Source organism: Physeter macrocephalus, chromosome 7 (assembly GCF_002837175.3).
Source record: "Physeter macrocephalus isolate SW-GA chromosome 7, ASM283717v5, whole genome shotgun sequence".
Taxonomy (NCBI): domain Eukaryota; kingdom Metazoa; phylum Chordata; class Mammalia; order Artiodactyla; family Physeteridae; genus Physeter; species Physeter macrocephalus.
Window position 1 is genome coordinate 27572962 of NC_041220.1, and position 136527 is coordinate 27709488.

General features: G+C 40.9%; 1 protein-coding gene across 2 annotated transcripts; it reads left to right on the forward strand.

The window, feature by feature from the left end:
• Positions 1 to 42198: 42198 nt before the first annotated feature.
• Positions 42199 to 119024, forward strand: SMAD1 (SMAD family member 1). 2 transcript variants are annotated; one of them, XM_024126582.1, is made up of 7 exons: positions 42199 to 42526; positions 72806 to 73383; positions 101401 to 101658; positions 104226 to 104342; positions 107506 to 107727; positions 113686 to 113942; positions 117656 to 119024. In XM_024126582.1, exons 2-7 carry the CDS (start codon positions 72984 to 72986, stop codon positions 117797 to 117799), a joined length of 1398 nt encoding a protein of 465 aa, XP_023982350.1. In that variant the 5' UTR covers positions 42199 to 42526; positions 72806 to 72983; the 3' UTR covers positions 117800 to 119024. The 2 variants fall into 2 exon arrangements, with proteins under 2 accessions (XP_023982350.1, XP_007127468.1); XM_007127406.3 differs by lacking the exon at positions 42199 to 42526 and adding an exon at positions 54706 to 54802.
• Positions 119025 to 136527: the final 17503 nt, after the last annotated feature.

Genomic DNA, 136527 nt, shown 5'->3' on the forward strand with positions numbered 1-136527 from the left:
GGATTCATTCGTATCTTTTGGAAATTAATACACATGAATATGTATATCATATATAGTCTCTGGGGGGGAGGGTTGGAGGTGTATTCATGTTGTTGCATGTATCAATAGTTTATTACTTTTTGTTGCAGTGTAGTGCTCCAGTGCATGACTGTACCATAACTTGTTCATCCATTTCCCTTTTCATGGACTCTGTGGTCTTTTCAGCTTTTGGCTATTACAAATAAAGCTGCTATGAACAATTATGTACCAGTGGGCAGAATGCTCTCTCTAAGAGTGTCCTCTCATTTCAGAATGGACACATGCTTTCATGTCTCTTGGATAAATACCTGAGAGTAGAAGAGCTAAATCATGTGATAGGTGTCTGCTTAATTTTTAAACTGCTTTGCAAAGTGGTTGTACAATTTTACATTCCCATCAGCAGTCTCTGAGAGTTTCAGTTATTCCGTATCCCCACCAATAGTTTATATGGTCAAACCTCTTAGTTTCAGCTATTCGAAAAGATGTAGGACTAATAAAGATGACCATGATTTCATGTACTTATTTGCCTTATGTGTTAAGTGCATCTGTTTCAAATCTGTGCAAATCTTTTGTTCAGTTTTTAATCTGATTGTGTGTTTTCTTACTGTTGCGTCTTGACAGTGCTTTATATATTCTGGTCCTTCATTAGATGTTAGACCCCACAAAGATGCCCATGTCTCAATCCCCAGCACCTGTGAACTTATTACCTCCTATGGCAAAAAGGACTTTGCTGATGTGATTAAGGTTAAGGACCTTGAGACAGGGAGCTTACCCTGGATTATCTGGGGGACCACCAGGTACTGTTTCCTCTAATCTTTTCAGGTGGTTCTTTCCCCAGCTTTGGTTGGTTTCTTCACATGCATTCATGCAGTCTCTGGAGTTTTCTCTCTGCCCCATTTCTCTCTTCTCTGTTTCTCTGTCTTATGAACTCTAACCATCTTGATGTACCTGGACCCTCAACTCCATCTCCTCAGCTCAGAGAGTGCCAGGCTCCCCAGACATGGGCTTGCACTTCCTGCCCTGCAACCTGGAATTTCTCTTAAATCAGTAAACCAAGGCAATTGCAAGGCCCACCTTTTTGTTTTCTGTGCCTCAATGACCATCTCCAGTGTTTTGAAAAATCACTGTTTCATATATTTTGTCTGGCTTTTTGGTTGTTTCAAGCAGGAGGGAAATTTGATCCCTTTTTCTTCATTTTGGCCAACAGTAGAAATCCAGTTTCTAGTGTTTCAAGGGTACAGTGTCACAGCAGAACTGCAGCCTACTTCAAAGTGTGTATATTTACCTTATTAGTCCAGAATAACAAAGAGGTACCTAAGATAAGTATGTAAACCCCAGCAATTATGTCTTATTCACTGTTTCATACTTAAGCATCTATCACAGTTTCTGGCCCATAGTACATAGCAACTGCTTAATAAATATTTTAAAAATTAACCATGATCAAAGTAAAGTGAATAGGTACTGTAGGAACACTGTATTCAGATGTTGCCTCGCTGACTTCTGAATTCTCTGTTTTTGTATATGCTTGACTGTTAGTCTTTCTTACAGAGCCAGGCTTTCTCCATGTATCAGGGAAGATATTTCCAAGCAGCTATATTTGCACATCCTTCCAGTTATGTGACTCTAGAGATAGGACCCCTTCTCCTTCAGTTCCAAATGGAAAAGTCCTAGGGAAGAACCATAAGCAGCCCAGATTGGATCATATGCCCACCCATTTGCCAAGGGAGAGCAGAATACTGTGTTATTTTTTTAACAAAGCACTTTTCGTATTAAAATATATGTCATTTACAAAAATTGTAGAAATGTTAGACAAGTAGAAAAAAGAGAATATAAGTATCTCATCATCTGTAGAGAGACAGTATTAAACTTTTAAAACATTCCTTTTGGGAATTCCCTGGCAGTCCAGTGGTTGGACTCCACGCTCTCACTGCTGAGGGCCCAGGTTCAATCCCTGGTGGGGGAACTAAGATCCCACAAATCGCAGGTCGTGGCCTAAATCAATCAATCAAACATTTCCTTCCTTTTTACAGATAATTTTTTTGGAAAGTGGGGGAGGGTCAGCATGTTATTTAATGTGTCATTTCAGTTTCTGCTTCTGAATGCTTGGTTTCATTCTTTCTGAGGAAGGTTAGATGGAATTGGAGACCAGTTAGACCCTATAATTTACCTGTAAACACCATAAGTCTATGCTTTAGTTAAACACTAGAAAATAAGGAAAGAGGAGAGGAACAAGTCAACCTCTGCCTGTATTGAGAAATGCTGTCTCTTTAAGAAACTCACAAACTATTTTGTTCCCATTGCTAGTCTTGACTCACCTGTGTTAAGAAACACCTGTATACCTTCAGGGTAGTCTCTTTTGAACACTTGTATACTTTAAGATTTGCCTTTAGGGACTCCAAAGTTCTGGGTCAAAAGTTACATTGAAAAGGAGAGTCTCAGCAAATCACCTCTAGCAATTCTCAAATGGCACACACCTCATGATACAGGTTTTAAAACAAACTCCCCATTTCATTTGGATGAACCATCCACCAATGTTTATTGAATATCTACTTTGGGCATAAGACTCTACAGGCTGCTTTGGGGACCATAAAGAAAATGGATATGTGATTCTCACTCTTAAAAAGGAAACCAGCCATGTAGCTGGGGAGTCAGGTAAAATGGATTTATCGGCTTTACTGTGAGTGTACTCTTGGAGACAGGTGCTAGGATTTTAAGGCCACACATCCCAGTCTGACAAGCATTCAGATCAACAGACTTGTATTTTATTGCCAATCACCAGGTTATTCACTGCACTTTTCACAGAGGGCTAAGATATGACTGGCACAATGTCTCTCCCCCCAGGGCTGTTCCTAGAACATAAAGTACCTCTTAACAGAGGAGATGGAAATCTCATCCAAATCCCTCTAGGTGGGGCTTTACAAAAATATGTCCCCTTTTGACTGACCAATTAGAAAAAGGTGCCCCTCTGGTTGGACTAAATAGAAAAATGTGCCCCTTCTCCTAGAGCCCTGGGCTGAGCAGAGGGGAGGTTGGAATTTGGACACTGCCTGTTCTCCAGTGGTACAATCTACCTGAGGAACCTGCAGTTCCTTATTCTTTGCCCCTTACATTTTAAAATAATAAGCAGTCCTAATTCTTTGAGCCAGGCAAATAAGGGACTCTCTTGGAGCTGTAGAACTCTGTTACCTTAAGTTCTTACTGTGACTTCTTGTTAACCCCTTGGATTTCCTTCAGATTCCCCAGCCTTGGTGCTGTGCTTATTATTTCAAGAGAGATGGGTACCTCTTCTTTTTCCACATGTTGTTGGATATGATGGCAGAAGATCTAAAGGGCTTGTCATAAGCATTCCTAGGCAGCTGGAGTAGTTTTTGCCAATACATGCATTTCAGTGCTATGACTTATGGGCAAAGACAAGAGGCTTAGAGTATCTTTGAGCAAATACACAATCCTCCAGTGACCCCTCTGGCAATACATCAGAGGTTCTGCAATATAGCTCCAGGCAACAAACTGAGGCCAGCCAGAATTGATGGGGGAGTCTCTGCTGTGCTCAGCTTTTAAAAATACCTGCACTACAGTGCAGCACAACTGGCTTCTGCTTGAGTGCATGTGATGACCCCAAACTGGGCCTGATTTTTATTCAGGCTGGGCAGTCCTCAGGAGTGCTTTGGGGAGATCACTATTGTCTGCAAAACTTTCTTTTGAGTCAGGGTTGTTTCAAGGGTGTAACAAGGGTGTTCCCATAACTGATTCCAAATAAATGAAAGCTTAGTTCTAAGAACATTCAGCCTCTTGACAAGCCTTGTTATAAATTACCTGGGATTTGTCAAGACTACTAATTTTACTAAACTTGTATCTTGAAAATAAATATTGTTTTGTAATGTTATCATCTTTAGTCAGGAAATAATGGGGTTCCTGGCCTCCTTCAGGTCTGGTATCCAACAGCTCTTTGGAAAGCATGAGATTTTCCCCTCTTTCATCTATACTTGTTTACTCTACTCAACCTTCACTAAATAAATAATAATCTCACCAAATGAGAAAGATCATTTAGGCTCCTAGAAAGAGGATTATGTTGTCTGTTGCTGCAGTATTTGTACTGGTGGGAAGTTGGAGGTAACCTCAGGATCTACTGTTGAGTAGTGAATGAGCACCAAAGAATACTGTGCAGAGGTTAGAAGCAATGACTTACGTGTACACGTAGCAACATGAGTGGGCCTAAACCACATACTACTTCTTGGAAAAATGAAAAGCAGCGGCATGTATCATCAAAAAGTCTACAAATAATAAATGCTGGAGAAAAAGGAACCCTCCTACACTGCTAGTTGGCATGTAAATTGGTGCAGCCACTATGGAGAACAGTATGGAGATTCCTTAAAAAACTAAAAATAGAACTATCATATGATCCTGAAATCCCACTCCTGGGCATATATTGGGAGAAAAACATAATTCAAAAAGATACATGTACCCCAATGTTCATTACAGCAGTATTTACAATAGCCAAGACATGGATGCAACCTAAATGTCCATCAACAGATGAATGGATAAAGAAGATGTGGTATATACACGCATTGGAATATTACTCAGCCATAAAAAAGAATGAAATAATGCCATCTGCAGCAACATGGATGGACCTAGAGATTGTCATACTAAGTGAAGTAAGCCAGAGAGAGAAAGACAAATACCATATGATATCGCTTATATGTGGAATCTAAAAAAAAAAAAAAAAAAAGATACAAATGAACTTATATCAAAAACAGAAATAGACCCACAGACATAGAAAACAAACCAATGGTTACCAAAGGGGAAAGGGGTTTGGGTTTAATACATACACATTGCTATATATAAAATAGATAACCTACTGTAGAGCACAGGGAACTATACTCAATATTTTGTAATAACTTATAAGGGAAAAGAATCTAAAAAAGAATATATATATATTATATAATATATATATAACTGAATCACTTTGTTGTACACCTGAAACTAACACAACATTGTAAGTCAACTATATGTCAATAAAAATATAAAAATTTAAAAAAAGAAAAAAGCAGAGGCATATATAGCACAATAACACTTACATAAATTAAAAATACGTGCATACAAGACAACAATACCTATAATTCAAAAATACACGCAATAAAAAAGGTAATACCCCACAGACATTAAGAGGGATGCCTATGAGGACAGGAGAGGAAAGGAGTAGGGAATGAGAAAGAGAGGATAAATAGCATAAGAGTAGGACTTGGCATTGACCAAAGACTAGCTCAACCTTCTGTTCTTAATGATCAAGAACCATGACATAATGTGATTTCTACTTTTCTCCCCTGGAGAGTTTCAGAAGAATAAGTTGGGATTCCATGAATCTGTATTTAACAAGCATTATCTTTATGTCTTCTGATCAGAAAAGTTTGTGAAACATTGTTCTAATGTCTAGAGCAATCATTGGAGCACAGGATGAGAGCCCCTTATGAAAGGTGAAAATGCTGTAAGGGACAGGGACCCAAGGTAGAGAAGGGAGATATTTTAGTGCACTAGAACATTTGGGGAAGGTGTCAATCAGGTGCTGGGAGGTCTAATGTTCTTTGTAGGATGCATAGTATGGAGAATTAGAAAGGGGATATGTTGGCATTCTAGAAAAGAGTATTGAGCCAAGTTTCAGAAGTGGGCGGTACAGAATGAGGCATTTAACATGAAGGGTGCATTTTGGATTGGCATGAAGAAGACAGGTGAACAAAATGCCCGAGGAAAGATTATGAAGGACTTTGGAAGCCAGGGGGGGAGGTTTAGACTGAGCCCAGAAGAACAACGGAACTTAGAGGTCATGTAGAAGAAAGAAATCCAAGAAAGGAGTTTGAGGAAGCGTAGCCAGAGATAGCAGGAAAATGCAGAGGAAGGAATTTCAAGAAGGAATTTCAATAGTGGGTCAACTATTTGGAATGCTGCTGAAATGTTAAGTAGAAGGAGGACTAGAAGGTCTCCGTCAGGCCCAAGAGCATGAAGGTCATTGGAGACGCAGTAAGAGCAGTTGTGCTGAAGCGGTAAAGACAGGGAGGAGTGGGTGGAGATGAGTGAGGCTTTGCTCTTGGCAGAGCCCTGGGGAAGTCGCCCAGTGCAGAACCCGCTATTCGGCGTGTCCTTCTCTGAAGCACCACTGCCCTCAAAGGAAGTAGGACAGGTCTCCAGAGTTCATCCTCACGAGAGAAGTGAATTGAGGCGGAGTGACAGGGAACCGGGGCTGGAGAGAGGCTGACTTGCACGGAGGGCACATGGTAGGAGCAGCCCCGTTGCCTAATGGATCCTGAACCTCGGGGCCAGCAAAGCAGTAGGCGGTAGGGAGGCTGGGCCTCTCTGGGGGAAACGTTCTCCAGTGTAGGCCCTGTGGCAGAGACTGCTAGCTATCCTGTTAAAATCCATTCCATCTTTTCTTGCCGGACATACAACTAAACTACCTTTCAGCCTCTTTCAGCCGGTTGCGGTCAATGTGAATGGGAGTTCTGGGGCAACTCTTGCCTCATTTGCTTAGGAGAAAACTCCTAGCCCTGGATGTCCACCTTTACACCCTTCACACCGCCTGAAATGGCGATGACGAGATTGACTTTGGAAGCCAGATGTTGAAGATGACAGCTCCACTGTGAGCCTGGGCCTCTGGATAATTGCACAGAGCAAAGGTGCCCAGGAGGTCTCATGGTCACCTTGACATTGTTACGTAGGAGAGAAATAAACTTCTTTGTTCTTAAAGTCACATTGTTGAGTCTCTTATTACAGCAGCTTAGCTTGTTATGCTAATAGAAAATTGGCACCCAGCACATGGGAGTGTGGTACCACCAAGACAAAGAAGTAAAATTCTGTTGCATAATCTTAACAGGCAGGTTGCAGGTGGTCAGAACATAGATATCGCATTATTCTGTATATACAATATATGTAATTTAAACGTTTAAATATTTTAAGCAGGAGATTTGTTTCTTATCAAGGCCTAATCAAAACTGAAGTTCTCTTCTGTTAGTGATGTACTTACTAATATATTTATACAAGTTGAAATGGACCTTGCAGTGTTTTACTTTTTAATTTGGTACTCATATGTCATGACCTTGAAAATACACTATTCAGGTCATTTGCTGCAGAAATCATAATTGCCTGCTAGCCCCAACTGCTGTTCCACTGGATCTACCACTGCATTCACCAGCCAGTGAGTGAGCATGGCAGGGGTGCTCAGGGTATCCAGGCACCCCATTCTGGGAAAGTCAAGACTCCTGCAATGGGTGACAGTGGCTTGAGGATGCCCCATCAGCCTGGACAAAACTTCTCTGGAACTACACTGCAGTCCAAGGCTCTTCTTCCCTTCTCTTCCCTCTTTTCAATTCTCTTCCCTTCCCTTCCCTCCATCTCCTTCCTACCCTCTCTCCTTCCACAGATATCAGACCTGCATCACGGTCTGAAGGCTCTCCCTGCCTTCTCCTGCTCCCTCCCCAATAAATCTCATGTACATCTAATCTCATCTTAGCATTTGCTTCCCAGTGGACCTGAACTAAGGCAAGTGATCATGGGAGTGGTCCAAAAAAGACCACTTTTTGGTGGAGATGGAGATTTGGGGCTGGTTTACTCACTGCGCAGCAGGCAAAGAGGATATCATCCCAAATGACAGGTGGGGCACCCTGGCCCAGGGTGGAGGCTCAATCGTTAAAGATGTTAGTGATGATGACCTGGGGAAGTGTTCCAATGTAGGGAGACAAATGTGCAGGGCAATGATTCAGACAGGCATGGAATCTGACAGATCATAGCATACAAGCAAGAGGCCCTCTTCACAGGGAAGGAGGTGAGAGTGGGCCCGTGGTCCACTTGTCTGTGCATACCATCATACAAAAGCAGCCAGCCTTATGGAACACTGCAATAACCGTTTCAAGTTATTCAATGCCAGCTCTAAGACAATACTCTGGAAGGGTTAGGTACCATTCTCCAGGATATAACATATGTATTTAATGAAAGAGCTGTGCTCTGTCCCCACTAGGAGGAAGACATGGTCCTAGAAACCAAGGGGTGGAAGCATAACGACCTTACCATTATTCCCAGTGACCCACTTGGGAATTTTCCTTTCTCATCCCCACAATTCTGGGCTCTACAAGGTTGGAAGATCCTAAAAGAGACCACTCTTGGAATCCCACTCTTGCAGGGGACACAGGAAGGTCCTACTGAACTACAAACTTTGACCACCCTGAGCGCCCTCTGTACTCCTTTGACTAGGGACTGGCCGGTGATAGGTCAGTTGGCAGGTAATTGACCCCAATGAGGAGGAGAGGAAGGCTGCTCTCCTACACGCTTACTCTTTGGTAACTGCGATCAGATATGTGCAGCAAACCTAGTCTGGGAAAGGTATGATTGCCAAGAGTTCAGACACCTCTGGAATGAAGGTTTGGATGATCACTATCAGGTAAGCCACAAATATCTGCTGAGGTGATAGTGGAGAGTGAGGGGCATTTGCTCTACTGTCCAGTAGAGCAGGTTGAGGATGAGCCCCGTTACAGCCCTGAGCCCCCCACAGTGATGGGGGCTGTAGTTCATCTCACTAGCCAATCACGTCTATGTTTGCCCCAGAAAGGGGGCAAAGAAAGGCTCATGGAAACCCTGGAGGAAATTCTTTCTGAACCTGCACGGAGAAGTAGATCTGTGTAGCACAAGGGGTGACTGGGGCAGTCTGAGAATTTTGCTGCAGGGAGCATCAATGATGGACACCCCAGCTCCTGCCCCTCTAGACTCAGCACTACGTTTGTTCTGAGGCAACACTTACTGCAGACCATTCACAGCCAATGACTAAGCACAGCAAGCCCTAATATGGACTAATTCTGGTGAGATATGGGACTCTTTCAATGGGTCTCCCGGCTTAAGGGCTCCCCATCAGCCTGGCTGAACCTCCTTGGAACTGCACTGGAGTCTGAGAATCTTTCTATCTTCCTTCCTTCCCTCTCTTCTCCCAGAACTACATCACAATCTAAGGCTCTCCCCTCCTTCTCCTGCTCCCCAACCCCCAAATAAATCTTTTCGCATCTACCTGGCATCTGTTTCTCAGGGGACCTTAACTACACACAATGGAATAAAACTGATCAGAGTTCCTGTCTTTGTAAGCGATGCCACAAACTATACAACTGTGTGAAGCTGTACATTTTATGCATCCCATCTTCCTGACACATCTGGTCTTGTTGCAGATCTAGAAGTTACAGATGAAAATTGCCACTACCCTGGTAAAATGGCCTGAAGATGTAAGTATTCCAATGATGAAACAGTTTCTCATATTCATGATAGTCAATGTACATATTGTAAAATTAATTTGATTATATATTGTAAAAGTAAAGCGCAATTATAGCCCAACATTTTTTTTTTTTTTTTTTTTGTGGTACACGGGCCTCTCACTGTTGTGGTCTCTCCCGTTGCGGAGCACAGGCTCCAGACGCGCAGGCTCAGAGGCCATGGCTCACGGGCCCAGCCGCTACGCGGTATGTGGGATCTTCCCGGACCGGGGCACGAACCCGTGTTCCCTGCATCGGCAGGCGGATTCTCAACCACTGCGCCACCAGGGAAGCCCCCAACAAATTATGGTAGCAATTTTAGAATACATTAAAAATTCTCTTATGTATGCCTTAATTTCTGATTATTTACACTTTCCAGAAATATTGATCATGCCAAAATACAAATATGATGGGAAGTACCCTAGAGAAAACCCAAAATAATTATTTTATTATTCTCTTATAAATATCATAGCAAGACTAAAATCTTTGGTAATCAAAATCACATGGAGAAAGAAAAGTAACACAATAGACAAGAAGATATAAGTAATGAAAATGACAACAAAAAAGATAAAGATGGGGCTTCCCTGGTGGCACAGTGGTTGAGAGTTCGCCTGCCAATGCAGGGGACACGGGTTCGTGCCCCGGTCCGGGAAGATCCCACGTGCCGCGGAGCGGCTGGGCCCGTGAGCCATGGCCGCTGAGCCTGCGCGTCTGGAGCCTGTGCTCCGCAACGGGAGAGGCCACAGCAGTGAGAGGCCCGCGTACCGCAAAAAAAAAAAAAAAAAAAAGAAAGAAAAAACAATTTCTTAGTTAACAGGGAACACGCAAAGATCAGCAACAGCTTTATTTTGTTGAGAACCATGATCTTTCAATTTGGTGACATAGCGATTAGTTAATCAAGAGTGAATGAAATTATTAGAGACACTTCCCCCCCCAAAAAAAAATCAAGGTCAAGATCCCAATAATATTTGTAGACAGTCATATAGGACATACAATGAACAAAAGGAATGCTTCTCAAACAGGTATTTGAAGATATTTTAGAAGTGATAAAACTGTTGTGAGATCCTGGCTTACTCCAAGACTAAAAATTAAATGTTTTGTTCACAAACGTTTTTCGACAATATGGATATACTTACATCTGACACATTTTTCTGACTGAATGTTATATTGAGAAGCCCCTCAAAAGTCATTTGGGTTCCACAGAGCAGAAGAAAGGAAGTTCACCTGGATTGCACAGAAATCAAATAAAGATGTACTGAACAGCTGAACAGACCAGGAAGAATAGCCAGTTTTATTTTAAAATAAAAAGAGTAGTTGTGGTTATTTAATTTTAAGTGGAAGAAGTTTGCCTTTCAGACATCACGAAGTAACATGGTATGCTTTGAACAATGGAAATTTCATGGACTACATTAAACAAATTGCTAAACTCGATCCTTTTTCCCCCTGGTCACATGGAAACGTCAAAAATTAAAAACTCAAGTGATCTATTTATCCAAAATAATTTATGGAAAATTAGTAAAAACAGTGTGGAAACATGTACAAAATGAAACAGCAAATTCAATAAATTAACCAGACAACAGATACTATTCCATTCTTGTAGATGCCACAACAGATGTGACAAATACCAGTCAGATGGTAATTGTGTGACACAATTACGATGGGAAACCCTAAAAACTATTTTTAATCTTTTTTGCCAACTGAAAATCATCTTTCTGTTATTTTATTCAACAAGGTAGAATTCTGGACGATTATAACCTGCCGTTGAACAACAGCCATTGTCAGTCTTAGGACAACACTTCTATTAAGCACGACTTAAAACATTAATATGTTTGCATATATGTCATGTAAGGCTCATTCCTTTCACATCATTTGTGTTTTGCAAAGTTATGTCTTTCCCATTTGCCCCAAAGATGGACTGTTTTAAATATGTAGGCTGTTATGGAACTGTGTCCCCCCCCACAAATTCCTATGTTGAGCCCCTAACCCTCAGAATGAAGCTGTATTTGGAAATAGGGTCTTAAAAGAGGTGATTAAGTTAAAATGAGACTGTTAGGGTGGGCCCTAATCCAACTGACTAACGTCTGTATAAGAAGAAGCAATTAGGACACACACACACACACACACACACACACACACACAGAGGGAGGATCACATGAGGACACAAGGAGAAGACAAGCAAGGAGAGAGGTCTCATCAGAAACCATCTCTGCCAACACCTTGATCTTGGACTCCAATACTGTGAGAAAATAAATTCTGTTGTTTCAGCTACCTAGTCTGTGGTATTTTGTTATGGCACCCCTAACGAACTAATGTATAGGCTAACCTGGATTTTTCTTTAAAGAAACTAAATGTAATCATACGGTCTATCTCCTATAGGGTTGTTCAAGTCTTGCATTTTAAGGATAACCTATATTTTCAAAGATTTGGAAGAGAAACCTATATCCAAGTCCATTTTCCTTTTTGAAAAACGTTTATTCAAAAAATTGATACAGCCAATTATGCCATTTTAATTGCAATTTGTATAGACACGGGGAACATTAAAAACTCTTGATTTTGACATATACGAAGGGTATTTTCTTTAGTCATCTATAAATTTATATATTTAACAACAGAAGTAAAACTCATTTAAAATGACTAGAATCTTAAAGTGATAAAGATGATTGATGAAATCAATAGGAATTATTTTGACATAAAGCAAATTGTAACCAAAAATTTTTCAGGTCATACCAAAACCCATAATGCATTAAGAATTACAGAGCCATTTGTATGTCTCCTTTGGGAAAATGTCTATTCAGCTTCTCTGCCCATTTTTAAACAAGGTTGTTGGCAGGGGGTGGGGGGGGGCATTGAATTGGATGAGTTCTTTAAATATTTTGCATATTAACCTCTTATCAGACTTTTTCCAAAGAAGACATACAGGTGGCCAACAGGCACATGAAAAGATGTTCAACATCACTAATTATTAGGGAAATGCAAATCAAATCCACAATGAGATATCACCTCATGCCGGTTACAATGGCTATTATCAAAAAGGCAAGGCATAACAAGTGTTGGCAAGGATGTGGAGAAAAGGGCATCTTCATACACCATTGGTGGGAATGTAACTTGGTGCAGCCACTATGAAAGACGGTATGGAGATTTCTCAAAAAATTAAGAATAGAACTACCATATGATCCAGCTATCCCACTTCTGGGTATTTATCCAAAGAATATGAAAACACTAATTCAAAAAGAGATATGTACCTCTATGTTCATTGCAGCATTATTTACAATAGCCAAGATATGGAAACAACCAACGTGCCCATTAACAGATGAATGGATAAAGAAGATATGATATATATAATATATACTATATAAGATATGATATATATTATATATGCACACACAATGGAATATTACTCAGCCATAAAAAAGAATGCAATCTTGCCATTTGCAACAACATATGTAGCTCTTGAGGGTGTTAGGCTAAGTGAAATAAGTCAGACAGAGAAAGACAAATGCCATATGATTTCACTTATACATGGAATATAAAAAAACGAACAAAATAGATGAACAAACCAAACAAAAAACAGGCACACAGATACAGAGAACAGAGTAGTGGTTACCAGAGGGTAAGGGGTAGGGTGTGGGGAAGGCCCAAATGGGTAAAGGGGATCAACTGTATGGTGACAGGTGGAAACTAAATTTTTGGTGGTGAGTACACTGTAGTTTATACAGAAGTAGAAATATAATGTTGTACACATGAAACTTACATAATGTTATAAAACTGTTACCTCAATAAAAGATAAATTTTTAAAAATAAAAGTTTTTTTTAAAGAAAGTAAAATAGATTCATTTCAAACAGAAATAATGAATAGGTTATTTGATTGTTCGGTAACACAATTAATGAAGATAATGATACATAAAAATACATGGGAAAAATATAAATTCCTGCTGATTTAACAAAATTCTGATATCATCCAAGATACTAATATAAAATTCATATTGCTCTGCCTAAACAAGTACATCACTTTTCAGTGACAAACTACCTACTGAGTGTTGTCAATTCAAAGAGTATTTAAAATTTGCCCTGCACTAGAAATCTTGAAATGCTCTGATGTCTTATGGCCCATACATGGAAGAAACTGGACTGAGGTTTTCCCAAATTAGTCAACAATAAAAATAGATGAGACAGTGTTGATAATGAAAAGATGAATAAAATCCACATACACTTAGAAATTAAAAACAGACTATTAAATCATAGTTCAAATATCAAAATTAAATTTTAAAACACTTAGAAATGAATAAAACAAACACAACTTGCGGAGTGAGGTAAAAGTGACTCTTCAAATGAGGGAGTGTTGTAGAAAAGAAGAGTGATTGAAAATGAATGTGTTACATGTCCAACTAACAAGTTAGAAAAAACAGGATAAGCCTGCAGGAAGGAGATAATAATGATAAGAGCAGAAATGAACAAATTAGAAAACAATTACAAAAGAGAAAATCAATAAAACCAAAGTTGGTTCTTTAAAAATATTTATTAAAAGGTCAACCTCTTGTACAATTGAGCAAGGAAGAGAAAGAGAAGGCGTGCCCAAGTGATCAATACTAACATTGAAAAGATTGTATCTTTGTTGTATGCATGGTTATAATATTAAAAGTACTACGAACGAGCTTATATTAATATAAACTTGAAAATAAAGACAAAATGCAGAAATCCTTAAAAAAATATATCTCAAAAACTGACTCAAAATAAGTATGTACCTATTATATATGCAATAGGCAAGTTTTACCAAACTTTATGAAATAAATAATTCTAGTCTCATACAAACTTAGACAGAAATGTAAAATGGGGGAAAACTTAGGAATGCATTCTATCTGGCATTTTAACTTTGATACTAAAACTAGAAAAGAATGGTATAAGAAAATTACAGGTCAATCTAACTTGGGAACATGATGCAAAATTTTTAAATAAAACATTAGCAAACTGAATCTAGCATGTACAGAAAAACAAAATATAGCATGACCAAGTTGTATGTTTATCCCAAGAATGCAAGAGTGCTTTAATATTATAAAATCTATGTATGTCAGTTACCACATAAAATATATTAAAGGAAAAAAACCTTGTGTGATCATTTCAACAGATGTAGAATAAAAATTGTATAACAGTATCACTCATTTTTATGGAAATCCCTATCAGATTAGAAACAGAAGAGAATTTTCTCAAACTAATAAAGGATACCTACCAAAATTTTGTATAAACTATCAGTTTAAGTGGGAAACATTGAAAATATTCCCTTTAAAATCAGGAACAACACAAAAAGTTCCACTGCTATTCAACATTGTGCTAGAAAACCAAGCCAGTACAATAAATCAAGAGAAAAAAATGGGATACAAGGAATGGAAAGAAAGGAAGAAAAACAGTCATTTTTCACAGATGCTGTACAGACATAAAAAACCCAAAAGAATCTATAGATAAATTATTGGAATTATGAGTTTGATGAGGTAGCTGGCCAAAAGATCAATACAAGAAAATCAATTGCATTTATATATACCAGCCCACAAAGAGCAAATGGACTCTAAATACCCATTTACCATGGCAACAACAAGAACCAAAAATACTTAAGAACAAATCTCACTCCAAAAAATGTTTACAATCCTTATGGATAAACTATAAAATGTTATTGAACGACATTAAAGAACTAAAAAAATAAGATCCCGTATTCATGAACAGGAAGATTCAAGTATTCTAAATATGTAAATATGCCCCCAAGTTGATCTATAGTTTCCATTTTTAGCACAATTAAAATCCCTATATTGCTTTTGGTGGAACTTGATCTGATTCTAAAATGCATACAGAAGAACAACATGCTAGGAATCATCAGTACTTCTGATGAAGAGGCATGAGGTGGATGTACTTGCCCACCAGATATTAAGACATCATCAGACTTTAATAATTAACACAGTAACGTCTTGGTGCAAGAATAGACCAATTGACCAGTGGAACAAAATAGAGAGTTCAAAAACAGGACATCTGCTACATGGCAGAGGTTCTAAAGCAGTTCTGTGGGGAGAAGATGTGACTGTCAGTAAACACGTTATCTGGTTATCTGTAAGTAAGGCTGGTCATCTATAAATAAAGTTAGATACCTACTGTCTTTGTCCGCTAGGGCTGCTACAAAAAAATACCACAGACTGGGTGGCTTAAACAACAGAAATATGTTTTCTCACAATTTGGAGTCCAAGATCAAAGGGTCAGCCAGTTTGGTTTCTGATGAGACACTCCCCCCCCCTCTTGGCTTGGAGGTGACACCTTGTCCCTGTGTCCTCACATGGCCTTTCTTCTGTGTGTGCATGCTCTCCTGGTGTCCCTTCCTCATCTTATAAGGACACCAGTCGTATTGGATTAGGGCTCCACCCTTATGACCTCATTTAACCTTAATTACCTCCTGAAAGGCCCCATCTCCAACACAGTCACATGGTGTGGCGGGGGAGGCATTAGAGCTTCAACATATGAATTTGGAGGGGACACAATTCAGTCCATAACACCTTCTATGTACCATTAGAAAGAAAAATCTGTTCCAGATTGATTGGGGACTTAAATGTGAAAAACAAAACTTATTAAGAGTGAACATAAAAAAAAAAAAAGTGAACATAGGTGTGAAGTAACAGTTTTCAGACATTGGACATCAGGCGGCACAGGTCCACCATCCCTGAGAAAATGGAAATTAACAAAGTAAGCCCTGGAACTGTCCCAATTTAGTGCCTAAAGAAAGTTTCCAGGTCACAGTGCAGGAAGGAGGAACCCAAACAGAGCTCCTAGAGTTAAGGAGACAGTGTTGAGGATTGAGGGAGGCCAAGGCAGCTGGGATTTATGGGTAGAGTGCCAGAAAGATGGCTGCAAAGAGAGCTCTGGAGATGCACAGAGGTTTCGCCTTGAACATTCAGCTGATTATTGACCAGCTCATGCATGTGCTGAGAACCAGGGAAAGAATACCAGAAAGGAGCAGTTGGAATAATTCCCGAGATCACACAGGGCAAATGCAGCCCAAATGGAAAAACCTCATACTACACAGGACAACAGAGTACTCAGAAAGGTACTGCTTCAGTAATGGGGCTAAATTAACCATAGACTAAAGGCTGCTTTGGTCCCACCTAGACAAGCTTAAACGCAAGCTTTGAAAAGACAAAACTATTTCCAAGTAGCTTAACTGCATCCCAGAATAAAGCTCAAGACTACTTAAAGGAATATAAAGATATATCCGGCTTGCACAATATGAAATTCACAATGTCTGGCATCTAATAGCAAATTTCCAGGCATGCAAAGAAGAAAAATATGCCAAAGAAGAAGGAAAATATGATCTATAGTGAGAAGAAAAACCAATTAATAAAAACAGATCCAATGAAATGAAATACAGAATTAGTGGATAAGGATGTTAAAACAGCTATCATAATATACTCCAAATATTCTAGAAAGTAGAGGAAATCATGAGATGTTAAGAAAAGACATGAAAGAGATTTTTTGGAAAGACCCAAATAAAACTGCTACAGATGAAAAATACAAAATCTGAGATGAAAAATACACTGGATGGGATTTTAAAAGAATAGACATATTTTAAGAAAAGATTAGTAAATTTGAAGACATGGCAATAAAAACTATCCAAAATGCAACACAGAGAGAAAAAAGGCAAAAAACAAAAACAAACAAACATACAAAAAAAAAAAAAAAAAACCCACAGAACATCACAGGTGTGTGACAATATGTAATCAGAGTCCTGCAGGAGAGGAGAGAGGAAGGAAAGGGGACCATCAACAGGAATTGAAGAAATAATGGCTGAAATTATCCCAGATTTCATGAACTATATCAAAAAATTATTCCAAATTTAATCCAAATACCTTCAATTTAAGGAACTCATTGTGTCCATGAATGAATGAATGGTTAAAGAAAATGTGATGTATTAATATCGTGGAATATTATTCAGCCATGAAGAAGAAGGAAATCCTGCCATTTGTGACAACATGGACAAAACTTGAGGATATTATGCTAAGTGAAATAAGACAGAGAAAGACAAATACTGCACGGTATCACTTGTATGTGGAATCTAAAAGAAACCAAAATACAGAAAATAGATTGGTGGAGGTGTGTAGTGGGCAGAATGGGTGAAGGTGGTCAAAAGGTACAAAGCGTTGTTTGTTTTAGAAGCACAAAAAAGATATTTCAAAATTTAAGTCCTGGGAATATAATGTATAGCACAGTGACTATAGTTAATAATACTGTATTGTATATTTGAAAGTTGCTAAGAGTAAATCTTAAAAGTTCTCATCATAAGAAAAAAAATTTGTAATTATGTGTGGTGATGGTTGGTAACTAGACTTATTGTGATGATCATTTTGCAATATATACAAATATTGAATCATGTACACCTGCAACTAGTATAATGTTATCTGTCAATTATATCTTAATATTGAAAAAAGGAAAAATTCAGCAAAGGTTCCAGTGGGTTCTTTCTTGAAACCCTTCAAGACAATCATTAGAACCTGCAAACACAGAGAACCTGATTTTTTTATGCATTCATAAAAAGACAGCAGTTCGTAGTTAACTGAGGGCAGGGATATACAGAAGATTGGAAATGGCGGTGTTTCCTACTTCTTCAGGATAGACTGCAGGTGACTTAATTCCAGATCATTGATGATTTTAGACTTGGAACAACTCCCAGACATCATTTTATCTGTGTCCTCTGGTTACACATACAAGAACTGAGAACCAAGGCGTTAACCAAGTTAAATGACTTGTCCAAGGTGATGTAAAATGTTAGTTACAGAATTGCCGCTAGCATTTAAGTTCCTTGATTCCCAGTCTTGAGTACTTTGCAGTAAGCCAGAGAAAAAAATCTTTTTCTTTTTTGTTTTTTTCACTAAATCCCGGTACCCTGGCAAACCATAGGGTACGCCCAATAAACAAACAAATATTTTTGACTGAAATCCTTTCAGAGACGAGCCATGAAAATGTGAATATGTTTGGGGGTAAAGAATAGTTTAACTGGAGTGTGAGCTTGATTGAGGAGACATGTGGGAGAAGACAGAGCGTGGTTCTCAATGCATGTTCTGGGGACCTGGGGCACTTTCATAGGGTCTGTGAGGTCAAAACTATTCCGCATTCATACTGACATGTTATTTCCCTTCTCACTCTCCTTCTCTCTAAGTATACAGTAGAATTTTCCAGGGCCTACATGACCTGTGATATCACCACAGATTGAATGCAGAAGCAGATAGGAGAATACAGCTGCCTTCTATTAAGTCAGACATTCGAGAGAGTTACAAAAATGTGAAACAATGCCACTTTTCTCACTATTTTTTAAAAAAAGTTATTTTTTTCATAAAATGTGTTATGTTAACATTATGTTAACATGTTTGTTACTATTATTTTTACATATATAAGTAAATATTTAAAAATTTTTTCAGTCTTAACTTCCAAAAACAATAAATAATGACAGATGTAGCCTGTGTAAATGAAAGCTCTTTGGGGTTTTCAAGAATTTTTAAGAGTGAAAAGGGATCCTAAAATAAAAAAGCTTGAGAATCAGTTATAAAGGATTTCTAAAACTACGTTGAAGAATTTGTCTTTCATTCACAGGCAGTGGCTTTCACTGAAGGGTTTTGAACAGGGAAGTACAAGGTTAGAGTCAGGCTTTGGGGAAGACTTATCTGACTTATCTGTGGGTAGATGGACAATAAAGGGGGGGGTGAAGATAAAACAATCAGGAGGCCATAAAGATGCAGTTGAGAAGCAGTGAGATGGTGGGATTAGGTAGAAGAAACAGGCAAAGGGATATAGCAGTAGGATTCATGAGCGAGACAACTGATGGGTCGCCAGGGGCACTGGAGAGGAAAATGACCAATGTGTCCCCTAGTTGACCAAGAGAGTGGTGGTACCATTAACAGAAGTAAGGAAGTGGGGAAGAGGCTGTGGTTTTAGGTGGTATGAGTTTAAGCTCTGACACTTTAGCCCTGGGGCAAAATTGTGAATCTGACAAGCAGATAGCTGGAAATGTGGAACTGGTATTTGAGAGAGGTCAGTTCACGTTGGACATGTGGAGTTGAGTGGTGTTTGAGATTATGAAGACATTCCCCAGGGAGACGCTGGGAGAGACAGAGATCGGGAGCAAAAGACCCAGAGGGACAAAAATAAGGTGAGGGAAGTTTGGATCCTAAAGGCATTGGAAGAACTTGGATTTTGCAATGTCTCAGAAGCCTGGAAGGGAGTGCTTCCAAAAGAGAGTAAATGGCACCCAGAAGGCTATAGGGTTGGGGGCCTAAGGGAATTTCTCTGATTTAAGAGATGTCTCCGGAAATTTGAAATGTAATTTTATTGGAGTGGTGGATGTGAGTCAGATCACAAGAGGATGCGTGTGGGCTGAGAAAGTCTAAAAAGAAGTTTAGCAGCAAGAGAACAGAGTGAGAGAAGATGGTAGCCCACTCAGAGAATGGAGAAACTCTCTGAGGATGAAGATATTCAGAGAAAGAGCAGAGATCCCAGATAAGCTCACTCTTCGGAGTCGGAAAGCAGTCTAAAAAAAGAGGAAAAGTATTGATTCGTGTCTAGAAAATGAGTGGCTAGGATGTGAAAAAAAAAAAGAATGCGTGACAGTGTCAAAGGCAGCAGAAATCTAGGGATTCTCTTCCTGCCAACAACAAAAACAAAACACAAAAAGCATCTAGGTAGAGAAAAACTTCTGGAGCTTTTACAGTAGTAAACTTTCAAGAGCAGTTTCCTCTGAAAAGTAGGACTTAGGGAGATTTTATTTTTGCATATTCTTCTGTACAGTTGGAAAGCTTTCAATTTTTAAATTATGAGTTTGTATTTCTTTTATAATAAAAAATATTCATACTTTTTAACAATCGGTGTCAAGGCCACAATTTTAAACACTCTGTCCCTGAGGAATAGGAAGGAAAAGAAGGTAGCTCTCACTTATTTCTCTAAATTTATACTTTAGAATTTCAAATATGCATAAACTTCTTTTATAATTAAAAATTTTTAGGACTTTCAAAATATTGTCACAAAGAGGAAAAATAAATAGTTGGTGTTGCATTCTATGATGTTCAGTGTTTAGTACCAGACACAAGGATATAAAGTCCCTGCACTTGGAGTGTAAAGAGATGGGACATAATGCAAAATAGCTAAGTTCTAGTCCAGTGTAGAGAATAAAAATGTCATGGCTCAAGTTATAAGGCCATTGGCACTGATAAGAAAAAAAGTCATTCGACACTTTCAAGAGCAGTTTCAGTGGACTACTGGGGACAGCGTGTTTCAGAAGTTAGGGAGAGACTGAATGACAGTAAAAAGAAGGCATCAAGTGTAAACCACACATCTGAAATCACTGCTGGGACAAAAAGCACTTTAAAGTGACGTGGTCAGGAATGTGTGCTTTAGAGCCATAATGCTTGGGTATGAATCCTGGCTCCATCTCTTCGCGTTGTATAGTCTTGGACAAAGCACTTAACCTTAAACAGGGACGATTGTAGTATCTGCTGCATCAAGTTTCATGAGAATTAACGATGATGCTGCATGGAAAACATTTAGCCAGGTGCCTGGTGTATGGTCATCATTCCATAAATATTAGTTATTTTTATTTGTCAAGTTGCATTTATATCTATTATATTATAAAATATAAATGTAGTAAACCTGGGCCTCTAAGAATTCAATTAATATTTACAGTCTACTCCTAATTGTTTATGCTAATGGTAAAATAATATAACATGAAAATAAAACTTCATGACCAATAAATGCTTTTGAGGACGCAATACCTGCAGATATGCCACAAAATGAATGAGATGTAATCCTTGCCTTAAATGCTAATTGGCAAACAAAATAGAAAAAGATATGTAACCATATAGGTCCAATGCCGTGTTCCAAATACGTGATTTGGACCAAGGTGGTTCTGGAGTTTGAAGGTTAGAGAAATCATTCAGGACAGAAGGAATTAGGAAAGATATTGCAGAGATAAGATTTGAATGGATTTGAAGATTAGGTAGGACTTAAGTAAGTCAGGAGAGGAAAGGGCATCCTGGAGAGGGAAACTGCGATGAGCAGGGTCTAGAACAAAAAATGTGCCTCATCTAAATGAATGTGGTGTCCTGGATCGTATACTGGGACAGCCAGAGGACATTAGCAGGAAAACTGGTATTTAGTTGAGAGTAACATATTGATGTTGTTTTCTTAATTTGGAAAAATGGACCATGATAAGGTAAGGTGTTAACATTAAGGGAAACTAGGTGAGGAGTATAGTCGTTCATCAGTATCCCAGGGAGATTGGTTCCAGAACACCTGTGGAGACCAAAATCTGCATATGCTCAAGTTCCTTTTATGAAATGATGTAATATTTGCACATAACATGTGCACATCCTCCCGTATACTTTAAATCGTTTCTAGGTTACTTGTCATACCTCATCTAATGGAAGTACTATGTACATAGTTGCCAGCTTGTGACAAATTCAAGTTTTGCTTTCGGGAAGTTTTTGGAATTTAAAAAAAAAATATTTCCATCCACGGGTGATTGAATCCACGGTTGCAGAACCCCCAGATTCAATGGGCGAACCATATTATAGGAACTCTCTCTACCATCTCTGCAGCTTTTCTGTAAATCTAAAATTATTCCAAATGCAAGTTTATCTTTCCAAATGAGTTCATGACACCATGAGTAAACAAATATAACCGAAGCACAGAATTCTGTTAGGAAAATAGCGGCGAATTAAGATGAATGCGTGGGAAAGGGGCCAAATCGTAGAAGACGTTGCATGCCCGGCTAGAGATTTTGGACTTGGATTCTGCGGTCCATGTAATGTCACTGAATGTAGGAGGATGGTGAGGTGCTTGAAGGAGAAAGGAGCAGAGCAGAGCCTTGAAATGGGTGCTCTGTCCCCAGAGAGGCTTGAATGTCATCATTCGTTTGTGCTTGTTCAACACCAGGCTCCCTGAAAAGCAATTCAAATAACACAGTGACATTCTCCCTGTCATATTTTCCTCAGTTATTAAAATGCTAATGCTGGGTTAAAGGGAACCAGAGAGCACAGAACCTTTCAGAGTCCATGGAGCAAACTCTGAATGAAATGGAACCAGAACTCACAGAACCTTCTGGAGTCCATGGAACAAACCCTGAATTAAATGGAACCAGAACACATAGAACCTTCTGGAGTCCACTGAGCAAACTCTGAATGAAATGGAACCAGAACTCACCGGGAGGCTCCAGGCTCAAAGAACCTTCGGGAGTCCACCATGCATCTTTCCCCCGTCAGGCTTGGCACTCAGGTTTGTCACCGCCGTTGTGCTGGGCTGTGCTCGCCCGTCCTCGCAGCCTGGCTGCTCTGACCCCTCCTGCAGCCCTGGGGCTGCTGACTCTGCACTGCTTTGTCCTGTTGCCTCTCACTGCAGTGGGGGCAGGAGCCGAATCCTCCTCCTCCCCGTGGACCGCGCGCTGGCATCACCCGCATCTTGTTAAAGTGCCGAATCCTAGCCTTCGGCAGTGGCTGGTTAGAGAATCTGCATTTGACAAGGTTTCTCAATCTGTAGCTACATAACCAATCACTCTAGACTGTAGGTGCTAAAAAGAGTAAACAGGTATGATCTCACGCCCTTTCTTGTTTTTTTCATTTATTTTTTTATTGAAGTATAGTTGATTTACAGTGTTGTACCTATCTCTGCTGTATGGCAAACGACTCGGCTATACACATACAGAAATTCTTTTTTTTACTATTCTTTTCCATTATGGTTTATCCCAGGATATTGAATATAGCTGCCTGTGCTCTACAGTAGGACCTTGTCATTTACCTGTCCTGTATGTACGAGTTTACATCTGCTAACCCCACACCCCCAGTCCTTCCTTCCCGCACCGCCCACCCCTCCACGCTGTTTCTGAGGGTCAGGGAGCAGCTTCACTGGAAGGCTCCGGCTCAGTCTTTCCTAAGGCTGCAGTTAAGACTCGGCCAAGGCCTGCCTGGGGCCGGAGGGCCCACTCACTGCCTGGCCAGTTAATGCTGATGTGGCCAGAGGTGACAGCTCCTCGTCATGGGGCCTCTCCCCGCCACGGGACAACTCAAGTGTCCTGACAACATGGCAGCTGGGGTCCCACAGCAAGTGGTCCAGGAGAGAAGCAGGAGGGAGTCCTCAGTGCCTCCAAAGTCACCTGTGTTGTTACACAGGCTGGCCTCACTCAGACTGGGAGGGACAGCTGAGGCCCTGACTGCCAACGGGCAGGCTCCCTGGGACCGACGTGAGGCTGCCCGCCATGCCCGTTACAGTTGGGGAAGCTCTAGCTTCTCCCCGAGCTCACAGCCCTGATGCATGGGGCCTGGGAAGGTTTTTGAGATTCATTGGTGTTGGTGGCACGGGGCCTCCTTCAGGGCAGTGGGCTGCTCGCTCCGGCCAGTCCCGGAAAGGCCTCGCTGGTCCCCTGCTGCAGACGCCCGTCGGATGAACGCACCGCAGCTCACTGACCCGCTGACCCTTGGGGCTATTTGAGCACCATGGTACCTCATGAGCGCCACTGCCTTCCCAAGGAGTCGAAGCGACTCCCCTCCCACCAGCATCTCCATTCCTCCACATGCCATCAGCACTTGGTTTTGTCCAATTTCTATTTTTTACCCCTTTGGTGGGTGTGAAATGGATCTCATAGTTTTCATGTGAATTTCCAAGGTTACTAATAAAGGCTTATCAGCCATTTAGATCTCGGTTGCCTGAAATGCCCATTTCTCTGCTACATTGTTTCTTTCTTGACCATTGGTGTCCTTTGTATATTTTGGATATTAATCCTTTGCAGTTACATGTGTTAGAAAAAAATTCTAATGCTTGGTAAAACTACCAGATGCTGGGGGAGATGCAAATGGCTGATTAACTCTCCCCCCGATGAGCGTTCAAGCCCTGAATGATGATTACTTGGCCTCACTCAATCGTCATAGTCTTGGAGCAGACTTTTCTTTATGAAAAATTAGTATTGGAATGGGGTGCCACTTCTACTCCATAGCCAAGAGCAGTCCCTTGGAGGTTATTGCTTCACTGTAGAGATGGATTCAAAATACCCTCAAAGTTATGAAAATGTAAGCAAACAGGCAATCCTTGCCAGTGAAAGTTTGGGTGTAGGTGTAGGTGTGGTTATGTAAAATAGGTGTGTATGTGTTGCTTAGCAACATTTGCCTTTCTCCTTTAGGTGCAAGGGGGAGATCCCTTGTTGGGATGTGCCGAGGTGATCCCATGCAGGGGGAGCGAACCAGGCACAGCAGGGAAGACTTATTCCAGCACCTCAGGAGGCTGGCACTGGGCTCTTCTCCAGCGTGGCCCACCTGGCACTGTTCTAAGCATTAGGGGGAAATGGCTGAGCGTGTGAGTGTGATCTAAAAGAGAGGTGTCCTCAGAGCTCAGAGCGACGCTGCTGGGGTGATGGGAAGAAAAGAGCTGAATCAATAGGAGTATCTTAGCAACCATGAACAAATTTCCGACCACCAGAATGTGCAGGACCACCTGTAATCTCACGTGGCGGAGTCCCAAGCCACGGTATTAGTGAACTGGTCACGCTTCCTGGTTTCCTCTCTCTTCCTGGCTTCTTGCAGTAGCACCGATCTTCTTTGAACTAAGTCCCTAGTATTCCCGCCCAAGGAGGGTGGCTGGGGGAGGCCTTGGGGAATAAGAGGACCTCCCGTCACTGAGGGCAGGTGGGTGCTTGAACAATACACTGAATAAATAAAAGTGAGGTGACTGTGTTTGTACTCCAAGCTAGTAGCTGTGGATCATTCCAGATACACCATTGACATGGATTTTTACCAAGTGAGTCATTTCCCTTACGGTCTTTCTCTAAATTTCTTAAATGTATTCCCGCAACACCTGCAGTTAAGCCCAATGTTTCTGGGAATATAAGAAGCAAAGCACACAGCCTATCTCTGAGAAAAATGGACCCAGAGGGTAATAGTGAGCGCTTTGAGAAAGGAAATCTTCATGTGCTAGTCTGGTTCTTTATGCTTCTTCTTCCTTACGTCCCAGCATGCTGCCTGTTTGAAGCCATCTCACAAGGACATTTGCAGGATCTGCTAGGTTGGCCATTCCACAGAAGCAAGAGTTCTGCTTTGCTTATTGACCTATAAGAGGGACAGGTAGAAGCTCAGTAAATATTTATTGAACAAACAAATGAATCTAGTGAGCTAAGGGGCATGAAAGAAGTATCTAAACACTACTATGTACGATTGGAGATGGATGAGGGTTAATTTCTGTCCATTGAAAACACTACTAGGGAGGGAGAAGTTTCCTCAGGGAGAATTGGTGAAAGGAAGGAACACATTAATACAAACACACTGGGGAGAAAGCTTGTGTGATGGGGGGCTTCAGTCTGTGTCCCTCAGAGCTAAATTGAGCCAGAGAACATTTGTTTACTGAGGAGTATCCCTACCAAGAGGAAATAGAGAGCTTCAAAGAAGGGGAAGTAAATCTCAATACCCTGGGCCTGATGCCAGATATTCCAGCACATTAAAGATGACAGACAAAGGAGACAACACCGTAAGACCTATTCCAGACTGTGTATTTTCCTCCCTTTGTGGGTTAGCCGGCGTTGAGTAATGTGTGTCCAGGAAGTAATAGAGAATGTGGGGAAAGATGTTTTCTGCTGTTCTCTCTGTCATTCTAGGAGCCACACTGTGAGGATTGAGGTCTAAGTCATGTTGTGATGTCTAGACTATGTGAGAAGAAATGGGACGAGATGGTAAGATGTAACTCATCCAAGGATGCTAGTGGCTGAACGTGTCCACGTGTACTAATGGTTTGATTCCCCCCAGAGTGACTGAAAAGGTCAGGGTAGCCTCTACTTACTGGGAAAGAAGAATATTTTATCTTTGACTTTTTAAAAAATGTGTTACTTTGTTAGGAAACTCTATTGTTGCAGGTTTCCTGGGACCTTGTACCATGCTTTTTTCGTTATGCTAATGTAGAAAATGATCTAGTAAATCATCTGTGTCTTGCTACTTGTAGCATGGGAAGAGTTTTGAAAAATGTAGAATTTTGAAAAAGCGCAAGGTTTGTGTGGCCTGAAAAGCTTATACCTAATTCAGACAAAAGGGCTTTCTGCAAAAGTTAGAATTTCAAAGCATGACAGTTTGAAAGACTGAAACGGCTACAGGTTCCAGAAATCTTGAGTGGAAAAACAAACACATTTAGAAAACTTACTCATGCAGGGCTGGGTTCTCATTACTGTAAAAGTAGAGGTTAGACAGTGGGCAACAAAGTTTTACAATTTATATGCATTTCCTTGTTAGCGAAAGGACCATTTAAATGTGTGAAAAGCAATTTTGCCAAAAGAATATACTGGTAATGAGATCGTTTTACACAATTAGCATTATTGACATTTAGGAAACTTAAGTTGAATTGAGTCAACTAAATGATAACGTGTATTTGTCATATTTTTCAGTTTTGATTCTGTGTATTGCTTTATTAATAAATGTTTCACCATAAATAGTATATTGATCATTTAACAACAGAGACATAGAGACCAGCTATTGAGTTTTCTATCTGAATTTAAAGTAACACTTGGGAAATTACTTCATTTACAAATGTGTATTGAGTACCGGTCGTGTGGCAGATCCTGTAGTAGGTCTTTCTAACATGTTGCTGAATAACACCCAGGAACTGCCTTGTCAGCAGCTCATAATCTAGCGAGGAGATGCTCACACAAAGATAATTCACAAAACAGGTGACACTGAGCTCTTATCAAGTGCCAGCCAGCAATATACATAATCTCACAATCTTACCATGGAGGGCCTATTAATCCATTTTATAGATGAAGCAAAGAGCATGAGTTTCTGACCCAAATTCACCTGGCTAATCTGGCTCCAGAGCCCTTGAAGCTTTCCTCTGCTTCTGTGTAGTATATACAGTGATGGGCATGCAAATGACGGACACACACACAGTATTATAAAAACACAGAAGTAGGGCTTTTGACTCGGGTGGCGGTAACAATGAGCGAAAGCTTCCTAGAGGAAGCCAGGCCAGAAGGAAGCCCTAAACGATGAATGAGCATTAGATTGATGGTTGAGACGAGGTAGGCAGGAACCAGATCATGGAGAGCCCTGTGTACCTTCCCATGGAGTCTGGGCTTTTCACTGTATTCGGGGAGATTCTACTGAAAGGTTTTAAGCTGGGAAACAACATGGCCAGACTTATGTTTTAGATACATCTTTTCTGATGGCTTTTCACAGCAGCGCATCTCAAACTTCAGCACATGCATGAGCATCACCCGGGGGACTTTTTTTTTTTTTTTTTTTTTTTTTTTTTGCTGTAAGCGGGCCTCTCACTGCTGCGGCCTCTCCCGTTGCGGAGCACAGGGTCCGGACGCGCAGGCTCAGCGGCCATGGCTCACGGGCCCAGCCGCTCCGCGGCACGTGGGATCCTCCCGGACCGGGGCACGAACCCGCGTCCGCTGCATCGGCAGGCGGACTCTCAACCACTGCGCCACCAGGGGAGCCCACCCTGAGGACTTTTAAAACAGATGGCTGGGGACTTCCCTGGCAGTCCAGTGGTTAGGACTTCGCCTTCCAATGCAGGGGGTGTGCACGTGCCTCACGGACAAAAAAACCAAAACATAAAACAGAAGAAATATTGTAACCAATTAAATAAGTACCTTAAAAATGGTCCACATCAAAAAAATCTTAAGAAATAAAATAAAATAAAACAGATGGCTAGGCCACATTCCCTGAGTTTCTCATCAGGTAGGCTTGGTGTGAGGCCTGAGACTTTGCATTCCTAGCAAGTTCCGGGTGATGCTGCCGTGGCTCCTGGCACCACACGTTGAGGCCGCCACTACTGTTACAGAAGATGTATTTGAAAGGGGCAAGGCTGGAGACCACCCGGAAGACTAATGTCAGCAATTTGGAAAGCGCCTTCAAAGAAACATCTAAAGCAAAATCTAGAACTAAAGTATAAGTTCTATGAGAGCAGGAATTTTGTCTGTCTTATTTAATTCTGTATTTCCACCACCTAGATTAGGTGTAGCACATAGTAAGTGCTCAATAAACATTCACCGAATGAATAAGTGAATAATAGATTCAAGAAATACTCAGGAGATAAAATCGACATTACCTGATGATGTAGACATGAGATAGAAAAAAGACTGAGTTCCAGGTTTCTAGCTTGGATAACTATGAGTGATACCATGAATAGTGGTAGATACTACAGAATGAAGGGCAGCTTTGGGGTAGAGATGGTGATTTGTTTTGGATATATTGTGTTTGAAGAATGTGTGAGAGCCCCAGGAGAATAAAATCATTCGACAGTTGGATATGAGAATCTAAAGCCCAGAGCATGAGAGTTCTGGGCCAGAGATACCAGTTTTGATTCTAAACTGGAATCCAAGTGGATAGGTAGTAGTTAGAGCCAGGATAGGGCCAGGAGTCTGCTGAATAAAGTTGCTCAAGGGGAGCAGGTAGAGTGAGAAGAGCAGTGAGCTAAGAGTGAAGCACCATGTTTTATGGAACAGGTAAAGAAGAAGGAGGACAAAGGTAATGGTCAAAGAGGTAGGAGAGAGCTGGGGAAGTGCACTGTCATGGGAATCAGGATTTTTTTGTTTTGTTTTTTGCAGTACGCGGGCCTCTCACTGTTGTGGCCCCTCCCGTTGCGGAGCACAGGCTCCGGACACGCAGGCTCAGCGGCCATGGCTCACGGGCCCAGCCGCTCCGCGGCATGTGGGATCCTCCCGGACCGGGGCACGAACCAGTGTCCCCTGCATCGGCAGGCGGACTCTCAACCGCTGCGCCACCAGGGAAGCCCTCAGGGGGTTTTATTGTTTGTTTGTTTTACTTTTTATTATATAAAATTTCAAACATGAAAAAAAGAGTGGAAAGAATAACATAGTGATTTCCCATAGAGCCATCAACAACGGTCAGCTCATGGCCAATCTTTTTTTACTTACATCTCCACCCACTCCCTCCTGCCAACTAAATCGTATTGTTTTCTAAACGAATAATAGACATCTTATTGGTCATTAGCAAATATTTCAGTATACATCTCTAAAAGATAAGACCTCTTTTGAAAAATAGCACAATAATATCATTATCTCACTGAAGGAAATCAACAATTCCATAATATCATCAAATTTTCAGTCAATATCCAAAATTTCCCAATTGTCTTATAATTTTTTTTTTTGGTTTTACATTTTTTCTTTTTGATTGACACAGGGCCAAATAAGGTCCAAACAATGCAACTAGTTGACATGTCTCTTAGCTCCCTTTTAACCTACAAGTTTTCACCCTACCCCCTTACTCCTTTTCTTGGCTACTTATTTATTGAAAAAAACTGGGTCCTGTAGAATTTTCCACATTCTGGATTTTGCAGATTCTACTTTATTTCCTGTGTATTTGTAATTTAGATCTAGAGGTGAGACTTGACTGATTTAAGTTCCATTTTTTGTCAAGAATAGCTTCACAGGAGATATTGTGCACTTCTGGTTATCTCTCTTTTTGTGATATAGCAATCATTGATGGTCATGATCTACATACATAATTTTATTAGAAATTACAATATTCTGATTCTATCATTCTTTTTCCTTTATTCCTCTTTTCATTTATTAATTGAAATACTTTTATAGGGAGAAACTTTCCCATATCAACTATCTGGTTACCCATGGTAAAGTTATACAAGAAAGGCAGGATAATTGCTACATCCTTTATTTGTATTAACCATTTTTTAATATAATAAGTTGGTTTCCTAGCATTTAACAAGGAATATTTCAAAGTATTATCATAAAGTCATTTATTTAAATTTTTTGTTTCAGTGTATTGCAATTATTATAAATGTACAAATTGTCCCATTTTTAGCCCATAGGAACTTTAAAATTTTGGTTCCTGAGTTTTCTGAGATAACTCCAGTAGCATTTGCTCACTCTTGCTTTCTGGTATGACAAGATGTTCCATAGTCATTTCATGCATTTGTCGTTCCAGATCTGGATTTCCTTATTTCTCCAAAAAGTTCTATTTTCTTTTAATGGGGAATGGTATTTAGAGACCACAATCTGGATGATGAAGGTGCTTATTGCTACTGCATTGGTAATTGTTTCTAGGATTTTTTTCCTCAAAAGAGCCAGGAATATGTATTTTTAGACAAAATTCATCATGAGTTCATACTGATATTCCCAATTCCAAATTAAGATTAAGCATTTTTAGTTAAATTAGTATTTGTATTGCTTTTTTCTATCATATATTTTATATATTTCAGAATCACATATTTTATAATTTCAGAATAAAAATGCCCAATATTATTATTAATAACAAGACTCCTGAAAATAGTTTAAGATTTTGTTTAGTTCTTTTTGTCCTTAAATTTTATCCCAGTAGGGATTTATAGTTAAATTACTGTTTTGTTTTGTTTTTGTCATTTGAAATAATTCACCTCTGTGTGTTTATGTCACAGTTTTGATTTATACTTAGGTTCATTTGTCTCATTTTGATTTTAATTTTCATTGATTCTTTTTAAAAAATTACTTTTGCTTTATAACTAGGTAAAACATTTCCATGGTTCCAAAACCAAATTCACAAATAGGGTATTTTCAGAGAAATCTAATTTATATCCCTGTTTTTACCACCTTATTCTTTCTCTCCCTTATATGTAACTTAAAGAAAAAAAAAACAACCAAACTTTTGGTTTATCCTTGCAGTAGTGCTTTGTTATGAGCAAATATCTATAAATATATATTCATAGCTCTCCACTTTCTTGAAATAGATATAACATACTGTACATAATTTTCTCCACCTTACTATTTATTTACTTATTTATTTTTAAATTTTATTATTTTTTTGGCCACACCGTGTGGCATGCAGAATCTTACTTTCCCGACCAGGGATCAAGCCCATGCCCTCTGCAGTGGAAGCGCAGAATCCTAACCACTGGACCACCAGGGAATTCCCTCCACCTTACTTTTTCACTTAACCAGATATCCTGGAGATTACCCCATGTAGCATATAAAAAATAGTCCTGATTCCTTATTTCAGCTCCAAAGTATTCCATTACGTTAATTCAACTAGTCCTTGAGGAACAGATATTTGGGTTGTTTCCGATCTTTTACAAAGCCAAAGTTTTTGAGAATGAAGGAATGACTAGTTGTGTCCAACGAATCTGAGCCATCCAATAGAAGATATTAAAGTATTCACTGGATTTGGCAATACGAAGATCAATGAAATCTTAACCAGGGCTAAGATGTATACACACAACCTACCCAGCAGCATGCAGAACCTAGCTTAGCAAGGATAGTCATGTCACCAATGTCATGGTACAAACTGAAATCAGATTATAGTGGGTCACTGGGTGAATGTGAGAAAAAGGAGACAACAGGAAGTATAAACTACTCTTTGAGGAAGTTGGACAAGAAGGGACACAGAAGTGTAACTAGATAAGTATTTGGAAACAAGAGGGATTTTATTTAGGGGGCTCTATTTTATATGTTTATGAATGTTTGTGCAAATATGTTTGTAGAATAGAAGATATCACAGCATGTTTATTGTTTGGGGAAGGAGCCATAAAGAGAAAGAGTTAAAATGAGAGGAAAAGAAGGTGTTGATTGCAGAGAGATGTTGTAATTCTTCATTTTTGAAGAGAAGACTCTTAAGGTTGTTGGAAGTATGGTTAGAAAGTATAACATGTAACAAGCATCTTTTTAAAAATACATTTCCTGAAATTTATAGGAACTCAAGTCACCATGAAAAGGCAACTTTCACTGGCCTCATCCTTGTCCCCTTGAAGCTTATAGTATAAGAGGCATTTATCCTTATTACAGCATTCTATCCTTTTTGGTCCATCACTACCACTACTGCCTAGTCCAAGCCACCATCTTCTCTTGGGACCACTGTAGTAGCCTCTAAACTGGCCTACCTGCTTTCACTCGTGACCTTTCTGTGGTTCCCACTTTTCTACAGAGAAGCTAAGAAAATATAACTCAGATCCTGTCTCTCCCCTGCTTTAAACCATTCAATGACTCCTTATGGCAGTTAGAAAAGACTCCAAAGTCCTTATGAGGGTTTGCAAATGGTGATCTGTAACTTCTTCAGCCTCCTTCTCATTGTTCATAACTTGGCTCAAAGGCACCTTCTCTGGCTGCCCTACCTAAAACAGAGCACTGCCTGCTCCTTAAAGCCACTGTCTATCACAGCACCCTGTTTGATTGTCCTCATAGCTTAAATGATCACATCTTCACTTATCTTGTGTTCCTTAGTTCATTGTCTCCCTAATTAAAATATGTGCCAACTGAAAGGAAAACTTCTTGTTCACTGTAGTAAACCCAGTGCCTTAAACAATGCCCAGCACACAGTAGCCACTCAATATACATTTGGTAACTATATTAATATTGTTCTTTGACTTTTGCAAGAACCTGCTATAGTAATCTTCACATCCTTTTACCTCTTGTTTTCCCTCCTTTTATTTTACACAAAGCATTTCAATTTAACAGTTATGACTTTGGGGAATAAATACAACTGCAGAAACTTTGAAACGGACAAAATTGGAGTTTGAACTCCTTAACAACAAAATGCAAATTTCAGGAGCTTTATATAGGCAAAGTGGAGTATCCTCGAGTTAACTGGAAATAAACCTGATCACGTTGTCTCAAGTGGAAAAGTGCAACATTAGCCTTTCTTTTGAAAGATGAGATAACTCAGTGTATATGCTGATGCAGAGTGGAAGAATCCTTTAGGAAACCGGAAGAAGGGTATTTTTTGTGAAGGAGTGACCCCTTCTATCCAGTCATACAAATAAATTGCAGCCTGTGGCTGTCCCACTATGCTAGTACCTAAGACTGTCTAATTTGGAGGTAAAGTATTAGCAAGCCAATTTGGCCACAGATCTATGGCTAAATATTCCAAGCTACTTTATAGATAATAAAGATGGTGTTTTGAATTCCATCTGCCTGACTTTGGGGTTTGGTTATTATTTGTCTCCATACTCAGGAGGCAAAGGAAGTGTTATTTGTCAACCATCCTCCAAAAACCCCTGAACAGACAGTGGCTCAAATGTGGTTGATTCAGTTGGATACCCAAGCCTTAGAGATAGATCACTACTGATCATTGTTTTTATTTTCAAATAAGATTCTTCATCATAACCGCTACAGTCAGATAACATTAGCTAAAGCAAATCATAAAAAGCAAGGTTTTTAAAAGAAAAATCTCTTGTACAAGAAGAAGCTTTACTATGTTTATACAATGGACTCTAAAGGTGATAACACTAAAAATTCCAGTTATAAAAGATATCATCCAAAGAAATAAAAAGTTAAAGGAAAGTTTAATGCAAAATTTCAAAGGCTTCTCTTTGTCAGTCTTGTTAGTTTATCACAAGAAAAAGATAAAGAAAAATCTAAAGGTACGTTTGGCAACTCAAAGTCAATTTATATGTGACTTTGTTTCTGGTTTTCATTTCTAAATACCCTAAGTTGTATTCTGGAGGTGAAATCCCTTAGATGGGGTCATGGTCACAAGCCCTTGAGATTTACTTTTCAGTTTCTGGTTCAACTCCTGAAATCATTCTTCTTATTTTATCCCTCCAGAGGGAAGGCACTCTTTGTCCCTTCAGTGCTGTGTTTTCAAGTGTCTGGTTGTGTTCAAAAGAAAAGCAAAAACAAACCAAACCAAACCAAAACCTACCAAGGAGTCTCCTCCTTAAGAGTGAAAAGCTATCAATTCCTCCTTATAATCAGGAGAAGAAAATGTTCCACTGTACACTTTTTCCAGGAATACATTTTGGAAGAAGAAATTATTTTAAAGAAAATTTTTATATCTCAGGAAAGTTATACCTTAACTTAGAAAAGCTGGTCAGTCATAGCAACAGCTTGATATGACAATTGCCTCAAATACAAAATGCAGGGGCTGTTTCTGCACATGTATGAGTCTTACCAGAACAGAATATTTTTACATAAAACTTTTTCAAGTGCCGGGACAGAAATTTGATTGTTTTATGACATCCCTAGCTTAATACCAAAGAACAACTTTTACAGTCTCTGGGAAAATACTAAAACCCAATATAAATGGATACGCCTAACATCTTTACAGAACAAAAAGAGGGAGATTGTTAATATACCAAGTACTTCAAAAGATTACCTGCCTAAATGTTCATAAGCCTCAACCATTATGGTCAGAGATAAATGAAAAGTGTAGTAAGTTAGATGAAAAGCCTTCTGTAGCACGGTCTTCTAGCTACTCATCCAATATTCAGTGGTATGGTATATGTCGAACAACTGGCTCTAGAAAAAAAAAAAAAGAAAGCCTAAACTTTTTGGTGTTTGCCAATTTTTGTGCTGTAAATGCTCCCATTGTGACAAATTTCAGGCTACCAATGTGTTTAACCACCACCCTATTAAAAAAAACCCTGAAAATTTAACCATGGGCTCTCACAAGCCAGAGTGAGCCATTTGGAGCACATCACTGCATTCCTCCTCCTCTTCTTCATCGCTAGCAGAAATTCCATTTTGTTGTACTGGCAATTTTCTATGATTAAAAAGAAAAGAAAGGCATTTCCTAGTCATTCTTGCAAATAGGCCATAAGACAGCATGTACTGATGAGAAGTAGGCACGTCATGGTGGGAGTGGTGCTAGTGATGTGTTCCTTAAAGGAGCTTCAGACTCAGCTCACCCTTTTTACCCTTACGTTTTCTTTTTCCTGGCTGGAATGCATACATGATGACTGGAGCTGCAGCAGCCATTTTATGATCAACAATTAGGGAGAGAGGACAAGGAACTCACAGAGATCTTGGTCCTGACATCTTTGAGTTGCCTTATCACCTCTGGAGTTCTTATTTCTGATCTTTTTTTAAAATAAGAAATAAAATATATTCCTATATTGCTTAAACCACTGTCATTTAGGTTTTGCGTCAAAGGCAGCCAAAGCCAGCCTTTCACCTTGGGCAAACTCACCAATAGATGCAGACCTAGTAAAGAGAAATTGCTACCAGAAGCAAAACTATTTAAAATTTTTTTTTCTGGAAATCACATAGTCATTAAAACTTTTAAAAACTGACTAATCATGGCTTCCCTGGTGGCACAGTGGATAAGAATCTGCCTGCCAATGCAAGGAACATGGGTTCGAGCCCTGGCCCAGGAAGATCCCACGTGCCGCCGAGCAACTAAGCCCATGCACCACAACTACTGAGACTGCGCTCAAAAGCCCGCGAGCCACAACTGCTGAGCCCGTGTGCCACAACTACTGAAGCCTGCGCGCCTAGAGCCTGTGCTCCGCTACAAGGGAAGCCACCGCAATGAGAAGCCCGTGCACCTCAACAAAGAGTAGCCCCCGCTCGCCACGAGAGAAAGCTCACATGCAGCAATGAAGACCCAACACAGCCAAAAGTAAAAACAAATAAATAAATAAATTTATATTAAAAATCAACACTGACCAATCTACTAAATATTTTGCTGGAATGAGTCTACCTAAAATACTTGACTCTAGAGGCAGAAATTGCATTCTCAGCACAGCACTATGAACCACCAGTGAAGAGAATTTTGGCCACTGTTATTGAACACATGCAATGTACCAGATACCGTGCTAAGCACTGTAGAGGCATCAGCATACTTGCTGTGTAACCTTGAGCAGCTCAACATCTTGGTGCTTCATCTCATTTATAAGATGGAGATAACATAATAGTTATATAATAGAGGGGTTTTGAAAAATAAAGGAGTTAATAGTATATATGTAAGGTGCTCAAAACAATGCCTGGCAAATAGGAAACACTACGTGTTAGTTATTATTACCATGACCATTATTCCCCACAAACTCTATTGTTTAGGCACTGTTATTACCAGCAGACGAGGGTAAGAGCATCTATCTCATAGGGAGGTTCTGAGACGATGAGATGATTCCTGTCAAGTGTTTAGCATTGTGCCAGGTAAATGCTCAGTAAACTCTGGCTATTATGAGTTCGATACAGAACAGCAGTCAGTTGAGGCCCTTTAGTGAGATCTGTGTCACTAATTTAGTGAAATATTGCGTCAGTGTGGAGAAAAAATTAGCTTTTTTTGTGGGAGAGAAGGCTAGTATTATTCATCCATCCCTATAATGTACTTATGGTGCCTTGTGATATATTATTAATATGTCAAAGGATGAGTGATATTTGACATGCAATAGATAAAAACCAAGTATACGGGGCACGGCAAGAGCTAAGGAACAGAGAAGGCCTCGGGATGGGGCTTTGGTGTAGAGAAGAGAGAACTCTGGCCCAGGAGACATGGAGTTGGACCTGATTCTGCCATTTACTAGTTTTTTGACCTTGGGCAAATTACTTAACTTTTCATCTCCCTCATTTGTTAAAATGAGAATTCTGAGTTCAATACATCATCTATCCCAACTTTAAAAAGTAATTTTGTTTGTTTCTTTAATATCTAAGAGATGATGTTGGACCTTAAAGAACAGGTCAGATTTTGAAAACTGGAGCTTCTGGTTCATACACCAAAGTATGAACACAGGATATACTATTTAGATGCTTTGGGGGAATACCATTGCAAATTTGCCCATGTCTGTGTGAGAGTATGAGTGAGACCAGGCAGGAAATGTGAGTCAGGGTCATACTTTGAGAACCTTGGGTACCAGGCCTTGAAGTTAGAAGTTTATTGAGAGGCACTGCTAAGCCATTGAACTTTTCTGAGCAGGGGAATGACATGCTCAAACCACTCCCCTTGGGAGATTATTTCAGCAACGAGAATGAAATAAGGGTTACCTGAGGCATGGAGGAGGGTTGCGGGACCACCCTAGAGGTCTAGGCATGAGATCAAAGTAACTAGGAGCATGGGAAAGGAAGGACATGAGAGGGTTTCAAGAGGGAAGTGAATATCTCATGGAAGGGATGAACCTGTGGAAATTCTCCCATATGATTTAATTGGCAAGGAGTAGATGTGACAGTTCAGCAGTTTAGTGCAGAGCCATTCATTCCTGGCAGAAACTGGGGGTCTGAACATTTGTTAGGTGAATTTGGAAACAGTTTGAATGGTAGGTAGTAAGCTCACAAAATTGGGGATCCGCCTTGTTAATAATGGTTGAATTAATAGAGGTCAGATAAGCAAAAAGAATGCTGTTGATTTATTACAGTTTAGGAGTTTAGTAGCTTGAATATTCACTGTGAGTTTTGGGGAATAACAACATTGAAGTTCTGTGTGGCAGGAAAATGGAGGAGGGAACAGTCCTCAAAGGATTGTGTCTACATGCTGCAAATACTACCTGACCCTGACTGGAAATGTGGTCTCAAGAGAATAATTCTAAGCAAGGATTATAGAATGCCCCACAGACCTCAGAAACTGTTGAAATTCATCTAAAATTCTACTGTCACCATGATATTTACCATCAAATGTTCACATAGACCTTTTACATAGTATACAGACTGTTTTGAAAAAAGGCTGTTTAGAAAAAAGGCTAACAACTTTTTGCAAATTCTTGGAATTATAATTAGATCTGAAATTTAGACTTGAGAGTGAGGATAATAATGAGAAAGAACCATTACTGTGAAGTATGCTCTACTTTAAGAAAGACACCAGGGCTTCCCTGGTGGCGCAGTAGTTGAGAGTCCGCCTGCCGATGCGGGGGACGCGGGTTCGTGCCCCGGTCCGGGAAGATCCCACGTGCCGCGGAGCGGCTGGGCCCGTGAGCCATGGCCGCTGAGCCTGCGTGTCCGGAGCCTGTGCTCCGCAACGGGAGGGGCCACAGCGGTGAGAGGCCCGCGTGCCGCAAAAAAAAAGAAAAAAGAAAAGAAAGAAAGACACCAACTGGAATTTTCACAGCCGTTCTATTAGAGATTTATTCCTTCAGCAAATATTTGAGTGTCTACTGTGATAGGTGTGTGCTAACTTTAGGGATGTAGTGGGAAACAAAGTAGATGGAGCTCCCAGCTACACACAACTTAGAAGGCTGATAGGGTCTTCCCACGAATAGTCAACAACATGCCTAAATACGTCTATAATTACAAACAGTTCAAAGTTCTCTGGAGGAAAGGGTGTGATGAGAGAATAAAGGAATTTCAACATCAAAAATATATAATTCCCCCCACCACAGTTCCACAGGAACACCCCCCCCCTTTTTTTGCCTCCTGCCTTTTTTTTCTTTCTAGTTTTAATGAGATGTAATTGACATCCAACACTGTATAAGTTTCAGACGTACAGCATAATGACTTGACCTACATACATCATGAAATGATGACCATGATAATAAGTTTAGTGAACATCCATCCTCTCACCTAGATACAAAATAAAAGGAGTATCCCTTTTTAATGTGAAGAATACCACACCGGTGATCCTTGGCAGGCTTGTTCCAGGGAAACTAATTCACTTAAATTCATTTAAGGAGCTGATACACAAACTCTACATTGCATTTATTTTTCTGAGTAGAACCATCTCTTAAAATAAGTTTCTGGGTTCACAGTTTGCCTATATAAAATTTGCAGCCAATTGTAAGGTCTCACCTTGATGTAAATGATTTGGGGCAGGGGGAGACAAACTGCTTAAAAAGCATAATTAATTTGCTTTCGGTCCCTTGATATCTCCTTTTCTCTGAGGATCCTGTCCTCCTCCCTAGCTCAGCCCATCCATTTTCTCTGATCACACTGCTAGATCTTGGCATTATCCCACACTGTCGCAGCTCCATGATCTCAATCTCCAGCATCCCATTCTCAGACTGTTCTCCAGCTTTTGGGGGTGGCTCCCTGCTCCAGCAATTCTTGGATTCTCCTCCCCCCTTCATTCCTTTGATCTTCTCATCTTTCCATCATCATCACACTCTCCCGTGTCCTCACCTCTCTGCTTATCACAGTTCCCCAGAGTCACTCCCCTGCCTACACCCTCTGCTCTCTGACCCTCTTTCCCTCCATCACACCCACCTGCAAAACCCCAGCTCTGCCCCTTTAGGCCGACCGGGGCTGGAGGAAAAGCCACAGCCATGCTGACTGGCCTTGCTTTAAATTCATGACCACTAACCTCAAATGGGCACTTAATAGTGCTGCCTGGCAATCCTACCACATTTCCATGGCTCATTTGCTCTCAAACTCTCCCAGAAGATAACCGTTTCATATGTGCTCCTCTCTTTTCCAACCTCCAGCATGTCTTCCACCCTCACCATTTCTCCGGAAGTAGGGTCCGTGGCTATTTCGCCAAGAAAAGAGAAGCAGAGAGAAGAGAAGATCCCTGTGTTCCCAGCTCCGCAGCCACCAGCCCTCGTGCATCTGGGCCCACACACTGCCTTCCTTTCTGTGCTAGCTTCTCCCTGCTTCAGGGCTCTGGCCCGTGGCTCTTCTGTGAAAGGGGGAAGAAGACTCACCCTCAGGGTCTTTGCACTTGGCAACCCTCCCTGCAGATCATGTGATACGTTCCCTCTTCCTCTAGGACCTCTAGTCAATAAGGTTTTCCCTACCCGCATGGACACAGCAACCGCCCCCATTCCCCATCCCTGTAACCCTTTGGCTTCCATCCCATGTACAGCCACCTGGCATATTTGTGTATTTATTCATTATTTGTTCCCCCTGAGGGATTTGTATCTGTTTGCACCATATCCCTTGTGACTTGAACAGTGCTAGATTGATTCATTCACTCATTCCTTTATTCAACAGGTGCCGGACTCTGCTCCAGGCACTGAGGGTATGGCAACGCACAGAACAGACCCAAAAATCCTGCTGTTTTGGTGAAGGAAGTACTTGGGTAGTGATAAGCGAAACAGCCACACCAGGCAGGGAAAGAGGACATAAAATGTGTGTATTTGGGCGGGATATGGTGGGCTGGGTGGGTGGGGGTGAGATTTTAGATAGAATGGCCAGGGTGGGCCTCGTTGAGAGAGGAATGTTTGAGTGAAGACCCGAGGGAGGTGAGGGAGAGGCCCATGCAGGCATCTGCGGAAAGGGCTTTCCAGGGAGGAAACAGCCGGTGCACAGGTCCTGAGGTGGGAGTGTGCCCCACTGGTCCCAGGACTTGTGAGGAGGCCACAGAGACTTGAGGAAAGAGCAAGGGAGAGAGTAGACCAGGTCAGAGTGGTAAAGAAAGACGGGAAGGAAAGCTCATGTAGGGTCTTGTACACATTGTGAGAACTTCTATTTTGAGTGAAATGGGGAACCAAGGGAGGATTTTTTTTGGATACAATGATATTAATATGCAACCCACATTCAAGTTTTCACGACTGTCCCAATAATGTCCTTTTGAAAACAGTCCAATTGAAAGAAATAACTGGCATGAGTGCCAAAATCAAATTTCACAGCATGTGTAGTATTAGTAATTATCATTTGGGGCTACTAGGCTGCACTGGGAAAGGTCATCTATAGATTTAAAAAAATGAACAGTTCTACGTCTTTTTATAGCTTTCCCCCCAATCCAGAATCCAAACAAGGATTAGTTGTCATGTCTTTTTTTTTTTAACTGCTTTATTGAAATAAAATTCACATGTCATACAATTTGCCCACAAAGTGTACAATTCGGTGGGCTTTAGTATATCCACAGAGCTGGGCAACCATCACCACAAACTAATTTTAGAACATTTTTGTCACCCCCAAAAGAAACCCCATAACCTTTAGCTATCACCACCCCCCACCCCCAGCCTTTCCAATTCCCCCAAACAAAGGCAACCACCATTCTCCTTTCTGTCTCTATAGGTTTGCCTATTCTGGATATTTTGTATAAATGGAAGCTTACAACTTGTGGTCTTTGGTGTCTGGCTTCTTTCACTTAGCATAGTGTTTTCAAGTTTCATCCATGTAGCATGTGTCAGTACTTCATTCCTTTTTATGACTGAATAATGTTCCATTGTATGGATATAGCACATTCTATTTATCAAAGGAGGGTTTGAGCAGAGAAGAGATCTGATGGGAGTGGCATGTAACGAGGCTCACTCCAACTGCTGTTTTGAGGAGTAGAGAATGAATAACTATATCAGAAGTTGATTTTTTGGGAAAATAAGATGAGGCCCAAGAATTGACCTGTAAGTGCTCAAATCATTTAATGAAGAAATTAGCAGAAATATTCTGACCTATATATAAACAGTATTTTATGTGTTTTGGGGGACTTGTTGCATTTCCTTAGAATAATTCAATATGGAATGCAGAAATTAAAAAATAGTTAATAAATAAGAACTTTAAATGGAATGTGCACGTGTAAAAGTACATGAACAATTGGAGAGTACCATTAATTGGATTTTTAAAAAAATATTGCTGGTAATGGTTCTTTTGGTACATGTGAAATTTATTCCTCAGAATAATTATTCGCCTCTAAACATAACCCAACATTATGGTAATTATCCAAGATTTCATGCCAGCTTCCAGAGAGCTGGTCAAAAGAGAAAAATGAAATCTTATAAAAAATATTTTCAATGTCTACGCAGATCAGGTATCTGGGAGCTAGTTCGTTTTTATTTTGGGACGTTGGTGTTATCTAAAAGATGGTAGAAACTGTATCAAAAAAATTTAAAGTTCTATTGTGGCATCTATCATTATTTGGAGCAGCGAGGTAACCAACTGGAATCATTAGATCCCGAATTGGTATGAAACACACGTATTGATTCACGGTTTGTTACAAGCACATGCAATAGTTACTAGGTTATCCATTTTGGGGTACGTGCAACTTCTGGGGCTTTCAAATCGTTGAGGAGTAAGCGAGGGGCAATGAAACTAGGCATAAAAAGGCGAGGCTCGAAAGGTAATTGTCAAAACGCACTCCACGTTTATAGAGCGGTTGGGTGGGCCCGGTGGACATGTTCGAGGAACATTTCAAAAAAATAAACATTGAACGCGGAACTTCACCGGCAGGTAAGGTACCGAGACCGCTCCCCCGGGACTAAAGGAGGCAGGGGCTGTGGTGTTTTCTCCTTGGAACCAGCGGGGCGTGGGGCTGGAGGCGCGGGAGGCGGCGCGGGCCCAGCGCCCGCGCCAGCGGGGCCGGGAATTTGGAGAGGATCCCTGGTCGCGCAGCCGCGGCGGGAGCGGCGGCGCGCGCAAGTGCGCGTGTGAGCGAGCTAAAGAGCAGGCGGGCGGGCGAGTGCGCCGGGTATTGGCAGCTGAGGAGTGGAGGCTGGGCGGCTCCGACTCCCTGACGCCAGCGCGACCAGATCAATCCAGGCTCCGGGAGCGAGCGAGTGTGCGAGCGGGCGGGCGGAGGAAGGAGAGGCCGAGCCGCTGAGCCCGGGCCGAGGCGCGGGGAGGGACCCTGCGAGCGCAGCGCCCGGCCGGCCGGACCGGGGTCGCGGGGGACCCCGCTCGCCCGGCCAACTCGTGCGCCCGCGTGGACAGGCGCGCAGCCAACCCGGTAAAACGAAATAGACCCGAACCCAACTTTCCCCTCCGTCGCGTCCCCGCCCTCCCCTCGGCGTCCCGGGCTTCCCAGCGCCGCGGCCGCTGCCGCGGGGCCGGCGGCGCGGTCTGCGGCGGGGAAGGGGCTCTTCCCCGCGTGGGGCGGACCGGGGATTTCCCCCCCCCATGATGGCGCCTCCCGGCCGCTCGGAGGAGCAAGCCTGCCACCTCCTCCTCTCCTCGCGCCTGGCCAGCCGGGCAAGGCTCGGGCCCGTGTGCCCCCCGCGTCTTTGTTGGGTCTGCGGTGGGGAAGCCGCGTTCCTCGGTCCCCGGCCCTGCCCGCGGCCGGCCCTCCGCGGCCACCCTTCTCCTCCGCCCGCCGCCCGCCGCCCGCTTCCCTTTCCCTTCCTGCAGCGGAGCCTGGGCCGTCGGCGCGGCCGGCGGGCCCATTGTGTCCCGCGCCGGCCCGGGCAACCCCTGCGGGAGTCGGAGGGAGGCCGCCGGCGCTGCCCTCTCCGCTGAGCGGGGCTGTTGTAAGGGGGACACCCGGTGCCCTGGGTCCCTCTGCGTCCGGGGCGGGCTCCTTCCTGTGCCCCCCACCAGCGTCTTGGGGGTCGAGGTCAAGGAAAGTTCGCACTGAAATTCCCTCTCATTTATTCAAAGGTTTGGCGGCGGCGGCGGCGCGCGTTATTTATTTATTTATTTTTCTCTTCCGCCTACACCCCCAGGAGTCTCCCAGTGTCGTCTCATTCCTTTCCCTTTCCCGGATTCGATTGCCTCACTGCATGTGTATTTGTGAGTTCGCTGTGCAGCAACTGCTCATTTACTCTGCTCTCGGTCTTTGTGTTTCTCGGGGTTGTTTCTGCAGGAAGGTGGGGGGGGGGGTTGGGTGTGAGAGAGACAGACGTGGGCTTGTTTTTCTAGTTGCTTAATATATATGAAGGCTTCCAGGGAGAGCGTTTCACTGATGTACTTTGGGAGGGGAGGGGGAACAAATGCTTGCTGGATCTTACAACTACCGTAGCTGCGGCTTTTGTTTATTTTGCGGCGCGGACGATGTTTCAGTGCACTTGCAAGATCCCCGGCCGGGCGCTTCCCTTCTGAAAATCGAGGCGCGTCTCCGAACCCTCTCCCGAGAAAACATCGTTGTCGTGAGTGCTGTGACAGCCGGCCTCTTTCTTTCCCCTGAGGTTCTCTAGCCATTGTAGCTGAAATTTCAGAGTAGGTGGAATGATACAGAAGTTGCCTGATCTCTGTATGTGCTTCCTCTTACTGAAACTCCTAGCAAGCAGCTCAGTCGCAAAATGCCTTTATTTCAGAACGTTTCTCGCTTTCATTACCTGTCGTGGATAACATGCCTGCATTCAGTAGCACAATGAGAAAACTGTTCTCTGCCCATGTTGATTTTTTTTTTATCTTGTTTCTCATTACCACTTGACGCTTTATTGGAGGTAGCTGAGCTGTATTGGAACCACGATTTAAAAAGAATCGGGGCAGAATCAATGTGCACTGCCCCGGGATTTTCAATTAGTATAAATATTTTGCATCAGTGTTAATTCTGATGGAGGTGCCAGGCCTAAATATGCTGTAACTGATTTAAATGTTTGTCCTCCCCTCTCTCTCCCTCTTTCCCATTTGCAGTTATTTGATATTTCTGTGCAGGTGGTGTACATTTGTGTAATAGTGCAGTTCTTAGGAAACTGTAACCAGGGTCGTGGGAGATGATTTTCTAGAGGTGGGCGATGTCAGAGCCTCTGGAGGATCCAGGCAGGATCAGGTTTCTTCTGAGGGTAGGGATTTGTCCTTGCTTTAGTTTTGACCCCTCCAAGCATAGGTATGTAACCAAATACATTTTTCCTTTTTGCAGTATCCTTTGATTTTATACCCTTGAAGAGCTGATGACCTTTGCAATTTAGAGAAATGACAGTTTTTAGGCAATTTAAAATATTAACTTCTTACATTTCTTGGAATTTAATTTTTTTTTCTACTAAGTTCATTAAAGCATTAAGAGGAAGTAAGTCTCATTTTTCCAAATACATTTATTAGTTGAAAACTAAATTGCAGTTTGTAATTTTGATTTCTAGTAATTCTGGGTGTAGTAACTTGGTTAGAGTGGAAAAAGAATAAACTTGAGTGTAATTAGATGAGTATATTTAAGCTGCAGTCGCCTACATAATCAAGGCCAAGTTGTGTGTGTATAAAAGGTCTCATTTGTGTAGTCTTACAGGCTAATGGAAGTATCATTGCGGCTTTATAAATAATGTAAGTTGTGTATAATGTGGAGTCTCCAGAGACGGCAGAGAAAGCATCATTACTAGCCTTTTCAACCTGCTTGAGATCTTAAATTGATTTACAGCACTGAACTGGTGCAAAATGATACATCAGGATGACATGGGGTCAGCCTGTAAAAGTCTATGATGTCAGCCTATTAGTTCAGTCATCATAATTAAACCATATTACAGGGGCAGCTAAGCAGGAGTCTGGCGTTATCCTTCAGATACGGGTGGTACATGGATTTTGTTTATAGTGGAAAGGCCAAACTGGCAAGGAACGCTAATGTTTCTGAAAAGGGGAAAGGCTTACAGAACTCTGAATTTCTGAAAAAATTGAAGCTAAATTAAGGGATGTTCAGTCTGCATTGTCTAAGTAGCTTTCCATTTGGTAGTGGAGAAACAGATGCTTTGAGGGTGCCGATAAGGACCTTTGCAGCTCTGATCCATGCACTGAATCATGCTTTATGTGAGCTTGAATTTAACTTGGCCTTAGGGACCTTATAAAATATTAGAGGACCACATATTTCACATCTCTGATCCTTTTATTAACACTGAGTTGCACTGTATTGATGCAAACGCTGATACATTATTTCTTTAATCATAGTTACGAGGTCTCCACTGGAAACAGAGATATTTGAATTGAACATATAAACAATTCAGGAAAAGAAGATTCTTATTTTTTGCTTAAATTTCTGGCAATCCTTATTCAATTTATGGGTCATCTAGGGCTGTGCTGTCCAATTAGGTAGCCAAAACCATGTGTGGGTATTTAAGTTGAAATTAATTAAAATTAAATTAAAATAAAAATTCATCTCAGTAGCACTAGCCACAGTGCACGTGCTCAGTAGCTAGTGTGGAGAATGTATACATAGAACATTCCCATCATCACAGAAGGTTCTGTTGGACAGTGCTGCTCTAGACCTTTCGCCTCTCCTCATCCTCACTTTCTACTCACCTTGCAGCTGCTTTTCTACTTGTTACCTCTGTGGATGAGTTTGTGAGGTGGAAGGGAGAAAGAAATGTCAGTTAATTTTGCTACTTCCTAGTTGCTCTTGTTAAAATAAAAGAGTTTGGAAGTGACAGTTGAAGCTACTGCATAAAATGAGGTTGACTTTTCTGTCAATCATATTTATCTTTGGTGTCATGGCTTCTAATTTGATTTAGAGCTTTGGGTAGGAGAAATAATTGTAGCTGATTTTTTTTTCTGAGTTTTTACTGTGTCCTTGTCTTTAATACTCATATCTCATTTAAGCGTCGAAACTTCCCTAAGTACTGTTGTTGTCACGTTTTACAGGTAAGGAAACTGAGTTCTGAGTGATTCATTGTCTTGCCTCAGGCTGCATAACTAGTGATTATATTCTTAGCCATGAAGTGAACAAGGCAAGCTCACTCTAGAGCCTCACTTTTCTAAAAAATTAATTAATTTTTGGCTGTGTTGGGTCTTTGTTGCTGCACACGGGCTTTTTCTAGTTGTGCCGAGCAGGGGCTCCTCTTCATTGCGGTGTGCAGGCTTCTCATTGCGTGGCTTCTCTTGTTGCGGAGCACGGGGCTCTAGGCGTACGGGCTTCAGTAGTCGCGGTGTGTGGACTCAGTAGTTGTGGCTCGTGGGCTCTAGAGCTCAGGCTCAGTAGTTGTGGTGCAGGGGCTTAGTTGCTCTGCGGCATGTGGGATCTTCCCAGACCTGGGCTTGAACCCCTGTTCCCTGCATTGGCAGGCGGATTCTTAACCACTGCACCACCAGGGAAGTCCCCTCACTTTTAACTATATATATATATATCTAGACTATCTGAATAATCATTGTTCTGCTGGGCTTTATTATTCTGGTATAGACATGACTTTACTTTTATTTTTTAGTCTTTTAGACAACTTTGCCTTCTATTGTGCTTTTCTGGGCCATCTTCTGTTGTCTTCCTTTAAGTGCTTAAGAAAGGAAACATAATGTTAACACCTCTCTAAGCAGAACATAATTGGAAGACTAAATCTGACATAAAAGTAATGCATTTCAAAGCCAAATTGGTTTTATCTCTGCTTTTCTGGATCATTCCTGTCACTTTCCCCTTGCTTTTTTCTTGTATAAACACAAGCTGATGGTACTAAAAGAGAAAGTTCTAATAGTTCAGTTTACAGTTTATCTCATTAAAATTAGTCTTCTTTAGCTGGTAAACACTGCGCCTTGAGATGCAAATAGTTCATTGCAAATTCCTTGGAATTTTTTTTCTTTTTTTACATTTATGTCTATTTTTGTATAGTCTTACAGTGTCATTTTTATTTTTATTGGTCAGGGCTATTTAAGAATTTGATGAAACCCTGGATCCCCTATCATGCTCTCATCCTCTAATCCAGAAATTGCTTGTATGCCCTGGTAAACTTGTGTGTGCACAGAAGTACCCAAATTTCAGCTGAAGGACGTCCATGGGACGCCTTGCCAAGTGTGTTCATAAACACTGATTTGTAATTTCCTTTACAAAGAATAGAGATACTGAGTGTTAAAAGCTACTTTGATGTTCCTATCAATTTGAGCAATCCGAGGCCCGGGGGAGATAGCGGCCTTGCCTGAAGTCACACATCCAGTGATTGGAGGAGGGAAAGCCTGCACCTGGATCACTGTCATTGTCAAGTTCCCATTTGTTTGCTTTTTCCTTCCTCACTGGCTGTGCTCCTGGGCCTTTGGTCTGAGCATATCCAGTGTTAATTGGGGAGGGGAGGGAAGAAGAATTTTTTGGCATATTAACTTTTTGAACCCAACATTGTTTGAGCTGAGTATGAATCAAGTCTGACAACCTCAGAGAGATGTTTTTTACAGATTAAAATTGATTTTTTTTTTTTTTTTAATTTTAGAGATGGAAAAGAAACGCCTTATGCCTGATTTAGTCAATGGGACCTTACTAGAAAATGGTAGATCCGAGATTCTGCGAAGTTCAAATTAAATCAGGCAAGTCTGCTGTACAAATCTCCTCTTTTGGCTCTCAAAAACAAATCATATTCCTAACCAGAAGTCAGAGATTGGGGTATTTAGGGAAGGAGTTAGGAGGTACTAGGGAGAGAATTGGAAAGTTCTAAGGAGAAAAGGAATAATTTAAATATAAAAATTTAGAAATGAAATATAAAATTATAAAATGACATTGAGGCTGATGAAGTGTTCTGTGTAATTGTACTTCTGTATGTGGTTTTTCTTTTCTTTTTTAAAAACTTACTATTACCGGTTTATTATGAAAGGATATAACTCAGGAACAGCCAGATGGAAGAGATGCACAGGGCAAGGTATGGGAGAAGGGCGCCATGAGCTCCATGCCCTCTCCGGGCGCCCCACCCGCATAGCACCTTGATGTGTTCACCAGCCTGGAGGCTCTGGTCTTAATTTTTGGTACCGAGATTAGCAGGAAGTGCTTTGGTAACAAATAGAGGCATCTCCATTTTGCCTGGAATTGGAATCTCTTGACTCTTTATCCCCCTTTTCTGCTATTACGTCGTATTGCAACTATTTAGGCTAATCTGGTGACCTGTCATCTGATTTGCTGCAAAAATACCTGAAGTATTTTTAATACTTCTGGAGTTACTGCCTTTAAAAAAAAAAAAAAAAGCTAAGTTGCATGAATGTGCTTACTTAAAATCTAAGTCAAAATCTTCACTATGGTGTTCATTATTAAAATAATGTCAGTTTTAGAGATGTAGTACTAGTCCTAGGCAAAAAAGTAACATTTACAGCTATTGCTGGCTGACTTGCAGAAATGAGCCGCCCCGTAGAACATTCATTTGCATAAGGAAAACTGTCTTTCAGATGGGAAAAGCCAATCTTTCAAAAACAGTTCAACTCCAATGACTGCATCAGGTTTTTAGGCTGATACTGGGAACTGCAGTATTTGAGCAGTTTAATCTAACATCTGTGTGATTTTTTAAAAATTAATTTATTACTTTATTTTTGGCTGCGTTGGGTCTTCGTTGCTGTGCGCGGGCTTTCTGTAGCTGTGATGAGCGGGGGCTCCTCTTCGTTGCGGTGCGCGGGCTTCTCATTGCAGTGGCTTCTCTTGTTGGCGGAGCACGGGCTCTAGGCACGCGGGCTTCAGTAGTTGTGGCATGGAGACTCAGTAGTTGTGGCGCATGGGCTTAGTTGCTCCGCGGCATGTGGGATCTTCCTGGATGAGGGCTCGAACCCGTGTCCCCTGCATTGGCAGGCGGATTCTTAACCACTGCGCCACCAGGGAAGCCCTGTGATTTTTTTAATTAGCTAAAATCAGAACTTTAGAGAACATTCCCTCTTGAAGATAAAGCATCAAACTCTCTAAGGTTTGAGGGAATCCATACCTGGCAATTCTCCCAAATCTCTCTGCTTGGTTCCTAGTGTTCACATAGGAGCCTTATATAGAACCCAGGTCTATGGTTGGTGGATTGATTTCTTAACTCATTTTCTTGAGACAAACAAGCCTGGATTTCAAGGAACACATCCAACATACACAGCAGTTACTTATGCATCTATATGCTTTTGAGCTCACAATGAAAATAAATGGTCACTATGTCATGTTTGCGAAAAGGAGGATAGAGGGGTCTAGCTTTTGATTCAAAAATATATTTATACGTGTAATTTTTTAATACTTTGTAGTTTCCCCTTAAATTTAGGGCAGCTGTACTATATTTTTTCCTACGATTCCAGATAGTTAGGGTATAGTTACTCAAACTATTCATTCATTTTCCTCTCCGTGTCTATCTTTTGTGGTTTCTTTGCGGTGTGCTTATGCAAAGTGGAAGTATTTCAGACCTTTATAGTTTTTTTTTCCTTTCAGTTTCGAATACCACAGAAGAAAAGGGAACTAATTATCTTTCAAGTATTATAATTAGGCATTAAATTAAGTCATTATTTAGTTAGCTAAATGCAATATCTTTTGTTTAGATTGAAGGAAAACACGTCTTTTTAATGGAGGAGAGGGGTATTAAATATCTCCCTATTTGATAATTTTGATGCAGTGTGGTAATGAGCATATGCTTCACTTAGTGAATCTGTTAGTTCAGAGTGGCTCAGTCATTAGTGAGGAGACCCACAAAAATGAAAAATTAAATGCAACATCACAAGAGTTGTTGCCGGGTAATATAGGGGTAGGTTGTACAGACAGTTCACATGAGGCCCACTGTGATGTGGAAGGACGTGTGGGTTTGCACAGGGAGAAGGAATAGACATTTGGGCAGAGTAGGGGCATGGAAGACTCAAGGGAACCAGGAGCATTAGGAGCAGCGCCGTCCGATAGAACTTCCTGCATTGACGGAAATGTGCCGTATCTGTGCTGTCCAGCACTATAGCCACTAGCCACAAGTGGCTGTTGTGCATATAAAATGTGCCTAGTGCAACTGAGGACTGCATTTTAAATTTTCATTAATTTATGTTTAAATAGCCACCTGTTTAACAATGAGCTATCACGTTGGACAGCACAGATCTGGAGGCCAGTCTGCAGCTCTGACTGACCACAGAGGGTATTCCTGATGGGGTCCCATATGGTGAGCTGGGAGAGGTGTTTGGAAAGGTTAAGTTGAGGAGGGTTTGAGGACCTCAGCGTGCCGGAATAAGGAAGCACTGGGAAGCCACAGAAGGTGTTTGAACTTGCAGTTTGGGTTGGAGAGGGTAGAGTCCATATGCCAGGAGATTGATAAGAAAGCGCTTTGAGTTCTGTCTCTCTGATGGGGTGGGTTTTGTGAGTGAAAAGACACCTGGTGGTTATTTGGCTATAGAGTAATGGGAAAGAGGGGTGTGAGATTATTCTTAAGTTTCCAACCTGAGTGGCTGGAAAATTAATAAAGCCTTAAGAATAGAGAACAACTGGTTGTGGAAGGAATAAAAATTGTGTGAATGATAAACTAGAATTGACAGGTTGAATTTAAGGTGGGGTATCTAAGTATTCTACAGGCAAGTTGGAGATACATAACTAAGCTAAAGCCTAGGGGAGGGCTTGGAGCTTTACGTAGATGCCAAGTAGTGATCTGTTGGGAATGATGGTGGAACGTCCGGGAATGGATGGGTATTTGGAGAGGATCATGAACAGAGCAACAGAGAGCTGGTGGGTTGAACCTTCCATTGATGCCCACAATTAGGAAGTGGTAGAAAGGAGAGGCATGTTTGAAGTAGACAAAAGAAGGAACTGGAAGAAAGGTGTGGGGTCAGAGGAGAAGTTAAACCAGGAAGCCAAGGGAAGAGAGATTCCAGAGGAAGATTCAAAGGGGGACATGTTGTATGGTTCAGGTTGAAGGAGAGAAGGTCAGGGTAATCAAGTGAATGCAGCTGAGGTGAAGAGACTGAGTATATTAAGAAATGAGAAACAGAGTCTTCTATGCCCTCGAGTGACTTATATTTCAAAATTGATGAGACGACTTCTTATTTGAAGGTTGAGGGAAAGAAGTTAATGGGCAGAAAGCAATCCGAGATGATGGAGTTAGTGATCTGGAGCGCAGGTGACAAAATATTAGTCATGGTAAGGAGGGAGATTGTCTGAGAAGGAAGCAGGATGGGGTCCGAGAGAGGAAAGCAGATGGCACAGAGCTCATGTCAGCTTGCGCTGGTTTTCCCAGTAGTGTCGGAGGCAAGTCAGTCCCTTCATTGGGATGGTGAGCCGGGAGAATCAGAAAATGATACTGGAAGTTTAAGAATAATGGAGAAGTCTTGGAAGAACCATTGTAGGTGATGTGCCAGGAAATCTATGGCGAATTCAGAGGCTGAACAGTCGGAGGAAGCCTGGGGTGAGGTTTGATGTGGCTGTAGAGTAGACTAGTAATTGCTTTTTAGTGTAACTTGGTGGCCTGAAAGTAAGATTGGAGAGAAATGTTGGCAGAGATGATTCTGGCTGAGGGATAGAAAACAGACTAAGAAATGAGGTTCTAGAGTCAGGTTGCCTGGGTTTAAGTCCCAGCCCCCAGCACTGACTTGCTTTTTTATAACTTTGGGAAAGCTGCCATTAACTTTTTTTTTTCTAATTTTTTTTAAATTGAAGTATAGTTGAATTTACAATGTTGTGACCATTAACTTTTGAACCTCACTTTCCTCATCTGAAAAATAGAGATAATAGTATCAGCCTCAGGATTGATAGAAAGATGAGGTGAGTTATCCTTCCATATTTCATGTAAGATGCTGTTAATTATAAGATGTTATTTCACGTACTACTGAGGAAAAAACCATCATTTAGGCACAACATTACCACTGACTGTAAATTTCCTGGTTAGGGGAGGGTACATCTTGCAGTCAGTGGAGTACGGAATACATAAAGGACTTAGCCTAGGACCTGGCACATAATAAGCATTTGGAAAATGTTAGCTATTTAATATTTGTAAGAGAGTCAGTGTGATTGTAGAGTCTAGAATGTTAATGAGAGCAATATCGAATCCAGTCTAGGTAAGGGGTTACAGGTTATAAGGAGTCTAATGGATTAAATGAACTGAGAAGGGTTAAGCAATGGGAATCCCAATAATGAAATTGTGGAATATCAAGTTTGGGAATTTGTAGATGGAGCCTTTCCCTGACAATGCCAGCTAAAGGTTTTTAAGAAAAGTATAGTAATTGAACTGAGAGAAGAATGCCCTTTAATGATTTTAAAAAGCTATTTAAAGTTTCCCAGAGCTTTTAAAAGTAAGTATTGTGAATTTATCTATGGATTTTTCTTACACTATTCATTAGTGTTAAAAAAATTTTTTTTCATTAGAGAATACACACTCAGCGAAGAAAGATTCTGGCGTGGATTCTTGTCATAGTGTCAGAAGGAAAGGGGGAGATGGATTCTCGATTGTCATTGATTCAGTGAATTGTCATTTTCAAGACATGGGGTACGGGGGCAGGGGTAGTACTAATAGCTGCCTGTAGAGCTCTTTTGTTTTTGTGTTTTTTTTTTTTTTTTTTTTTTTTTTGGCCACGCTGTGTGGCATGCGAGATCTTAGTTCCCCGACCAGGGATCGAACCTGTGCCCCCTCCATTGGGAGTGTGGAGTCTTAACCACTGGACCACCAGGGAAGTCCCTGTAGAGCTCATTTAAACATGGCTCTGAAGGCAGAAACCGTAAAGGAAGAATTTATATATTTGACAACATTTACGTGACCAAACACACACTCTTGAATGACCACACACAAAAATACAACCTTTCAAATTTGCAGCAAGTTACTCTTCTTGTAAAAAACTTTTTAAATCAATAGGAAATTCCACCCCTACAGAAAAATTGGTACATGGACCTGGAGAGTATTGTACTAGGTGAAGTCAGGCAGACAAAGACAAGTATCATATGATATCACTTATATGTGGAATCTAAAAACATGATACAATGAACTTATTTACAAAAGACTCACAGATGTAGAAAACAAATTTATGGTCACCAAGGGGGAAAGGGGGGAGGAATAAATTAGGAATTTGGGATTAACAGATACTACTCTATGTAAAATAAACTACAAGGATCTACTGTATAGCACAGGGAACTATACTTAATATCTTGGAATAACCTATAATAGAAAAGAATCTGAAAAAGAATATGTGTGTGTGTGTGTGTGTATGTGTATGTATACATATACCTGAAATGTAAATCAAGTATGCTTCAATTAAAAAAAAAATAAATGAAATTCTGGGCTCCTAAAAAGAATTGGTAAAGGACAGGAACAATTCACAAACGAATGAAATGCAAACTACTAATAAACATGAACTGTTCTGCCGTGTCCTGGATGAGACTCTTCACTGGAATGGGGACGATGTCTTCTCTTTTACTTTATTGTATCATTCTTTGTGGACCAGGAAGGATCAGTCTGGGGAAATGGGGCTTTTCTCACTGAAGGAAAGGAAGCCAAAATTTCCCTGCCTCCTAAGAGAGGCTGGGGTCACAAGGAGGTACACAATGAATGTAAGCTGGAGTTATAAGAGACAGGCCATCTCCATCCCATTTCCTTGATGTTGCCCCACTACCCTCATGACATTGGGCTAGGAGTCTCCTCAGTGGAATGTGAGGTGTTCCCAGCGCTTTAGGGGCTCTCAGTTGTATGCAGGTTCTCAACTAGCTGGCATGATCGGTGAACCTTAAGGATACCAGTGCTCCATAGAGCACATCGAAATGGGCCTCTTTCTCTCCCACCTGAGTTGCAGTATTAGATTTGATTTGTAGTGGCATTTTCTTATTCATATGAGAAACAGTGATGGTCTTAGAACATGGTTTTGCTCATTGAGCTAGACTGGTTCATAAGGTATTGAAATAAGAAGTTCTCCCACCTCTTATAAAGTGAAGAAAATTTAAAGTTAGGCATTAGCATTTGATTTCCCAGATTGTCTCTTAAGGGTAATAGTTTAGGTCGTGGGCGTAAGAAAGGCTTCTCATGTGCTGCCCGTAAGGTGGTTATTGGTAGGGTCCTTACCTAACTGAAGTACACTCAGTCTTACCTCGGCCTTGATTTTTTACCTGGCCACTCAACAGAAGAGGATTCATCAGCATCTTCTGACCCACCATCTCCTCTCTCTTAAGTGATCTGCACATATTTCAGAGTTGAGGGAAAAAAAGGCTTTTGAATTTCACCTACAGGCTTACCACCAATTTCAGCCACAGGCCAGTTACCCCCGCCTCTTCTTTCTTAAGTCCTTTCAGAGGACGGTGCCTGGGAGTAGGGGGCCGGAACTGGTGTGCATCGGTCAGAGCCGTCCTTCAAACTCTTTAAGCAAAGCTGGGGAGGGAGGATGAATGCCAGCAACACGAGTCTTAATTTTATCAAAATGGGTCTTTAATTTTATGGGTAGCTTTGTGTGAAAGGGAGTGGTAATGCTACAGTGAGTGTTGCTTTAGGAATTACACCTTTAGCCTTGTGACAGCTCAGCACAGCTGCCTGTACATAGCTTGCCATCCCATCTGTTATGGCTTCCTGTTTTGCTTTGTGTCCGTTGCTGGCTTTGCAGTCTGCATAATTAATAACAACCTCTTTATTTTCCCAGTGTTCGTGTTTGTGTGCTCAGGACTTCTATTCAGTTTGTTCAAGCTCGAGAGAACGAGAGAACGTTTGATTGGTTTCAAATGGCCTTCTGTTAAACTGTGAGCAAAATTAATTTGACTATCCTTGAAATGATTGGCATCCAAGCTGTATTTATAGCATTTATTTGCATGGAAACACTGAAGAGTTCTGTCTTGTCACACTGTGCAGGCTGAGATGTTGATCTGTATTCCAGGAAAGCCTCCTTTAAAATTGGTGCATCCTCACTGAGCAGTTCTGCTTTTTGTTGAGCCAGTATTAATCAATTCAGCAAATGTTTCATGCATCCAGTGCTGGGCTCTGTTTCGGGGAGGGAGAAAGAAACATCTAAGTCAGTTTTTGCTGTTCAGAAGCAGTCTTGCTGGTAAGAGGAGGCTGTGATTATATGAAAAGCTAAATAACAAGCCATCGTTATTCATGTTGTAGCGTCTTATTTTGAGTGTATTTCTTCAGTAATTGGGATAGCCTTTCAGAATCAAGGGATTAGGAAAGAAATCTGATGTAGTTGGTAGAGCTCCTGCGCCGTGCCCACTTCCAGCTTAGTGGATTCTTTCAGCAAGTTTTTGAGCATCTCTACGTATACTTCTGTTCATAGTGTCTCTTACAGAGCTTGATAAAGTTGGGATAAGGGGTCATAAATGTAGGATTTGCACTGAGATTGTAACTTTGAGGAAAAATACGAACCTGCTTGTCTAATGTAGCTTCTGTTTTAATAGCTTTTATTACAGTTATCTTATTCATTCTTTAGACTGAGTTCCTTGAGGGTATGTGGACAGTATCTTTATGATCTTCATGTTAGCACAGTGGTTCTCACTTTGCACATCAGAATCCTGTGAATGACAACCACCGCAAAAATGCCAGGGCCTGCCCCTGGGTGGGGGTCTGATTCTAGGGTTACGGTTGGGGAGCTTTTAAAGAAGCACCACAGGTGAGTCTAATGTACAACAGCATTGAGAACCTGTCGGCTTGACACATAGTAGCGATGAGTGAATTTTTTCATTTTGATGTGTTTAAAAACACGTCAGGAAATAGGACCTGTGGTATGTTGTAGGTCTGTTGTGAATATGAACTATGTCTTTGATACCCAGCAGCACTTGGTGCCGGGTGATAGCTGTTCTAGGTGCTCCAGACGACCCAGGTAGTTCTGAGGGTTAACTTCTGCTCCCTCTTTTTTAATTTGAGGAGAGAAGAGATAGAAAGGATATGTGTGTTTGAGAGCTTTCGCTTTTCCCTTCTTGAAGGAATCAGCAATTCCTTGTGTCCTAGAGTCTAGAAGTAGAGCTGATAGATAAAGCTGTTGGCGACCTGGGGCACCAAGAGCACACAGAGAAAAGGAGAGAAGAGTGTTAGCGAAGGTTATCTGGCGGCGGAGTCTGGAGGAATGTTTGGGTGTCACAGCTGGGGGGAGGGCAGGGCTGTTTCCGCCAGCGAGGATGCTGCCAAATGTCCTGTAATGCTGAGGTTGAGAAACCCTGGAATAGGGGATAAGGAAGGGGACTAGGAGGCAGATAGGGTACCGAAGTGGTAGTGTCACAGATGCCTGTTTCTGCCACACCCGTATGCTGTTTGCTGTGTTAGCCCCTCTCCCAAATCCTCTAGAGTCAAGAGCACTGTTTTTTGCCCTTATCTGTAGATAGGATTGTGACTGCCAGCTGTGTATGAGCCGTTAAAAATGAATGTTTTAATATTTTACCTATAATAACATATGATACTTGAAAGGGTCCTTCAGTTATTTTCCATCTCTACATTTGCTTGAACGGGACAGTATTAATTCACACACACAAAAATGAGCCAGTAATTTTTGTTCTGTTTTGCTTATGTTTTCAGTAAAGAATACTAAGAATGATCAGTAAAACTGGAAAAAAAAACATTAAAAAAATAAATCCAGCAAAGCAATCAATCAGTCCATCTCTGAGAGAACCAGAATAAAAGGGAAATTTCCAATCTTAACCAAGACTATCTACTAAAATCTTACTTTTTAAACTGCTGTTTCTTACAGCATCATTTATAAAGGAGGAGTTTGAGGCAGCGCAAGTGTCTCCCTTTTAGGAATGGATAAGAAAATACAGTCTATACGTCTTTCTTTTTTTTTTTTAAACCACTACACAGTAACTGGTAAAAATAAACTAGATTTTAAAAAAAGAATCAGTGGGAATGTAAAGAAAATGCATTTCTTAAAAGGAGTTTAATTTTAATATTCCACAGCCTCATCATAAGAAAAGAGTATTAAGAGTTGAACACATACGTGGGCTGTTGGTGTGAGGTAATGGTGCCAATTTCCTTGTGTCTTTGTTCAGTTATAGCTTACAACTACTTATCCCTATTCTAGGCTGTTTAGATGAAAATGAATTTAATTTTGTCATTGCTGCCCTGATAAAACTCTTGGTTTTTTCATGTTCTAGGAAAGTGGCAAGATGCCAAGAAGGAAAGCAACACGAAAACAAAAATAAGTTGGGGAGAGAAGGAACCAGGGGGGATTAAAGTAAAACCATAAGCACATCCTTGTTTGTCAGTCCCTCTGCTTTATGCATGAGACAAAGGAGGAGGTTATTTAGGAGAAGCAGGGTGGTAGAGGGGTTGCCTTGGCAAGCCCTTAACCTTTCTGCACCTCGGTTTCATCATCTTTAAAATAGTCTCTACATCATAGGATTCCCATAAGGATTTAAGAGAGTGAATAGGTATAAAGTGCTCAGGACAGTGTTTGGTGTTTCATTGTGGTTGTGTTGGTGATGGTGGTGATAATGACGATATGAGAATGATTTTTTATTCCCTCTGAATGCTTGAGCTGTGTTGGAAACTGACAGAGACCATGGATACACTCTTGTGTGATGTCTCCCATAGAGCCACCTGCGTGACAGCCCTCTCTCCCTTTGAAGTAGGTGGTGATGAGGCTGAGAGTTGATGGAGTCCTCAAGCTGGGGTGTTTCAGATGTTCTGTAAAGACTGTTGCCAATAGAATGAATTTCCAGAGGAGGATAGAGTGATTTATGTGACGAAATATGTTTTTAAGTTTTTATAACATCATAAAACCATTATAGTTAAGTCTCTGTCATCCACGTATAGATTTTCCACAGCAATATTTGAATCTTGAGCAGGCATTTCTTTAGAATTTACTACATTCTCAGAGTATATAATAGTTTTATGGTTAGTGTAAGCAACATGTGGTAAGGAATTAAAAGCGTTCTTTGATAAAAGCATAATACCTATTTGAAAAGCAGTGGTTACATTTTATTAAGGCTGCTTTGGATTATCCATTCTGTGGTTCATCCCCACTGATGCAGGTGGTTGATAGTCAGCTGAACTCGTTTGGATTTCCACATCAGGGTAGGCAACACAAAGCCCAAGATGCACAGGAGAGGTAGTTGTGGTAAAGAAATGGCACAGGTTTTTGGCCACTGTCTGTTAGATAAACAGCCTGAACATGTCCTGTGACTCTTATCACAATCAACCTGATAATATGGTTCTTCAACCCCCCGCCCCCCATAACGGTGAGCACGGTGATGCTGGGAACTGTTTCATACCCATTTTCTTCCGACTGCACCTTTATGTTGGGGATAAGCACTTAAAGTACTGTTCAGTTGAATAGTGAATTGGAGACTAACGCCTCTCAGTAGTTAAACGTACAAAGGAGGGGAACTTGTGTTCTGAAGACTTCTAAGAGCACTCTGTGTATTGGGTTTTTCCATCTCGATTGGTCAGTAACCCACTGAGGGGAGGTTCATGGATAGAACTGGACTGAACAAGTGATCTGAGGCAGAAGAGATCTAGATGGATGGCGCTGGTCTCACCTAATTCTATAGGTGATGCTTGCTTGTATCCACAGCATTGTTTCCCTCACCCAGTGAAAGGCGGAGCATCTGCTGCTTTTCGCTCTTAGTTGGAGGGAGATCTTACTGTTCTGGAAGAGGGCTGCTGCTCTTTGTTCAATTTCTCCTCTGAGGTGGCCAAGCGAATGTAAGTCCAGCTTAGTTTTTGGCAGATTGAAAACAGGATGTCATTGATCATGGAGGAGAGTGAAATCTGGCTGATCTCAATGTTTGTTTTGGTGGTTATGTAAACTTTGATTTTGAGAAGTTATTTTATTCTTCCAGATAACAGATTTACATACTGGAAAAGGGACAGGACCAAACTGCTGTTGAGATATTTGAGTAATACAAAACATTTCTTTGGTAAGAAATTCATACCCTGAAAAATTGGAAGGAGATTTGAATTGTTAATGGAAAGGGGACTAGGGACTAGAACGGAGAGGAAACTGACTTTTTGTTACAATATGCCATTTTGTAAAATTGAATTTTTTGATCATGTGGCTGAATTGTATAATAAAAAACTACATTCCCACCCATATCATATTCACCCAGAATTAGGTCATAATCCCAACCCCATATATTGGAATACATTTCTCTGAAAACCCTAGTTCAGTGATAATTCCATTCTGTGCAGAGACACTTTCTATTATTTTTTTCTTCGTAAAACAATAAATCTTGTCACCTGTTGGTCATAATACTGTCTCCTGGAGCCGTGTAAATAAATCTCTTACCTACTTTCAGTTTTTATTTGTTTTTATTGTTAGAGTCTTAAAATTGAAAATCGTAATTGGTTGTAAATAAAAATGGTCTGCTTTCCTGAACTCCCCTCCTGCCAGCTCACTCCTAAAGGTAACCACTTGTTCAGATTTGTTTATTTCCTTCCAGGCTTTTTTTTTTTTTTTTTTTTTTGTGGTATGCGGGCCTCCCTCTGCCGCGGCCTCTCCCGCTGCGGTGCGCGCAGGCTCAGCGGCCATGGCTCACGGGCCCAGCCGCTCCGCGGCATGTGGGATCCTCCCAGACCGGGGCGCGAACCCGGCTCCCCTGCATCGGCAGGCGGACGCGCAACCACTGCGCCACCAGGGAAGCCCCTCCTTCCCCTCCTTCCAGGCTTTTAAAGGTGTGCGTATATTATACATGTGCAGGTTTCGTTTCTATTTGTGTTTTTAAAATGGGATTGTACTGTGTGTATGGTTCTCTAGCTTTTCTTAACTGAACAATTACAGTATGGTTTTCTTTCCATGTTAGACATGAAAGGCTGTCCTTCCGCCCCCTTTTTTTTGACAGTTACATCATTGTCGGATGTACTATAATTTATTTAATCATTCCATTATTGTTAGATACCTGGGTTATGTGGAACATGAATGATCTTGAACACAGATCAAACGCATCTGAGGATGCTGCTTCCCTGGTAGCTGTTTCTGCAGCTGTTTTCTCTCATCACCCTCATACCACAGGGCCTGCTGGAGGTAGGGGCCTCCTAATTGTCTCCTCCAGACCATTCTTCCACCATCCTCCATAAAAACACCCACCTTTGACTATCCTGTCAGGTTATACCACACTTCCCCTCCTTGTTACTCACTTACTGCCTCACTCCCTGTCCTCCACCCTAATTCCTACCGGATTTTAGTGTCTCTAGTCCCTTCCTGCTGCTCCTATGATCATTCTTGTCTACTTCTCCAGTGACCTTTGACCCCAGCTCAGGGACTCCGTCTCATCGGCCCATAATATGGGATTTTGCACTTGTAAAAATTAAACAGATTTCACCAACTTTGTGGTTAATTATTTTCCTCATTTACTTAAGCAATAAAGTGTATTTGTTCATAGCCGTACCTTCAGAGTACGCAGTAGCTGGGATCTGACCACTTCTGCTGGGCTGATCCAAACTTTTATCATCTTGAACTGTAACAACTGCCATAGCTTCGTAACTGGTCTCTTTACCCCTTCCTACTACTATCACTCCTCCTCCTCCTCCTTCCATGCTTTCAGACCGTTCTCAGCCCAGCCACACCATCGTCAGCCTGCTAAGCTAGAAGGCAGATCACGCTGACATCTCTGCTCCCAGCCGGCAGCGGTTCTCGTCTCATCGCAGGGAAAGCTACAGAATCCTTGCGGCGTTCCTGTCTGTCTGCTCCGACCCCCGCTCCCCTCGCTCTCTCCATCCCAGTCGCATTGGACTCCTTGCTGCCCCTGGGACATCTCAGGCATATTCTTGCCTCTTGGCCCCTGCCGTTGCTCCCTGCGACGTGCTTCCCTAGATATCCACGTGGCTCCGTCCCTCACCTTTTCAGGCTTCTGTCGGAATATCACCTTCTCAGTGAGGCCTTCCCTGACCACTAGAATGTAGGTCCCTTGAAGCCATGATCTTTTTGAAAAAGAGAAAAAGCTGTTTCCGTCTCTTGTTCAGTGCTTAGAATAGTGACTGGCATATTGTGGGTGTTTGTCGAATGAGTTGAATGACTGTAGTGGTTATCAGCCTTTCTTTTTATCATTTTCTTTCCTTTTTTTGTACAAAGTTAGAACTTCACTGGACAGAAGCTAGGACACAAACTTTGTTTTTTCTGTATAAACAAAATATTAGAATTAGCTTATTGTGAACCAGCTCTGTAAATATGTTACATTTTTCAGCATGTTATAATTTTCAAATCAACTTTACGTATTCCTATTTAAGGCTGACACCAGCCCAGCGGGGTAGGTGGTGAAATCAAAATTTCATGGAAGAGCAAATTGAGGCTCAGAGAGGTGTTTTGTTCAAAGAGCAGCTGCGAAGTGGAAAGCTGCTCTTCAGACCTGTCTTTTTTCATTCCAAGTGAAGGGCTCCTGCTTTCTCATTTAGAAGCATCTCAAAATGACAGAAACATGGTGGGGGTCTTATTTGAAAGCCTGGAGACTGTGCCCTGATTTCTTACCCGAGATTTCGCCTGCCTTTTGTTTCCATTTGGAAAGCACATAAAATAAATGGTTCACTTTAAAATTCCTGACAATGACAGAGCAACAAGTTTTATTTCTCTCACCTGTGGAGGAAGTGGCCTCCACCCAGTTTTACTGAATTAGGAGGGAAGTGATTTTTTCAAGTGATAAAAAGAAAGAAAATTCCATGCTCTTCCCAGAGGAGGAGTTCAACAATTGGGAGAATGGCGTGAGACCATATGTTGGTTTGTAAAAGGATATAACTTGTAAAGATGTTTCCTTTGATGCCTGTGATGAATATGGATGTGTTTCCCTTCTAGAGGGTCCTGATTAAATTATTCAGTTAAGCACGGAGCTGGAGGATCTAAATATAGGGAGAGGGTTCAGGCTGTCCTGCCTTGTGGGTGTCAGCTCACCCCTACAGATGTGCGTGTTTGTTGTCATAAATAACACCTGCCAGATCAGTGGAGGAGGAGAAATGTTCCAAAAAATGAAATACAGCAGAGTATTTTTCTTTTCTAAATAAAAGGGACAGTTTTATTCCGTCCTTCGGCCTATTCCATTTTCATTTGTGAATTTGGCGTTTGAATTACTGATTTTTTTTTTTTTCTTAACCTGATTCATAGACTTTAGTATCTGTTCTGGTTTCAAGTGTAAATCTACCACTTACTAGAATATGATCTTGAAAAAGTTACTTAACCTCTGATCCTTAGGTTTATTACTAAAATTGAGAGAATGCGATACATCTTGAAATATTGCTATAAGAAGTCAATACGATCGTGTTTGTAAAAACGACCAATATAATCCTTACATAAGGTAATAGCCCAATTAAAATAATTTCTTTCATTTGTTAATGATTGAATCATTCCTAACTAGTTGCTTATGGGAATTTACCGCATTTAGCATGCTTTGCAGTCAGTAAAATTGCTATACTACGATAACAATGACTCAAAGCGAAGAGTTTTTTTCTGAGACAACTACTGTATACTTCCGCTTATAGTCTGTACAGTTAAATTTGCAAATGTCCCTGCTCTGCAGTTTCCAGTGTTTGAGGAGTAAGCACTTGCGAGCCAAATGAGTCTATACAATTTTTGAGTTGAGGTGACTGCAGATGAGTTTTATCAGAGTGAGGCCTTTAGGACCTGGATATCTTGAAAGGCCACCACGTGCTGAAGGACAGCTTTCCATTACAAGCATGAATTCAAGAACGGGGATTCAGGGGGATTAAGGAATGCTATACAACTTCTAGAGAAGTGGTAAGGAGATGGAGAAATAAGCCAAGCTTGTTTGTTGAAGTTGAGGACAGCAAGAAAACTTTTAAGTGTCTCCAGTCTACTTTAACTAAACAAGTAATCGTCTTGTGAAACAAAACAGAACTGACACTTGTTATTCTATAAGGGAAGCTCTGTGACTAAGAAAAATTGACCAGGTGCCCTGTCAGCAGCCTGAATTTGTCAGGATGGAAGGACTTGTGTATGCAGAGCAGAACCAGGAAGAGTTCTTGTCTTGAAGAATTTTCTAACACAACGAACATATATTAAATAGCATACTTGGTGCAACTAAACGCATAAACTACGGCCCTGTCCTTAGAGACGCATCTAAGTGCGACGTCCCTAAATTCCTTGCTTCGTTGTCATCAAGGGGATGCTGCTTTTGGTTGAAATGTCACCGCTCACGATGAACTTCCAAGTGGCAGGTGGTAAGCGCTTCTTTTTGATTCCAAAGATTCCTACTCGCTTAACACTGTTGAGAGACCACATCACGGCAGCCCTTGCTAGCATGTCCCTCAGGTCACACCTGAGAGACTGGTAGACCGGCTGTCAGTGCCTGTGTTTTAAAGGCACCGGTACCTGCATGACTTCATTATGAAAAATAGCTTTCAAGAGCTGGTCCTCTCTTCCACCTTCACCCCCTAGTTTCTCCAGATTTGGAAAATTAACCTCTGAAAACAATTTTTTTAATGAAAAAGAGGCAAACTAGCTATTCTGTGTCATCAAACTGACATTTAGAAAGTTGGGAAATGTTTGGAAGTAACCGAAACAAAGCTTTATAGTAAGAGGCTCAGGAAAGTGAAGTCTGCCTTCTGGATGTTTGTGACAGCAGGACTTTGCTGTAAGACCAGCAGAATTCTGTGATTGCCAGTGGATCTTTTTTTTTTTTTTTTTGGAAAAAGTATTATTTAAAACATGTTTTTTAATCTTTTCTTTATTCTTTTTCAAATTCCTTTCCCATTTAGGTTATTACAGAATATTGAGCACAGTTCCCTCTGCAATACAGTAGGTCCTTGTTGGTTATCCATTTTAAACACTGCAGTGTGTACATGTCAATCCCAGACTCCCAATCTGTCCCTACCCGCCAGTGGATCTTCGTTATCGCTTTCTTGTGTAGGGACTTGGTTTAAATATATTTTCTTTTTCTGAGTACTCAATCAGAGTAGAGTTCCTGTTAGCCCAACTTCTCAGCAAAGAAGTAGGTAGTTTAAAAAGCGCTTTCAAGTCTGTAAAAGAACTGGAGAGAGGTTTGATTCATCCTCACTTTCTTCTTGTTCTAGGATTTTGTTTCCCCCTTTATTTTGGTTAGTGGTGAGCTTTATTTAGCTACATTTGACCCGTTTGAAATTGAGAAATGTTGAGTGAAGGTCCAGGGCTATAACTGCTGGTTTAAAACAGGAGAAGGAAATGCAGAGGGACTTCACCTGTTTTCTCCTTCAAGACAAGTATCTCAAAGCCAAGTGAGTTCCTAATTGGAGTAACCAGGGAAAAGAAACATTTGAACAGGTTATTTGTTGAAACGGACATCGCAGAATCACAGACCATTGTTGCTTTGGGATATTTTCTGAGACTGAAATAGCTGGAGAAAAACCATCTCCGTTTTTATTTTCATTGTGAGGGCATTATACTTGTGTAGCAAATTTTAACTCTTCTTTTTCCCCGTTTGCCTTAAGAGTAGATAAAGGTGTATCATTTTCTTTAAGGAGCTGTACGATCCGTAATTGATGGTGCTTTATTAGGAACTGTTTGGAGTTGGTACCGCTCTGGTTGTGTCCTGTATGTCCAGAGTACTGTCTCTGCCTGTCCTCATTACTGGTTTCCCTGGGTACCGTTCACAGGGTTGGTTCTCCAGCTGGAAGCCTTCCTACTCAGCCAGTATGTGGGGTGTCTGTGGTTCTACTTTTAAGTAATAAGTATTTTAGTTTTATCAAAAGTTTGGTAGTTCCCAGTTCTTCAGGACTTTGGATTAATTCTGTAGCCTAATTTTATTTAGGCCTAATGAATATGGTTATGGTTTTCACCCCCCAACCCTGCCTTTTTGTGAATTCTCCATCATACTCTTACCAGCAAAGCTCATTGCAATTCTTGGCTTAATGATGGGTTGCTCTTTGTTTTAAAATATGTGCTGGTATTGAGTCTCTGGAATATTTTTCTTTGCAGCCTTCATCTCTTTAAGCAATTTTAACCTTAATCTATAGTGTGTGTCTGTGATTCTGTGGTTCCTATGAGTGTCAGGAATGTTTGAGTGTCTTTTTTTATCCTCCTTGGGAATCATGATCTGTTTTGATGATTCTGCTTTTGGTTAGGAGTATACGTATGGTTGATGTGGGTACCTGAATGAAATGAAGTACGTTAAAAAAAAAATAGTCCATTTTGGAGTAATGAAAAGTTACATTACAGATCCCCTGGTATGTTAACTTTCTGACTCTTTTTCATGTTTTAATTTATCTAAGCATCCCGGGGGAGGCAAGAGTTCTCATCAGGCCTTGAATCCTATCTGAAATCGGATGTTAGGCTAGATGACACATACCTTCCCACAGAACTAATTAATATTGCCACCAGTCACTTTATACAACACACCTCTGATGTACTTGACATCTCCATGGCATTCTGGTGAGGCATTTGGTGAAATAATTTAGATACAACTACCGAACTACAGAAATCATATAGTTTGCTTGTGATTTCTTTAAAGCCACACAGTAGCTCTTCTTTAGGAACTAGAGTCTTACTTTTTCTGTTTCTTCACAAGATCATCTGTTTAAGAAGAGCTAGTGGTATAAGTCAGGAAATATGCATACAGTTTATTTAGTTACTTGGAAATACTTGTTTCCCCCGCAAAATGGATCAGGCATTTTTTTACAGAAAGATAATTTTTGTAAAGTTTTCGTTTTTCTTAAGTAACACATCCAACGGTTAAACAGTTCCAAAGCGAAGTTAATCAATACCCGTGCGTTTAGTTCCTTGATTCTTTTGATCTTTATGCCTTGATGTTTTACCATTAGAGTTAAGACAGTAATGAACCAAAGAACAAGAAGTCGGGGGTGGGGGAGAGTTGCTTGCTTCATTGACAGTAGACCATTTATCTACTTTTTTTAAGGTACTAGCAGGGAGTCTTTGATATTTTTCCCCCCAGTCACTTTTTTGGAGCCTGTATTTCATGCTGATTTTATTGAATCATTTCATTATTCCCTCAGTATTTAAAGGAATCAGTCGTTTTGTCTAGTTCCCTGAATTGCATGCCAGTGCAGGAACTGTAACAGCACTGGTCTGAAGCTCTAGAAGGCGACTGGCCATTGTCTGTCTCCTCTCCTCCTCCTCCTCCTGTTAAAGGTACTTGGTTTGTAGCACTTGGCATTCGCCACACACACACACACACACACACACACACACACACCCGCCTTTTTATTGTGCTTCAGATACAAATTAGAATAATTTCCTTTTAAAACTTTCAGTGGGAATCTGGGATCTGAGGTGTTGCATGGCAGAGAGTGTATTTTGTTGATATTCACACAGCTGGATAATTACATGTTTCTTTGCTAGATGAAGATGAAGAAAATGCCGTTGTTGTGCAATTGGCTAATGAGGTTTCCTTTCAGTGTAGAACGAGTTTCACAGCGGTTAAAGGTATTTTACAACTTCTTCCTTTTTTCCTTGTAACATTAAGGAATACCACATAAGTTGCAGAATTCCATAGCCATGTCGAAAGGAGCATTATAAGAGTATTTTTCTCATTTGGTTCTGGCATTGCTAATAGAAATCCTTCCTGTGGGCGAGACTCCATAGGGAAAGGGCCTGACTTTAGAACCCTGTTTTAAACTGCATTTTTATTACTTCGAGAATCGGGTCACACTGTAAGTGCAACCTGATTTATAAGTAGACTTTGTATGTGGCTTGAGTTAATGAATTGAGGTTTTGTTTTGTTTTTTGTGTGTAATTTGCAAATATTTGTGTATAGAGGCTTTTAAAAAATTTGAAAGTAACAGTTTTTTATTAAAGAATGTATGAAAAGTTTTAACAAGTAGGGGGGAGAGAGAGAGATTATTACCCTTCCAGACCCAGCCACCGTTACTTGCTTTGGTTTATTTACATAGTTGTTCATTCTATGTATACCGTTATTTTGGTATATTTACATAGCTGTTCTTGCTGTGTATACCATTTTACATTCTGCTTAAGGTTTTTTCCCAGTTATTTTTATGAACATAATTTTTTAAGGGTTACATAATATTCTGTTGAGTGGATTATACTACATCTTACTTATTTTCCAACTATTAGATATTTTTTTTTTCCTTATAATAAAGAATGCTCTAATGAAAATCATTTTGCAAAAACGTTTTTACCTTTCCAGTGCAGAGTGTTTCCTTAGAGTAAATTTCTAGAAGTGAAGTTGCCGGAACAAAGATCTCCCTATTTTTTAAGGCTTCTAGGGGGTTCTTTACCAGATGAATGCTTTTGCTTCTTTGTCAGTGTGAAACGTTTGTATTTGGAGAAGAGGGAAGGAAATCTCTGTTTGCTGACTCATGTTTTTATTTTGCACTTTAAACTGATAACGCCACTTAGCTTTTGACATAAACTAAAGCAGGAAGTACCAAAAGGGGCAGAAAAAGAATGAGTTGTCTTGCCAAGGCCATAGTGTCATGGACACGTTTGAGTTCCTGATGGGAGGTAGGTTACTTGTTTGACTTGAATATTAAAAAAAAAAGCTTAACTCAAGTAGGCAAAAATCAGTCATCAGCCTGTATTTTGTTTCATATGCACATTTATATGCAAGAGTTTGTGATCTTGTCACTTTAATGTTTTTAGTGGCATCAAACCCCCCAACTGGCCCTGTGGTGTTTGGAGACCGTAGGGGTTTTTTTTTCATTTTTCATTCCCTCTGTGGAGAAGCCTTTTGTATTGAGGATGTCACTTTAGCTGTCTTTCTAAAACATAAATCTAATCACACTGATGCCCTGATTTAAAGCCTTCCATTTGTCCACAGGATAAGATGTATGACAGGCCCTTCACAGTCTTGCCCTGCCTTTATCAGCCTTGTATCGTCTACAACAACCTTGAACCCTAGCATTTCTCTGATGTTGGTGAGAACGAGCAATTTAGAAAAGTGGTTTAAAAGTTGAGGCTGTAGAGCCAGACAACATGGGTTCACTCTGGCCCCGCCACTTACACCTGTGCGCATAAAACCTCGGACAAGTTACTTAACTTTTCTATTGTATATTTCACTTTCCTTACCTGTAAAATGAGGAAAATAAGAGTGTTCACTAAAGAGGGTTTGTCACAAAGATTAAACTAGTTAGTAGATATAAAGTGCTTGGAACAGTGTCTATCAAGTAACGATCACTCAGAATATTAGCTCTGTTGTTTTGCAAAATTCTACTCATCCGTTAATGCTTGTCTGATAGTTCTTCTTTGGGAAAACTTCCTGAAATCCCTGGAATTAACTGTTCTCTCCTTTTCTGCTTTTATACGTTATCGTTTATACCTGTCGTAGAGCTTTTGCACACAGTGTTATTGTTGGTTCATGGTGGGCAAATGCATGGTACGTGGGCCGCCTTTTCTATTCCTGCACTCAGCGTTCACCTTGCTACAGTCCTGGCATTCCTTCCTGCTGAGGTCTGCACTTGACCCAGGACTCCGCAGTACAGTCTCTTAGCTTGGCATGCAGGGGAACCAATTTGCTTCAAGAGAGTTCACTGTTTACACACTGGCTCTTCAGGATGGAGACATCTTTGCTTCCATCCTCTGGATACCGTAGGTACTTAGCAGGCACTCAGTGCAGCTTTGCTGAATGAATGTCACTTTGAGCAGTTAAAGCAAAGGTCTGCAACGGTGGTCCTTAATCTCCCCAACTCCCCCCATACTTACCTTCTATAACAAACCCATCAGTGCTAGAGTTTGAAACAGCCTCAGGTGATTTTGATATAAACTCACCCCCTCTATTTGAAAACCATTGACCAAAATATAAAAAGGCAGTTTTTGGAGTCGAAGAAAAGGACATACAGAATGAGAAGAAATGTATTCCTTTTATAAATTGTTGCTAGAGGACAAGGAAAAGAAGTTGTCTTTCTTGTTCTTTGGCACAATTAACCTTTAGTAAAAGTAAATGATCAGTTCAGGAGGTACACTCTGACCAAGTGTGACTTTGATGGTAGCATAGTTTTGTTTTCTCTTTTTCTGTTCAATGAAAATAACGCCAGCTTCAAAGCACTGGTAAAACTCTTTACTTTACAAAAGGAAACAACTGGCCCACTACAGCCTGTTGAATAAGTAAAGCTCCACACTTGGCCTTCTGATTCCTTCATGGAGCTAAATCATTCATCAAACATTTATTGAAACTCTGATATGTGCCAGCTACAGGGCTAGGTTCCAAAGCTAGGAAGACAGTAAGATAGAATTCCTGAGTCATTTTCCTCTAGTGAGGAAGTAGCTATAGACATGCACAGCTGTATGTCTATACCACAAAGTAGCTATAGACATGCACAGTTTGCTATGATAGCTGTTCATAATTATTATCCCTTTGAGTTCTGAGGATCAGTAATGATTTCCCCCTTTTATTCCTGTTACTGGTAATTTGTGCCTTCTCTTTTATAGATTTATAGGTTTTTTTTAGAGGAATATCTGATTTTATTCGTATTTTCAAAGAGCCAACTTTGATTTTATAGGTTTTCTCTATTTTGTATGTATATATTTAATTTTTGCTCTCATTTCCTTTTACTGTCTTTAGGTTTAATTAGCTGTTCCTTTTTTTTTCTTTTGATAGATACATAGAAAATTAGTTTTCAGCTTTTTTTCTTTTCTAATACATGCATTTAAGACAACACATTTCCTGCTAAGCATGGATTGAGCTACATCTTACAAGTTTTGATGTGTCACATTTTTATAATCATTCAGTTTAAAATATTTTCTAATTTCTCCTGTAGTTTCTTTTTTGACTCATGCATTATTTAAAAGTGTAATTATTTTCAATAACAATACTTTTGGCAGTTATTCTTAGTTACACTGTGATCAAAGGACATATTCTGTATGGTTTTATTCCTTTGATATGTGTTGAGATTTGCTTAATGGCTCATTATATGGTCAATTTGGATAAGTGTTCCATGTGTTTTTGAAAGTATTACGTATGTTACAGTTGTTGGGTACATACATGAATTGAGTCAAGTTTTTAAACATGTTGTTAATCTTCTATATCTGTTGATTTCTGTTTGCTTGTTTAGTCATTTACTGTGTTAATCTCCCACTAAGATTGTTAGTCATTTTAATTCTGTCAGTTTCTGCTTTATGTGTTTTAAAACTGTGATTACTTGGATAAAAAATTGGGATTGTGATGTATTTGTGGTGGATCAACTCTTTTTTAACATTATGAAATGTCCCTCTTTTATCCCTGGTGATGCTTCTTACTTTACAGCTTCTTTTGCCTGATATGATAGCTGTGTGAGCTTTTTTGGTTAGAATATGCATAGTATATTTCTTTCCATATTTTTTTTTCTTTCAGCCATTCTCTGTCTTTATATTCGACGATGTGTGTCTCTTGTAAGTACAGTATAGTTAAGTGGTGTCCCCACCCCTACCGCCGTCTTTTGCTTGGCAAATTTAGTCTCTTGATATTTAAGTAATTCTTGAGACTTTGAGGATTAGCTGCGAATCTTACTGTTTTCTATTTATCCCATCTATTATGTGCTCTTTTTTCTTTTTCTTAAGTTTTTTTGGATTAAGCATATTTTAAAAAGTAATTCCATATTTTTAACTCCTCTATTACCTTTTTATGGTTTTTGAATTCTTTCAGTTGTTACTTTATTATGACATGAATTCATAACATATCAACAATACTTTAATGCCTTACCACAACCTGGGTAATACAAGGACCTTAGAAATCTGACTTCATTTACCCCTTCTGCTTTTTTTTGTTATGCATTTTAATTCTGTATTTTAAACACCACAAGACATTCCTATAATTGTTCTGTAAAGTCAGTACCCTTTTGGAGCTCTTCGTTCTTTCCTGCAGTTCCTTGCTTTTCCCTTGTGCCTTAAAATTCCTGCTGGAAGCCGGTTCTTTCAGATTTTGTTTGTTGGAGAGCATATTTATTTCACAGTCATTTTGAATGCTTTTTCTCCACTAAGTATAGAATTCTGAGTTTCCAGCTTTTTATTTGTAGGCTAAAGATGTCATTTCACTGTCATCTGGTTTCCATTGTTTCTGTTGAAATGTCAGCTGTCAGCCTTATTGTACTCATTTTGAAAGTATTGTGTCTTTTTAAAGATTTTTGTGGTAGGTTTTCAGCAATTATACTGTGATATGACACATTAAAACTTGTGGATACCTTTCTCCTTCTTTGGATTTGTAGGCCTTCATGAATCTGTGGCTAGACATCTGTTTTCACTTTTGGAAAATCTTTGGCCAGTATCTACAAATATTTCCTCTCTCACAGTTTTTCTCTCCTCTTTTCCCATCATCTTGTTCCAGTCTAGTATTAAGATGATTCTATTAAGATGATTCTAGCCTGTGTTTCAGTGTAAACATTGGTCCATTTCAGTTTTGCCCTTGCACACTAGGGCATACCTCTTCAGGGGTCTCAACTGAAAGCCTGGTATGTTTACCAGGCCCTCAACTCCATTTTTCTTTTTTCTTTTTTTTTTTTTTTTTGGTCTCCTCAGCACTATGAGACTACTGAAATCTCTGTTTGGTTCTTTAGCCTCCTTCTGCTTGGCTACTCACAGCACAGGCATTGGCAAATAAATGCCTTGAGAAGAAAAGCAATGAAGAGTGTTCAGCTTATTACTTCATTGCTTTTCACATCTCTCCAGCATCTTGGCCCCTCATGTCCTGCGTACTTTGGTTGCTCTTTGATACCTTTAAAAAGTTGGGATTTTCCCCCCCGATTTGTTCATTTATATTTTATTCAGCTTTTATAGTTATTCTGGGGAGGAGGTTGGTTTGATACCTGCTACTGAATCTTAGCCGGACTTGGTACAAAGTTGTCATCTTTCATCTTTTTCACTGTTTGTGTTTTTATCTGGTGAAGAGTAACTAGAAAGTTTAAATGAGACAACTTGACAAAAGTATTTGGTACAGTACGTGTTCACGTGCTTCATTCCTTTCATGTCAATAAAGCAAATTTGAAAAAGTAGGGGGTAAATTTCCTACTTTACTTGCCTGATATCCCATAGACATAGGCTTGTTTACTGGTTTACTGAATAAATACCCTAAAATGTTGCTACATTTATATAGTGTAAATATAACTATCTTTTTTATAGCGTAAGACATGCTTGAGGAACAAACCAAAATAGATGTTAAGACTATTGCATTTTTATTTTTTCCTTTTGCTTTCAGTTTTTGTTGATTGAGGTGTATTTTGAAATATATATCTTAGAGCCTATAAATGAATCGAAATGTAAAACATCACAATATCTGTTGAGAACTTGAACCTCTTTTGCACTAAGGGGTCTGTTGCTTCTATCAGAACTCATGTAAACAGTAACATACTCCTTTTTAAAGCTGCATCTCAGTTTATTCATCTATAAAATGGAAATGATGGTATTACCTAGTTGAAAGAATTATTTAAAGTATTAAATACTGTGTTAGCCTGCTTGGGCTGCCATAACAAAATACCACTGACCGAGTGGCTTAAACAGTAGAAATGTATTTCTCACAGTTCTGGAGGCTGGGAAGTCCAAGATGAAGGTTCCAGCCAGTTTGGTTTCTGGTGAGGGCTCTCTTCCAGGCTTGCAGACAGCTGCCTTCTCTCTATGAAGAAGGCCTTTCCTCAGTGGGTGCACATGTAGGGAGGGAGAGAGAAATCGCTCCCTTCTTCTTATAAGGCCACCAATCCAATTAGATCAGGGCCCCATCCTCATGATCTCATTTAACGTTAATTACTTCCTTAGAGGCCCCATCTCCAAATACAGTCACACTGGGGGTGAGGGCTTCAACGTGAGTTTTGGTGGGGGGGGGGGACATAATTTAGCCCATAGCATACTGTAATACATAAAAGTGCTTAAAATAGTATCTTGCCCATGGCAATTGTTTAATAAATTGTGATTTTGTGCTAGAGATGATTTTAAACATCTTTTTCCCTTTTTTCTTTTCTAGGTGCTGACTTTGGGTTACTTTTGGAAACACTAGGAATGGTGATTTCTACTTTTCAGGACCTCAGCACGAAGAAGCTAAGGAGAATCCTATGTAAATAAAGTGAAACCTCTTCTGCTGTCCTTTCACATTCGGGGACATCTTTCTTTCTCCATCCACAAGGAGTGTACGTGGTGCCATCATGAACGTGACAAGTTTGTTTTCCTTCACAAGTCCAGCTGTGAAGAGACTTCTTGGGTGGAAACAGGGTGATGAAGAAGAAAAATGGGCAGAGAAAGCTGTTGATGCTTTGGTGAAAAAACTGAAGAAAAAGAAAGGTGCCATGGAGGAACTGGAAAAGGCCTTGAGCTGTCCGGGGCAGCCCAGTAACTGTGTCACCATTCCCCGCTCCCTGGACGGCAGGCTGCAAGTTTCCCACCGGAAGGGGCTGCCTCATGTTATTTACTGCCGTGTGTGGCGCTGGCCCGACCTTCAGAGCCACCATGAACTAAAACCACTGGAATGCTGTGAGTTTCCTTTTGGTTCCAAGCAGAAGGAGGTGTGCATCAATCCCTACCACTATAAGCGAGTAGAAAGCCCTGGTAAGCGAGTCCTTTTGTGTTGATGCGTTTAGCAGATTTGTATTGTTTCTCAAAATCATTCCTTTCCATGTTTTTAGTTGTAATTTTTAAATATTAGGGGAAAAGGTACGTTTGTCTGCCCTTGAATTTGTCATACGTTCTAACAGCGTAGTCTCTAGTTAACCTTATTTCTTAGGAGCAGGGCTGTGAAAACTGTTATCCCGGCACTAATACCTCTAACTTGTAATAAATTGTTTTCTTTCTAAATTTATTCTTTATGTTTCCCTTTGGCTCTGCGCATTTCTCTAGACAAATTTAGCTATGATTTTATTGTGAGGGAAGAAAATCAGGAAAGGAAGGAAGCATGGCGTTGCTGTCTACCTACTTGAGGGCAGTTGCCAGTGACTTGAATCACTTTATCCTTAAAAATAGCAATTTTTATCATCTCAGTGGAATTTCGCTATGGCATATTCCCTGTAGAGGATATGAAGGAATTATGTTCTGCTGTGGAATCATTTGATACTATTACTTTATAAGATATTCTTAGTTTTTACATATGTGACCTTGGCCAGTGGGCAGGGGAGAAGCACAGTAAAGGATATACTTTAAAATTTACTTGGTTTTGCCCTCAAATTAGAGTCCACATTCTAGACAGTTGCATCAATTGGAAAGTGATCAGGCAATCTCAAGACCTCAAATACCTCATTGTCAGATTGGAACCAATTTTGTTGATGGATTAGTTATTAATAGCTGGTTGTTACCAAGGGTTCCCAAATGAGGCTGTGCATTAGGTTCACGTGGCTTCCCCCCCACCCCCGGAAATTCTGATTCTGGCATAGCCTGGTAATCCGTGTTTTTAACAAGTACTCCAGGTGGGGCTGATGGGAGCTATTGGATTGGTGTTTGGGAACTACTAAGCTAGATCCTGTAATAACATGGCTCTCAAATAAAAGGCATTCTGGTTTCTCATGGAATATTTAAGAAGAGTTTAAGGACTAGGGAATAATATAATAAACATCTTTGTATCCACCACCCAGTGGCCCTCAGTAACTACTGTCCTGAATTTGAAGGTTAAATTTGAAGTTCATCATTCCCATGCGTGCTTTTACACAGCAGTTCTGTATGTGTTTGAGTCCTTGATGGTGTGTACTGTCAATTTTGTATATTTAAAGGTATTATATAATGATATTGGAGTATCCTTCTACAATTTGCTATATTCATTCAACATCATTGATTTGTGATTTCTGTATTACACACTTTAGGATTACCTTGTCAAGGCCTGTGAAAAATCCTGTGGAGATTTTATTGGAATTGGATTTTATAAAAATTTCAGTCAATTTTTCATTGATTTCATTTGGGGAAGGATTGACATAGTTCTCCTCTTGAGTGCAGTATTTTTCTAAATTTATTTAAGTATTTTAAGTTTCTTCCATAAAGTTCTTGCACATCTTTTCTTAGATTTATTTCTAGGTAACTGGGTTTTATTGTATCCTTTTAAAAGTTAGATCTTGTTACAGTTGTTCATGGCTAGGACTATACTTGCTTTTTTCCAGCCATCTTGCTGAATTCTCCTTGTTCTAATCTAGACATTCTTTACTGCTTGTCACACCCACTGTGACGTAAATTTTAGTGTGTAATATGTACAAACAGGATTGCTTAGGTACTTGGGTTTTAGATCCCCATAGTAACTTTAAGAGGTACACTGGGAAGATTCTAATCCCACTTCACAAACGGTAAAACTGAGGTCCCTATAAATTAAGTGACCTGTGTGTCAGACAGCCAAGGTTCAGTATTGAGAAAACACTGGATACATTTTCTCCGGCCACCCCTTCCTCCACTCTGCTCCGTTTCTCCGTTTCATCTTACGCTGCAGCAGCTGGGAACCAGTGCACTACAGAGAGTGTTCTTTGAAGAGGCGCGCTATGGCCATGTAATCTTCCTGCTTCCCATTGCTCTTACACACAGCTCTGTGTTCTGGTCTTCACCTACCTCACCAGCTTCTTTTCCCACCTTCCATGCTTCTTGTGCTTGAGTCATATGGGGACACTCAGTGCACTCTTCCTCTGTACCTCGCTTCTCCTCCCTCTTTGCCTAGTTCACTCTTCTTTATCCTTCAGGCCTAAGCTTAATGGAGGCCAACTTTGCTGAGAAGCCTTTGTTGATACCTCCTCCCCCCGCACCCCCTCCCCAGGCCTGTCTGTGTTTCCCATAGCAATTTGAATTTCTTCCTGATGTTCTTCACACTTATATTTACCATCGTTAGTCTTCCTTGCAGGATAGTAAATCAAGCTCCATGATGGCAAGAACCATGTTTATTATTAACATCTCTACCTTTAGTAGTGAGCATGGTTAAATACATTTTTGCTGTTAAATGAAAATACTTCTTTTAGTTTCTCTGTATGGTCTTTTTGTTTGTTTGTTTAGAGATGAGCTTTCAATTTGTTTATGGCCTCCAACCATCATCTTCCCTTTCGTGTTCATTTCATTGCCGTTACTGTTTGACATAAGGTGGAAAGGCTTTTTTTTAAAAGTTAATGCTGAGGTGATTTTGTTGCTCTTAATAATTTACATGTAAAAGGCTTGATAGGGAGGAGGTGGGAAACCAGCTAAAACGGGGCATTGTGAGACTCCACAAGTATCGTTCCATCCTCCCCTTTAGCCAGGAATCTGGTGAGCCGCGCACAGACCAGTTCTCAAAAACCGTGAGGCCGATATCTGTTGAATTTGAACATATCAGGATTTTCCTTATATTTTTTATATTGTGAAGTGAAAATATGGTGGGAATAAGAGTAACTGGACTTCTTCCAGAGACCACTGTGAAGCAGCCCCTGCACCTCATGGGAGAAGCCCCTCTAAATCAAGGGGCAGTGGGGCCTCAGCCCCTCACGATCCCAGAGTCAAGTAGGCATTTTCCCTCTATAATGCAGCATGGAGCACACCTGGTTATTGTTTCCGTGAAATAGGAAAAAAGGGGTCTGGAAGTCTAAGCTGTGGACACGCAGCTCAACACTGAATTACTTTGAACTCTAACTATTTTACCTCAGGTAAAGTATTTCAAAGAGCAGTTTAACAGTTTAAGCGTAAGACAGTCAGGTCTCCCAAACTTGTTATTTTCTGCCAAGGCCCCTTGGGATCTCTAGAGAAAAATTCAGCAGAAATTGGGAGTCTCTAGATTTAGGGCAGTGGTTTGCAGAGTGTGTGGTCCCCAGACTAGCAGCATCAGCATCACCTGGGAACTTGGTAGAAACGAGTATTTTTAGATCCTTCCACAGACCTGCTGAATCAGACTCTGGGGATGGAGCCAGCAATCTGTTTTGACAAACTCTCCAGGTGATCCTGATTCAGGCTGAAGTGTGAGAACCACTGCTTTAAGGTATCCAGGCAGGTCAAGTCCAGCTGACAAGATGAAGTCTCTTATTGAAAAGAGATGCTAAGGAGTTACAGTTTGAAATCCTTCATCATTTTGAACTTTGCATCGTGTTAGGGGTATAAAACTGACTTGCTCTTTCCAGAATTTCCCTTCCTGCTGATATTCATTAAGATTAGCATTTTTTTTTTCTTTTTTTTGCGTTACGCGGACCTCTCACTGTTATGGCCTCTCCCATTGCGGAGCGCAGGCCCAGCAACCATGGCTCACGGGCCCAGCCGCTCCGCGGCGTGTGGGATCCTCCCGGACCGGGGCACGAACCCGTGTCCCCTGCATCGGCAGGCGGACTCTCAACCGCTGTGCCGTCAGGGAAGCCCAAGATTAGCATTCTGATACAATGTGATAAAGACGTCTTAAAGGGAGTGGAGGAGTGAGGGTTTGTTGTTTGGCCCAGTGGAAGTTTTGTAATTGTTCTTCGGGGGTATCTTTTACTATCTCTGTTTCTTTGACCAAAAATAATTTTAATGGATTTAAGTAAATGTAGTTTTTCTTTAACCTGTGCCATTAATTTTGTTATAAATAAAAGAGTCTAAACATTGTGGTGGGGAAAAAAACCGAAAGTTGCAGAAACACTTTGCAACAGCTTGTGTTCGTCATGGGCAATGATGGGAGAGAGTGTGAGAGGGCCGAACCTTCCTTTTGGTGAAAGGTACTAAGTTCCTTGGCCATTACTGAAAAATGCATCTTTGGGAAAGTAGAAAGTGATAAGAATTTCTTTTTCTGCAAGTGTGTGGATAGTTATAGGAAAGAGGAAGTTTGTGCAGTTTCTGAAGACTGTGCCCCTACTGATGATGTAACAGGTGACTGTTTACTTGGACTTTTGGTAGCCTTTAGAGTCCAAGCTACTTATTAGTGGTCGGGTTAAATGGCGGTTTTCTTTTTCTTTACCAAAGCAAATGCTGACAGGGTAAAGTCAGTCATCTCAATGTGGTATGAGAAGGCTGTTCAGTTGCTCTCTGCCGCCATTAAAATGTCTTCATGGAGACTTCCTGTCATTTGGCCTTTTTTGTTTTTTAATGTTTTTCACATGGTTCCTGAGAATTATCTTCTGTACTTTGAACTTCATCCACTTGCAAGGCCGTATTGATCCTGAGCTTGAAGTTCTGAGATTTCAGTTCGATCTTGAAAGTAACACCCTGCTGTTCACTTCCTGGTGCTTCTTCCATTTTCAGCAGCATGGCTCCCAGCTGTTTAAAATACACCTAAAATCCTCTTCACCTGTTGACCGAATGCAAGTTTTGCCCCTTTGGCTGCCTCAGTCACCAGGTAATTCCTGGCTTGGTAAATTTTACCTTAAGAAGAAGGCCTTAAAATCATAGAAATGGAGAATGCGTTGGTGGTTGCTGGGGGCAGGAGGGGAGTGGGTGTGGCTATAAAAGGGCAACATGGGGGAGGGACCCTGGGGTTGATGGAAACGTTCTGTATCTTGACTGTATCGGTGTCAGTGTCGTGATTGTGATGACGTTTTATAGTTTTGCAGGATGTTCCCATTTGAGGAAACTGGGTAAGAGGGTAGGCAGGATTTCTGTGTTACTTCTTACAGCTGCATGTGAATCTGGCATTATCTGAATTTTAAAAATGATGATTCCCTGAAAAAGCAGCTCGCGACTCAGTCACATTGAGTGCTTTTCCTCGGCAACCGTTGTGTTCTGGCATGTAGCAGAGGTGCTCTGTGAGTACTTTTATATTTTCACACACAATATTAGACAGACATGCTCAAGGATCAAGATTTAATAAAATTAATATTTAAAAAATTAAAATCAAAAAATTTTAATGTGTTTCTTCATGTTGTGAATGTGTTTTTTACATGAGCCAAGGATGACAAAAACCTCTATCTAATTAAAGTGCCTTTTTTTTTTTTAAGTCTTTGTATTAGTACATCCATTCGGAGGATGGTGATGGGTGGGGGGGCGTATTGACTTTTCCTTCAAGTTTATCTGAGTGGCTGTATCTAGGAGTCTGGTGACTGAAGCTGTAAACCAGATACCGGGATACGATGGTGACGAGTGTTTTGAAGATTTAGGATTAATTAGCAACAATATCAACTATAAAAATTAAAATAAAGCATTATGACCTGTATATTATAGTCAGAGTTCTCCAGAGAAACAGAGCCAATAGGATAGATCAATCGATTGATCTCTCTATATATACATACACACATATATATATAGATCTTATATATTATATACATAGGTCCTATATATTTAATAGGATCCTATTAAATTTAAATTAATTTATTAATTATCCTATTAATAAGTCTACTATTGGGACTTCCCTGGTGGTCCAGTGGTTAGGACTCAGCTCTTTCCCAGATGAGGGCCTGGGTTCAATCCCTGGTCGGGGAACTAAGATCCCATAAGCCTCACAGCCCAGCCAAAAAAAAAAAGAGTTTTTATAAAAAGTCTATTATATATTATAGATTTATTATGGGAGCTGGCTCATATGAGTATGGAGGCCGAGAGGTCCTATGATCTGCTGTCTGCAAGCTGTAGAACCAGGAAGTCTGAAAGTGGAAATCCCAGTCTTAGTCCAGAGGCCTGGGAACCAGGAGCACCATATCCAAGGGCAGGAGAAGGTGGGTGATCCAGCCTTTTTGCTCTGTTCAGGTGCTCAGCAATTGGGTGATGTCCAGTTACAGTGGCGAGGGTGATCTTCCTTACTCAGTCTGCCAATTCAAATGCTTATCTCCTCTGGAGACACCCTCACAGACACAACCAGAAATACTGTTTTACCAGCTCCCTGAGCATCCCTCAACCCAGTCAGGCTGACACGTAAAATTAACCATCACACCCTGTGTTCATCATCTACATCTAAATTCCTCTTCACTGAAACATCTGGGGCCCATGTACAACTCCTCAGGAGCTGGGTCTGCCAGAGAAAGATGGGCATGTGAGTACAGCACAGCGTGCTAAATTGAATGATAGAAGTGTGGACGGGAGATGCAGACAACTCTTACAAGCCTGAGCGTGGCCACAGAAAAGCTCACTGGACTCCAGCGCATCTGGACATTGTGTTCCAGCCTGTGCAGTGGTTCAGTTATATAAGTATGTAGTATATTTCATCGTACAAAGGATTTAAATTGGTTTATAAGAAGACTTACAGTAAAGTAGAAAGTATAACTAATAAGGTAGGCCAGGGAAAACAAATTCAAAAGGAAGGTCAAGTCTAAGAGGAAAATTAGCACATGTGCGTCCCATGACTCACTATGATACAGATGTACTGCTGTGCCTAGTTACTTTAAGTTTGTGATCCTAGTCTGGATGGTTCTCTCCTACTTTTGGTGTGGGAGAGAGATGTGTATGACATTGAAAAGAAGGAAGAAGGCTTTGAAAGCTGTAAAAGGTAGTTCAGAACATTTGTGCCTGAGGGTGGGTGGAGGGTAGAGCCACTGAGGCAGTTTGCAGAGACTTCCTGCAGGAGGGATCCTTGGGGCGAGGGCAGTGTCCCCTGACTTTGCAGTTGCTTTTCCATAGTCCACTCAGGGCCCCGTTCTCCTGTCCATGTGGAAGTTTTGTTTTGCAAGAGCGTTTGGTTACTACTTTTGCTTCTGAGTTCAAGGGACAGCCAAGTGGACGTGGAGTTTAGATGTTGAACTTATTTCCCAAATATTATCGTTGGCATTTGGCTTGTGTTTGATAATTTCATCACCGTCATCTCAAATATTATTAGAAACAGATGAAGTAATGTAATCATGTGTGGGATTTTATACCCAGATCTCTTAGTGGATTCCATTTTCTCAAATCCAAAATGTGAAGTTTATTATTTCCAATCTTTTTTTTCCCCGAGCAACTGTTCCGAGTGCATGATTTGGGCAGCTGGTTTTGTGTTATTTATTAATTGATGAACACATGGTAAGTTTTAGCAGTTACTATATGTTACTTTTACATAAATTGTAAAAGTACATAAATTTCATAAGTTGAAGCAGACATGGAGACCATAATTCTGTGATTTGTTTCTGGGTAGCATTTTTCTATTACCAGGTCTACTCCAATCTGAAATTTTAAGACCATACTCCATAGATTATACAAAGTATCTTGCTCATACTTTTGCTTTCCTGACCATTATCCTCCACTTCATTCCTTTTCTATCTCTGCAACATGAGGTGGGCAAGAGAAGATATTTTCAGACCTTTGGGATTCACTTAAAGTTCAGCACTCTTCTCTCTACCCCTGCTAGTTTATAAGGCTGAAGGAACACTAGCCGGCTGGCAGCTGTTAAAAACAAAGCACACACACACAAAACCATGGCTGATGAAAAAGCAATTTTGAAAACCACAGAAAAACATTTGTCCTAATAAAGTAGTTTACTGATTGCAATTGTGTGGAAATACTGTTTCAAATCAAAAGGGAAAGCCTGGCTAATAACTTCCAAGACTAGCTTTGGGTGAAATAATATGGAGACCTGTGAGTACTGCTTTTTGGCATTGTATCCCCACGTGTGGAAAACCCTCAAACAGTGATGTCGGTCTGGGAATGTTCTGTGTGATTGTGGTGGGGAGCCACAGTTGACTTTCCCCGGGTTGTTAGTGCCCTAGGCTCTTGACAGACACGAAAAGTGAGAGAAATGGAGGGGAAGTTGGCTTCTGTAATGATCTCAGACTGATTTTCTCGGTTTTACTTTCAGCCTCCTTGGTATTTAGCTGTTCAAAGGCTCAAGGAAAAGCCTGGGCATTTCTTTCCCAAAATGTATGTCCCATCCCCTTGTCTTTTTCCACTTTGAGATGCAAATATTCTTTTGAAAGACCCAGCATCATGCCTAATAATTATGAATTAGCCAAATCATCAGACCTCTGCCCTGTTATTTGGAAAAAGGAGATTTGTTTGGGGAGGAGATGGGGAAACAAAGAGTGGATATTTATTTATTTTAAAGAGCAGAGCTGGGGGACTTTGGGCAGCTGGAGGCTACCCTGAGCACTGCGTTAAAAATCGCAGAGGGCCTGGAGAAGGGGAGGACTAAAAAAACCCCAAATTTTGTTACTTTGCTAGCTTGGCTGGGGATTCGTTGCTCTCAGATACTGGTCTCAGCACTAGTTTGAAAGGCTGCAGACTTGCTTCCCCTGCGTTTAGTCTGGTCTGGGCTTCCACCGTGTCAACAGCAGCGCTTCCCCGTGGCTGGGAGATGGGGAGGTAACGCTGAACTTGCCACTTACCCATTTCACTTACCTAATTCCCAGTGCCTCAACTGGACTTCTCCATTCCCATGACCTTTAGCACCGAAGCCTGCCTGTAACACTCCATCCCGTCCGCTCTTCCTAAAACTGCAATGCAGGGGGTCCCCAACCCCGAGCCGTGAACCGCGGTCCGAGGCCTGTTAGGAACCGGGCCGCGCGGCAGGAGGGGAGCGGCGGGCGGGCGAGCGGGGCTTCATCTGCCCCGTCGCCCCCCACTGCTCTCATTACCGCCTGAATCATCCCCCCAACCCCCGTCCATGGAAGAACTGTCTTCCACAAAACTGGTCCCTGGTGCCAGAAGGGCTGGGGACAGCTGTGCTGCGAGCCACGCCACATGGGTTGTATAACTAGAAGTAACGGTAACCTCCCCGAGAAAAGAATGAGAATCTGGAAACAGAGACTATGTTTATAAAGAGATTTAGGTCCACAAAGGACTGTTTGGCACTTTTCCCCCGTTTCTTTAAATGGTCATTTTTATACTCTGGCATTTTAGCAGACCTTACAACAGAAGATCAGGTTTACGTTCTACTGCATCACTATGTCAGTTCTAAAACAGCTCTCCGAGATGCTGCTGTTCTTAGTTCCCCGCTCTCACATGAAACAAGCCATTTCCTGTCTAAGCGAGAGTGTCTGGCTTACGTTAGTCATACGTCACCTGACCACCTCCCACTTGCTCCTGTGTGGGATCTTCAGTCAGAATAAGGCAAAAGGAGAGCCTATGATTTTTTTAAAAAATATAAATTTATATATATATTTATTTTTGGCTGCGTTGGGTCTTTGTTGCTGCACGCAGGCATTCTCTAGTTGCAGTGAGCGGGGCGGGGGGGCTACTCTTTGTTGCGGTGCGCGGGCTTCTCATTGTGCTGGCTTCTCTTGTTGCGGAGCATGGGCTCTAGAGCACGCGGGCTTCAGTAGTTGTGGTGCAGGGGCTCAGTAGTTGTGGCTTGCGGGCTCTGGAGCGCAGGCTCAGTAGTTGTGGTGCACAGGCTTAGTTGCTCCGCGGCATGTGGGATCTTCCCGGACCAGGGCTCGAACCCGTGTCCCCTGCATTGGCAGGCAGAGTCTTAACCACTGTGCCACCAGGGAAGCCCCAGCCTGTGATTTTTTTTTTTTTTTTTTTTTTTGTGGTATGCCTGTGATTTTTTGAGTGTTATTTGGGCAGCTGTTTGTAAACTGAAAGTAAACATATATATGACAACAGAGTGGAATTCCTTTGTGTGTTTTTTCCTGTATGTTTCCCTATAAATTCCTGACAGTTACATCTGACCAGCTCTGTAGCAGATTCAGCAGTATTTTTTGTGGCAGTACCCTTTCTTTGAGCATCTAAAAAGTGTCTCCAGGGTATGGTGGTGTACCGGGACAGGTATTTAATGACGATGGTCAAGTTAGGAAACAGTTGTGGGTAAACGCTTTTGAAACATCACACTTAACAGCTTTTAAACAGGAAAAAGAACAGCTGATTTTAAAATGAGTTATTTTTAAAAGGAGAAAACTGGTGGGAGCATGTCACAGGGACACAGAGGTCAGCTTGAAGGGGCTGCTTCTGGCTAAATCAGACAATTTGATCAACAGGATATTTAAGGGCAGAAGTGAATTATCCACCACTGGGGGATGAAAACAGGGATCCGTGGTGATAGTACTCATTCTACTCTTGCTTACGGTAGGATGCTGGTTGCCGGCTGGTACGTGTGGAGTGGAGTTCTTCAGGAAAATCAGCACAAATGGGGACTGTTAAAGGAGATACTTCTCTGTAGCTGTAAGGTTAAAATATGGTGGGGCGGAAACTCAGGTGAGAAGGCCTGGACTAAAATTTTGGCACTTCGTGTATTTGACCTTGGGCCAGTTGCTTGTCCTCTTCGAGCTTGTGTTTGCTAACCTGTGAAATGGGGAGCGATGGTATTTACCTTCCAAGGTCGTGCTGAGGCTTACATTAAATAATGCACATGAAAAAGCTTTATGCGTTCTGGAAACATAATGTGGCTGAAACAGTGAAACACAGAGCATAACTTTTGTGCACATCTTCTTTAGAATAAAAACAAAATTTGTAAGGTTAAGTTTTCACTAAACAGATCTTCAGAAAACTATAATACAGTTGACCCATGAACAACTCGGAGGTTAGAGGCACAAACCCTCCATGCAGTGGAAAATCCACGTGTAAATGTATAGTCGGCCCTCCATATCCGTGGTTCTGCATCCTTGGATTCAATCACCTGTGGATCATGTAGTACTGTAGTACATATTTAGTGGGAAGAAATCCGTGTATATGGATCTGTGCAGTTCAAACCCGTGTTATTCAAGGGTCAATTTTTACAGTATTAATAATAGTAGCAATAGAAATTAAAATAGCTACTTTTTATGCTTACTGTGTGCCAGGCACTGTGCTTATGGATTCACGTGTATTCTCATTTCATCCTGACCGAGCTGTGAAAGGTAGAGAGAGGTACCCACCGACAGGGCCACTTAGCTGCAGTTTAAGTAAGTTGTCACATGGCTTGTAAGGGGAGAGGCGGGATTCAAATTGAAGTCTAAATGCAAAGTCCATGCTGCTACCCACCACACCGCTGCTTCCCAAAAGAAGTCGTTCCCTCCACCCACCCTGATCAGTTTTCTCTCTCTGACAGAGGGGGAAAGGTATCCAAAATTTTCAGTGGTACAGCATTTGATCTGAACTACATATGTGCAACAGCTGCTTGAAGTTGGGGTTGCTCATGGTAAATTGAGAGTCCACACCTGTGCTTCAGATGCTTCTGGAAGCTTTATTTGTGTTTATTTCCCATTGGTCAGTCTTCATCATTAGATAATAAGTGTCTGTTTCCTAGAATATATTTGAACTCCGAAAGAGAACTAATTACATTCAGCTGCAATTAGAAATGAAGCCAGGCTGCTTGGTGTGGCACCTGGGGATGGCCATTTCCATATCAATAGTGTCTGATAGATGATTAGGCGCGCTAGGCCGAAGGTTGACCAGAGCCCAGGAACTTGCTAAAACTAACCTGCGCCACATTGAGAGACACCTGCCTCCCTCCACTGATTCCTGGTTGTATACTTACCGGCAAGTCACTTAATCTCTACCTCAGTATCCACCCTAGGTCAGAGTTGTTATGAGGATTAGATGAGTGAACATTTGGTACAGCCCTTGGCATATGTAAGCACAATGTAAGTGTTAAATGAAAAGGAAATCTGGGAGAAGTACTACTCTTCCCATTTTACTAGTAAGAAGTTCAGTGTAAAGAATAAATTCCCTGTTAATCGTCTAGTAAATAACTGAACTAGACTTCTATCCAGAAGTCCAAAACTAAAGCCCGCCTCTAACTGTTCCTAAACTTCCAGTGTGCCTTATGAAGGACTTTTTCCTCTCCCGGTATTTTTAGCTGACACCCTGAAGTGTTTCTACCTCTAACAAACTATGAAGCCTCTAATAATAGAACATCTTCCTTCTGTGGTAGTTAAGCAAATAAGTATCTGGCAAAGGAAGGGAACCTGGGGTAAGGATGGGAAGAGGAGCCAGCGTTTGAGAGGCTGCCACATGCCACCTGCCAGAGCTTGGTCACTGGCCCTGCAAGGAGACAAAGGCCTGTGCCGTCTGATTCGTGCAGCCAGGACCCTGGGCTTCTTGATCCAGGGTCAGTGCTTTTTCCTTGGCACCAAGACACCTGACGAGAAGAACTGGACACGTTGTGAATTTTCTTGTCAACTTAGTATAATAAGGCCATGCTGGTCTTTTCTGTATCATTCTAATTTAATCTGTATACCTGAGAATTGGGACTGATGCTATGTGGAGTTCTAGAGGTGAAAGGGATGATTTCTCGACGTCTGACTTAAGGGGAGAAAATTGCAGTTCAAGCTCCACAGCTAGTTAGAGACGTAGACAGGGCCAGAGGGCTGGGGCTGTGTTGCCCGCAAATATGGTAACCCCTCATCTTCCCCACCCAGGCTGCATTCATCCAGACTCCGGGAGGCCTGATTTATTGTGTCTGGGATGAGGTACAGGAATCTGCCTTTAAACAAGTGTTTTGCTAATTCACCAAGGACTATACTTTGAGCAAGGCTGGTCTGTATTTATCAGGTTATAATAAGCAATCTAAGAATAGTAATATAATTCACAAACATACATTAATTGAAAAAGCACTTATTAGGGATCTATTATATGCCAGGCACTGGAAGATACAGAAGAAAGAAAACTCAATTCTGCCCCCAAGGGGCTTATGGTCTGGGTGAGGTAAAGTCAAATTAGCAATAAAATGTTACAGATGCCATGATGATCTAAGCCACAATATGGCACAAATAAAAGAGGAATTCATTTCTCCTGGAGGTGAGTAGAAAAACCAAGAAAGATACCATAAAGGAGATGACATTAGAACTGAGATTAGAAGGGTGTACCTTCGGGTGGGTGGGTGAAGAGTGGGGTGACAGGGCAGTTACCCCAAAAGATAGGTTGGACCCTGAATCTGCACTAGATCGTGGAGTCTTAAAGGACGTACTGTGGGCACGTAACCTCTCAGATGAGATGTATTTCAAAGGAATCACCCATGGTGTACCAAAAAAGAGAGAATCCCCAGCCTGGAATTATCTAGGAAGTTGGGTTCTCAGAAGTTGATTTCAATTCAGGCTCTTTTTAAGTCAATTTCATGTCGTTTTGCAGATACTTTTATTGAATACAGTTCATTTCTCTGTTTATATTTAAATTTTGTTCACATATTCATCTTCTGTTCATGTATTTGTACTCAAGAGTAATTGATATATTCCTAGAAAACAAATACTACAGAGTTGCTATCGTTAGGCAAAATCATCTTAACTTTTCAAAAGATGTTCCCTCAAAAAACTGAATAGAAGAATAGAATTTTAAATCCACAATCTCTTTACAGTTTGGCAGTACTGAATAACATAGTCTGGTGGCTATTATGTACAGACCTTGATTCAAACCCCGGCCCTCCACTTAGCAGCTGTGTGACCTTGGACGTGTCATGGAGCTGGACTGAGCCTGCTTCCTCATCTGTGAGGGTTCAGGGCTCTGTTATAAACTCCGTGTGGGCAGGGACAGTGGCTGTCCCGCTGACGTCTGCACCTGCCATGTCCCACCCAGAGCCTGGCCCTGAGGTCAGTATTCGATGGGCATGTATGTAGTGCCCAGTGAACAGTATCTAATATTACTTCAAACCCTCCCTTCTGCTGCCTGACAACCAGTAAGCATGCAAAAAGATAAAGGGCCACCACTCAGGGATTTGGGGCTATATTTGCATTAAAATTTAACCTCGATTAAAGGTTATGAGAATCTTTTTTTCAGTGTAGTTTCCCTGACATATCCTGAGGTTAGGAATTTTATTTCATAAATGCATATACTATTAACTTTTAAGTAGTCTTACCCTCTCCTCCACTCTCTCCTGGAAACGCTTCTATTTAGAAGGTCATGAACACACACCATATTTAGGGACATCTGTCTAGTATAGATATTATACTGGGCACAGCTGCTCTGGCAGCTTGGCTGCCTTCCCCCTTTTCCTTCCCCCCCGCCACCTGTTTTCAAATGAGAATTGTGGCCGCTGGACCAGCTCTCAGGCTGTTCTCCCATTAGCCCTGGGCCACCTTCCTGCTCTTGGGTGACCTCACTGGCTGTCCTGAGACCCGGGTGAGATGTGGCCTGACACCTGTGCACCGCGACGCTCCAGATGTCCACGAGCAGCAGCGGCAGACCCACACGGTTTAGGGCAAGGAGGGCCCTCGGAACTCAGACCCCTAGCTCTTCGGAGTGAGGAAATTGAGACCCTGGGAAATTAAGTGACTTGCTCAAAGTCACAGAACTAATAATTATCATAGCTAGGCTAGAACTCAGGCGTCTCGACTGTTACCTCAATTCATTTTCCAGGTCTTCGGAACTAAAGGACATTTATGTACCACTGGGTCACAGCCAGCTTATTTGCCATTATGTCTGTGTGGACAAACATAGGCAACAGCCTGGCAGCTTTGTTATCAGAACTCTCGTGTGTTATAAAAAAAAAAAATCTCGTCCATGAGCATTTGGCAGGTCACAGCCTCGTCAGCCTTAGTCTGGTCACTAGACTACTTTACACTGATGACTTGGTGATAGAATTTCAAACAATACTTCAAAATCTTGTAGATGTTCACAAATCTGGAGGGTGTACAGGAATACTTTTCACAACTCGGCCCCTCTCTGCAATGTTAGCTGTTTCTTTTTCATTCCTTTTCCTTGTGCCCTGGTAACACAGAAAAGCTGAGTCCAGTAGCAGAATCACAAATGTCTTCTGAAACTCGCTTCCTGAAATGAAACTACCTCCTGAAACTTTCTTAGTTTGGTTTCCCTATTGACTGGAAAAGGGATTTTATTTTATTTTATTATTTTATTTTTTTGCAGTACGCAGGCCTCTCACTGCTGTGGCCTCTCCCATTGCGGAGCACAGGCTCCGGACGCGCAGGCTCAGCGGCCATGGCTCACGGGCCTAGCTGCTCCGTGGCATGTGGGATCTTCCCGGACCGGGGCACGAACCCGTGTCCCCTGCATCGGCAGGCGGACTCTCAACCACTGCGCCACCAGGGAAGCCCTATTTTTTTTTTTTATTTTTTAACTAAAAGAGACACATAAATACTTTGAAAAGCAGAGATATACATCACTAAGAAAAGGCAGATATCTGACCTTTTTCCTCCTGGGAGGTCAGGAAAAGAGGGGAAGAAAGCTCCCCTTTTAAAGACATACAGCAATTATTAGAGATTTTCAAGTAGGTGGAGGGAGGTATAGTGAAATTACCTAGGAGCCTTGTCCTCACCCCCTACTAGAACACACCTGAAGAGGTGGTGTGCAACCAGCTCAGGTTTTTTCTGTTTTGTTTTTTTCTTTAACCAGGGGTACAACTCCTAGAATACAGGAATGACACAACACAATCTGATTTTTCAGTGATTCAAATCAAAAAGAAATTTATGTGTGTAAAGAAAGTGTTTTAACACTGAGCCCCTCTCTCAAAGGAGATTCTTGTAATTCAAATTAACCAGTAGGAGCAGCCCTTAAAGGGATGCCGCAGACTTCTCTCAAGTTGCCAAGTAGGAGTAACCTTATCAGTTGCCGAGGAAAAGGGTCCCCAGAAACGTCAGTGCTCCCATATTTCTGTTTTCCGTAAAATGGAATAGACTGAAACATGGAAAGAAATATTTAGAGGAAGGCATTCCTCACCCTCTCTCCCTTCCTGTTTCTGACCTGAGTCAAGCGTAGAGTTTGCAAATCCTACTTCTTTCAGCTGGGTAATCAACCTCTCACCCAAGAAATAAGAATTGCACATAGGGGGACTTCCCTGGTGGCTCAGTGGTTAAGAATCTGTCTGCCAGTGCAGGGGACGGTTCCAGCCCTGGCCGAGGAAGATCCCACATGCCGCGGAGCAATTAAGCCTGTGCGCCACAACTACTGAGCCTGCGCACTTCTCTCAAGTTGCCAAGTAGGAGTAACCTTATCAGTTGCCGAGGAAAAGGGTCCCCAGAAACGTCAGTGCTCCCATATTTCTGTTTTCCGTAAAATGGAATAGACTGAAACATGGAAAGAAATATTTAGAGGAAGGCATTCCTCACCCTCTCTCCCTTCCTGTTTCTGACCTGAGTCAAGCGTAGAGTTTGCAAATCCTACTTCTTTCAGCTGGGTAATCAACCTCTCACCCAAGAAATAAGAATTGCACATAGGGGGACTTCCCTGGTGGCTCAGTGGTTAAGAATCTGTCTGCCAGTGCAGGGGACGGTTCCAGCCCTGGCCGAGGAAGATCCCACATGCCGCGGAGCAATTAAGCCTGTGCGCCACAACTACTGAGCCTGCGCTCTAGAGCCCGCGAGCCACAACTACTGAACCCACGTGCTGCAACTACTGAAGCCCACACACTCTAGGGCCCGCACGCTGCCACTACTGAACCTGTGCGCCACAACTACTGAAGCCCGTGCGCAACGAAGAGTAGCCCCCGCTCACCACAACTAGAGAAGTCCCGTGCACAGCAACAAAGACCCAACACAGACAAAAAAAAAAAAAAAAGAATCGCACATAGGTTTCCTTACACACAGATAATTGGTCTGGATGTTTATTCTTTCCTTTTCCCCCAGTAGAAAACATACCTTAATATTGAAATATTGCTGAAATGAAAGGAACAAGGACTGGGGATGGGGGGTGGGGAAGACAGCTGGGAGGGAAGTGCACTGTCCTTCAGGATTCCACACAGGCGAGGTGCCTGGGCCTTGTTGTTTTAGAGCAATTTGTGTATATAGGCCTAACCCTGCCTAGCTAGCTCCCCCCAACCCCATCTCTTCTCTTCCACATTAATACTTCTTTCTAGGACTAGCAGCTGTTCCACACCCCAGAACCATATCATTCCTCTCCTTAATTTAATCAGTTATTGTTTATAGTTTGGATGACCATAAAACTTATTGTCTAAACCAGAACACTTTTGAGAATGACAGGGTCACCTATTAATAATTCCATTGGACAACAGGTACAGACTGGGATTGTCCCAGGCAAGCCAGAATATACAGATACTCTACTTATAATCTTCAACTACACAAATCAGTTTTGATGATGATTCATCTCTTAGCATCATCAAGGAGTTAGAAGTGTCTCATAACTGAACTTACTCAACTGGACTGGAGTTTTCTCCTTTCAATTGAGCGGACCTTTAATTTGTCCAGAAACACTTCTAGACTTTATTCTACTCACCCGTCCCTTAAACAGACTATATCAGACATAATTTAACATTCTTGGAAGTTAGTAGTCGAGACAGCAGAAGCTCAGTGCTTGAGAGTGCTCACTGCCTTTGTTTGAATCTCAACTCTCGCCCCTGTCTCTGTGACCTTAGGTAAGTTATCCCTCTAGAACGCTTATTTGCAAAGTGTGGTAATGTGATCGGCATGGTTCCAGGCTTAAAGTAAATATTAGTGGTGGTAATCTGAATTTTGTAGATTCTGGTGATCACCTGAAAACCAATTTGATGAACATCTCCTTGCTTCTACATAAATGCTCTTAGTTCTAGAGTCTAGCTTTATATCTTATCTGCCTCCCTCCTTGCTGTGACCACTTTTCGCTGTAATTTTCTGAGAAATTAGTAACTTATTAGAATTGTGACGCTGAGTAAATAGGAAATCCACACATTCAAACCACCCCAGCACAGCGTCCCACACCAGCTACCCAAAGCCATAGGTAACATGGCAAGCACATCTTCCTGGAGGATCAGTTTTACTGGATTGTAAATTATTTAAGATATCACTTTTATATTTGATAAATAGTGAAGAGCAGAGTGTAAAATGTTTATGAGTTGGTTAAGATAAATCAACATGTCGTTGTAATTTCAGTTCCAGTGGTGCTGCTGGGACCCCGGGTGAATTCACTCTCCTCTGTCACTGATGCTTACCTTCCTTGGTGGAGAATGTTGAGAAATACTGGGAAAATGTCTTTCAGAAACATTCTACGGGTAATTTGACAGGGTTTGAAGCACTGGTTGCTGCTAATGTTAGAGGGTTAAGTTGAACTTTAGGTAAATTTGACAGAAATGGCTTCTTCCAAGAGTGTATAGGAGGATATCCATTTATTTTTTTGTGTTGCAGTTCTGCTTATTAACTTTGAACAGCCCGTAGAAGACGTATGTCTTAAAGATTATCACCCCCTGCAGCATGAGACTTCCTTGCAGCTCTTTCCTTTTGGTATCTTCAGTTGGTTTTCCCTGTAGGATCTGGTGTATCTGTGATAGCAAACTGGAATTCCTTTCCTGAATGGGGATTCTGAATTGGGAGATGTACATCTTATATATAGCCCCAGAAGAAGAGGTGGTAGGATAAAACTTTTAATTGGGGATGTAGTACTGTTGAGAGCTCAGAATAATGGTTTGCAAACCTTGAAGATGGGATTGGGAAAGGAATAGATATAGAAAATTTTAGCCCTTTTTTTTAGATTAGCAAAAGACAATTTTAAATTGCCTCTTCACATTCATTTTTTGAACAGCTTTATTGAGGATGAATTGGCTTAGAATATACTGCACGTTTAAAATGTACAATATGATTAGTTTTGACATACATGTGAAAGAATCACCACAATCAAGAAATGAACATACTCATCACCCACAAAAGTGTACTCCTGCACCTTTTCAGTCTCTCCCCCCAGCCCCGACTCTCATCCCCAGGCCACTACTGACCTGCCTTCTGTCACCATACATTGGTTTGCATCTTCTAGATTTTGTTTGCATGGGATCATACAGCATACACTCTTTTTCTGTCTGCCTTCTCTCAGCATATTATTTTGAGACCGATGCATGTTGCTGTGTGAATCAATGTTTCATTCCTTTTTATTACTGAGTAGTATTCCATTGTATGGATGTACCATATTTGTTTATTTATTCATGTGTTGATGGACATTTGGTTTGTTTCCAGTTTTTGGCTATCACAAATAAAATATACACGTCTTTGTAGATACATGTTTTCATTTCTCTCGGGTAAATACCTAGAAGTAGAATGGCTGGGTCATATGGTAAGTGCGTGTTCAACTTTACAAGAAGCTGCCAAAATATTGTCCAAATTGGTTGTGCCATTTTACATTCCAGCCAACAATGTGTGAGAAAATCCCTGCTGCCATTACTTGACATGGTTAAGCCTTTTAATTAAAAAATTTTCTTGTGGTAAAATACACATAATACTTATCATTTTAACCATTTATAAGTGTACAATTTCATGGCATTAAATACATTCACAGTGTTGTGCAACCATTACCACTGTTCATATCCAAAACTTTCTCATCATCCCCAACAAAAACTTGGTTCCCATTAAACAATAACTGCATCTTTTCCCTTTCCCCCAGCCCCTGGTAACCTCTATTCTACTTTTTGTCCGTGAATTTTTCTATTCTAAGTCCCTCATATAAGTAGGATATTTGTCCTTCTGTGTTTGATTTACTTCACTAAGCATAATACTTTTAAGAATTTCTTTGATGAAGGTTATGTGTTCACATCTTTTACCTAATTTTTAATTGGATTATTTGGATTTTTATTAATGAGTTTTGAGAGTTCATTATATATTCAGGACACAAGTCCTTTATCAGATATGTGATTGCAAATATTTCCTTTGAGTCTGTGGCTTCAATGTGTTAAGTGTAAGACAATACTTCAAAATAAATATCCTTAAACAAACATTTGTGGGGAAAAAATCAGAAATTCAGAAACTAAATACAGAAATGGATAAAAATTGGAAGAAAATCAAAGAGAATTGATGGAATTCAGTAAATAAATTTAAAAGAAAAACATTTCATAAATAAAGAATAAATTTCAATGTGGCAAAGAACAGTAGATTTGTATTAAAATGTAGTAAGGTTCATTGAAGAAAGGCAGGAAGAAAACTAAAGGAGTGAATAAGAAATTTAAAATGAGATAAAAAGGGTCTAAGAGAAAGTGAATGGAAAGGACAACAAAAAAGATCCAAAATACGTATAACTAGAGCTCCAAAGTACCCAGAGCCAGTAGAACAGGGCTAATACTTAAATCTTTCCAGAAGTTAGAGAAGACCTAAATCTGCATATTGAAAGAACTCAGCTTACACTTGGGAAAATTCACCTAAAATGATCAACTTTGAGACATATCCTAGTAAAACTGTTAGACTTTAAAGATAAAGGAAAGTCCTCAGAGCTTCCAGGTAAAAAGAGCTCATTACTTGTAAGGGCAAGAAAGTAAAGCTAAAATCAAACTCCTCAAAAGCGTCATCTAGAAATAGGCAACAGTGAAAAAGCATTTCAAGAAACAAGGAAATCAAGGACAAACCAAGCTCTCCTTCAAGCATCAGGGCTGTAGAAAGTTTTAAATGTGTAAGAAGTCAGGGAATACTGTAACAATGAGCTTGCTCTTCCTGAGGCATCTGCTGGGGTCATTTTATTCAACTAAGATATGACTGGGGAAAGTTTGGCAAAAGGACAGGTGGTGAGCATTTAATATATTCAGTCATAGAGATAAGGCTAAAATAAGTGTAGTGATATGGATGAAAGAATAGTATATAAACTTTAGATATTCTGACAAAGTAGAAGGAGTACAACTGTAAAAATGGCATAGAAGAATAGGGAAAGGGGGAAAGTAAAATAAGATCATTGATTGTATAGGTGATAGATGAGAATTAAAAGATACCATTTAAAAATGACCAACTAGACGGTATGAGGTTGAGCAAGGAAAAAAACAGAGATGGAAGACCTTAAAAGATACAAATAGAAAAATAACCATAGCACAGCAATATAAAACTATCTTTAGAGTTTCCTTTAAAAAAAACAAAGACAAATAATTACATCACATAGAGAAATATAGTAAATATAATATTACATAACTCTAATAAAAAATAACATGACAGAGTTGAGACCAAACATCAGTCATATCAATAAATGTAAATGGGCAGGAATTCCCTGGTGGTCCAGTGGTTAGGACTCCATGCTCTCACTGCTGAGGGCCTGGGTCCAATCCCTGGTTGGGGAACTAAGATCCCACAGGCTGTGCGGCATGGCCAAAAATAAAAGTTGGTTCATAAAGCAAAACTTTATGCTGTATTCAGAAGACCCATCCACCCCGCCCACCAAAGTGATTAAAAAGCTAAAAAATCAAGGAATTGGCAAAGGTATATCAGGCACTTTCCCCTTAAACAACAGGAAATGGGGGATTGTGATTCTAATATCATGCAAAATAGAATTCAGAAGACCAGAAAACACTGACACAGAGAACACTTTAAAGTGAACCTATATGCACCAAACATCACAGCAACCTCCTATATAAAACAGGATATGGCAGGGAAAATGAATGAAGCACACCAATAATGGGAACTTTAATACACCAGTCTAAATACAAGACAGGTCATGTGGGAAAAAACGTAAGTAATCATAGCAGCCAGAGGTTGGGAAACTGCCCACAGGCCAAGTCAAGTCTGTTACTTGTTTTTGTAAATAAAGCTTTTTAACACACAGACACATCCACTTGTTTACATATTGTCTATGGCTTTCTTACTACAACAGCAGAGTTGAATAGTTGTGACAGAGGCTTACAAAAGAAGTTCACTGACCCCCACCCCCACCCCCGCCCATGCTGGAGACCTAAGCAACATTATTAATTAGGTAGTTTTTACGAAAACATATTAAACACTGCATCCTAATAATAGAAAATATACCTTCTCAAGTGTGCAAGGAACACTCACAAAAATGTATAATATTGTAGGTCACAAAGAAAATATCAAGTTCCATAAGTTAGAAATACTGCAGTCAGCATTCTTATCACAATGCCATAAACCTAGAAATTTGAAACAAATAAGCTCTTCTCTCTGGGAATTTTAAAACTTTTCTTTTAAATGACCTATTGGCAAATGAGAAAGTATAAAGATAAATTACATAATTTCTGGAAAATAATGATCAAACAACTACATATTAGAATCTGTGGGATGCATTTAAACCAGTGATCAGAGAAAAATTCATAGTGTTGAACACCTATATCAGTAAAAATGAAAGAATAAAAATAAATTTTAAATTCCCAATCAAAAAGCTAGGAAAAGAACATTAAAGTAAGCCAAAGAAAAAAGTATGAGGAAAAAGATAATAAAGATAAAAGCAAAAAATAATGAAATAGTTAAAAAAAAAAAAAAAAAAAAAAAACCAACAGATCAAGTCAACCAATCCAAATCCTGGTTTGAAAAAAAAAAAAAAAACAACCCAAGGGTCAATTTAATAAAGGAAGAAAAAGGTGTTGCAGGAAGAAAAAGGTGTTGCAAGAAGAAAGCCCAAATATAAAATAAGAAATAAGAGGGAAATAGATATTGATAAAGAGAATACAAAATTTTACTGTAAGGTTACTTAGCATACCTTTATGCAAGTAAATTTAAAAACCTAGGTGAAATGGATAATTTTCTAGAAGAAAGTATAATTTACCAAAATTATTCTCAGTAGACATAGGAAGCTTACATTTATTTACAGAGGACAAATAGAGAAAGTTTTAAGGAACTACTCCACAGGAAAGCAGCAATCCCAGAGAGTTTAAGAGAGGGAGTCTACCAAACATTTAGAGTCTGTTTAGAAACATAAACTCTTTGAGCACACAAACATTTATGAAGCAAGTGTAACAGTGACATGACAACCTGCTAAAGATAGCACACAAAGAAATGACACAGATCAGTATAGTTTATGAATATTAATATAAAGATCTGAAATAAAATATTAGTTATAAGACTCTAATGCCCCACATTAAGAAAATAATACATCATCACCAAGCAGGTCTTATGCCAGAATGCAGGGATAATTCACCATATTAATAAGTATAAGAAGAAAAATCATAATATCTTTAGAAATGCTGAACAATCTTCTGACAAAAATTCAACACCTATTCCTAGTAAAAACACTCAGCTATAGGAATGGATGGATACTTCCTTAACATAATTTATATATGTCAGTCCTAAAGTCAGCGTCTTGCTTAATGGGGAAACACTAGAGGCATTCTCACCAAGGTCAAGAATAAGTCATGGAAATTCACTATCCCCATTACTTTTTAACATTGTATTGGCACTTCTAGCCAGTGCAATCAGACAAGAGAAAACAATTCAAAAGGGAAAAGTAAAACCAGTTGGAGACATGATCATTTGCTGGAGAACTAACTCTATTATGAGTCAATGATAAAAATAACTCAGACAACAAAAGAATTCAGCCAAGTAGTAATATATAAAATAGCATGGAAATATCAGTAACCATATATATAAATAATTACCAAATAGAAGATATAATGGAATAGAAAACTCCATTTAAAATAGCAATGGAAAAGATAAAGTACTTAATTTTATAAGAAATGTTTAAAACCTAATGCAGTGTTATAGACTGAATTATGTCCCCCGCAAAAAGTATCTGTTGAAGCCCTTAATACCTAAGAATGTGACTGTTTGGAAGTAGGGTCTTTTGAAAGTTGAAATGAGGCCACTGGGCTGGACCCTAAACTGACTGGTGTCCTTATAAGAAGAGGAGATTAGGACATACAGAGGAACACCAGGGAAGTAAGCTATGGGAGAACACGGCAAGAAAGTGGCCATCTGCAAACCAAGAAGAGAGGCCTCAGGAGAAACCAACCTGCCAACACCTTGGTCTCAGATTTCTAGCCACCAGAAATTTGAGTAAATAAATTTCTGTTGTTTAAGTCCCCCAGTTCTGTGGTACTTTGTTATGGGCAGGCCTGGCAAATTAATACAGACAGTAGCTATGGGGCAGTCCTGAAAGATGCAAAAGTAGAGTTGACAGACCTTCCTAGTTCTTGAATAGAATATTTTAACATCATCAATATATTCTTACTAAATTAATGTTTAAATATAATGTGATCCCAATAAAAGTACCAATAATCTTTTTTTCTGGAGGTCGACAAGGTGATAACCAAAGTTCATATGGAAAAGTCAGCGTTTGAGTAAAACACTGAAAAGGAAGAACTGTGAGAGGGGACTAGCCCTACAGATATTAGCACGTACTATAAAGTCTCTATAATTAAAACAGAGTGATACTGGGGCACGGACTAGAATGGAATGGGATGGAATGTCTAAAGATAGACCCTAACATACATGGACATTTATGAGAAAGGTGGTATCTCCAACCACTAGGACAGGGGTGGGCCTTTTTTTTTTTTTGGCCTCGCCGCGTGGCTTGGAGGATCTTAGTTCTCCCACCAGGGATCGAACCCACGACCCCTGCAATGGAAGCATGGAGTCTTAACCACTGGGCCGCCAGGGAATTCCCCGGAGTTGGGCTTTTTAATTAATGGTACTGGGGCAGCTGGCTAACCATTTGGAAAAAGATGAAGTTAGATCTATTCCTCATACTATAAATAAACTGAACTCCAAATGGATTAGAGATCTAAGTAAAATAAGAAACTTTATACGCACTGGAAGAATGCGTGGATGAATTCCTGCTTACAGTCTGGGTGTAGAAGAAGGCTTTTTCTCACTCCAAATCCATATGCAGTAGAAGAAAACATTGATAAATTTGACTACCAAAAAATAAACTTGCACATAAGCAGAGCCAAAAGACAAATTGACAGATTGTGATAAGATATTTGTAACATAATATATCATGGGCTAATATCATAAATATATATATATATATGAAAAATAGGAAGACGAAAAATGGGCAAAAGGCACAAGCAGACAATTCACCAAAAAAAGATAAAAATATGTCTTCTGAAATACATGAAAAGATGATCAACTTTCACTGTAATAGAAATGTAAATTGAAATTGCACCACAATACCTACCATTTTCCACCCATCAGATTGTCAAAAAATTTTTTTTTAAAACCTGTCAGAATAGTCTGTTCAGGAGGCTTTGAGGGAAAAGTCACTCTCATTTGTCGCTGATAGCAATGCAAAATGGTACAACCCCTATGTAGAGATATTTGATAATAACAAAATTATACCTGCATTTACCCTTTTACCCAGTATTTCCACTTCTAGGAATTTACCCTGAAGATACACCTTTAACAATACTGCAATATATGCCTGGAGTTATTCATTGCAATATAGTATGTAATGGTAGAATATTGTAAACTACCTAAATGCACAGACATTGGAGATTGGTTGAATAAACTATGGTGCTATAAGCTGTAAAACAAATAAGGTCAATCTCTGCAAACTAATATGAAGTGAATTCTAAGATATAGTTGAAAAAGCTAAGTGCAAAGGCTGTATAGGAGGCTGCCTTTCTTTTTAGTAATAAAGATGAAATAAGAAAGCAAACATTTATCTGCTTAATTTCTTCAAGAAGAAACACAGAAAGGATAAAACAAAAAATGAAATTGATTATCCTCTGAGGAGGGTAGATGGGCTGACTGATAAATAAATTGTAATATATACATATGATGAGATGCTACACACATTGGATGAATCAATCATGCAGACATAATGTTGAACTTAAGCCAGACACAAGAGTATATGCAATTTCATTTATACAAAGATTTCTGCATTTTATTATACGTGTTTGATACCTCAATACCTTTTTTAAGTTCATTGAAATATACCTGTACCTATATCAGCAAGCAGCAAAATCATCTCATCTTAATAATCAGAGGTGAGAAAAAGGTATCGATCTCATCAAGGTCATCTATAGAGTGCTGCTTTGTTGTAGTTGGTGGCTCACATCCCAGGGCATGTACAAAAGCTGATTGATCTCACCTGTGGTGTACACTAAGGGCAGCCCGGTGCTTTAGAGCCAGACCACTGCACACCACGCAACAGTTACACAGGAACACGTGCGCATAGGATCAGCCGGAGGCACAGAAATACATTGCCTTCTGCTGCCGCTGTCACCTGCAATCAGTGGGAAGAAGTAAATTCCCAGTTCTAAAACTCTGTTAGGCAATAAGAGTCGCTAAAACAGGGGCTCCAGTAAGGGGGTGTGGGTGGGAGAGAGGGAGGGAGAGAGAAGAGAGATGGAGAATTGTTTTAAGTTGCTGTCTGGTGCTGTAGCTGGCTGGAGGGGTTTAGAAGCCAGTATTTTCCACCTTTTAAGGGTACGGATCAGAATGGAGGCTGTAGCTAGATGACCATAAAAGGCAAGCTGGGAAGCGGTAATTCAAGCTGCAACAGTTGAAAGAAAAAGAAAAGTGTTTGATTGCGTAGGTAATTTAAAGATATTGCACTATTTCAGAGCATGTGTTTATTTTGGAATATAGATGTCTCGGTGTTGGGGGAGCCTTTGTGACTGTTGGGAACTTTGTCAACAACAAAGCAAAGTGGTTTACATTTCAAATGACTGCTGAAAGGTAGGAGGTATTAGGCCTTCTTTTCCCTTCCCCCCACCTTTTTCCTCGGGTTTTTGGGGGCGGGGGCATTGGGTTTTTTGGAGTGTAATTGATTTACAACGTTGGGTTAGTTTCAGGCATACAACAAAGTAATTCTGATATATATATGTATTTATTCTTTTTCCACTATAGGTAGGAATCATGCTTTTGATGACTTGATTTGGACAGATTCCATCACTGTGTGAAAAAGGAAATACATTTATTCTACTAAAAAGATTTGTTTCTAAGGGATCAAATAGTAGGGGAATCAGCAAATCTTATTGCTACAGGATTATGGAGAAATTTACGATATAGCACATGAGAACTTTTAATACCTTCAAAAACTTTTTTTTTTCCTTAAACAATTTTCAGCTCATAAATTAGTGATAATCCAAGCATTAAGAGTACTTTTTCCTGTAGAAATGGTATCAGTCATGGATAGATTCCCTGGAAAGCCCTCAAAAATCTACTTAATTCCTAATGCCACTAAATATGGTTTCTTTGGGAAAATGTATTCTGAGGCCTAACTCCCAACAACAATAACAGATTTTAAATCTCCTCCTCTCTCCTCCCATGTAGTTTACCAGGTGGGTGGTTTTTCTCCTTCCAGCCAAGGACACAGGAGCAGTAGGGATTCCAAGGACCTTTATTATGGGGAGGAGCCATCTGGTGACCCTGGCAAGAAGCTGAGGATCTAACCCCAGTTCGGGCTCTGGAAGCCAGCCTGCCCTTCCCTTTATCATTGCCTTTGTAGTGGCTTTGCCTCTGGAGGTTTCTGGAGGTTGAGGACCATGCTAATTATTAACTCCTTAGGTTCCTAACATACGGAGCTTTTAGGAATGGCTTAAGTTGTTTTATTTCCTTCTCTACTGGTGTGTATGTTTTTTGGCCTTTGTACCTTGAGTATTCATTCAGTTAGCAAAATGTGGATTGTATGACCTGTTTCTTCCTTTGCCTATCAGGTAGTGATAAGGATTACTGAGAAGTGGGTAAATACATTAAGATCCTTAGAGGAAAAATGTTCATAAAGTATGACTGCTAGGACACAACATAAAGTCTGTCCCACAAAAAATCATGTTTTATCTAATTAACTGTCTTCATTGGCATTCGGATTTTATACAGCTCACTGTATTTACCCTCTCTCAACTTTACTTACTACACTTCCTTTGGTTTAAAGTGAGTTAATGTGTCCATTTAAAGCATTTGTGGTGAATAACTCATAGCATTCAATAAATATTATTAACTCTTAAATGTGAAATCTTATCAGCCAGGGATGTAAACTGGAATTGTCAATGGCGATATATGTTCCTAGTTGTGCTTTGGTTTTTAGTGAATGAAAAAATTAAGAATAAGGGAACTGTAACATTTTTAACCTAAAAGAATGTATTTTGCAGACTTTCCTTGGGTAGTTTGTCAATGCTGCAGGTCTCAGGCATAAGCCATCAGTGATTGATTCTAAGGAGACCGTAGTTTTTACTGCATTTATTCCTGAGTGAAAAATGTCTTTTCATTTGAATGGTGCTTTTGAGTTGGCAGCATGACAGTGTTCGAATAATTTGTTGTTAGGTACAGATTATGTTTCAACTTTATTGTGTTGTATTGTGACGTTATTAACGATTTTAATCCTTCTCATTTTTGTCCCTCTTTTCTTTTCTTTCCCTTTTTCCAGTTCTTCCTCCAGTACTGGTTCCAAGACACAGTGAATATAATCCTCAGCACAGCCTCTTAGCTCAGTTCCGGAACTTAGGACAAAATGAGCCTCACATGCCACTCAACGCCACTTTCCCGGATTCTTTCCAGCAACCCAGCAGCCATCCGTTTCCTCATTCTCCCAGTAGCAGTTACCCAAACTCTCCTGGCAGCAGCAGTAGCACGTACCCTCACTCTCCGACCAGCTCAGACCCAGGAAGCCCCTTTCAGATGCCAGGTAGGTTGCAGCGTTGAGTGATGCTCTGTGGTCAGATCCAAATTGTCATCACAGTGTTAAGGTGAAGCTGGGTTCCCTGGAATGGAGAGAGCTTTCCAGCCCTGGTACGTGGCACTGCACCTCTAGAACTCAGGATGCAACTTTGAATGAAAGGGGAGGACTTCTAGCCAAATAAGCCAGTGTTTTATTTGTCTGGCACAGATGCTTGAATACATTTTCATTTCTGATTTTTGAAAGGTTTTAAAACAGCTGCATCCTTCTGGGAGCAGCATAGTTGTTCCAGCCTTTGCGCTTGATAAAAGAAAGGAAAAAAATAGCGTGCTGCACACATTTGCTGTTCCCATGCAAGGAAAAAACCCTGTCGTAAGTGCAGCCTCAGAAAAGATATTTCCTGGGGGATCACACCCCACCACACAACTTAATTAAATTCATTTAAGTGGTGATGTAATCCCAAGAAACATACACTTTAACAACAAAAGACTTGCATCAGGAGTACTGGAAACCATCTGCTTGTTTAACTTTAACAAAGACAAAAAAACCATTATCCTTCTTTTTTAGACTTCTCTGGTGGTGTAATGTTTGTCAAATTAAATGATTAATTAGGACATTATATTTTTCGAGTTATAGGTTCATAAGCGAGCACCTCACAAAATGATTAGTGCCCAGTTTCTCGCCAGCAGACCTCACAAAGGATATGCCAAGCAAAGATACACTTGACATCTGTTAACATTGCAGGAAGGGAAAATGAGTGGGCAAGCATGTTTAATGTATCACTTGAAATGTTTCTGGGCAGATTTGAATTTGACAGCAGAGCTGGTGTGTCCTCAAAAATTGAAAAGTGGTCCACACTTGATGTTCCTATCTTTTATTTATATATTTATTGCTTTTTTACATTTTTAGCCTATTATTTTGCACTGTTTGTTTTTCAGTCGAAAACGGTTTAAGATGAGGGTGAGGGATAGACTTGTTTCAAAATCAAACTAGTATCATCTGGTAATCTGCTACCCACCACACTCCCTCCTGGACCTGCTGGGTTTGAGGAACAGGTTAGTGGCAAGGAGATTGTTTCGGACGGCTGTGGAGCAGTGGCAGACCCAGGGTGGGCCCAAGAGTGAAAAAACTGAAGATTATTGCTTGAATTTACACCTTGTCCCCGGCTGTCAGGGATTAAGGCACAGGCCAAGTAGAGGGAATATGGAGCAGAGAAGGCTGCAGGGGTGGGAGGAGGACCTTGTGGGGAGAGCAGAGCATCACCCAGAGTATCTGGTGTGCCTCCCAGGGACGCTGATGCCTTAAGGCGTTGATGAAGTGTTCACCAGCTTGTTTGCACAAGTGGTATTGGATTTGGTCTCAGAGGAGGCTCTTTGTCTTCATTCCTGGCTGGAAGTAAAGCAGAGGCAGTGTTACAGCTGCAGGGAAGAAGCTGAATTTTAAAAAGCTGGAGAAAGGGTGGAAAATACATCCAGATCAGGTCCCCATAGTCCTGTCTTTGTGCTCTGAGGCCTGGCTTGTTAGCACCTGGACGGTAGAAGTGGCCAGGTTGTGATTCAGCTGGAAAGTCAGTCTGGGAAATCTCTTGAGAAACTCTGAAAGAGTAGTGTTCGCTTTTTCTATTTGATGGTTGCCCTGAGTGGTCTAGAGTACCTATCCAAGCTATTGGTGGTTCTTTAAGGTGAAACTTTGTTCCCTGCTCTGCTGTATGTGCTAAGTGGTACAAGGTGAGCTCACCATAGCCCATGAGGAACTTGTTTTTCCATCACAGGAAAAACAGGAACTTGTTTGCCTCTTATTTGCCAGTTAGCTGTGAGCTTTCCAGGAGAAACATGTATGCAAATTCTGAAATAGAAGATAGTTGTGACAAACTGATTTCTTTCCTGTTATTCTGCTACTAGGGATTTTGAAACTCGTGATTATTATTTTTTTTAATATGGGTACAGAAGATTTTTAAAAAATTTTTATTGGGGTATAGTTTATTTACAACATTGTGTTAGTTTCAGGTGTACAGCATAGTGACTCTGTTATATATTTAAGTGGGTAGGGAGAAGGTAGTCCTAGCAGATTTCTTGACGTCATGGGAAATTCACAGTTGGAGTCAGTAAGTTGGCTGTAATGAAACTCAGTTGGTAAATCCCTAAGAGCCCATAGATTTAATGCAAGAGACCCTGAAGCTCCTTTTCTTAAGAAGTCCTGTGTAGCTTTCAAAGGTTTTCCATCCACCAGGGAAATGATGAAATGCAGAGGCCCTTTTAAAGTGGGTTGGGTGAAAGCATGTTTAAATGCCCTTCTGATTGTTTTAAAATGGCATGATCCTCGGTAGGTGGACAACTTCTAGAACTGGCATATGGTGCTTTCATCCCACTGAATCTTCACTACAATTGTATGAGATTATTTATGGCATAAGATGGTAGTAATTTTCAAAAAGTGTACACCAAGTCCAGCGCCTGTAGCATCTAATCTTCCGATGGGGAGGTTGAAATGGCAACTTAATCTCTTAAGAATTTCGGCACCGAAGAGAATATATGTTTTAAGCACGTGTGTTTACTAAAGCTTTTTTTCAAATTTTGTAGCCGATACACCTCCACCTGCTTATCTGCCTCCTGAAGATCCCATAACCCAGGATGGCTCTCAGCCCATGGACACAAATATGATGGCGCCTTCACTGCCCTCAGAAATCAACAGAGGAGGTAAAATCAATTGCTGCTTATTCCCTTTCAGAGTCTGAAGTTTATCTGTCCAAGTGTTGCTTTCTCTCACAGATTTTTATTAGTCTTTAAAAAGATAGCTATTTGAAAAAGATAGAGCACTTCTAGTAAGAGAAGCTCAATAGAAAGAATTCTCTGGATTACAGATAAGCCTTTTATATGAAGAACAGGCACACTGATTTAACTAATGAAGGCCTAGGTATAATTGTGCAGTCATCTGTTTATAACTTCAATACTCAATAGTTTTGAATTGGTGATAAAAGAGTATTTTTAAGTGAAAGACAAAGGATGTTGAGGGAGAAAAAAGAACGTAAAACTAGAGTTTTCACTGGTGATTTCCAGAATTTAAAGTTCATATAACAAGGCTTTCCAAAAGGTTCTTTGGTCGTTGGGATAGATATTCGTAAGCCCCGTCTATTTTCTAGGCCTCATCTATGTATAGCTGCAGCTGAAACAAACTAAGAGCTTTTGTTCCCTTCTCGCTCCATTTATTTGTTTCTTACCTTGTTACAAGAAGGGATGGGAGGCACATGTTTTTCCTATCCTTACCCTGAGGAGCTGACTTCTTTTCCTCTCTGGTAGAGGGTGGGTCTTTGTGATCCCTGGCAGTGTCTGAGAGGAGGATGCCATCATTCTGCCAGGTCTGCAGAGGCTTAAGCGAGCAGGGAACTCGGGTAAATAAGCGTTGGGAGAATCCCTGAGCATCTGTAAGAAGTCATGACCACACATTGAATGAAACTGTCCCCAGGTAACCTCCCCTGGAGGACGGTGTTTCACTGGCCCACTCAACAGCGGCAGAGATGGGTCATTCCATTTGTATTCATTTAATGCAAATTGAAGTTAAAATGCCATTTCATTACTAGGTATATCTTATCTCATTCTTATCACTTTTTTAGTAAAGGTCTGGAGATACCTCACAGTTCGTCAGAGTTGCTGATATTTTTTAACTTCGTAAAAGTTGTGGATGAACTCAAAGAACCTTCCTTCAGTGTGCAGTGTAATAAATTGGAATTTACACCTTTTTAACCTGTAAACATTTCTTATATCTTTTTTATTGGCTATGTATGTCATCCTTTTTATTAGCTCTGTATTTTGATAATCTCTAGAATATACTCTCAAACATAAAACATATGTTGTTTTATGTTGTCAACATATGAGTTGACAAAGATTTTGGTTGGAGAAAATAACTCCTGTCTCACACATCTTTGGAATGTGTATTTGGGGAACAGAATAGCAGGAGAGAATAGGCACAGCACTGTGAAACAGTTATAAGCCTGTGGGCCTGCAGCCATGGTAGCTAAGCCCAAAATGTCTGATTCCAGGAAATAGACCTTCAATTTGCTTTAAAATTTTTCCTTTAAATGGCTTAAAATTCTTTCCCCATTAGAATAAGTTTACACTTAATATTTTCATGAGGACGGGCTATTGGCCTTGTGGTTGTTATACTTTGGTGGTTTGCCTGGAGCAGGGGTCAGCAGACTGCAGCCCACAGACCACTTCAGCCTGCTGCCTGTTTTTGTAAATAAAGCTTTATTGGGACATAGCTGTGTTCATTCATTACATATTATCTGTGGCTGCTTTTGCACAGCTAGGGCACAGTTGAATAGTGGCCATAGAGACCACGTGGCCCCCAAGACCTTTCTGGCCTTTTACAGAAAAAAAATTGTCAGCCTCCAACCTGGATGAATAGTCCTGTGAGCAATCCTGATAGCTGATTAAAGCCCTCTCTTGGACTTCCGTGATGGTCCAGTAGTTAAGACTCCGAGCTTCCAATGCAGGGGGTGCGCGTTTGATCCGTGGTCGGGGACGTTCCGCATGCCGTGCGGCACAGCCGGGAAAGAAAAAAAGCCTTCTCTTAATGATGTTGCAGTCCTCTTTAAGATTTGGCACCTGTAAATCACTAAAACTTTGCTCTTTGAAATACAGCTTATTGACATGGGATAACACTTAGCAAACAGGGAAGATGGTGTATGTTTGTGTTCAGCTTACCCGCTTAAGTGTATAAAGCAGTTACTGTATGTGTGGATTTTCTTAATGATCATTTTCCCTATTTTCTTTACCAAATTCTACAGTAAAGCTCATTTTAATATTCGTGGAGGTTGATGTTAAGAGCACAGAGGTCTTTGAGCACAGAGGTCTTTCTCCCTTAACAGTTAGAGTTCGTGCTTCCAATGTGGATTTTCTCTCTTTTTTTTTTTTTAAAGATTGTACACTTAAGTCTTCATAAACCTCAGATCGTTACATATTGGCATACTAGATATATATGGTTTGTATTCCTGGAATTGCTAAAGCAGTGGTATAAGAGGTTTTACTACAGAAGGAACTTATCTTTAGAACTTTTTAGCTGCAAATGTTTAGAAGCATGTTCTGTTTGGAGATTTGTTAGTCTTAAGAGATTTGACTTAACAAGCTGCATCCTGTCAGTAAAGTTGGGTAATTTCCATTGTTGGCCCATTCTGGGAATGGAGAGACAAAACACACCTGCTCTGCATGACTTAAAGCAAATATAAGGAAGTTAGCATGAAATCTGGATGAGAGAGATATGATTCATCCTGTAAGAATGGCCAGCTGGCAGGATTTCTTCCTGAGCTTGAGGACTGGAGCAAAGCTGTAGCTGTGAGAGTTATTGGCAACCGAATGTGAAGTAAGGTAACTTCTTATCAATAATTAGAAACTGATTTTCATTGCTTTGAAAAAGCGTCGGCATACGGAGGCGTTGTCCAAAGTAATTCCTCTTTGTGCCAGCACCTTTGGCATATTTCCTGTCCTCTATTGTTCTCTCCGCACTTGTTTTTTCACTTGCCACTTGTTGCATTTCTTTAGATGGTGAGCCAGGGTCAGTGGTGGGGTCATTTCCATTTTGGTGAATTACAGAGCGTTCAGCACATGCTGCTCGTGTGCTTGCTTAGCCAGTGTCTTGGTTATCTGATAGCCATTGGAGAAAATATCTTCCAATGAAAGGTGAATGTCACACTTAGCAAGGAGTACCTGCTTCCGAGATCAGAGATAAACTCTATACGTTATAATAGCAGCGGCTTTTTCATATCTTCATTCCACGACCCTGAGCCAACTTCATGACACAGTTTCAGTTTTTGAGAGCCCAGGGCACTCACCGTGGTTGACCCTAAGCTTTTCTTTCTTAAAGATGTTCAAGCAGTTGCTTACGAGGAACCAAAACACTGGTGCTCTATTGTCTACTACGAGCTCAATAATCGTGTGGGCGAAGCTTTCCATGCCTCCTCCACGAGCGTGCTGGTGGATGGTTTCACCGATCCTTCCAACAACAAGAACCGTTTCTGCCTTGGGCTGCTCTCCAACGTCAACCGGAATTCCACTATCGAAAACACTAGGCGACATATCGGGAAAGGTGAGTTTTCACTGGAACCTCCCTCAGATGTCTGTCTGTCGTGTCCCTCTTTCCCCAGAGCTCACCAGTCGTTCCTGGAGTCAATACCAGGTGATATACACTTGCCGCTACGGTTTGTAAATATTTTTTCAATTTGTATTATCAGGAAGTTCTTCATTTTCCAATCAGCGATTTTTGCGGTCTCCTGACTCATAATAATTATAGCTGGAATAGTGATTTGCTATCTGGGGACACCATTCTATCACGTGTTTTGCCGAAGAATGAACTAGCTGTTAAAAAATTCTTTACAACCTAAAACTAAAAGCAAAAAGCAAATGAAAACAAGTAAACTGAATGTATTTCAAATGAATACCATGACCCACTGGGGGAAAAAAAAAGAACTAACTCAAAATAACTTATGAATATATAGTATTTGGCTATAGAACGTCAGCCCGAGCCAGGTAAGGTAGAGCGACTGCAAACAAATCCTGAACTCTTTTTAGTAGACTTGATTATTTAGTGGCAGCATGAAGGAGACAGTTATGAAATTTTAAGATGTATTATAATATTAAGCAAATGACTAAATGTGTGGTTGTTGGGGGAAACCTGGGTTTTCACTGTGGAATAAGAAGAGACATACAAGTGTGGAGGAGGATAAAAAATAAACCCTGTGGAGGTATCAGTGTGAGATCGCGATTTTAATAATGTGTATATGCATGTTTATGTACTCCTGTACACGTGTATGTATGCACGTGTATGAAGGCATATGTAGATGTGTCTCTGCATGCATATAATTTCTGATCTGTCTGCTGAGAGGGCCAAGAGGCAAAGATACCCAGTAGTAATAAGCACATACAGTGCTCAGACCATCATCTCTTAACTCCATGGCCGCTAAGAGGAACCAGGGCTTTTGGAGAAAGGGCTGACTCCAGGGCTGCGACAGGTAGACGCAAGATGAGCCGAAACATTCTGTTATGTCCAAAAGTAAACAAATACTTATGCACATGATGGAGGCATTTCCCAGGAGCCAACTTGGAGGGGCTTCCCCTGGCCAACTCTGGGACCATGGTTCGAGCACCAAAATAATTAAATACAGCCGTGAGTTTTAAACCACTGGAAAACCATAGTAATTCATAAGTCCATGCCGATAATAGATAAATATATGAATGGGGAAGGCTGACTGGTAAATGCAGAGTGAGTTGGTGGAGTTAGAAAGTCCCCATTTTGCAGCCATCAGGCAAGAATAGTCAGTGATGCTAAATATAGAGAGAATTTTTTATGAGAATCAGGATATTTTCATGGTCTTTAAGTATCTCCTCCCAGGCTGCCTATTACTGACATGGGAGAATAAAAATCAGTAACTATTTAGTGGAGAAGTTGGACAACATCTTGACTCGGCGATGAGAATGATCACTGCCAGTGAGAGGCAGATGGGAGGCCGTGAGCCTCCAGCTGTGGTGCTCTGGGGAGGGGGTAGCGCCGCCTACACAGAAACCCAGCTGAGCATGCAGGTCTGAATCGGATCTCAGGGTGCCTTCAGACAGACCGCAGGCACAAAGGGTGAGAAGGGACTGTATTCTTCCAAAATACTGAAAGGCAAAGGTGTGAGAATGTTCCACATTAAAACGGCTAAAGAAACATGACAGCTCTATGTAATAATCTGCCCCTGCACATGATCCTGCAGCAGACAGGGGAAAACTACTACAAAGGGCATTATTGGGGTCAGCACACAGAATTGGAATATGAGTGGTAGATAAGATAAAAGTATTACATCAGTGTTAAATGCAGTGGCATTGCTGATTATGCTGTGGCTTGTAAGAGAAGACCCCTATTCTCAGGAAATACACACTTAAGTATGTAGGGGTAAAGGACCATGATGAAATGGTTCAGGAAGAAATTATATATGTATCTTATGTTTATAGATAGAGATATCTGTCCACCTAAAACAATCCTGCGTCCGAATGTATACACGTATTTACCTATGTGTGTGTATATGAGGGTGTGTGTGGAAGAACAGAGAGGACAGAGATACCCATGATGAAGCATGTGGAGTGAACTGTCCCAACAGGTGAATCTGGAGAATGGTTGTGCCGGGTGTTCTTTGTTCTGTTTTTCTTTGTTGTTTGTTCTGTTTCTGTAAGTTTTGAAATTATTTCCAGAGTAAAAGTTTTTTTAAATGACCTACTATGAAATTTAGACCAAATTAAAAGGTTATTCAATAGGTGCTTAAAAGGCATTTGAGATGAAGTTTAACATTGAATCCTGGAAACAAAAACAACAACTCTTAAAACAGGAACTGATAGATAATTCCTTAGTATGCTTAAGGAAAAAAAATAAGCCTGAACTACACATCTAATGATGAAATGTCAGAACTCAGGTTCATATCGTATGGGTATCTTTCTGTGGTCTGTAAACCCCTGAAATTGTATTGAAACACAATTTTGCATACATTTAGGACAGAGGGACATAGTTTTCATTATATTCTAAAGTTGACCATTATTACTCCAACGTAGTAAAAAGCCATTGTACTCTGGAACATTCTTATTAACAATTAGGAAGAAAATAAGGATTCTGGGAATGCTGTTATTTCAAATTGTTCCAGATGCCTCGACTCTGTTTTTAGAAATTCTATATCAGTTTTCTTTAATCTGGCAATAACCAGTTAGAAAATATAATGGAGAGGAAAATTACATTCTCAGTAGCAACAGAATGCATAAATAATCTGAACCAGCAATATATGAGAATTATGTAAAGAAAACCAAATTTCACTGAGAGCGAAAGAAAATTTGAATAATAAATAGGTAGTCTGTGTTCCTTAAAGAAAAGGCTTAATATTGTGAGAACATTTTAAGGATATTCATTCTTCCTAATTTAATTCATAGTTTAAACAATCCATGTCAGAATCACAATGTTTTGTTTTTTGAAAGTTGGAAGACGTATTCTGCATATTACCCAGAGGATAAATAAGTGAAAATAGCTAAATTTTTCAATGGAAGAGTAAAGAAAAAATTCTCAAGGTGAGGATTAATGAAAGATTATGAAACTACAATTAAATCGGTGTGTAGACAAAACAATAGAATAACGTAAACTCAGACTATACTGTATTTAAAAATTTAATGTATGATAAATGAAGCATAACAAATTAGTAGAGTCTTCCAGTGGTCCTGCAATAACAAAGTTAGCTTTGGGGGGAGGCTGGGGGTAGAAACCCTGACCTCATTCCACATATGCAAATGGATTAATGAGTTGAACTATTTTTTAAGGCAAGCTATTGAAAAGCTAGAAGAACATATATTGATCAAGAGTGGCAGAGATTTGGACTTCCCTGGTGACGCAGTGGTTGGGAGTCCGCCTGCCAATGCAGGAGACACGGATTCGATCCCTGGTCCGGAGGATCCCACATGCTGCGGAGCGGCTGAGTCCGCGTGCCATAAGTACTCCGCAATAAGCCCATGCACCGCAATGAAGAGTGGCCCCCACTCTCCACAACTGGAGAAAAGCCCGCGCGCCGCAGCAAAGACCCAACACAGACAAAAATTAAATAAATTAAAAAAAAAAAAAAGATGAGATAGACTGGAAAATGCTTTAAAAAAAAAAAGAGTGGCAGAGATTTTTCTAAGCATAAAAAGCAACAGAAAGATTGCAAGAGATTTGTCTACTTAAAGATTTCAAACTTCTGTAGGTTAAAGAAAAACGATACCGTGAACAAAATTAAAAGACAAAGGACTAACGGGGAAACAAATAAGAAATAAATTATTTATATCTTTCCTATATGCGCAGCTCATTAAAAAAATAATAAAAATACTAGAACCCCAGAGGAATAGATAAATAAGAAATATGAACAGTAAATCCGTAAGAGAAACACAGATGGCTAGTAAACAGAGGAGAGCGTATCAAGGCTCATGTGCAAATTAAACAATATTGTTTTCCAGCTATAAATTAGGGGAATTTTGTTGTTGTTTTAAACTAAGACAGTACTGGCACGGGTGAAGTGAGAAAGGCACTCATCTGCTGCTGGAGAGAGTGTATATTGATACAGGCACTCTGGCAAAGTAAATCAAGAGCCTTTGATCCAATGACTTAACTTCCAGGAATCGCTCCTAACGATATTATCAAACATTATGCTGAGACGTTCATCACGGCATTGTTATCATAGCAGAAAATTAGTATCAACAGAATGGTCCAATAATGGGAGAATCCTTTAAATAAATTGTTGTAGTCATTCAATGGTGGAGATATGTTAAATGTTTGCAAAAAAAGTTTAATGATACTCAAGACCGAATACGATGTGTATTCACAGTTACTGCCTCTGGGCCACTAAAGGAGTGATAATGTTTTCTGCTTCTTTATATTTTGCTTTACTTTCTAAATTTTCTAAAATGAAAATTCCTTATTTTTATAATCAGGAAAAAAGTAGCAAACACACACACCCTTCAATTGTTTTCTCTACATCAGACAGAAAAATGGGCTTCTGCTCCAGCGGCTATTTAATTGTTACAGCAGTCTTAGCCATTGTGTATACATATCAACACAGCACTTAGTATTTTTTTTTTCATTTTTCTAAAATACTTTAGTTCACTCAAATCATGACAGCCCTGTAGACACAGCCAGCAGCTCGACTTGCATTTTTTTTCCTTCTTTCTTTCTTTAATATCTTTATGGGAGTATAATCGCTTTCCACTGTTGTGTTAGTTTCTGCTGTACAACAAAGTGAATCAGCTATACATATACATGTATCCCCGTATCTCCCCTCCCTCTTGCGTCTCCCTCCCGCCCTCCCTATCCCACCCCTCTAGGTGGTCACAAAGCACCGAGCTGATCTCCCTGTGCTTACAATGGTGTGTTAGTTTCTGCTTTATAACAAAGTGAATCAGTTATACATATACATATGTTCCCATATCTCTTCCCTCTTGCGTCTCCCTCCCTCCCACCCTCCCTATCCCACCCCTCTAGGTGGTCACAAAGCACCGAGCTGATCTCCCTGTGCTATGCGGCTGCTTCCCACTAGCTATCCACCCTACGTTTGGTAGTGTATATATGTCGGTGCCACTCTCTCACTTCGTCCCAGCTTACCCTTCCCCCCACTGTGTCCTCAAGTCCGTTCTCTACGTCTGCATCTTTATTCCTGCCCTGCCCCTAGGTTCATCAGTACTGGTTTTTTGGGATTCCATATATGAGCACACAGTATTTTGGGTGAGACAATAGTTCTAGCATTGACTAAGCTTTGCCAGAGTTACCTGCAAGGTCCATCACTGAAAGCCACGTGGGATGTGACTCTGTTTGCTGGGTGGCCTATAATGGTGTGGGGTTTTGTCCGAGTGGTTCTTTCCCTTTCATTTTTTTAAAGGCTGGGTAAGGTCAGTTTGCGGCACCCCTGGCACTCTAGGCCGCACAGGAGGAGGGTCTGGGGCAGATAATAGTTGGGTGAGATCAGATTCCACACAGCGCCAATTATTCTTTCTAGGTTTTTTTTTTTTCCTGGACCTTACATCTTACATTTCTCAGCAATACTTCCTCCACCTGTGGTTTTCTAGTTCTTTTACTCCTCTCGATCCTCCCTTCCCCTACCCTAAAATATTTCGAAAAGCTTAGCTGCGTAATAAATACAAGAGATAACGAATATGTGTAGGATCCCATAATCAAGTTCAGCTTTATTGTGCTATGCTTTTTAAGTGAGAATTTGCTCTCAGTCCGTGGCCAAATAGGCATTAAATGCTTTTCAAAATGAAATTGCTTCACTCTGTTACTTATTTTTAAGAGATTCTGTTGTGTTATTTCCTACAACCTTCTAGACATGCATGTTGACATATGGACATTGTATTAACTAATACAGTTAACTAAGATTTTATCAATTGTTCAAGACTTGGAGAATGTCTGTTTATCGAATCAACCATGTAAATTTACATTCTGAAGCTACACGGATGCTTTTCTGCTGTGAAAAGCGATAATGACCACACTCTATGCTTTGTCTCCCTGCAGGAGTTCATCTTTATTATGTTGGAGGCGAGGTATATGCCGAATGCCTCAGTGACAGTAGTATCTTTGTGCAAAGTCGGAACTGCAACTACCATCACGGATTTCATCCCACTACTGTTTGCAAGATCCCTAGTGGGTGTAGTTTGAAAATTTTTAACAACCAAGAATTTGCTCAGTTACTGGCACAGTCTGTGAACCATGGCTTCGAGACAGTCTATGAGCTCACAAAAATGTGTACTATTCGCATGAGCTTTGTGAAGGTAAGTGAGCTCTGATGCCTCTGGTCAGGGTTTAACACACTTCCATGTTATATGTAAATCTATATCCTCTTGATATGTGTCCATAGACACCAACTTATTATCTAGACATTTTTAACCTTTAACAAGGATGTCAACTATGAGGAAAGTATCATTGGAATATAGGAGTGTTTGTGTTAAATGTTAGTAGTAGCAGGCTTTAATAACTTTTCCTTATTCAAGTAGCACTATTTTAGCTATTGTAATACTATTAGAATATGTTATTATGTATATATATAAAGAGTATGCTTTAAATGCATGGTTGTCTTATGAGATCAGTTCTTTTTATTTTTATTTTTTTGTTTATTTATTTTTTGGCCGTGCCACGTGGCTTCAGGGATCTTAGTTCCCTGACTAGGGGTTGACCTTCGCCCTCTGCAGAGAAAGCGCAGAGTCCTCACCCCTGGGCCGCCAGGGAATTCCCAGAGATCAGTTCTATAAACGCACCCCTCTTTTTTTTTCATGCTATGCTTGTTAGTAGTTTTAGGATGGTGACACTTGTTACTTTTGTTTCAACGATAAGCAAGTGGTCTTTTTTGTGTGTGAAAGTAAAAGTTCATCACGCTGGGATTTATTTTTGATTGGTCAGTTTTTTAGTGGTTCCAGTAAAGCTTATGATTTTCTGTTTTGTTTTTTTTTTTCCAAACAACAATAATTTATTCTCAGGTACATATGGGTGAGCAAGGGATGCACTGATCTAGTAGGAGTGCCACTGGGGGTGGCTCTGCCCCATATGACACTCATCCTTTTTCTTTTTAATACATCTTTATTAGAGTATAACTGTTTTACAATGTTGTGTTAGTTTCTGCTGTACAACAAAGTGAATCAGCTATACGTATACATCTATCCCCATATCCCCTCCCTCTTGCGTCTCCCTCCCACCCTCCCTATCCCACCCCTCTAGGTGGTCACAAAGCACCGAGCTGACCTCCCTGTGCTATGCGGCCGCTTCTCACTAGCTATCTGTTTTACATTTGGTAGTGTGTATATGGCAAAGCTACTCTCTCACTATGTCCCAGCCTCCCCTTCCCCCGATTTTCTTAAATTCAAGAGTTAATAAGGCCCTTGCCTCAGTGCTAGGATTGTGCTGTGAGGTTCGAGGAGGGGGTGAAGGTTACAGACATTGCTCACAAGAATTGATCTCTTTTTTGCCTCCTCTTCTGCCTCTGAGAAATAAAAAGTTTTAAAATGCCATCGAAATGGAAAAAAGAAACTCATATGTCTGATTAAATTTATGAGTCAGAAACTTTTTCTAGTGGCTGACTGACTTGGCTCTGGATCCTCAAAGATAGATTTTCCTCCTCTGTTACTCTGAGAAACAAAACTAATTATATATTTGGGCGAGGCAATCACCTTTCATATCCTCTCTTCAGAAGCTCACAGAACTTGTTGTTAAACCTGTTCTGTGATGTATTTATTACAGAGGGTAACTTTGGAACCTTACTTTGTTAATCATCCTTTACGTCAAAGATATCTTTCCCTGAATATCATTTTTTCCCTACTTCTTTGAGTCACATTAGCAGATTTTCAGTGTGTTTTCTTAGTGTTTGTTTTCTTGAAACACAATTCAACAGTTTCTTATAGCTGAGTCCGGAACCTTTTTAGTATTGAAGGAGGTTTTTTTTTTACCTTTTAAAGAGGTGTACCTATGAGACTACAAAGAGCTTTCTCATCCATTATTAATGTGCACTGTTTAATTTTTGACTTAGCATTTTGACTGAAATGAATTTTAAAATGAGGACAGTGACTTGCCAGCATTGTTTGTTGTTTTTATTGATATGGAGGAAAGAAGACCTCTTGAGAGTCAGGAGATCCAGGTTCTAGTTCTGTGTGTGTGATTAAGGCCCCGGGATTCCTTCCCGATCAGCACGTTCATTATCTTTAAAATAGGTGGCTGCAGTTGGGGAACTGTGGTGATCATTACTGAGGTCCCTTGATAAATCTATTGTTATCGAAGGACCACTCTAGGAGAATTTATGACTCTAATGTTCCAATTGGCTTTCTCCTCAAACTTATTTCTTATGGATTACCCAATCAATTTTAATGATTTTACTTTTACACATTTTTAATTATTGACTTTTACACAAGTAAAAACCACCGTTACGCTGATTAAAAGTGTTTATAATGCAAAGATATGCATTAAAAATGTATTAGATTTCATCTATTCAGCGAACATTTTTAGCACCATTCCAGAGAGTTAATACAAAGATGAAAAAGCACCTAAAGTCTCTAAGCTTCAAGATGCTGATGGCCCAGTCTGTGTTTAATTATAAAATAAAGTGGTAAGTATTGGAATGAAGGGTTATACAGGCTATAATGGACATAGCTAGGAAGCTGGATTTGGAGAGCTAAAGATAAACATCTTATTTTAAACCCCCTGCTGACATGATAAAGGGCAGCTACTTTATTATACATTAGCAACAAAAAATTTGCACATGGTACAACATTGTTCTTTATTATCATAAGGACTGCATACTTTGCCCTCTCACACTTAGCATCTTAGAATCTTAGAGAAAGGATATAGAACGTTTTACTAATATTAATAGCCAACTTTGTACTATTTTTTAAAGGTGATCATTTTTGGACTTTAATATAAAACACATACTTTATAAATTATTTGCACAGTAAACTCCGCATATCTGAAAAATCCAAGTCATTTCAGCTGAACAAGTGTTTCTAGAGCTTCTGCTTTGTGCCAGTGCTAGATGTTTGGGATCAAAGATAAATGAGATCTGGTCTCTGCCTTCAAAGAACTTACTATCTAATGTAGGAAACATGCACATAAATCTTTTGATTAAACTTAGCAGTTTGTTGATATATGTACAAATGCATGGATGTTTATACATATGCAGTTCATGTATCACAACTTTCTCCTGAATGTTCTGATATTCAGATACATTTCTTGAAATTCCTGGGGTAGGTAGGTAGCAGAGATAAATAGAACCTGGCCTTGTCTGACATCCCTCAGGAAACAAGGGTTTATCAGGACCTTGTATGCCATCGTCCACCATACCAGTGAGGCTTTGATCTTTGCAATGGCAAAACTATTTTTCTCTTTTGTACAGGGACTTGCTTCTGTCAGCTTTCATGTCCTAAGTCAGTAATCCTGCAGATGCCTGGCGAGCTACCCTCTTGTACAAATGATTCAAGGCAATGGCTACGTGTTACTAATTGATTCAAGACGATGGTTAGGTGTTACTAACATTTTTTGGATACTTACGTGCTCCTGCCAGTTTTGCTTAGAGATTGAAAGGTCAAGCTCTGTGTTTATAGAGACTTCAGTGGCTCACTAGGAAGAAACAGAATGTCAGTTTGTCTTACATACCTTTTTCCTTATTTTCTTGATGATGAAATGAGAATTTAACAACATCTGTCCCAATATTATCGGTGAGATAATGGGCAATAAAAATGAAAGAAAGTGTCTTTATTACAACAGCCTTATAATGTAGTTTAAAACTTTCATTCCCCAAGACCAGTACTTCTTAATCTGGAATCCATGTATGGACCTTGGGGAGCTGTGAAATTGCCTGCCAAATCATGTGTGCACATTTGTGCATGTTTGTCTTGTGGAGAGAACCAGATCTTTAATCGGAGTGTCTGATTATGTGAGCTCTTTTTACTTCGTAAGTTTAACCACTGAGTCAAACCAGTTAAATGACCTCCAATGTTGTTTCTAGGGCTGGGGAGCAGAATACCACCGCCAGGACGTTACTAGCACCCCCTGCTGGATTGAGATCCATCTGCATGGCCCCCTCCAGTGGCTGGATAAAGTTCTTACCCAGATGGGGTCACCTCATAATCCTATTTCATCCGTGTCTTAAAACGGCCTCGGGCTTCTGCCTCTTGAAAACTATTGAGCCTTGCATGTACTTGAAGGATGGATGAGTCAGACACCATCTGAACTGACAAAGGAGCCTTGATAATACTTGACCTCTGTGACCAACTGTTGGATTCAGAAATTTAAAAACCTGGGTAACATACTGTTGATATCAAGAACCTGTTTAGTTTACATTGTAACATTCTATTGTAAAATCAACTAAAATGCATACTTTTAGCGGGACTTCGTGTATAGTTAAGGGAGAGATGGCCAAGCCAGGGACAAATCATCTATTGGAAAAACGGTCCTAAGAGATTCTGTTGTGTTTGGCACTTTAAGGTCATCGTTTGGCAGAAGCTGAGCATTAATAGTCTTTCTGACGTGTGTTTTTATCAGGTTTAGAGCCCATGTGGAGTCTTCTCGCATGGGTTTTCATAGTATTTTAAAACTATTTGTTTAGTAATGGTTTTTGTTTGTTCGTTTTTTTAAGTAAAGGTTAATCTTGGTGATATACATAGTAATCTTTCTAAAATTGTATGCTGACCATAATGCTGTCAGAATAATGTTAGGCATATGCTCTTTGCTAAATATATATGTACAGAATATTTGGAGGTTAAGAATTGATTAGACTAGTGGATTTAGGAGTATTGGGGGGGCGGGGGGAGAGGGAAATGACAAATGTAGAATATACTGTAAAAATTCAGTTTGTTGGTTTAAAGAAACAAACTGATGTCTGAACTTTGCTGTGTTTCAATTTTTTAGAGATTTTATCCTGCCTTTTTTTGTTTTCCATCTTCTGTCCCATCCTCTCCAAAAAACAGTTATGCAGCTGGTTAATTCATATAACTGTGAGAGCAAATGAATAATTCCTGCTATTCTGAAATTGACTGCCTGTATGTTTCAGTACCAATTGTATGGAGTGCTTGAATTTAATAAGGAGTTTTTATGGAGTTTACAATACAGAAATAGGCTTTAATTTTCAAGTGAATTGTTTGCCAAACCTAGTAACTCTGTTAAATATTTGGAGGATTTAAGGAACCATCTCAGTTTAAATCCATTTCAAACTTTTTAAGTTTTTTTTGTACTATGTTTGGTTTTATTTTTCTTCTGCTAATCTTTTATATTCACTTACGCTCTCGTACATTGAGGACTTTTATTCCAAAACTAGTGGGTTTTCTCTACAGGAAATTTTAAATAAACCTGTCATTATTGCTTACTTTGATTAAAAATTTGTTGTTTCCTTTCTTCACACACAAGATTTTAAGATTAATAAAGTTCACCACTCTCTTGAGAGATTTTTCTCAAATATTCTTTGCCAAACATATCAAACTAGATGACTGAAAACCTAAATTGCAGAGACAGGGAGACTGAATCACGAAAAGAGCAGAGTCACTTTAAATCAGAAAAGAAAAGACATACGGAACTTGAAAAATTAAGAAAAAGCTAACTTGCACAACCTGGAATTCCAGACCTAAACGTACAGGCTTTCTCGTGTGAGCAGCCATTATTGGTGGATGCCTCTCAGTCCACCAAAAGTCCCAGTTTCTCAACTTCAGATGAGGATGCAAGGGTGAATGTGAAAGGATGTAACATTGGGGGAAGAGGGAGAGCTAAAACTGCAGCGAGACAGGATGATCGCTTCTGCCATCTACTTGTGACTAGGATGAGCCCATCCTCTCTCTCTCAGCCCCACCTCACCCCCAAAATGGAGTTTGCCCGCGAAGGACACAGATTTGGGGAGACTCAGATTCTTCCCTGGCCAGAGAGATGCCACTGTTTCTCCTGTACATTTTTATACCTCTTTCCCAGAGGAATTTATCAGCCCCTTCTATTCCCCAAACTATGACCAAGCAGAAATTTCTGCTGCATCTTGCTGTCTCCAAGAGCATCATGGCGTAAGTGTAGAAAGCCCTGAATGGAAGACCTCCGTTATAACACACGTTCACGCTTTGCTAGGGCATTTCACTTCTGTGAACCTCTGTGTCCTCATCTGTAAAATGGAGATAGTGTCGTTGTGTCCTCATCACAGGTTGAGGGGAGGATCTATTGGAAGAAAAATGTGTTTGAATATACCTGGCAAACTTAACTGCCATGCAAGTATGGGCTCACTCTTTTCTTTGACCCCCCGTACTCTGTTTTCTCACCTGCTATCATTCCTGGCACAGGTGATCTGGATACACAATGGTGATTGGTGAGCTGTAATTAAAGGAGATATATAAAACTATCAGGCTTCAGCAATGAAGTATAACTGGAAATTGTCTAAGAATAAAGAGCTCAGATCAGGATTTCTCACCTTGTTCCTAGTGGACAGCTATTTTTCGCTTTCCCCAAGTTCCCGGGGCTGCCTGCTAGGACAGTTATGCAAGGGGTTAATTGGTGTAGCTATGCCGGCAGCCAGCTTGGAGATCTACCAGGTGAAACCCCCAGATTGTCCAGATGTGGACCCGTACTGGGTCCACGACCCTAGGAGTTGGCAGTGTGGTCCTCGTACAACTGCAGTTATTTGTATTTTTGTTGAAATCCTAGGACTGTTGTCATCAGCCATAGGCTTTTAAGTCTCCTGGAAGTTTTTAATTAAAGGAATGAAAAAGTCAAAGCAACCACTTGTTTGGATTACTAGAAAAAATTTAAGCTAGTTCAAACAAACAAAAAAGGCAATGTGAACTGTTTCCTAGTAGACATGTTTTCTGCCCCTAAGAAAGCACTAAGTGGGATGATTAGAAGTGGAGGGCCCTGAAGCCACTGCTTCACTCCACTACTTCATAGAATTAGACCTCCAGCAAGTCTCTGAACTTTTCTGCACCTATTTCCTCATCTGTAAAAACAGGCAATGGGACTTCCCTGGTGGCTCAGTGGTTAAGAATCTGCCTGCTAATTCAGGGGACATGGGTTCGAGCCCTGGTCTGGGAAGATCCCACATGCCGTGGAGCAACTAAGCCCGTGCACCACAGCCACTGAGCCTGCACTCTAGAGCCCACGAGCCGCAACTACTGAGCCCACATGCCACAACTACTGAAGCCCGTGAGCCTAGAGCCCATGCTCTGCGACAAGGGAAGCCACCGCAATGAGAAGCCCATGCACCACAACGAAGAGTAGCCCCCGCTCGCCGCAGCTAGAGAAAGCCCATGCGCAGCAACAAAGACCCAACACAGCCAAAAATAAATAAATTTAAAGAAAAAAACAGGCAATAAAGCCTACCTCGTGGGTTATCTTGGAGATTAAGTCCATACATTCAAAGCACTTAGGGACCTCTCAATGAGTATTAATACTACTGATTAAATCTGCCTCAGGAGACAATCTGAAAGGAGTTCAATTCAACAAACATTTGAGGAAGACTTACTTACCTTTAAGGCATTTATTAATAAGCACAGTGGGAAATCCTGACCTAAAGGATTTTACAGCTCAGTGAGAGAAACCCGAAGGGAGAAAACTAGCAATTTGTGAGTGTCCACTGAGCCAGGCTCTGTGCCTGAAGTTTCCACACATTCTCTTTCATCCTCACAAGGATGTGTGAGCTACAATGTCCTTGACTCCTTTTGTCCTTTTTTTTTAATAAATGAGGAAACTAATTCAGAAGCTAAATAACTTGTCCAAAGTCACCTAGCTAGGTAGTATGGGAATCAGAATTTCAATTCTGGTCTGATTTTAAAATCTAGAGTTGGGACTTCCCTGGCAGCCCAGTGGTTAAGACTGCACTTCCACTGCAGGGGGCACGGGTTCGATCACTGGTCGAAGAACTAAGATCCCACATGCCACGCAGTGCAGCCAAAAAAAAAAAAAAAAATTAAAATCTAGAGTTAATTCCATTATATTCTTATTCTTGTCAGTTTGCAGACATGTAAACTTACTATAAAATAAGGCAAGGGCTTCCCTGGTGGGGCAGAGGTTAAGAATCTGCCTGCCAATGCAGAGGACGCAGGTTCGAGCCCTGTTCCGGGAAGATCCCACATGCCGCGGAGCATCTAAGCCTGTGCACCACAACTACTGAGCCTGCGCTGTAGAACCCACAAGCCACAACTACTGAAGCCTGCGCGCCTAGAGCCTGTGCTCTGCAGCAAGAGGAGCAACCGCAATGAGAAGCCCGCGCAGGGCAACGAAGCCCCAACTCAGCCAAAAATAAATAAATTAACGAATAAAATTTTAAAAAATTGTAATAATAAAATAAGGCAAAATGAAAAGCATAGAGGAAAGAAAAATGTTCGGACTTAGCTGAGTGGAAATCAGTGAAGGTTTTATAGAGAAAGTGGTGTTTAAGGTTGAACCTTGAAGGATGGAAGCATTTTGAAACTTTGAGGCAAGAGAACAGTCTGAGTAGAAGTGTGTGTGACAGTCACCTGTTGTTTGGAACACCCCAGCATCTGCCCGCCAATTTCTAAAGACCCATCTCCAACCCACAGGGTTACTGTGGGATTTACCATACAGTATAATGTGATGTCCCGTCTGGCTACTGTCACGTGGTCCAGGCAGGGGCCTGTTCTGGGACTGGAAATAGGGAAGAGGGTTTTTCTGTGCCTGGCTGAAGCTATGGTAAACCTTGGGAATTGTCTCCTGCCATCTCTTCTGCTTTTTGTCTCTGTGCTGGAGACAAAAAGTGAGAGAGATAGGGTTCTCAGGGAATCCTGGTTCCTGGGTCTAGGATTTCCCAAGTGCTGCCATGTTCCTGTTCTTGGCAATCCTGGGACACACCAGAATCTTTAGGGAGAATCCCCTCTTCTGCTTCATGTAGTTTGATTTGCGTTTTCGTTACCTGCAAGCAATGCAAGTAAGAACACATTTGACTTTTTAAAGATAGATCATTTTTATAGGTAATTTTAACCAAAGCAGTTCTTGTTCATGCAAGATTTTTTAAGTCCAAGAAAAACAAAAAGAAGAAACAAAGTCACCTGTACTAACCCTTGATAAGTAAGTTTATCCTTGAACTAGGCAATTATGATAACCTGGCAGAGAGATGCTCAGCAGGCTATAGGAAATTCAGGTCTAAAGGTTGGTCTTATTAGAGAGATGATGATTGGCTCCATTTGTTAAGCAGTTACTGGCACCAGTCCTGTGCCAGCCACCGTGCAGGATGATAAAAGTAAACAAATCCTCGGCCCTGCCCTCAAGGAGCCTGCACTCTATTGATAGAGGCAGACAAGTGAATAGGCAATGACACAGTGCTGTGACAGCGAGGGGCCCAAAAGGGGATATAAACGGGACCAGAAGAGTAAGGGAAGACTTATAACAGGAGATGGTGTCTCCAGGCTCAGTCTTAGTGTGCTGGCTAGGAATGATATGGGCATGGGATGGGTGGGGAAGGATGTGTGCCAGGCAGGAGGGGCAGAGGGTGGGAGAGCCTGGCACCTTTGGGGGCAAAAATGCAGTGTAGCTGGAGTGTAGGGCAATTTGCAATGGTAAAGGAAAGAATGGAGGGGAAAGAAGGGGCCAGGTCATTAAAGATCTTGTATATGTGATACTAAAAATGGGATTTCCCCCGCTAGAATTTTAGCTCCTAGAGATCTCAACCTAGAAGTGGTTATGACCGTCCAGAGTCCAGGAGAGAATCTACAGTGAAGCATACACACAAGGAGCAGAGAGGAGCTAACAACGTAGAAAAGAATCGTAGAAACCAAGGGGAGCGTGTCAGTCAGGAGGGTTTAAAGAACATGAAGAGAACAGATGCAGAAAGGTGAGAACTTAGAAAAGGTTTACGCTTGGTACTTAGGAAGTCTCTGGCGACCTTAGAAGTTTTGGGGGGTGGTACATAAAGCCAACAGATAAGGGTTAGAGAGTCTGGACTAAAGAAGTGGAGGCAAAGAGCATTGAATCTAGAAAAGTTGAGTGGTGCAGAGAAGACAAGGAAGTGAATATGGTGGCTGGAGAGAGGAGGATATGAGGAAGGCTGTGTTAGAACAAAGAGCTATCGCACGCCTGTGAGATGATGTGTGCCTCTTCGGTGAGGTCATCCACCACAAGAGGATAAGGCTGGGCTGAGGAAGAGTGGAAAGGCCATGGCAGGTGCTGAAGAGAGGACTCAACCAGCAATAAGCTCGAGCCCTGGGAGAGCATCACTGGCAAAGCTGAGGTGGGGGACATGGCCTGGAAGTCGATCCCATCTTCATGGTTCCATAAAGGCTCTGGAATCGGGGGCAGGATTAGAGAAAAAGACTGTGGTAAAACTCCCAGAGTTGATTATTGACAAGGCAGTCCTGGGGAAACTCAAGGGGACTAATGACCATCATTGGAATGGTGGCCTAGGTGGTCCAGGCTAAGAAGCAAATGAGGAACGAGAAACCAAGCAGGAGTCGCTGGGAAACTGGGATGAGACCAGAGAGCATGTCTGGTGTGAATGACCACAGCCTGCTCTCCTTCCATCACTCAGAGAAATTTGAAAATGCTGCATCTCAGACAATCAATCCTGAACCAAGGCCCTTCATAAAGGGTGCTTTGTGGGGTAGAGTTGTGAAAGTGGTTGGAGGAAAGAAAATCAAGGAACCAAGAAGCAGGCTGAGAGGAGTTAAGTGTGTCATAGGGAAGAACAAATCTGACTCCATATTGGATCTGTTTCTTTGACTTTGTATTCTGTTTCTGTTGCTAGGAGTTAAGAATGTTGCCTAGAGCCTGAAATATACAGGATAGCTCATCTTCAAGGCTCTGACCTTTAAAGGGATAACACTTTTCTATTCACATAGAGGGAAAAAGTTGCAGAGCAGAGAATAATATTTGTCTTGCTGCAGGTTTATAGGAACACCATGACCTGACCTACAGCGACAGCTGCAAGAACAAAGAATGCCGGCACCAAGAAGTTTGTAACAACCAGCCACAGCCCCTCCCCTTTTAGTATAAAAGAAGCCTGAGTTCTAACTTGGGGAAGATCGTTCTTTGGGACACTAGTCCACCATCTTCTTGGTCTGCCGGCTTTCCAACTAAAGTCACTATTCCTTGCCCCAACACCTCGTCTCTCGATTTACTGGCCTGTCCTGTGGTGAGCAATTAAGAGCTTGGACTAGGTAACAAGTGTTTTTGCCCATCATTGTGTCACCAGATAGTGCTTAACCCGTGATAGGTACTCCGTAAAAAATGAATGAATGAATGATATGGTCTAACAGCATGGATACTGAGGTCATTTAGGGTGATGGAGGAGACAGTGTAGGGGCTTACAGTGGAATTAGGGCAAGGGACCTGCAGAACTACTGTAGTGAGAAAAAAGAATCCAGAAGAACATCAGTCTTCAAGGGAAGACAAATGGGAAAGAAAGCCAGAGAGACTTAGGAGCGTCTATCGATTCATCCCAGGATCCGAGGGGGAGCAAAGTGAAAGGTGAAAAGCTTCCTTCTCCCCAGTGCTTGGCATATTTCACACACACAAATTTACGTCATCTGTGCCTTTTAAAGATTCCCTGTGCCTGAGGTTTTGGAAAGGATTTCTGAAGAATTTCTTGCTCAGTTCATAGGGTTCGTGATACAGTTAAATAAAATAGGAACTCAAGAAAGAGGAAACAGGTGTGGGGAAGAGTGAAGTTGATGAAGCTCCTGGGATAGAATTCTGGGCTCCTGGGAGAATTATTTCTTGTATTTCAGGTTATGGACTAGTTGCTTCCCCAGATGATACGATGTCAACGATAATGTGCATAATAAGAGCAGGGTCAGCAAGCGGAATGAATGGAAGGCAGTAAGACGGATACAATAGCAGGACAGGAAGATGGTGATCCTAGCTGCTCTAGAATGTGAGGGCAGCCTCCTCCACTTCCCAAAGCACACCAGATTTCCAGCAGGCGAAAGAAGAGTAAAGTAGAAGAGCTGCTTGCCCACTGCCAGCTCGAGGGACCATGGGTGTGGAAACTTCAGGTAATTTCTGGGCCGATACAATACCAGCTGAATCATTTAGAGCAGTAGGTTTTTCTTAAAAGAATATGTTTCGTGTATTGCCTGCATTGGGTCTACAGTGTTTTCTTACACTAGCAAAACTTATTAAAAAGAAATAATTTGCCCAAGCCTTGCAAGTTATTGTACTAGATTTAGATTTCACTGCTAGGTTTCCCCCAACATAGTAGATGAGCTGTTAGCCTCCATGTTAGTTGATTTATTTGTTCCATATACATTTCTTATTTTTTTCTGGGAGAAGTGGAATTGGAAAAATTGTAGGCAGTTTACTGAAAAGTCTGTTTTTATTGAGTCTGGTGACTTTTATCATTCTTAAGTGGTTTTCAAGGCAGTGGTCCCCAAAGAGGGTGCTGTAGGGAATCCTGAGGGCTGCAGTTTCCAAGCAGTGGAACTGAAAACCTCTTCGGCAGATCTGGAAGCTCGGTGCTGGCAATTGAGAGGCCATAATTCACTCCAGTTGAAACGTAACATGATCTTTAACAGGCAGGGCTGTATTATATTTAAAAGGTAGGGACTGACTTCTCTAAGGAAGACTTTGTGAAAAGCTGACAATGTGTAAATTCCCCCCTTGATCGGAAAACCAAATAAATCCAAGTAACACAGTTCAGCTCCCTTTATCCCTTAACATAGAGTAAGTTTTAAAAAGGAGAAAAAGAGAGAAGAAAAAAATTGAAATTGAGCTGCTGTTACCCTTTAGGACTAGATACCCTTTGAGAACCTGAGGAAGAAAATGTTCTTTCCCTGGGTCTTGGGTCAGAGTCGCCTCCACCTTATTTCCATCTCATGTGGATGTGATTGTTGAGTCAGGGCACCTGAGTTATAGGGACCTGCTTTAATGCCTGCTCCATCACTTTCCAGCTGTGTCATTTCAGGCAAATGAATTAATGTCTGAGCTTCAGTCTCACTGTCTGTAAAATGGGAAAATAATAGCCATGTTTGCGCAGGTTGTGTGATTCACACTGAATGCCTGGTGCAGAGCCAGGCATGCTGTGAATGCTTAGTACTGGCTTGGTGGCATTGGTGATGCTGACCCAGTGGGCTTCATAAATGCAGGCCTCTCAATAAAGAGGGGTGGTAGGCTCTTCGGTACCTCTGGGAGTTGGTAGATGACCTGAAACCCGTAAGAATTTTTCAAATCCCCATAACAATAATAAACATTCTAGTAAAGAAAAATGCAGTGGGTTCTGGCAAAGGAAAAAAAAAAAAAAAAGAAATGCCCAGTGTGTAGCATAACTAATGTTAATAAAACATAAATCTTGTCCATTTTCCCCTGATGCTTCCAACAAGAATCCCATCTGTGGAGTCTTTGTTTTGTTTTGTTTTTCTGCATTTTTTTTCTTTTTTTAAATTGAATGAAAGATGCTTTAAATTCTATAGTGCTTCACAATTTTCAGAAGTTTCACACACATGATTTCATATAATCCCATAACGACCCCCTTTTCTTCTGCACCCCTAGTTGCCTCTCCCCCCTCCCCACTGGTAACCGCTAGTTTGTTCTCTGTACCTATGAATCTGCTTCTTTTTTGAATTATTCACTAGTTTGTTATATTTTTTAGATTCCAAATGAGTGATACCCATCTGTGGATTCTTGACTGAAGAAGCTTGAGGTGACTATATTGAAAGTTTTATCCTATTTGCTAAATCCTTGTGCCGTCGAGGTGCTTATAAATATTGATTTTCATTTACATCACCCCTAATTTAGAGACTAATCCTTGGTAGGACATCTCTTAGCCTGGTGACTTCTAATTCTAAAAATATTTCTTTATTCCTGGTTCCATTTCTACTTGAACGTTTGCCACACCTGATCTCAGACCTGTAACTTTCACCACCAGTCTTGGGGCTCTGCTAACCCCAAAGAATTCAACCACTCTTCCGTGCTTTCACCCAGATTCTACTTCATCTGCTGAAAGAACGCGCCACCGGGAATTCTCATCCTAGGTACATTCTCATCCTTTGCCACAACTTCAGCCATTGTCCTTCTGTGTAGTGCCACATTCCAGATTCTTGTTTATCCCTTTGTAGGCAAGGATTTATTTTGGTAGTGTAATTTTGTCTCTGCTGGTCGGGACATGGAAGGCTCCTGTTCTACTTCTGGAAGGGTATGATTCCTAACTGGGTGAACTGGCAGCCACTCTGCCCTGGGTGTCTGCCTAAGTACACAGCAGATTCTACTCTTACCAGTCATCAGATATTAATAGCTCACTTGTATCTAGTAAAATCCATTAACTCAGGGCCCTACCAAATTTCCTACCCCACCCCCTTGGTTGCCTAAATATATTTAGAAACTTCAATTAACATAGGTCCTTTTGAGAGGAAGGAGACAAGATAAAGCAATTTAACCTTTATAGGATATGTAATTCTACTTAAGCATAAGGCATTAAAGGTAACACCATTAAGAAACGTCTCTGAAGCTAATCCCCGTAGGACGCTAAAACGCTTTAAAATTTGAGCCCTTGAGAAGCCGGTCCCGATGGGGTGTGACATCGATCTATGTTTAAAATGGGTGGAGGGTTTCTATATATATATTCCAGCCTCTAGCTTCTGTTTTGGGGGAGACTGGGTGCAGGATGAAGTGAGGGAGAGAGAAAGGCTTTGAGTCAGAGAGTTGCATCCTGATCCCGGCCCCGGAGCTCCCTTCGTGGTGACCTCTGCGAAGTTCTCCAGGTCCTCTGAGGCCAGATTTTCTCTCTGTAAAGTGGGAAACAAACTCTTCAGGGATGTTGTAGACATTAGGAATGATTATGTAAAGTGCTGCTTGCCATACCTGTCACCTGAGTTGTTGCCCAGTAAACAGTAGTTGCCATTATTATGTTTGGTTGAGCCGGAGGGGTGATTTATTTTTTAATTTATTTAGGTTTGTTTGAAAATTCACTGTAGCTGCCTTCAAATTCAACAGTATTAAAGTTGTATATGAAAATTGTATATACATCTCAATAAAGGTACAAAAAAGAAAGATTTTTAAAACTTAGAAAAGGGGATCTATCAAATTCCCTTAGAAAACATTCAAGTGATTTTTCTTTAATAAATTTATTTATTTGGCTGCGTTGTGTCTTCGTTGCTGCGCGCGGGCTTTCTCTAGTTGCGGCGAGCGGGGGCTACTCTTCGTTGCGGTGCGCAGGCTTCTCATTGCAGTGGCCTCTCTTGTTGCGGAGCACGGGCTCTAGGCACACGGGCTTCGGTAGTTGTGACACACAGGCTCAGCGGTTGTGGCGCACGGGCTTAGTTGCTCCGCGGCATGTGGCATCTTCCCGGACCAGGGCTCGAACCCGTGTCCCCTGCGTTGGCAGGCGGATTCTGAACCACTGCGCCACCAGGGAAGCCCGCAAGTGATTTTTAAACCAAAAAATCTCAGGGCCTATTCTGTAGGTGACCAGTAAATATTGATTAATGGACTTCATTTGTAGTTTTTCATGAGAACAGGAGCCCAAGTTGTCCCTTATGTATCCTGCCCTTAATGCAAACAGTAATTGCTACTTTTATGATACAAAAGTAGTACTTTGTTATAAACTGCTTTTTAAAATTATTCCTTTAGCATGAATTAGTCATTGGTGGATGACACCAGTCCGAGCTTAAGAGTAAAAATTTTGGACTAATTGTATTCATCCATTGAGGGATGAGATGAGGGCCCTTGGATATGAAGCACAAATTATTTCCCAATGCATGGAGTATGGTTGTCATAACAACCTTATAACAAAATAACGGATAACTGACATGGGCCACGTAGGAGGGTCTTAACTCTTCTCATGAGAAAAATTGTGGATGAGGTCCATTAATTTACGGACCACCCACAAACTCGGGGCTGGAATTTCAGTTTTAACATCACTTTTGTTTCCTAGGAGAATTAGATAGCTTTTGTCTTCTTAATATGTTTTTAAATTTAAAAAACAGTTAAGGTGGAAAAAACCCCATGTTATCTGGGAACTTCATTTTAGGGCAGGAGGAAGGGCAATATAAAGTATATTTTTTTCAGGAGGCATGGGGTCTCGAGTTTGAGAGCCAATGTCCTGCATGCACTGGCTTCTGCTTACCTCTCCCACCTCACTTTATCCCACCCCAATCCAAATCCTCAAAACGCACCAAGCTCCTTCCCCCCGAGCTCTTCTGCACCAGCCCCTCCCTCTTGCACGAACACTCCCTGCTCCAGTGCTTTCTCCCTGCTGTTTGCAGGATGGCGCCTCCTTGAGTTTTACTTCCAGGGTCCTTGCTGACCTCTCTGGCAGGCGTGGCCCCGAGGCACTCGCTGTCACACCACCTACTTGAATTCTCTTTAGCCCTTGTCACCACCTGATTAGGGACCTTTTCTGTCTATGCCACAGTATATCTATCCTCCGTGCCTTGAACATTGCCTGGGATATGGTAGGGGCCCAGTAAATATTTGTGGAATGAAAGAATGAATAAGATAAGGCAAGGTAAAGCATCTTGTTGGTGATATATAAAGAGCATTCATCATTTGATCATATCTAAAACTGTAAGGTTTTGCATTATGAAATAAAATATTAAGACACTTGAACCAATGCTGTGGCAAGGATGGCACCCATGCTCACCATTTCAGAGACTGCAAATTAGTGCTAACTGAAAGTGATGTTCACAATATTTTGCAAGCTCTTATTTTCCGACTAGGTGTGGTGTTTTAGTTAAACTGTTATATATTTGTGGGCATGTGTGTAGGGCATAAAAGCTCAGAAAAGTGAGATCTTGTTCAAACTGGGGTTAAAACAAAATGATAATGGATGAACATGAGGTCAGATGACTCCCAGCAAACTGTTACTAACAAGCAAATTATCAGCATCAATAATTGGAGTATAAGCATCGGGCTTAGGTGAGTAAAAATCTATCCAGAGAGTATGCAAAGAGAGATGTGTGTGAAGGGCGGTAATTAACTTGCCTCCAGCCTCCCTCACCTCCAATCCATCCTCTACACCCTCTTTCTAAAATACCAATGTTACCTCTCTACGCTGACGGAAATCCTCCGGTAAGTCCTTATTGCCGCAGAAGATGTGCATAATCATGAAAGCAATAAAGTGCCACTATTTGCAGAGTAGGCAAAGACCCTTCATAGTCTGGCTCCTCCCATCCCCTTGCATGTCCCCACACAGGCCCTAAGCTCCAGTCACACTGGAAAACTTGTCATCCTCACTCATGACAGTGGCTTGCTCTTACACAGCCCCTCCCTGAGAGTCCCTTCTGCTGCCTGGAAAATCCTAACTCATCATCAAGAAATACTGAGGCATCACCTCTTCTGTGTAGCCTCCCTGATGTCTGTCTCAGGCAGTGTTGGGTGCCCCTCTCTTATTCTCCCATTGCACTACCCTCAACAGACCCCCATTTTAAGTGCTATTGGATACCTCCATTTTTTCCCCACACAAACTTTGGAGGCACTTTTAAATTTCATTTATATTTGTCCTACAGGTCAGAATGCAAATTTCGTAATAAAATTACTGAGCAGTGTTTGAGCTTTTAAAATTGCAGTTTCATAGGCTCTTGGTTTCTAAAATTGTGATGACTTGCTTTATTTATACATGAGCCAAGCTCTTTAACTCTATGAATTTTATTACTTTGTTTTCTCTGTTGGAAATTACCATGAGATGTTCCCAGGAAAATTCTTGTTTTGACTCCATTTTTATGCTTTTAGAAAGAGGAACATCATGGCTCTTTGGCTGGGGATGGTAAAAAAGAGGTTCTGTGTTTCTGTTCCTCGTGGAATGGCACCCTCTTTAGAATTACTGCCCTGGTGCAATTGCTGTCAAAAGCGACAAGAATGGTCTATCGTCACATGCTGGTTTTCTTGGCTTTTTTTGTTTTTTTTATTGAAGTAGAGTTGATTCACAATGTTGTTTAATTTCTGCTGTACAGCAAAGTGATTCGGTTATGCATACATACATATACGTATATATATATTTTCTTTTTTAATATTCTTTTACATTATGTTTTATCATAGGATATCGAATAGCTCTCTGTGCTATACTGTAGGACCTTGTTGTTTATCCATTCTCTATATAATAGCTTACATCTGCTAACCCCAACCTCCCACTCCATCCCTCCCCCAACCCCGTTTCCCTTGGCTTTTAAATAATACTAAAAACCAGGAGTTCTTTCTGGGTTGCACAACTGCCTGTGGTGATTCTACTGAAAACTTGGAATTATTGCTAAAAAAGTCTCACTCAGAGGGCTCAAATCAATCAGGGGAGGGAGAGAGAGAAGGAGAAAAAGCTCCCAGGTGCAGAAGAGCTCAATGAGATATGTCACTATCATTCTGAAACACCTGTCCTCTCTCTCTAGGGATCCCTAAAAATGACTAGATGTTTCGCAAGAAGAAAGGCCAGAAAGGAAATGATAGGAACCTTATGAAATATGGAGAAATAAAGTTGGCATCGCATATGTAGGAGGGACAGCTGCATGTACGTTGCAAATGCTGAACAGAATGGAGTAGAACACGAGGGGCGCCCTGGAAGCCCAGGCCAGGGTCAAAGCCACCCAAGGCAGGAGAGAAACAGGAGCTGAGTTCAGAGCTGACAGCAAAAAGAGGAAAAGGAGAAGACTGTTGTCTGCCCCCAACTCGCTGTTCCCCACGGTACGTGCCTCACGAGCCCACCAGGCACCCACAGCCTCAAAGAGACTCAGGTTCCCACTTGCTACCCCGCTTGTTTCCAAACCCCCCTTGCAAGCTTCTTCCTCTAGCTTCGAATCAATCATTCATTCATTCATGTATGCGAGCATTTACCCAGCAAATGTTTACTGAAAATGGCTTCTGGCAAGAGTAAAGATTTCATCTAGCCTTGGAGCAGGGCTGCCGGGAAATTGCAAAGAGGAAGTAAAACCTGGGACAGTTTCAAGGAGAGCCTGAATCACCTGCAGTGTGGGGTGACACGCTAATCGAATTGGGCTCACTACCAAAATGGTCCCCTCTCCCCCGGTTCCTTCACACGGTAGTCAAGTAGCTGTTTGCTCTGAGGTAACTGTATGTGTGAGCAACATGTGGCCTGAGAAGCCTGGAGATTGGAGAGACGCCCTCTGATACTGGTTAGGGGTCAGATATTACGTTATTACCGCATCATACTTGACTTATTCTCTGGTATTCTTCCGCATTCTCCAGGCTGGGTGGGTGCACCACCATGCTGAACCTTCACCCCCAAACACCAATCCTGGGGGGCTTCATTGAGGACACAGGCAATAGAAGACTGGGCGGTAGTCCTGGATTCCTGTTATAAATGCTGTGATCAACACAGTGCTCTCTTGTGTCTAATTTCATCTCTTACCAACCTCACATGGCCCTTTGGTTTGAGATTCTGTTGACAGATAGAATTGTTTAAATTTTTCATAAAGTTAAAATGCACATGATTAAGTAACAATCCAATAGTCCAGAAGGACTCATGATTGCAAAGCAACTACCCTGGACTCTGCTCTCCCCTTTCCTGATTTTGCTGCTCAGGCTTCACCACGGTTCCATCTGTTGTTTTCTTTTGGTTGCCATCTCCACAGCTCTAAATAATAAGCTTCTACGTCTATGTCTTTTTTTTTTTTTTTTTTGCGGCACGCGGGCCTCTCACCGCTGTGGCCTCTCCCGTTGCGGAGCGCAGGCTCCGGACGCGCAGGCTCAGCGGCCGTGGCTCACGGGCCCAGCCGCTCCGCGGCGTGTGGGATCCTCCCGGACCGGGGCACGAACCCGTGTCCCCTGCATCGGCAGGCGGATTCTCAACCACTGCGCCACCAGGGAAGCCCTACTTCTATGTCTTGATTTATCAATTCTAGACCTCATTTATTGATTCCCTCCCGTTGAAACTGATGTAACTTAGATTGGGACTTGAACCCATGGTCTTTTAATTAGAATCACTCACCTGATGTCTGGACTTGCTGAGGCTCAGGCTCTTTGTGTCGCAGTGCAGAAAGAATTCAGCGAGAGGCAAAGTGATGGACAAGAAGTGATTTATTAGAATAGGATGATTGTGAGGCTTACAAGCGGGCGGGCAAGCACTGCACTGCCCCCCGAGTACTTAGTGGGTTACATTTTTATAATAAAGGAAGAGAGGGGAGGAGGAGAGGACCTTCTTTGTCTTTCTTGAGTAGACATCATGCTTTCAACATCAGCTCCTCCTCCAGGTTGGGTTTTTTGTCCCTACATGGTCAGGCCAGGACTGTCACGGCACTTTGGAAAAATTATTTCAGGTCTCAGTGCAACGAGGGTCTTTCACTTTGAAATGTCACCTTTCCACAAATGATTGTTTTCTGTGTGCACAGAGCATGTCCTGGGGGTCATGAACTTGATGACACCACTGGGCAGGTTGTAGGCCTTATTCTCCACTGTTGTTTTATTGTTTTTAGGGCAGTGTGCAAAGAGCATGTCCTAGGGGCCAAAGAGCATGTTTTGGGGATCATTAACTTACTGAGCTCACTGGGCAGGATGTAGGTCTCATGCCACCATTGTTTTATTGTTTGGGGGCATGTCTCGTGCTTCTGTTGTGCGATTATTTTGTTGCTAATCAAGTTAGCTTTATTTTGTTGTTAAGCAAAAGCCAATCTGGCTTTGATGTTGAGTGACTTGTTCTGCTTTATGAGTCAAGCAAGCCCACATTGTTTCAGGATTTTTCCATTACTTTCTTGAGTGATCATGAATCTTACTGTGGTCTCCCAAAGCCCCCTAAAGTTCCCTCCCTATCTGCCATCCCCTAATGGGGTTTCCAAGCTATTTGATTATCCTACTGAATCCCTCTCACTGGGACAGAGGACTTAGCTAGTCTACATGGCTCCCGCATCCCCTTCCTGCCTTCTCCTGTTACTGAGTCCAAGTTCGTACTGCTTGCCTACACAATAGGCTGATAAATTGAGAGACAAGTTGCTGGGGCAAGGAATAGCGCCAGCAGACCGAGAACATGGTGGAATAGTGTCCCAAAGAACCATCTTGACCAGGTTTGGCTGCTAGTTTCTCTTACAGAGCAAAGAGAGGGACGTGAGGAGGTAAAGTAAACAAGGTGATAAGCTGTTGCAAATGTTTCCTGCCTCTGGCCAGACTCTGGATCGCAGGTGAGCCTGGTGAGCATGTTTCCTGTGAGCTTAAACAAAGGTATTTTAGCTTCATGCTCAGGCACGGGAGGAAGGGTTCCAGGAGATGGGCCCTTATGTATACTTTAAATGATAGGCAACATCCATTTAGTGATTAACTTGGAGCAAAAGCAATAGAATACAAAGGTTCAAGTAAAAGAAATGGATCCAATATGGAGTCAGATTTGTTCTTCCCTGTTACAGTCCCAGTGTAGCAATTTCACGATTCTTGTTTCCTTCACTTTGCCCTTAACTTCTCCTCCCAGCCTTGTTACCTGAACCTCTGTTGGTAAAATGTCAAGGTTGATGGCATTTACACTGTGTTCCTTAAACAGAGTCAAGTCTCCTGTGATTTGCCCACAGGTTGATTCTACATGTTCCAAGCCAATAAACAATGTTTACTACCATAACTAGGTAAATAGTATCCATCCAGAGCCAGGTGGTGAGCCTAGATCACCAGGCTTCCTCCAATATCACAACAACTGTGCCCCTGAACGGAAAATGTTTCTACAGTCAAGTTCAAATGGATTCTCCTTTTCTGTGTTCTACCATGTAATCAAAATAACAGTTAATGTTAGTTTTTTACTTGGACCATAACTTTGTTTGTTTTCTTTTTAGGTAATCAAAATTTTATTTTATTTTTTAATTTTTATTGGAGTACAGTTCATTTACAATGATGTGTTAGTTTCAGGTGCACAGTAAAGCGATTCAGTTACACATATACCCATATCCCTTCTTTTTCAGATTCTTTTCCCATATAGGTTAATACAGAAAATTGAGTGTAGCTCCCTGTGCTGTACCGTAGTAGACCAAAACTTCCTGATGATGTGAATCTTTTTCTTGTAGTTTCTGATTCATTTTCTTCTCTTTTATTTTGCCTACATGGGATGAGGTTTTTGATAGGCCAGCTTGTCTAGGCTAGAGTTCTGTTGTTCAGACTCTAATCTAGGTGTTGCTCTGAAGGGATTTTGACCATTAAAGTCCCCAATTAGTTGATTCTAAGTAAGGGAGGTTAAAGTGGGTGGGGTGACGTTTCCCGCAGAGAAAAAGAATTTCTTTGGACCTATGGACAACAGTTTCAGTCTGTGCTTATGGTTTCAAGCCTGCCATGATATTTTCTTCCCGATAACCTGGCCTATAGATTTGAGACTTCTGTAACCAGCCCCCGCAATCATGTAAGCCAATTCCTTTGTAATCAGTCTATCTGTCCATCTCTCTATCTATCCATCTCTCTAGCTATTCATCTCTCCATCTCTATCTATCTATCTGTCTAATCTGTTATCTGTCAATCTTCTATCATCTCAAACTGGTTCTGCTTCTCTACTTGAACCCTTCTGTTCCTTTATCACAACTTCAGAATTTACCAGTGTTTTCATCAGACTGTTTAGTCCACCAAATGCCGCATTTTCTGGAGCCCTCCCTCCTGGAGCTGTTTCCCTCCCCTTCCAATCCACAGACATCACTCTCTATCTCCTAACAGACAGCCACTTTCTCAGGACTTCCCTCCACTGCTCTCTCAAGTTGAACTTATGTTTCCTGGATTCATATCATCCTGTCTATTGGTTTATTTCCTCAATTTGTTGGAGTTCTACTACAAGTGATTTCCTTTTAAAAAAATGAAGGTAAACTTTGAGAAAATGTTTTACATTTTGCTCTCCCCCTTGATGGATAGTTTGGGTACAGAATTCCAGGTTGAAAATAATTTCCCCCTAAAAACTTTGAAAGCACTGATAGAGTTTTTCCTTGTTATCTAGGACTGCTGGTGAGAAACTGGTGCCAGCCTGATTATCAATCTTTTTTTTTTTTTTTTTTTTTTTTTTTTTTTTTTTTTTTGGGG

Excerpts from the sequence above, each read along its gene's own strand:
- SMAD1 (XM_024126582.1), top strand. The coding sequence starts at position 72,984 with ATGAACGTGACAAGTTTGTTTTCCTTCACAAGTCCAGCTGTGAAGAGA. Across the intron at positions 107,728-113,685 it reads TAGGCGACATATCGGGAAAG|GAGTTCATCTTTATTATGTT; the intron begins GTGAGTTTTCAC and ends GTCTCCCTGCAG. Across the intron at positions 113,943-117,655 it reads TTCGCATGAGCTTTGTGAAG|GGCTGGGGAGCAGAATACCA; the intron begins GTAAGTGAGCTC and ends TGTTGTTTCTAG.